Raw genomic sequence first — 144,179 nt, forward strand, 5'->3', positions numbered from 1 at the left:
GCATTATGCCCCCCCCAAAAGGCCCGTGGTTCTCTGGATATGTATACACATGCTAAACCATTCCCCTTTTTGGTAAACCTCTGCTGACTACAATGTATTAGCAACACAAATAACATTAAATGTATTACGGATCATCAAAAGCAAAATGATTGAGCTTTCTTTCAAAGGGAACCTGGGGAATGCTGCTTGTCCAAACGACCTTGGCAGAAACTGCAAAGTTTACACATATACTGCCTGCTCCATTGAAATGAACTCATACTCTGCTACATTGTCCAACATTCTTATGGATAAATGCCCAGAAATGAACTCATAAAGTTAAATAACTTTTTCAGATCATTGATCTATTGTATAACCTTAATTTGTCCTTTAGTAAATGTCATGTGTTGATTGACCCTCATATTAAAAGATTTTTGAAATAAAGTATGAAGTCAAAATGCTAAAAGAATTATACATTGAATCCTATAACATCGTATCAAGACGAAATGTGCATCATTGTAAGCATTATTTACAAAAAAGAGTAGAAGCAACCCAAATGTCTATCAATAAAATTTTAGTTAAAGAAATGATGAGATAGCCACATACTGGAATACTATGCAGTTATACAAAAGCCTGAGGAAGCAAATTATACACAGGTAAGGAAAGGTTTCCCAAACATGTTAAGTGAAAAAAAGCAAAGTTAAAAAAAAGTGCATAATGCTTTAGTAAAGAAGGGAGAAATATGAGAATGTATATTTGCAATTTGCTTGTAGGTGCATTAAACAATTCTGGACCTAAGTATATGTTAAGAAGAGTGGTTACATATGGAGTGTAGGAACTGGGTTAATGGAGATATGGGTTGAGGTGGGGGAGAGACATTTCACTATATAAACATTTATACATTTGGGTTTTGACCCATGAGAATGTGTTACCTATTCAAAAAACTAAATTAAAAAAAGATTAAATGTATATAACAGTAAAACTTCAGTAATTCAGGTCCTACTCATTGGGAATTTGTGGTGAGTTGAACATGTTAAAGGCAGGGGTAGTGAGATATCCTTTCATTTCATGGGGCTGGAATGAAGTCTCCAGCTCTTGTGGAGGACTGAATGGGACGAGAAGAGGACATGATTCTGTCTTCCTCCTAGCTTTTTAGGGGAGGGTGTATGATGTGCAAGTCAGAGTCACATTTCTTTTGACTTGGAAGGGGTGTGTGTGTGTGTGTGGGGGGATGGCAATGATGATGCTGGCGATGGAGACCGGATTCTGAAGGGCCTCAAATGCCAGACTAAGAATTAGAATCCTGACTTAAAGGTGAAGGGGACTTACATATTAGGTTTGGGTTGTGGAGAGAGGTGAATCTGCCAAGTTCAAGGTACCACTGAAGAGAGAGATGGAGTACTTTGCCTGTGAATTGTTGCTTGTGATTGTTATCGATTGCCTTAAAACTGTCTTACTAGGTTCTGGTAATACGTACATTATTTATTACTATTATTTTTGAGAGTGAAGACAAAGCAATGTTGTCTCAGTCAGAGTGCTAACAGGAAACAGATGGCACACTCAAAGTAGGACGATTCTAGGAGGGTTTATTTACAGACTGTGGGCGTAGAGTCTGTAAATACAAAGAATGCTGTAATAATCTGGGTCTCCTAGCAGCCTGGTTGACAGCGCATGCCTAGACCTGTTATGGACTGAATGTTTGCATCTCCCCAAAATTTATATATTGACCCTTAATGTGATGGTATTAGGAGGTGGCGCCTTTGGGAGGTAACTAGGTTTAAATGAGGTTATGCAGGAGTTCTCATGATGGGACTAGTGCCCTTATGAGAAGGGAGCAGAAAGAGAGAAGCTATCCCTCTCTCCCTCCGTCCCTCCCTCCTTCTCTGTCTCCTTCTCTCCTTCTCTCTTTCTCTCTCTGTCTCTCTGTCTTTCTCTCCTCTTTCTGTCTCCTTCTCTCTCTCTCCACACGTGAGAACATGGTAGCCATCTGCAAGCCGGGAAGAGGGCTCTTGCCAGAACCCAACCATGCTGGCACCGTGATCTTCGACTTCCCAGCCTCCAGAACTGTGAATGATCCATTTCTGTTGTTTAAGCCACTCAGTCTACAGTGTGTTGCTATGGCAGACCAAGCTGAGTAACCTGGGCTACCTAAGGCAAGGCCCGTGTGGACAGGGGCTGGGAACCGCTACTTGAATCCACAAGGAGTAAGACAGTCATGTCACACAGGCCAGGTTGAGAGGAGCGGTGCACCTCTGTGAGGACCTCACAGGCAACAAAGCAGCACCAGAAATACGCTGACCTTCCTTCTCCCGCCCTCTCTCCCCCTCCTCCCAGGCACTCAGAGGGCTAAGTAGCCCAGACTGTTGCTTAGTCTTCAGCGGCTGCAAGCAGGGTACAGAAGGATGGAGCATGGGTCTAAAGGGGCAAGTGATAGATGCTCAGCACAAACATTATAATAAGTACATTTCTCTCAAGTCATCCTTTCTCGTATGCCTCCTCCCTCCCCCCAAAAAAAGAAAGAAAATAATTTTGCTAGGAAAGTACATGAGTGAAAAAAGGCTAACTACTATGACAAATTGACCCTAAAATGTAAAATGGTTCAAATACGTTAGAGCTTATTTCTTGTTCACATAGCAGTACTAGGTAGACTCCACAGTCAGTGGGAGTGACTCATCATGCAATCCTTTGAGCACTCAGGGGAATGGAAGCTCTGCTATTTTCAGCTAGTGGCTTCCAAGGTTGCCCTGGGGGGCCCTCTGTATTCCAGCCAGCTGCAAGGGGCAACAAGCAAAAAGCATCAAGTCTGGGAGATTTTACTGGACCAAGCCTGGCAGTGACACACAGCACTTCAGCTCATTTCATTGGCTGGCACTCAGTCACATGACCACTCCTATCTTAAGGAGGCTGGGACCTGTGGTCTGGCCAAGTGCCCAGAAAGAACAGGAGAACATGGTAAGGAAGCAGCTAGCATTTCTGCCATAGTATGGAAATAATGTCCTTCCACAAAATTGGTTTTTACTAACAGGCTAAACTCCTGATAGAACCACACTACACTAAATGGTTTTATGATGTCCAGCTCCTAACAGTGAAAATTGCAAAGTGAAGTGCAGTGCATGAACTAAATCACTGAAGATCTGAATTAGCCAAGAATGTTAAACTTCAATTTCAAAATATTTAGCCCTTTTATTTTACTTTCCCTACCGGGACACCTCCCCCAACTTCCAATTTACACCTCCCACAACATATGTGAATGAGCCCCATCAGGTCTTTGAACGTTGCTAAGAGAACATCAGGAATAGACACTTCCAAGAATCCCAGAAGTTGATAATGTAAGAGGAAAAAAAACTATTCTGTTTACAGGACCTGGTACCATAGTTATAGGATTGTAATATAGTCCATCATGGAACTATTAACACAAATGATCATCTCTGTGACTTTCACTGTGTGAGCTGTCCTCTGGAAGCTCCCTGACATTCCCCCACGTGGCAATTCACTCCTTTCATGTGGGCTGCTGTGTGCCCATCAGAGTGAATCATACATTCTGTCACCATCTTGAAAGCACATTTCATGCCTTACTGCCTTTATCCTTAGCCTCTAGCACATTAAAAGGCACATGCAGGCAATACATTTAAATGAAAGAATGAATAAGTGAAAATCAATGAGTACAGTTTTATTTGGGGTCTCTGAAGATATTTACTTATTGACCGATACAATAATCATCAACCTTAAGCTTAGCATTCACACATATACCTGTCTCACCTTTCTATTTGGGGGGGGGGGGGGAATCATAACCGAAAAAACAGCCTGTGTTCTGGGGTCACTATCTTTTTTTAAAAAAGAGAATCTGGCTGTAAGAACCATTCTAGCATGCCCTCACTTCTATTCAACGACATTAAGGAAGGTGTCAATAGAGCCTAACAATCCAAACACAGTTATAACAAAGAAGTTAAACAAGTAGAGGAAGACAGATTTGATTTGCAAACAGATTTTAGACAGTAGCAATATAACAAAGCTCCGAAATCTCACAACTGTTTGCCAAACTGTTAGTAATATCACTCTTATCTTTTAAAACTATTTTTAAATTGAGGTGTGATTGACATACAAAAGAAGCTGTACATATTCAATATATACATCTTGGTGAGCTGGAAGGTAAACATACACTCATGAAAACAGCACCTTAATAAACTGCCATAAACTTAACCATTGCCTCTAAAAGTTTCCTCCCTCCCTCTTTTTGTTTTCTGTGATAAGAACATTTAACATAAGATCTATTTGTTTAAGAAGTTTTGAGACGTATAATACAGTATTGTTAAGTCTTTGCACTACACTGTAGAGTAGATGTTTAGGACTTATTCATCTTGCATAACTGAAACTATGTACCCCTGTGACTGACACTCCCCCATTTCCCACCCCCCGCCCCTAGTAACCACCATTTGACTCTCTGCTTCTATCACTGTTCTTTATATAAACAAATTAATAGGTGGTTGATTTTGAGTAAGAACTTGTTGGCTAAGAGATACTTTTACATAACTCTGTGGAAACTCCATCACAGTTTACAGAAGCAATAGGAATGCCATGGTTTTTCCTTTATTGTGTTTTTGTGTGTTTAAGAGAAGAAAGGCACAAGAAAAAACTTCAAATAGCACAAACTGTCCCTATCCTAGTGCCCTTAACCAAGTGAATATATATTCATGTGTATTCTGAATTTAGAGAGAAGTCTAAGTATATATGAGAAAGTTGTTTAAAAAAAAAAAAAAAAAAAAAAAAAAAAAAAATATATATATATATATATATATATATATATATATATATATATATATATATATATATATATATATATATGGTATTATTTTAAAGAGTTTTTTTTGGCATGGATGATGGAAAATAATCTGTCATTAATTTTTATGTAAATCATAGAAATAATCCTTCTTCATCACTTGTAATCAGAGACCCAAAGGGACAGGGTCTTAGAGAAGTACTTAAATCCTGTATTAGTTCCTAGGGCTGCCATAACAAATTACCACAAACTGAGTGGCTTGAAACAACAGAAATTTATTCTCTCACGATTCTGGAGCCTAGAAGTCTGAAATCAAGGTGTTGGCAGGGCCATACTCACTCTGAAGGATCTAGGGGAGAATCCTTCCTTTCCTCTTCCATCTTCTGGTGGCCTCCGGTCTTCCTTGGTTTGTGGCAGCATAAATACAATTTTTGCTTCTGTTTTCAATTGGTCTTCTTTTCTCCATGTGTCTCCTTCAAATATCCCTCCACTCTTACCAGGACATCAGCCATTGCATCTAGGGCCCAGCCTAAATCCGGATGATCTCATCTTGAGATCCTTAACACATCTTATTTTCAAATAAGGTCACATTGACAAGTACTGGGAATTAGGACTTGAACACATCTTTGTTGGGGATGAAATTCAACTAGCTGCAAATCTCCATGGGTAGAAAAGCCACAGGTTCCTCCCTGGCCTGCTGTCTGGCACCCAGGATTCCTCTAGATATCCAAGGGGCTGGGCAAGATGGATAGTTTACTCTAAACATAAACCAGGTCTCCACATCTGGAAGACACTAAAGACGTGGGCTCCTATTCTGAGATTCTCTTCCCCCCTTCCTCCTCTCTCCCTATAAGTATTTGTCGAGATCTTACCGTATGTCACTCTTCATTCTAGGGCACTGGGGATTTAACAGTAAGTAAAATGAAGTCATACCCTTGTTAAGCTAATATTCTATTGTGAAAACAAATTATAAACAAATAAAACCTAATATGTCAGGTGATAAGGGCTAAGAAAAAAATATAGGAAAGGGATAGAGAATGATGCTATATTAGACAAGAAGGTCCCAAGAAATGTCTCTGATGAGCAAAGACCTGAATGAGAGGAGCCAGCCATGCTGTGATCCATGGCAGAAGGAACAAGTGAAAAGGTCTTGTGATTGTGATAAACAAATATGTTCATGAGTGCTCGATACTCTTCAAGAGGTGGAGCTTTATTCTCCTGCCCTTGCATGTGGACTGAATTTGAAATAAATAGAATTGGCAGAACTGATGGCATGTTGCTTCTGAGGTTAGACTTTAAAAAGATTACAGCTTCCATTCTGGGTGCTCGTTCTGTCTTAGATCGCTCTCCCTTGGGGAAGCTAGCTGCCGGGAGAGCTACTTTATGCTCTACAGAGAGGCTCGTGTGGCAAGAAACCGGGGGTGGTGTCTGGCCAGCAGCCAGGGAGGAAATGAGGTCCTTAGTCTAAAAATGCATGAGGACCTGAGGCCTGCCAACACCCTGGTGAGTGAGCTTAGAAGTGGACCCTCCCCCAGCTGAGCCTTCAGATGAGGCTATAGCCATGGCTGAAAGCTGGACTATAACCTCATCAGAGACCCGGAGTCAGGACCACCTCGCTAAACCCCTCCTGGCTTTCTGACCCACAAAAGCTGTGAGAAATAATATAGCCTTGATAGTTTAAGCTGCTAAGTGTTGGGATAATTTGTTATGCAGCAATATATAATTTATTTAGGCCCTGAGGCTGCAGCTTGCTTGCCAAGTTGGAGGAAGACTAAGGGGCCCAATGTGGCTGGAACAAAGGGAGCAGAGGGAGTACTGGTAAGTGATGAAGTCAGAGAGTAAATGGAGGACCAGCTCACGGAGAGTCTCGTGAACAACAGTAAAGACTCTGGTTTATAGTCTGCATGAGGGGAAGATCCTGACTGTCGAGTTTTGAGTAGAGGAGTGACAGGGACGTGCTAAAAGGACCGACTTGATGGGACAGTCTGCATGGGGGAGACCAAGTGGATGGCTACTGTCCTAGGAGATGGCTTGGATTAGAGCAGAGAGCTTGGATTAAAGAGGTAGAGTTGACGGTGCTGAGATAGATCATTGTGACTGGACACCAGATGGATTCTGCTGGTGGGACCAGCCATAGAGAAAAGACTGGCACATTTCTGAAGAGGCTGGCCTGTATGCTAGAATTAGGAGAATTCTATTATGAAAATTCAGGGGGAAAAAATGAAGTAATAAAACTGGTTTCCAAAGCATCCGTCAGGTCTCTTCTCACTCCTCTTGGCTTCTTGGAGAGCCTGTTGTCCTCACACATACATCTTCCTGTTTTTCCTCTCCTCCTTTCTACCTACTAAAATCTCCTACTATGGAATCTATGGAACTTGTTCCCAGTAAGGTTTAAATAATTGATAAGACAAAAATCAATAGCATTTCTTTAACAGTAGTCATATACAAGTAGAACATATATAATAGAAAAATATCTTTTACAGCAGCAACAAAAAACTATTAACAAAGAATACACTAGAGCTTTATAAGGAAAAATTTTGAACTATTAAAGGACATAAAAGAAGATCTGAATAAATAAAGAGGTATTCCATGTTCATGAATAGGATGGCTTAATATTATGAAAATACAGATTTTCTTTAATCTATAAATTAAATTCAACCTCTATCAAAATGATAGCTTTTTTTTTGTTTGGTTTCTTTTGTTTTTTGAGAGACAATGAAAACTTACTCTAAAATGTATTTGGAAAAACAAGTCCATGATGTTGCTAAGTCTACTTTGAAAAAGAAAAGCAAAGAGGAGATATTTAAGACATACCACTAAGCCATGATCATTTAAACATTATGATTCTGGTTCAAGAACAGACAAAATGGATAATTGGAACAGAATAATAGGTGGCTCAGAGACAGAGCCATGTTTCATTGGAACTTGGTCCCCACATATAAGTGTGGGAAAGGATGGACTGTTTACTAGATGGGAAAACTGGGTCACTATATTAAAAATAAAACTGAATCCCCACCTACTGCATAAACAAACATTGTCTCCAAATGAATTAAAGACTTATTTTCAAAGGTATCATGAAGCTAATAGAAAATATATAGATCATTGTGACCTATGTGTGGGAAAGGATTTCTTAAAATGCAAAAAGCACAAACCAAGAGATGAAACAAGGCTTGCTCGATATTGTTGAGGTCACCCTTCCTGCCCACTGCTGTAGCTGTGGAGTGCTGGGTCACCCATTGAGACACTTTTGTCTGGGCCAAATCAGTAGCATTTCGGAGGGGTCCACTCTGCCAGTGGGTAAATTCACCCCGACTCAGGCATCCCTTACCAATCCCCAACTGAGACACTGTGCAGATGGGGCCCCATCTTTGTCACTTCCCGAAAACCCATAAGAGCTGCTTCTTTCCAGCTACCCAAGCTTGGGGGAAATGCCTAGCTCCAAGGCCAGGCTCTATCTTATCCTCCCCTTGACTCACTTAAATCAATCCTCCATGCCGGGCCTGAAGAGTAAAAGAAAACCCTGCTTTTCATGAGGATAAAAAGAATAGTAAGGACCACTCAGACTCTTAGAATCAACATATGACATATTTAGCCCATATAACACAATGAGTAACTGAGGGGGAAAAGCCCGATGTAACATTTTCTCCTGCCCTCCACCACAACAATGGGTTTTGAAAACGTAGAGAAGTCTTTACTCCATCCAGCCCTCCACTTATTGATTCAGGAGGCCATTCTGATTTCATTTTTTATACCTAGGACATCCTAAGGGCCTTTGGAATGAGATTTGGAAATGAACAATGGAGTGTTTCATGCTTGGTACTAATTCTTAAGTTGCAGCTGCTATACTAAGATGTTGGACACAGAAAACCTAATCCCTGCCTCAAGCACCCCACACCCCCCAGTGGTGGGTGACTGACATGTAAAGAAATATGGCGGGGTGGTGAGTCTGAGGAGGCGTGTATGAATATGATATCATGGGATGTCCCTGCTTCCTTGACTATGACACTTACTACAAGGCTGAGCTTTTTCCTGGGCAATACTGTTGCTCTGCATTTGGAAGCTAATCATACTTTCTGACAGTTTAAAATCCTGGATGAATTACTAGAGTTCGTGAAGGTAATTAGAAAGACTAGTTAATTATGAACATCCTCAGAATAAGTGATTGTAACCAACCCAATGTGGAAGTTACCAGAAAAGCTAAAATAAAAGACAAGATACATCTTCAACCAAACTAGGCAACATCTTTAATTCTGTACTAATTAGGAAGCTTATGACTGCAAGTAACAGAAAGTCTGACTCAGACTGACTTAAAAAATAAGGACACATATTAACTCATATACTAGGAATTCCAAGACATGGCAGGCAACAATGTCATCAACCACCCAGATGTTTTTCTGCTTCTTGTTGTCCATAGAATTCACTGAAGGCTGGTTCTGCCTGTGTTCTTAACATGGCCGCCCATAGCAGTTTTGGCGACATGATTCATTTTTACATCCACAAAGGTGAGAGAGCACATAAGAGTCCTGATGCGCCAACTTAGTTGACATGACTGCCTCTGAATCAATAACTGTCACCAAACGGACTGTCACGTGCTGTTTGGCTCAAACCTCAGTTACTGAACCAAAAACTGCCAAAAGGGGAAAAAGGAATTACTGAAGTTGGTTTAGCTCAATCAGGGCACCTTCCTTGAGTGGGAATAGAAGGGATGGAGCCATCTCCCCCTGAATTTCCCTGAGGGTGTTGGATGCCTGAACAAACTTTGGATTCTGTTAGGAACGAGGGAAAAGAGAACTATCTGGATATGGAGGGGGCAACCAAAAGTGACAACCACAAGCTCTGATCTACATACAATAATGGAGATTAAAAGAGGAATAATAAAAAAGGAAATGTATATGAATGAGCAGGAAAAAACAAATGTACAAAACAGAATAATATTGCTACTGAGCAATGGAAATTTTGAACATACCAAAACTGTGAAATACCATGTATAGTGGCTCCTTTGTACCTCCTGTTCCTCCTGTTTGAATGGGAGTGTCTCTAGCTGCAATCCTTTGCCTGTCCCACCACTGTATTTTCGGTACGAAGGCAGATGACTTGTCCCATTAGTTTCACAGGTCCACAGATGGAGATGGACTGTGCTCCAACTGTTGAACTTAATTAACTACCTGAGGAGGCTTGGCCTGGGAAGGACATGAATCACAGGGGGTCAGAGGGTGGTATAAATGGTGCCTCTTCCGTACATTGGAGAAGACTGTACCTTCCATCTTGCTAGTGGACTCTCTCCCTTGCTGGCTTTGACGAAGTGAGCTGCCATATGGAGAGGCCCAGGTAGCAGGGAATTGAGAGTGGCCTCCAGCTGACAGCCAGCAAGGAGTGGAGGCCCTCAATCTGACAACCTACAACAAACTGAATCCCACCAACAGCCACATGAGCTTGGAAGCAAATCCTTCTCCAGTCAAGCCTCAGATGAGACCCTAGCCCCAGAGGACACTTTGGCTGCAGCTTTGTGAAAGACCCTAAAGCAGAGGGCCCAGCCAACCTGTGCCTAGATTCCCAAGCCACAGAAACAGCAAGGTAATAAATGTGTTATTTTGTCACCAAATTTGTGGTGATCTGTTATGCAGCAATCAATTACTACACAAATATCTGTGGATACTTAGTTTCTGATAAAGGTAGCAGTTCCGCTTAATGGGGGGGGTGGGGGTGTAGAATTGGATTATTCAATAAGTGGCATTAGAACAACTGGATAGCCATTTGGAGAAGGACATAGATAGAGCCTTACATGTGCTGCCACTATGATATAGTCCAGCTGGATTAGATTTAAATGCTGAACACAAAACATTATGTCTTATAGTAGAAGATACAGGGGAAACGTTCATCATTTCAGGAAAAATACTATCTAAATGTCAAACTTTCTAGATGCCAAGAATGAAAAGATAACCTTAACAGCATAAAACTAAACAGAATTCTATATGAAATAAACATTGTAAGTATGGAGGAAAGAAAAAATAAACTGAAAAAAATGTTTCCTATATATATTGACAAAAGGCTATTTTTTTCTTAATATATAGAGTTCAATGAATCAGAATAAACAATGCAGTAGAGATTGGACAGAGAACATAGTTCACACAACAGAAAATACCAGTGGCTCTCCATCACATGTAAAAATGTTCAGCCATACTTGTAATAGGAAGAAACCAAATTAAAATTACAATAAGATACCATTTTTTCAACCTATCAATTAGCAAAGGTAAATAAGCTAGATAAACCCTGTGCTGAGGAATGGGGAAAGAAGCACTCTCATGCATGTGAGTATAAATTGGTATAATCTCTATGGACAGGTTGATAAAATATCTATCAAAATGTCAAAATATGACACAGCAAACCAGTTCTAGAAATTTTAGCTACATATATACCTGCACATCCTATATGTTCAAAGAGATTCTCGGAAACACCATATGCTATAGGGAAAGGTTGAAAAATAACCCACCTGTGTATTACCAGGATACTGTCTAAATATCTAGTTGAAATGAAAAAGTAAACAAGGGAGTTCTACTTGTACTACTATGAAACAGTTTCCAACGTTGTTAAAAACAAAGAATGGAACATTGCATAATGTGTGTTACTGGTACAAAAAGTTACATATGTCAGACATGTTTGAACATGCGAAGAGTACGTCCAGGAAAATACACAAGGAACAAGTAACAGTGCTTGCTTCCAGGATGGAGAATAAGGAGTGGGCAGAAGAGAGAGGGACACTTCTTATTTTCTAGATTTTCGAATGTTTTGGGTGAACATTATAAATGTATCTTCTATTCATCGTTATAAATAAAAAAGTTAGAAGGAGGCTTCTGACACCAAATGCTCTCTCCAGGACTTACAGGGAGGAGTACTTCAGGCAGCAAGAAAGAGCCAGTGAATGAATGCCCCCTCTGTTGGCATAAAAGGAGAAACGCCCACTACATTTTTAAAGGGCATCTTAAAATAGTGTTTTGCAACGCTCAGTGGGCTGAGTCCTTCATGATTGTAGGTTAGAAGCCTGTCAGGGATCAATTTCCAAGAGCCAACTTGCAATCTTCTATATTCCAGAAGGTGGCTTTTCCTGTGAAAATGTTTAGGATTTGGAGAATGTGGCTAGAAGAGCAAACAGTTCCATGCAAAGCAGGTGGGGACACCTCAGAGGAGTGGTCCGCACACAGCTTTTTCCTCATTTTTTTCTATGGTCATTCCAGCCAGTGCCACTGCTCCTCTTTCCTAGGTCCAGCCTTTGACAGGCGCTGCCGCTGCTGCAACTAACCCCTCCTCCCTCATACCTTCTGTAAGTCTGGAACAGTCCTGGCTGGCACCTCTGCAGCTGTGACTCATCGCAAATACTTTGCATTCCGGGATGTTCTTCAGGGTTTGGGGTCTCCCCTGTGGCTTGAAGCATTAGGCAAGTTGAAAGCAAGTTGAAAAAGAGGCCTCACAGCTGCCAAAACAGTACAAGAATGAGGGGAAAAATTGTTAGGAAAACTGAAAAGGTTTTGTGCCGCCAGGACCTCAGCCAGCCGCTCCCTGGCTGGGGCCTGCTGGTAACTTGAGCGGGGCTGGGGGACGCCGCCGTGGAGGCAGAGTCAGGGTTGTCCTAGGCCCAGCGAGGCCCATTCACACATCCGGAAGCACCACACGCCATCTGGAGACCATCTTCATCTGTCCTGGAAGGACTGGTTGAAGCTACTTTGGAAAGCACAAATGTGTGTCTCATCCACAAATGTTTGTTTCAAATATTAGTTTACCTTCAAGTCACTGAAATTATCGTGTTAGCTTATTCCTTCCTCCTTACCACCTATTGCTGTACATACTTTGTTTATATTCAGATCAATTGACATCTACTTTTAAAACAGTAGTGTTCTTTTTTTTTTCGTTCTTAAAGCTGTGGAACCCATGGGGGGATCATTGCATAAATTATATAAATACCTAACCACTATGCTGTACACCTGAAACTAATATAAAATAATACTGAATGTCAATTGTAACTGAAAAAAATAAATAATTAAAAAAAAGAGCTATGGAACAGAGCTGTGTTGAAGACGTTGTGTAAAAGACAAATGCCAAACTGCCCAGGCTAATTAAACAGAGATGGACGGAGTTGGGGAAGGAGAAAGCCCTGCCCACTCACCTTCCCCTTCTTTTCTTCATTGCTCCTCTATGCAGTCTCCGATGGGGCATAATTTTAAAAATCTTTTAAATAAATTTTATCAAGTAAATTTACATACAATATAATTATCTCCATTGTAAGTGTACAGTTTGATGAGTTTTGGCAAATGTATATACCCATATAAGGCATAATTTGAAACACTGGCTTAGTAGATATGAACACAATAAAAATAAATGTACATTTTTAAAAGGCGGATCAACAGTATTAATATTCACCTATATTGTCCTAACCCCAATGGTGTGACGTCATCACATATTAAGGCTCCTTTACTATCAAACAAATAATACTATTCAATTTAGTTTCACTTAGAGTCCATAGAAGAAAGCAACTTGGATTTAATAGAAAAGAAAACTGAAGTGAAATGGAAAGACTTGCCCAATCTTCAATAAATTTTTCTTCTTTATAAGAAATATTAGTTCCTAAAAGATCTCTATAGGAAGAGATTTTGGAAATCATTATGTTTTTTTGAACCACATGTTTTAATTTCATACATTGATTGACCCCTTCTATAAAAGATAGGGATAATAACATTCAAATACATTCTCTCCCATCTTCATATCTTCTCTCCCCAACTTTTATATTACTATTTTTACATTAATGACTCTGTAACATTAACATTCTCTCTCTTCAGTGACAATCCAACAGTTTGTATTGGTCTACGTTTAAATGGATTTGGTGTTCACCAAAAGCCCTTTATATGGCTTCGCTGTTCCTTTTTTCTTATTTTAATTCTTCTCTTAAATGCCAGGATATCAAGTAGTTTTTCTGAGAGAGGCTCATGAGTGCTGCATTTCCTGATTCTTGTGTATTTGGGAAAGTCTGTTTTGCCTATACCAGAATGACAACTTACTTATTTGGATAAGATATCCTTTAGTCATTGCTCCTGGCTTCTGATATTAAATTCTGAAGTCAGTCCATCATCTGAAAATAATTTGAGATTGTTGGTCTCAACGCCTGAAGAATTCTTTCTTACTTTTGAATTTTGGTAGGTAGGCCAAGATGTCTCAGTATTGGATATTTCATGCTGAAGTTTTCTGAAACTCAACGTGTTTTTTAACTCTGCAGAATTGCTTTTCTTTGTTTCAGGGATATTCTCTTGAATATTTTTGTTTAATTTGATGGGTTTAATATTTCAAGATTTGTGATTGTAGTACACAATCTTTAGTCTCCATTTACTTACCTACCTACTTTAATCTCTTAGTTTTTTTTAACCTGCATTTACTGTGATTACTTCAAACCTTTGCACTGTGTTAGTAATTCAAGTTTTAGCTATTTCTACTCTGTTCCTTGCTATTTTTACTTTGTTAGTTTTGTAACTATGTTGTTTTGTCCTCATTTCCTTTTAGCTCATTCTGCTTTTTACTTTTTCCTAATCACAAGGGATTTGATCTCTTGTTTAATTCATGTTTTCAAAATGTTTTATGGTATAAAGCATTTGTAGGCTATTTCCTTAAATCTAGGTTTATTCTAAGTTGAGCCCTGTATCTATAGTTTATGCTTTTTCTTCTTTGAATTGTTAAATAAGCAAGTATATTTGTGAAACTGCTTTGAATTTTTTTTTCATTGCTTACATTCTATCTGGATTTTCTATGTTCTATTTGCTTTGAATCAGTGTTGTTTTTCCTCTATAAATTTCCAAAACCAGTTTGTTCTCCTCTCTATACACAGTTTGAGGGCTGAAATGTTGTGTCTCACACTTTTCTGTTTGTGACCTGAGCTGATGGCAGTGGGTGGAAGAGATAGACATCAACTGAGGCACTACCAAGTCAGAATATTTGGGCTCTGCTTTTCTGAAATTTTTGTTAAATATCCTGTACCAGTTTGCCTCCAACCAGTTGGAAGTTGTATTCTCTTCTTGTGCGCAAGGGGTGGGGGTGAAGGGGAAGAAAATGTTAGAATTTTAAATTACTTGAACAATCAAGATTAATCATTTCAACTGAGATTAAATAATTAGTAATGTGGATAGCTCAAGAGCCTTATTTGGTAATTAGTTATTAAAATTCCCGGCATTTGGTGAAGCCCCTTGGTAAATATATGTTTTACTATTAAAAAAACTATGTGTTCATTTCACTGAGCTTTGGGGTGTCCTTGTTTACCTGGATATCTCTAATAGCCTCTGTTTTTTAAATGTTAAAGATAATTTTTATATTAAATAATTGCAAACTTACAGGAAAATTGCAAGAATAGCTTTCTAAGCCATATGAGAGCAAACTGCCTTGGAGCTTACTTCCCTGAGGCGATAATAAAGGTTCCCCTTAAAAACAATTGTCTCGGGGCCGGCCAGTGGCTCAGGTGGTTAGAGCTCCGTGCTCCTAACTCCGAAGGCTGCCGGTTCAATTCCCACATGGGCCAGTGGGCTCTCAACCACAAGGTTGCCAGTTCAATTCCTCGAGTCCCGCAAGGGATGGTGGGCAGCGCCCCCTGCAACTAAAATTGAACATGGCACCTTGAACTGAGCTACCGCTGAGCTCCCGGATGGCTCAGTTGGTTGGAGCGTGTCCTCTGAACCACAAGGTTGCCGGTTCGACTCCCGCAAGGGATGGTGGGCTGTGCCCCCTGCAACTAGCAACGGCAACTGGACCTGGAGCTGAACTGCGCCCTCTACAACTAAGACTGAAAGGACAACAACTTGACTTAAATAAATAAATTTAAAAACAAAACAAAACAAAACAAAAAACCAAACCTATAAAAAAAAAAAATTAAAAAAAAAATAAAAACACTTTCAAAAACAAAAAAAAAACAATTGTCTCCAATGAGTAAGGAAAACTAATTTCTTCTTTAATTATACTTAGTCTAGCGAGACTACTCAAAAATAAATACAAAGAGAGAACATAATTAGAAAAAAAAAATACTGTGAACTTAATATTTATTTCCCAGGGTTCAATAATTTACTTTTAATTCCCATTATCTTTGGGACATGAAAAATAGAAAATTTAGCTTTTAAATCCTTGTTCTCTGATCTTATCATCTCCATACTTCTGGTTACTGGACAGAACCTATTGACTAGAAAGATTGAAAGGTTTAATAGGTTGGTAGAGAAGCCTACTGGTGGAGACAATAGTGTATCTAGATTTTTGCAAGGCATCTGCTAAAACCTTTCTTACGACCTGTTAAATTAAAGTGGTGGGATGAAGGTGTGTATACTGGGTGGTTAGACAACTAGGAGAAGCATAGCTGGTTGGACGACCATTTCCTGAAGATTAATGTAGGGTCCTCGAACCAGATGGAGCTTGGTCACAGTGCTTATTTCTGGCCACATGCTGTGCAATCCTTTGACTGAGTCTGGAGAAACCCAAAGACTAGCTTAGAAAGTGTGTAGCAGCAGAAACTTGGAAATGAAAAATAACTACCTGAATGACAGAATCATTACTTGAAGGATATTCTTCTCAAGTATGAACCCAAATTAACAAAATGAAAATTTACATGTTGTAGATATTTATAATTTGGGTTGCCCAGTGTTCAAAAGCTTTTCCTTTTTGGGAGGAACCCTAAGATATTAATAGGGAAGCAGTCCTCTCCATCATGGAGGTGAAAAAGGAGTTATCGCCCTGAGAGCATGAACAAAGGCAAAAGCTAAGCACAGACAATCAAATGCTGCCAACTGGGACTTTAGATCCTGAGGGGGTGTTGACAAGGCTCAGGTCAATTAGGGATGCTTCAGAGTGGCTCTGCTGGGAGGAGAGTCTAGAAGGGTGAGGCATATATCCAATGACAGCAGAACCCAGCACAGGGGTTGGTAGGTATCCAGTGGTGGTGATGCCAGTGGTGGGGCGGTGAGTGCCTTGCTGGCAAGAGGCGCATCCTGAGAAGCCTGTTCCTGTGGTGACAGCTCATCTTGGCCTTGCTTCCCTTGGGTTCTATCTGATCCATTTCCACCTATCTTTGATTCTAGAAGCTACCCGATACCCATCTAGTACATTCCATTTCTGCTTAAGGAACCGTAGTTGGTTTCTGTTATTTACAATCAAGAACCTTGACAAACATAATACTGAGTTTAGAATTCAAAATCAAGTGAGAATACCTGGATATTGGCAATTAATGTCAAAAAGAATTAAGAATTTTAGTGCTCTGTGATGGAATGGGTGTCAGTAAAGTGGCTACAGTGGGCAGGACAAAGTTCAGAGGCCTACTTCTTCATTCTTCTGCTCTTGTTAACTACAGTACAGCATATTTTACTGGTCAAAAGGTTTTATTTTAAGGCAGACAGGGACAAATTAAAATGTGTACAGTTGGAGTTAAGTTACCACTGCGATAATATCATGAAGATGTAATGGTACAAAGACAGATGCAAAATGGCCTTAAAAATAAAACAATGTCCCCCACACAAGTACTTGGCTCTGTGTATGAGAGAAAATGAGAGCTGAGACTTTCCATATGGGACAAGGATGAGGAATGAGCGTTGTCTAGACACTAACTTCTATCGCTAGTAGAATGAGCCTGGAGGGACTATTTCTGGGGCTCCAACCAGACTAGAAAACACTTTCCTCTTGGGGGCACTTATTCGTGGGGTGCAGATATTTTCTTCCCCAACAGTCTTCATAAACTAACTGACTAGTTTTACCAGAGACTCCAGATGACTCATATTTCTATCATGGAAGATACACAAGATCTAAATTTACTGAATGTTCCAAAGGTATACTATTGTATTCTTGCTTTGCCTTCTGGTTTCCAATGTGTTCAAATAAGTAATAAGCCCAAAACCCTATTCTTTCCTTGCAACTTCATAATAAATCTAAGATCAATTCTATCATCAGTGTCTCTAAGGATAATGTTGGTTATTTTGGATTAACTTTTTCAAGTAAGAAATAATAAATGTATCTTACATTTATTATGCGTATATTACTTGCATATTTCTTGCAACTTCTATGTGGTATGCAAGAATTGAAATAATTGAGGATATTTTGTATTTGTGAGAAATCAAAATCTCTGAAGGTAATTAAACTCTTTTGCTAGTGTGTATGTAAACTGGTTCTACCACTTTCAGAATCCACTGGCATTGAGAATTGAGAAAAATAGGGAAATGGAGACCTCTCCATCTTTAACTCTCCTTGGCAGAGCACGCAGGACCAAGGCTTCTCCATGGGAAACACTATCTGGGAATTCAATACTGGTAGGAATTAGAGAGTCAAACAAGAGCTTCATTCAGGCTCATGAGGGCTTCTACAAACAATACTTCTGTGAGGATCCTTCTGACTACTAAGCATGCATATTAATTAGCTTAACTTTGTTTCTTGTTTTTATAGTTATGACAAATGATCGGGTTAAGCCATTCGCCCTTCGCCCTGTCCAGTCTTGTGACACATATTTCTGCATAGTCTGATTGAAGCTGGTAGAACAATCTGTACCAATAGAGCAGGCTATCAGCAACTTGGGAGGGGGGTTGGGAACAGTGGAGAGAGGGAAGCTTGGCTTATTGAGTTTTCTCTCTCCAGCACTGAGGACAGTCTCAAGCACAAAGTAGAAGACTATTGCATTGAATTGAATTAAAAGGAATGGAACTAACTGGCTCCTAATATCAAAACAACACATAAACAAGGAATTCTTGCTACCTTTCCAAATAATTAAACTAATAGATAAAGCAGAGAGAGAAGCTGGGGATGTATTTTTCCCTGATCTTCATAGTATCACTTGATCCATTGTATAATAATTTATTAAGAAATAAGGGAACAGAGGAAGGTAACTTAAAGAAAGTCAATAAAAGCAGCATCTTTTTTATTCCTATCTTCACATTAGGTTTGTTGTTTAGGGAAAATGAATTGTCAACAATTCCAAAATCAAAAGCCACGAGACAGTTAAATTTATAATTCAATTTACCTAAAAGAAAAAAATAGAATTAAGGACTTCATTCTATTTCTCCTCATTAAAATTTAATTTTCCCTCTTTAAAAAAAATAACAAAATTAATCATTAATACAATTTTTTTAATGGAGAAAGCATACATACTAAAAATAGGAAATGGAAATGGATTAATAACCACAGACATGGGAAATTAAGACTTCTAAAAGCTGATTTTGCTCAGTTCTGTGCAAATAAAAAATTTTAAATGCACAAAATGCACGATTTTCTAGTCAAATATTAATTGCCAATGTCACCCTTAGATGAGATAGACAATCAAAACATAGTGATTACTACGAGAGAAATGTGGAAATTTGTCAACCTCCCTACGAGAAATAAACAAGTAAATAATGCCTTAGTCACAGATGATTTTACTAGTGAATTCGACCAACTTTTAAGTAATAGATGACAGCAAATGTTCTAGAAGTATATAGAAAAGAAGAAAAAACCCCAGGCCCTTATAATGAAGCCAGCCTATAACTGATACCAAAACTCGACAAAAGTAACACAAAACATAAACCACAGACCAAAAGCAATTATAAATATCAATGCACAGACTCCAAAGAATATACTAGCAAACAGATTCAACATCATTTTAAATGACTAGCACACCTTGATAAAGATTCGTATAAGTAATTCAAAGAAGATCCCATCTTAAGAAATATATCTATATAATTCACCATGTTAGTGTTTAAAAAGAGAAAAATCATACAATCATCTCCATAAATGCTGAAAAGACATTTGAAAATTTCAACCATTCTTGATTAAAATGCTTAATAAAATAGATATAATCATGTTATATCACATTTGTATGCTATAACCAGAGCATCTATGCTGTGTAGGGAAATACCAGGAAGTCTGCCCTAACCATTATAACCAACCACCACCATTCTGGAGGTAATAGCTTACACAGACAACAGAAATAAATGAGTTATAAAATTAGATTGTAAAAATAGAGTCTAGATTAATCATTATTTATAGATAATAATACACCTGAAAAACTCAAGAAAATCACCTGAAAAAGTATGACAAACATCATGAGTATTCACTAAGATAATTATAAACAAATTACATATAAAAAATCATTAGCATTCATATTAGGAAAGCTATATGATTGCCAATGTTTAACCTTTTTTGACTTACAGAAATGGCAATTTCATACGGGTCAGCCTAACATACTAATAACAACCAAATAGAAAACATAATGGGTAAAAGGGGCCATATGTAATGGTCACAAAAAAGACAAAATACTTCAGGATAAATTTTAAAATGTTCACAATTTATACAAAAAAAAAAAAAAACTTTCAAAAACTCTAAAGGACACAAAATAAAACTTGAATGGAAAAGCATATTTTCTTAGATAGGAGGCTTCATTATCAAATAAAGATGTCTGTTTCCTTTCAATTAATTTAGAAATTTAACATAATCTCAATGTAAGCACCAAGATAAATTTTTTAGAAGTAGAAAAACTGACTTTAAAGTTCTTATTGGAAAAACAAAAAAAACCTTCAAAGTAATAGTCAAGAACCTTATTTAAAAAAAAGGTGAGTAAGGAGGGAAAATCAGCCCTACAAGATAGCATAACATTCCAGAACTGCATCTAAACAGTGTGCTTTGTGAATGAAATTAATGGAATAGATTCCAGAATCCAGAAAGAGACTTATACATGAAGAATTTTAGCGTGATAAAAGTGGTACTTTAATTAAAATAGGAAAAGGATTGGTTATTCAATAAAAAAAATGTTTGGACAGTAAACAGAGTATGTGAAAAAAATACTTCGTTCTACATACCAAAATACATTTGAAATAGATCAACAGATTTAAATGTAAACAATTCATAACTGTATTAGGAAAGAAAACATGGAAAGATTTCTATGAGTAAATGCGTAGGAAGTTCTTTGGAGAAAGAATTTAAGAAGTTCTTTGGAGGAAGCAAGTATTTTTTAAAAATCTCAGGAAAAATTAGAAGTCTTAAGAAGTCTGATTGGGGACTGGGAAATGGAAACCAAGCAACCTTCTGTCAAGTTTGCTGCCTACATAAAGAGTTGGAGACTGGGTTAGCTTAAACCTCTGAAAGTTTACTTAGAGGAAAGAGTGGGGAATTCCAAGCACTGTGTGCCTGCTTAATGCTGTTGATATATAACTGTTTTGCCTATTTCACAATCTCATCGTGCAGGTCTAGAGTGGAGAGAGGTAGAACCCAGATGTCAGCTGGATTACCTTAGCCTTTGAAATTCAAAGGAAATTAGCTTGCGCTCTTGTGTCCCTTCTCAGGGAAATTTGGGGAGTTTATTCATTTCCTAATCACCTCAGGATTTGGAGAATTAATTCGATTTAGCAACTGTTTTGGCTAACCAGGTGCTGTTACTGTTTTATGTTGCTTTGTCCCAAGGGAGGAATATCAGCCCTTTCCCCCTCGTTCCCTTTAAATTATCAGGCACACAGGCATTTACGTATGCAGCAAACTTTACAGAAGGTTGCTTGGTTTCCATTTCCCTTCGAGACCCTTTTCACATCTTCCTACGTTAAACTCACCTGGGCTCCAGGGTTCTCTCTTCATCAGCTCAGTTCTCTTTTTATACAGAACTACTTTGACCTTTTCCAGGCTTGCCTTTGCATATCCCAGAACTCATTATTAGCATGGTTGACACAAACAGTGGATCATCTAAGGGAATGTGAACCTTGAGGCTGCAAGAAGTGCAGGTAAAGACTTCTTTTTGGCCTTTGAGTGAAGTTGGGAGCACATATTTCCCTAGTGATAGGAATCATTATTCCATTGTCCTTAGAAGGCAGAAGTGGCTACAGTTTAATCTTACATACTTGACTTCTTCTCCATCATAGAAAGAACCAGATTTCATAGCCATCTGGGTTACATTTTCCCTCTTGCCTAACATTATTCACTACATGAAAGAAACAAACAATTCAAAGGTGAAGCAAAACAAAACAAAACAGCAAATTCATTATGGAGTTCCTAGGTCCTTGAGAAAGTGCTCGACCTAAATCCTGTTGAGCACATTTATACACTATTTCTAAATGTTTGGACCACTCAAAAGCTAGGATTCACCAGCACATGGTACAACTTTAAAAGTTAGTTAGGTTATTAGGTTGACTTACAGCCATGTCTGGGCCAACACTTCAGTTACTGAAGTTTTTTCAGAGGACCAGGACAGGTATAAGTCATCCTACTTTTAAAGATTCTGATCCTGTATTTCTCTCATGTCTAGATAAGACATTTCTTTCCTATTTCTTACAGATAACAATCTCCCTATATTTTATATTGCTCAGTAATCTCAAAAGAATAAGGAACATTTACATTACCCTGTATTTAGACTATGATATGTACATTTATCAGTGTTGTTTGTTGTATCTTATTAAAAACAAACCACACTTTGGACTGGTAACTCATGCATACAATTAAAAATTCAGAAGGCACAAAAGACTAGATAGCTAAAAGTGAGTCTCCCTCCCCATTTCTGTCTCTCTGTTATCTAACTTTCATTTGCAAAAACAACTTGAGGATTAGTTTCTTATGTTTCATAGGTATTTTATTCTACCCCCATGCCCACAATAATACACATTCTCTGTACTCTACATCCTATACGCTACACATACTGTTCTGCATTTTGGTTTTCACTTAATCATATAGCGTGGGGATTGTTCTATACTTGTACCTAGAGATCCGCCTTATCTTTTTTTTAATCTTTAAGTTGCATATCATTCCACTTTATAGAGGTAACATCATTTAATTATTCCCAATCAATGCCTATTTACATTGCTTATAATCTTTTGCTGTCACCATTTCTTTTCTTTTTTTTTTTCATTTTAACAGTTTTTAATGAAAGCTGTATATAAGATTAGCTTATTCCTGCATCTTTTCAATTGTTTCTTCCTTATATTTGCCCTTTTCCTTTCCTACTTGGCGAGACTTGGCTTTCCGTTCAAGGATCTTTCTGTGGTCTTTGTCCAGCTTCAGTCTAGTGATAACCACCTTGCTGGGGTGAACGGCCACATGAACTGCCGTGCCCTTCGCCTTCTCCCGCTGCACTCGTTCAATGTAGATGACGTATTTCTTCCTGTAAACCTGGACCACTTTGCCAATTTGCTGCCCTTTGTAGTGTCTTTGGACAACCTGAACCTCATCATCCTTTCGGATGGGCATGGATCGAACACTGTACTTCTGTCTCAGCTCTTTGGAAAGAGGAGAAGACATAATCTTCCTGCGAATGTGGGAAGGTGCATTGAAATGTCTTTTACGGTTCTTGTTCCGGTCAGAAGTCACAAGGGTTGAACTTCATTTTGGCTGCTGGCGCTTCAGCGATGGCCACAGAAGGGAAGAGCTGCTGTCACCATTTCTGCAATGAATTACTTTATATGTAGATCATTTTGCATGTGTGAGAATACCTGAAGGATAAATTTGTAAAAGCAGAATTGCTGAGTTAAAGGGTATGGGTATTTTAAATTTTGATAGCTATTGCCAAATTGCACTCCAAAGGGGGTTGTTCCTATTTGTGTTTCCACTAGCAGACATTTGAGAGTAACTGTTTCTTAGTGTCCTGACCAACAGAGCCTGTTACCAAGCTTTTTGAATTTTGTCAATCTTATAGGTGCAAAGTGGTCTCATATTTTCAGTTTAGAATCTTCTCCCTAAATGATTTAAAATGTCATTATCATATTCTAAATTCGTCCCCTTGATGCATTTCTAGGTTTGTTTGCTTGTTTTCAGTTTATTCCATTGGTCTCTCTTCATGAACTATTACTATAATGTTTTGATCACAGCAGCTTTGTGCTATGTTTTATTCTGTAGTAGGTCTAATCACTCTTATTACTCTTCTTTGCCCTAAGAAATTTCCTGGCTATTCTTGTTTTCCTTTATGAATTTGAGAACGAGTTTGTCTGGCTTCAAAAAAATCCTTTTGCATTTTTTTTTGAGATTGCATCACATGAATAGATGATTTAGGGATATTCTTACTCATTCGTTAAAGCTTCTCTTTCATTGAAGGCTTACCGTTTCTTGTCCATATCTTTTGAGTCATGTCTTCGTTCAGTTTATAACAGCCACATCTTAAATCAAATGGTTTCTTATTACTCACAGCATCTTTAGAAACAGGGAAAATAGAAGATAAGGGATTAGCCTAAGAGTATATCTGATAGAAAGTCCTAATCCAGTTTTATATCTATTGTATGTGGTAATGCCTCACCAGATTTTACGCAAATTCAAAAACAAAACAAAATTTTCTACCAAGGATTAAATTTTCTGGTAGCAAAAAGCTAGCAATATGCAAACACAATTCTGCAGTGTCTTTTGTGCATCATGAACGGTGGCCAAGCACTGTGGAATGCATTTTGATCATAGAGTAACAATCTCAAAAGAATTTTGAAACCGGAGTTGGCTTGAATGCTGTACAATGACACCCAAGATCTTGGCCTATTTCCCAGATTTTCCCTTTTTGGTTTTCTAGCAAGTTTGGTCATGCTTGGGAATTTGCTGAATACGGTACTTGGACCAGTGACTTCCTAAATGTGACACTGGGATCAATGGCATTTGTCTGCCCAAGGGTTTTAGGACTATAATTTTTAGACATACTGCAGTTCTCTACTGAACTGGTGTTCAGCAAGCCCTGGCACAAGGGTGCAAACAGAAAGGGAAGTTGGTGAATTGATATGGAAGGTAAAGACCTGGAGAGAGAATGTTCTATTGTGAATATTGAGTTACATACCTGGGCACATTGGCGTTCCAGCTGGAGTATCGTCAAGTCTTTAAGTAAATACCTAATGGATTTATAAGTGATCTTTATGCCACCGGTGACAAACGGCCACTCACTAAAGGTAAACAGTTGAGTATCTGTAGCAACCAGGGCACTTCCTGCCATCACCCTAGCTCAGTGAACATGGGAGAGTGGAGAAAGAGCCTGCATTAGTGACTGAATGACTTAGGACACAAATATGTGTTGACATGTATGTTGACAAGTATGAGCGTATTTTTGGATCACATTTCCAAAACAAATATTGTTTTTATCATTTTGTTCTAGTCAACACTTTTCTCCTCAATGCCACATGTAACTGAGAGCCAACTTACGTAAAATATTTTTTAAAATGCATAGCAGCATGATATACATACCTAGGTAACGTCTGAGGTTTTTGCCACCACATGAATGAGAACATTCTTTAGCTTGTTCCTCTTCAACAAAAAGACTACTGTGTTCTAAACTAGAATGTTATGCAAGAATCTGAATAGCATAGTTTACTGAATGCTCAGCCTGTTTAGTGACATACCAAAAAGTAGGACAAAGGCTAAAAGCAAAAATGTGGGGCAAGTTTTAAGCAATGAAGTGAGAGGCATATGGATGATGAAATATTTAATTATCAAGGCAGAGACCAGGTTGTAGAATCTAGCTAGTAAAAGTATAAAGATGAGCTGTGAATGGGAGCGCTGTTTGATTCAGTGATCTCACTGGTTTGTGGAGCCAAAATCATGAAATTAGACCTCTCTGAACAGAGTGGCGATGGTATAATGGTGCCAATATCACTTGCCTTTTATTCCCACTATAATGGCAACACCTTAGGCTATAAACTATTTATACATGAGACATTAATGAAAGGTCAGGCAAAATGGGCAAAAGAAAATTGATACAATAAATTAGGCAGATGACATATAAAGTTAGGAAAGCATTTTCAAATCTAAAAAAATGACAACACAAATTTCATGGTTCTCCTTATATTAACAGGCTTTGTCTCAACCAAGTCATATGAGGAATACTTTTTACAAACATGACTGTGCCCCCGAGTCTTAAAATTTGCCGTATTATTAAATTCCGTGGTTACAGGACTCAACAAATCTCAGATAAGTGGAACTCTGAGTCTGACATGCCTCTTGGAGAAATGTAAATGATTTAAACTAAAGGGAATTCTAGTGTCTTTTGATGATGATTTTCATTTCCTTAGGGAACTCTGTACAGCTGAGAACGTATACATACATACATACATACATACATACATACATATATATATATATATATATATGTATATATATATATATATAAATTATTCTAGAGAACTGTCTGAAAGATTTCATGGTTTCAAACCTGGAAAAGACTTCACACCATTAAAAATGTGTTTCCAGGGTGATTATGAGAGCTTACAATGCGGGATATTTTCAGCCTTCTTACACCTAGGGAAGGTGGATTGACCATTCCCAGGACCATTTTAATCCTGGGTAAGACTGTTTAGCTGCTGTTTGTACTGAAAGGAATACAAGTAAGAGTACACTCATTGGGCAACTCATTGTCAAGACATCAGCCATTCTGCTCACAGCCCTGAAGGAGGCAAAGCAGGATGTGACCTTGGTTTATTCTTCTCATGAAATATGCTCATTTCTATCCCACTTGCAAGCACTGTGTTGTTTTTACCAGCACTCAAGACCATGGCAGGGGAGTAAGCTAGAATTTTGACTGAGTTACAATTCTCAGGCCTCTACCTACAGACGTGTATGTGGAGTCTGGTCCTGAGGCCCACCTAGAACAGATTTCGCTGGGAGAGGCAGCAGAGCACAGGTTTCAGCATCCACCCAGAGCCGCTCCACCATCATCTTGTAGCCGTGTGACCAGGGTCTGTTTACCTAAACCTTTCTGTGTTGCTTGGTTTCCTTGTTGAAAAATAAGGCCTAACAACAGTATTTACCAGATGGGGGTACTGTCCCCATTAAATGAGGGAATACATCTGAAGCATCTAGAATAGTGCTGGATAAATAGCAATAGACAACCAATACATGCTAATGATGATTTTAATAAAAGTCACACAATTGAGGATTTAATAAATTGGGCAAGCTAGTAAGCGTCCACCCTTATGTACATAGATGTATCTTTAAATCGTTTTCCAGTTGAGAGGGGAAAAAATGGGCAAAGAAATCTTTGAAACAGCAGGTGGTAGTAGCAAATCTTTACAACTATATGTCCAGTTGAGTCAAATTCCCAGGCTTTGATGTGTCAGAAACAAGTGTTCTCCAACTTGGCATTACTGTGAGGAGCTGGCTCAGACAGCCCCCCAAAAGATGCCACCTCAGTCACTCCGGCGCCTGAGCAGCTTTCTAGTCACACTGCCTGTGTGACCCCCTACCTCCCAGACCCGCCTTTTCCCTGCGCTGTGCTGTGGTATCCTTTTCCCACTGAAGTCATTTTTACAACACCCGGTCAGTCAACCATCAGAGGCAAAAGTTTTGTGTAAGGACTGATCTTGGGGAGCATTTATATATAGGTACAAACTGGTGGTCTTTAGCCTCCAAAAAAATTGCAGTCCCAAAGCTAATAGCTATTTGAAACTTAGAGTACATTCCCTTCTTTATAAACAAATCACAGAGAAAAGTTACAGTGTCTTTCACAAAAGCAAATTAGTTGACTATCATATCCCATGAACCCCATCTTTTTCTCCTTTGCGTGTTTTCCCTTCCATTATGCTTCAGTTGCAGAGAGGGTAAATCATAAATTACTGTCTGCTATAGAAAGAAAATAGTCTGCAGCTGGGCGGAATTGGAAAAGCACTATGAATGCAGTGATTACTGATTTCAAAATACTTTTAAAAGTCCAATAAGTGGCAAAAAAAAAAAAGAGAACAAATTCTTGGGCGAGGGGACAGTACGTGCAAATGTAGAGAGGTGTGAACAAGCACTGTTATGTTTAGGGAACAGCATACGGCAAGAAGGATACTTCTTGGTCTCTGTAGGACCTGCCACTGAATTACGTGGGGCACAAGATGGAGAGTGCCTGTAATTATAAATATCTAGTTACGCATTTTTGTTTGGCACAGGTTAATACAATAATCAATCTTTTAAAAATAGTATACTCAAGTTCTATTTTCAAGTTCATCCTGATACATGCTTCACACTTGTCTGCTGCATCTGAAGAGCTATTAATTTTGCTTTGTTTGGTTGTGGAAAAAGCAAGGTCCCTTTTGTCCAAGGCTTTTGGTTCTAGATGGGATTTGCCTTCTCTCGTGGTTTTTCCCAATTCAGCAGTTCTCATGAATTTTAGTCACATAATTTTCCTACTAGGATGCAAATTCCATGAAAGCAATCATTTTTATATTATTAAATTCATGGTTATTCTTAGCACTTAGAATCACATAACAGTCCACTGTTTGGAGGTGAGGGCTTTGGGAGGTGCTTAGGTCATGAGAGTGGAGCCCTCATGAGTGGGATTAGTGCCCTTATAAAAGGGACCCCAGAGATCCCTTGTCCCTTCTGCCACGTGAGATGACAGTCAGTGAGAAAGTGGGCTCTAACCAGACACTGACTCTGCTAGTGCGTGATATTGGACTTCCCATCTTCCAGAACAGTTAGAAATGTTGTTTATAAGCCACCGAGTTGCGCTTTTTTTTTTTGGCGATAGCAGCACAAATAGTCTATGACAATAGGCTCACAACCGTTTATTAACTTCAACCAGATGATTGAAGAAAGACTTCACAAGACATTGTCCTCTAAGTCAGAATTTCCACTAGGGATATGGAGGTTATTTTTGGTGAAATGATTACTAACTTGAACTCTTTTGGATTCAAGAGACAGAAACCCATCTCAAAAAAGCTTAAGCAAATAAAAGGAAAGGGTAACTGGGCAAGCTGGGGGGTGGGGTGTTTGCTCCAGCTCTCCAGGAACTCTTGCCCTATGTGTGTCTGCTTCCTTCTTTCCTATGGCTCCATGCTCATATCACACCATGTGCCACTGCACTGTATTTCATAGCCATAGAAGGCTATCTGTATCTCAGGCCCAGCAAATACAATCTTATGGAAGGCCTCTGCTTGGTCTGGTTTGGGCCATGTGCCTATCTCTGGGCCAATCACTGTGACTCACAGGGCAGGCAATGTGGTCTGACCTGAGTCACCCGGCCATGGTATAGACGTGCTGTGATTGAGTTGGGTCACTAGAGACTTATGCAAAGTAGAAAATAATTTTCACCAGGGGTGGGGAAGGTTGCGAGAAGACTTTTACAGGATTGGCAACCCTATTAGAACCATATGGAGTGGGCAGGGCTTGGGCAGTACTTCATAAGGAGATGGGGGCAGAGGGGGAAGACCCAAAAGGAGAAATAGGATGTTGGGCAGACAAAAACAACAGGGAACCACTACAATAACTGAAATGAGTGCACTTAGGTGAATGGCTTGCAGTTTGCACTCTGCTGAAGATGCGCAGTGGGAGATCATGCAGGAGACAGGTTGGGCTAGGTTGTGGGGAAGCGCCAGTGATAAATGGAGCTGCCCCAGGGCTTCAGCTGAAGGAATGCTGTGATCAGACCTGTCACCCTATCCCCTTGCTCTGAAACAGCCTCTGGGTTAACTTTTCTGAAATGTCTAAGCTGTCAGACTATCATGATCACGCACCAAGTCTCTTTCCTCCCCCACGTTTGCCTTTTCTTTCTCCAGCCCACAAACTGTCCCACCTCAATTCTACATACCGTCCCTCTATCCTGGCCATTGATTCCCAATCTCATGTCAATACCACTTCAGGGGATTACTTTTGTCCAGCACTGAAATTCCTGGATTCTTACAACATACATCTAAACTCCGACTTTTCAGTCAGTCTAGCACCAATCAAAGGATGGGGGAAGGGGAAGTTTTGGAAATGTAGTTGTCGCAATCTGCATGGTTTAATTTTCTGCAAGTTATCCCATATTCAGATTAGCCTGAAAGCTTGAGAACTATGGTCAAGCTTTTGAACCCTGGACTGAGAAGTTGTCAATGGATTTTACTCCGTAAGAGCAGAATATGGCAATCTTTTCCTGTACATGTACTTTATCCTCTGATGTTCTTGAGGGAGCCAGTGTGCCACTGTGGTCACCAACCCTAATCGGAGGTAGTGTGGTGGCTGTAGTTCACGAATAGGTAGATTTTAATTATCTTTCATAAATTTGGGGGGAGGGTCTCCATAAACTGTACAGGATCAGGATTATGTTCCCGAGAATGTTTAAAACAGCCTCTTCTTCGAGGCTGTTTAATATAAGGCACAATTATCTGCTCTGAATGGATCACTTTAGCTAGAGAAACACAGTGTAATCCAGGAGAAAACGACATTTACCTCTCACTGCCTTGCAATTATTCAGTACACACGCACTAGCTCCAACAGGGAAAAAAAAAATCAAAAATGGACAATTCTAAAATGAGTTATGTTTGCCATCCACACTGATCAATGCAAAGACAAAACAGGTTTAAGGCTTCAGTAAAATGAAAGCTTGAGAAAATGAACCTGCCTTGACTACTGAAAATGAAAGACAACAAAGGCAAGGAAACAGAAAAGGCCACCTTCTTAGCTGTTACCACAGTCACCGACAGCATTTCGTACTGAGGGAGAGTGAACATAAGAACAGGTCATAGAGGCTGAAAAAAGAAACCATCTTAAGGGTCTCAGGAGACCCACAGTGCTGGCTGCTTCTAAGAAATGTACCTAAGAGCAAAAAGCAAAAAAACTCCCTAGACGCTTACTGGCAGAGTTTGGATTTCTTACGGACAGCCTTAGAACCAGAAAATACTTATACCTTTGTAACGCAAAGCTCACAGGGAATCAAGTATTTTCAGAGATCACGCAGAGATGGTAGTGGGTGTGGGTGCAGTCAAGGGAAGCTTGGAATGATGCTCACAGATATTTGATGTCTTCCAGGAGAAAGCAGTAAAGGTGGACTAATATACTTGTTTTTTGTCTTACTCCAACAGAAGACCAGATGTAACCTTCCTAAAGAATAGCTTCCCAACATATCCTGACAACTGCAGGGCGGGGAGGAAGCAAGTTGCACCCTGTTACATATAAATGAAAAACCATAAGGTAACAGACAATACTAACCACACTCCCACCCTTATTCAAACACAAAGGCAGAGGAAAAGTTCATGCTAATGACCTGCCAAGAGACTATTTTTGGGGAGAACACACACACACACACACACACACACACACACACACACACGCACACGCACACGCACACGTACACACACCCAGCAGCAAAAACTCTTCTATTCTCCAAAAAGTATAGTACTTAGATTTTAAAATTTCTATTAGATAACCTATGTTGGAGCAGTTTTAGAAGGGATCTACTTCTCACGAGTTGATAAAAGGCCAACATAACAACACTATAAAAAGAAATATTAAACATTTTACAGTGTGCAACTTGTTTCCCTACCAAGTTCGCATTTGTCACCAGAATGGAAAACGAACATGTTTTCTGGGTATTGTTTTTTTAATTAATTTACTTTTTCATTCTTTTGCTTTTCTTTTTCCTGGGTATTTTGAATTTGAGACATGAAGTCTGGTCAGACCCGGGAGGGCGCGCTCTTTCATGAGGACCTGGGAACAAAGACCAACTGGGGAACTCAAGCCTAGAGATGTTTGTCAAGAGCTTGCAGGTTACAAGAGAAAGAGAAAGCATCTGGTTCCACAAGAGGGCTGGGGGAAGGAAATGGGCAGTGTGGTATGAGACATAACTGAGAATTGGGACTTGTTTCTAATTCTGACTCTGTCACTGGCTGGCCATGTGCTCTTCCAGGGGGAACAGTCACTTGTGAAATACAGGAATCACATGAAGGGATAAACCTCTGAAAAATGAAGGAATCAAATGTGATCAGCAGTTCTCTAAGTGGACTCCAATAAAAAAAAGTCTGGTTAAATACGTTTGGAAAATCTCCAGAATCACACTGCATTTAGTGTATCAAAGGCTCCCAAAGTCCTGCTATAATCTTTTAAATTTGAAATTTTCCAAACTTATTTTCTGAGGTGACATCTGCAGAACATGCTTTGGAAAATGATCTTTATACCCCTTCCAGCTCTAGACTATCACTTCCCTTCTTTTCTGCTGTGTATTTAGTCTTTCATCAAATCTTTGGGCTGAACCTAATATACTGCCCCTCACTTTATTTTTCATGACCTTTATGTTATTATTTAAATACTCACATGCAACTAAAAAGGGTTGGACTACATGATCTCTAAAACATGTACAATGAAATTTTAGGATTCTTTGAAAATTATCACAAATATCCACTAAAGTCTGAAATAGGACATACATAACCCAGGCTATCACAATCACAGCACTAATGTTTACTAAATGAGACCTCTGAGATGAAATTCTATATCCTGCCATTCTGTGTACTGCTCTAAGCTCAATACTGTAAATATTTCCTTGGAAACTTTCTTTTGACTAAATGCAAAAGGAGAATGTAGGAGATGACATGCGAGTTCCCCAGACCCATCCTAGAGGTAACAGAGTTAAGAGTTCAGTGGGGATGTTTCCTGCCACATGTGCTCTTTGCAGGTACAGCAAAAGCTTTTATGTAGGTAGATTATAAAATGTTAGGCAACTATATGTATTGCCCATACCTAACCACAAAAATATTTAATGCATGTATTTCAAATTCAACCAGAGTTACCATCCCATTCCTGGCCGAGGCTTAGGCCCAGGGATAAGAGCAAAATATGGGTAAGAGACAACTTGAGAATAACCACAGAAGTCAACTATCCAACATACACATAGATTATAGTCAAATTTTAGTCCTTTCTCCAGTGTTTGATTGCTACATCCTCCTTTCAGTTCTGCCTTATCCCTTCTTTAACATCACGGTTTCTTCTTTAGCCCGATTTCCAGGCTAACAAGACTATTCAAAAATAATTGTACGACATCCACTCAAATTAGTCTTCTCAATTGTCCAAATGCCTTCCTTATTAGCAGCTGGGAAGACAGAAATATTAATCAACCTAATTAATCAGAAAGCAATTCAATTATTTCTCTTCTACTATAGGCCTTACAATGAAATCTCTAGGTTTGGTCTGATTCCACTTTAAGGCGCTCAAGCCATCACTGGAATGAATGGTGGAACTGGCAGTGACACTGCCCTGATGATTTTTCTTCTGTCTACTCTTTGGGGGAATGCAAAGCTGGGATATGGTGTGTTAAATAAATGCCTTGTATACCAGGATGCTTAAGCCCCCAATAAGGAAAGAGAGAGGAAAAGAGAAAGATGAATGTTTGCACATCACTGTCTTGAGGGCTTCTGTAGGACATGTTCAGTGAGAGAATTTCCAAAGGCTGACAGATGCCGTTCAATAGAAGTAAAACATACGATTCCTAAGGCTTGCTTCATATATAAAGGAATAGTTATTGGAAAACTGAGTCCATTTTGTAATTATATTCTAAAAGACAGTAACATTGGATTATAACAAGCATAATTACTGTTGAAAATAAAGTTATGAACTAACAAAAGGCTTTTAGCAAAGGCTAATTTTAAAGTAAAAATAAAGCAAAATGTAATCCAAAACACTGTCCTTATTCTAAGTTTAAATTACTCTTGGGAATTGGATTAAAACTGAATGATCTGACCAGTACTCAGAAGAATCATCATAGCATGTACACAAAATAGAGAATAAAATTTTAATGGTATCAAAAACAGAACTTTTGGCTAATTTAGTACTTGCTGGGATAAAGTTCCAAAATGTTACTCAGTAACTGACTTAGCTTCTAAATCAAACCAGAATTTCACATATTCTGTGTATCACTTGAGTATATACAAGTACATTCTATGATAACATGCAGAGACATGGAAACGAGGACTGTGAAATCAAAATCACCATCTCTATTGATGAAATAATGAACTGAAAACAACACACCTGTCCAGTAATCCAGAAGATCTCATTTTGAAAAGGGGGTTTTGAATGTTGCTCTTTTCAAGAATTCAAATAAACTCCATGTGGCTAACTTTGATTTTGTTTTCTCAATATGATAAAAGGGAAGCAGACATACTCCTATAGTTATGGGGATATAATTTTATTCACTATTAGAGTTTTGATAGACTTTCACTCTTCTCAGGGAGAAAGAGCTCTTCACATTCTAGTGGTGAAGAATGAATTCCCTAAAGCTCTTAGGCATTTGAGTGTCACACCACCCACAGCAACATATGCTCAAGTACCTTTAATAATACAGTCATACGAGTTTAATTTTCCTGAGAACTAAATTAGACCTATGAAATAAACAGGGTATGAAAATGACCTGAGTTCATAGGAATCTCTAAATTCAAGAGATTGCTTCAGCTTTGCTAAGATGTCATCAAAAGCCTTTTATAGCAAGGGTTTCTTAGTGAGTCACATATTTGGTCATGGAACCTTGGGATCTTTTAAACACTAAAAAGAAGTGATTTATGTTGAACAAATCCGATGAAAGGCCGAAATAGACAAGAGGACTGATGGTGCTGAATAAAACCTACAAGTAAGCCACAGATCCCATTATCTTATAAAGAAAGGAGGAGGTGAGATATGCAACTGACCAACTTTATACCCAGTTAGGTGACGATTACTGGGAAACTAAGAAAAATCCTTGTAAGATAAGCAAAGACAGCACCTTAAGTGGAATCTAATGGAAGCCACTCAGAAGTGAGGGTTGGTTATGGCAGAGATGGTTTCTGATCCTTCTAAGTAACTCCTCCTTTATGTGTGAGAACACAAGAATGTATAAGATAAATAGGGTAAAATATTGGCTTCACAGTCATTTCTCCAAATTATGAATTGCAACTTGTTATTATTGTTTGCAAACTACTAAGAGGTAACATGTGAATTATTAGTCACTGAACAGCATAGAAAAGAATATGGTCTGGTTTCAATCTGAGCTCTTCTGATTTGCTCTGTAAGCTAATTCAAGGCACTTTAAATGTTTTGGTGCCTTAGTGTATTATCATGTAACATGAGAATAACACTCATTTACTTACCTCAAGGAGCTATTACATAGATTATTGAATCTTAAAGCACTTTGAGCTCCTCAGATGAAAAGCACTGTGGAAATAATGACAGCTGAGGAAAACTCTCCCAATGTGTTGGAATCCTTATCTATTGTGTCTTATGTCTCAATTATGTTTTCGTAAACACTTCAAAAAAATTTTTTTTTGTTAGTGGCACTCCATCCCTTTACATATGATGTTTGGCACATGGATGTTTATATATTTAAAATAGTTGTCAAACTCCCTACTCCAAAGAAGATTTACTAAATTTCCCAATAAAGTTAATAATTATACCTATTATGGAGTACTCTGTGTTAAGTTTAGAAAACTTTAGCTGAGTGAGGTACATGAGACATAATAAAAAGTTCATACTTTTTCAAAATAATTGAACTAGTATCATTTGTGTGAAACTACCAGTTTTTAATGAAAAAAATACTCAAAAGTATGCCACAGTGTTTACACATTCATCTGAAGAGTACAAAGATGATGTTCTGAGAAAACAAGGTCTTAACACCATAGAAAAAAAATGTGGTTCTTAAATTGTTCAAAGGAAACATTAACAAAAAGTAATGTTTCATACACTGAAATAAAGCAATTAGTCAGAGGTAATAAATTATAAATACAGTAGTTCAAATATTGTTTCTTTTTTAGCATTAGTTTTCTAAACAAATTCAAAACACTTTAAATATGTTATACTCTTCTTTCAAAGGAATTGTGGAAATGGAAGCTTTCATAGAAATCTAAAACAATGATACTTCATGATCTTTACATAGAATACATTAGACTTTGACCATTTAGATTTATAACATATTTTGGTTAATACATTAGATTCAACCCATTAATATGCCTTTATATTTGGGAGAAATTAGATTGTGATTTGTAACCTTGCAGTTTACCCAAACCTTCCTTACGTTCAGGTCTTGCTTGATTCTCTGCATGGGGGTTCTTCACTCATAATTAAAATGATGAAAACTGTAAATAACTTCTTCTGGAGTGAAAAAATGCTTTGTTTTTTAAATAAAATAAAGTGCTTTTAAATGCAAATATTTTTTGCCTGAAACAAAATTGAAACATACTTAAACCTGAAATCTCCGTATCTTGACACACATACGTATTTTAACAGAAAAAAACAAGTTTTGGGCCATTAATGTCCTTCAAGAGTTCAGATTGCATCTAAGTTGGGTTTTGCATTATTTTCGTGCTCATGTTTGTACATGAAGGTTAAAAGAAAGAGGGCAACATCCAAAGATGACCAATAGGCAGTATGTGACGTGACAGCTGACCAATAGCGGCTCTCCACAAGGCCTTCTCTGAGTTCAAAATCAATTCTGTGATCCAATTCCACTAAAAAGAAAAGAAATCAGATGAATAAATATCACAATAAGATAGGTTCTATATAGACTTACTAGAGTTGAAGATAAAAATTTAGCTAATACAAGTGATTCTACTAAATATATGTATATATTTAAAGTGACTTTCTACTCTAATTGTATGAGAAAAAACATTCGAGGCTTAGTACCTCAGGCTTCTATTTGGTGAGTCCTTTCCTTTGTGCCCAGGTCAATATGGAATAATAACAGAAGAAAACGAAAACAACAACAAAAAAATTTACTTGGTATCCTAGAGTATATTTGGGGTAACGAAACTAGGCTCAAATCCTGGCTTTCCCATTTAATCATTGTGCATAATCTGTAAAATAAGGGAAGCAGCCCTCTTGCAGAATTATGGGCCATGCTTACATGCAATAATGCCAGTGGGAGTGCAACAGGTCATTAAGGCTCCTGCCAATGATGAGGCCCTACGTATCAACCGGCTCTGTGGGGACTGTTAAAAGATAACCGCCTTTTTACGCCTTTCTACAATGTTTTCTTCCCCACTTGGTTGAAACCGTCAAAGGCAGCCTAGTCTCTATCCAGTCAGCAGGGCCTAATGTGTGCCTGGAACAGACACATGGTCCTTAAAGGTTGGTTCAAAAAAAGAATCCACTGTGTGGCGTGGAAAGTTAAACTGGAAGAGTGGTGCTACTTGGGAGGAAGGACTTCATTTATAACAGTGCTATCCTCAAAGAATTCAGTCAATTAATCTTTTCTAAAATGCACAGAAAGTCCTTGCAATACCTGTTAGAGAAAAATCACCTTAACAAATCAAGGCTAGTAGAGAATTTCAATCGATTCATTTAATAAATCCTTAGAGATAAAACACTTAGAAAAATGACATTTTGATCTTCAGGAACTCCTTTAAAATTGTCAGTGAGCCACACAGTATTTCGAAGGGTCTATTTCAAAAATAAAAACACCCAAATCACTACCACTGAGACACTCAAAGTCTGCTAAGTCTGTTCTATGTCCAGAATGCCAGAGGATGTGAAAAGCAAAAACTGACAATTAAGGAGGAGGTTGGAGAAAAAGTTGGGTTTTGCTTTACAATGGGAATTTGGTAATCAAATGTGAGAAACCTATTGGTCTAGAAAATAATTTCATATAAATGTTTAGCTAATACTTATTTTAAACAGCTATTTTGTGACAGTATCATTTGGTGACTTAAAAATGCATCTACAGTTATTTTTCTATTCAACTGTGCTTTTCTGACAAGAAGTGGCCATGGATCTATCTGTACATTTTCAGATAAGGTTTATACTTTAGCCGCGTAAATTCCAATTAGGTTATTAAAACACTTGTAAGATATATTGACATAGGCTTTTTATAAAGTTTTTTTTAAGTGCTATTTTTCTTATTTGAATTACGATAAGCTAATTCATAGTAAGTCAGAAATAGCTTAAATCCATGTGTGGAACTCAGAATAGTAATGTTCTAATCTTTTATCTTTTGTATTCCATGGGACATCTCTGTTAGATTTGTAGGTACATTCTTGCACAACAAACAGGAAAACAAAAAAAAGAGGACACTGGAATTCTCAAGCATGATGAAGCAGAGGCAAGGTGAAGTTAGTTATAAAGAAAACGGGAAACAAGAAGAAATCCAGAAGAGATGGGAAACATATGCATTGATATTGGTAAAGACCACCAAGTTATAATTTATAAGAACTCACTTTCAAATGGCACCGTAGAATGTCTTGTTAGTACAACAGTCTTAAGTTGAACTGTTGTTTCAAAGTCATATTTTTCCTGTTGTAACAAGCGTCATTTGGCTCTGCTTTGATTTTACGTACCTGAAATTTATTCTTAATATGCTATTACTGTTGTGCAATACTGCCTTTCAGATACTAGACACTCAAATGCTAAATTTAATTATTGTCCTATATGTTATGCCCTTATTTTTATCACATATAGGGACTTTAATAGTGTTAAGTAGATTGGCCCTCCTTATTCCTTACTATTTATTTGTAGTTTGTCCCCATCAAAATGGGAATTAGGTAGCCAGCCTGTACCTGATGAAACTTAGTCTCTCACCTTCCTTAAAAGGTTTACCCCAGGCAGTTTGTCTGCCAATGCACTTAATCTCACATTTGGGTTGATTTTGCTGGTGGAAGGATGGAACCAGATGGTCCTATGTCTCATCTTCTCTGTCCCATTTATGTAGATCAAAGAATTCCCAAGGGAATGAGGTTCTACACGACAGCACCATTCTAAGTACTGTGAGATGTGGTCTTGGCCAAAGTGGGCCCAAATCTACCTGGAGTTGCCATGGACCTAATTTCTTACAATTACCATATAAAGTTTTTTTCCCCCCTGTTTTTCTCATTGAGTTAGGTCAAAGAGAAAGGAAAACATAAAATCATCACTTTGTCCTTTTTCTCTCTTGAATGCCTAAGTGCTATAATTCATCTGTGCACAAGGAATGAGATTCCTGAACAGCTAAAGTAAAAATGAGAAAAAAGTGTTGGCTTTTAAAAATCATCAGCAGTTTGTTTATACTGTGTTAAAACATGGATTATTTTCTTTTCTGGGAGTCGTGCAAACAGGCATATTTCCCTCCCTGTTCCTTAAAGCAAATGTCTGCAATCTATATAGTGTGAAGGTCAAGTGTCATCAGTACTGTGCTTTCATCAGAGAATTCTTTTGTACACAGGCTTGTCAACATGGAAATGGTATTTAAAAAATAACATGAATAGAAAGGATTTTAGTATTATAATGTGTATTAACTGGACAAGTTACTACTATTTAATGGAAGCATCTTAGCTTCTCTAGAGAGAAATTTTCAAAAACTTAATGAATCTTAAAAGTTATCTTATTTGAAGTAATAATTATGGTCATAATCGCATGCTTTTTGGCTCCAAGTAGACACCAAGAAAAATACTTAAAAGTACTAGCAAAGGAAACTCTGTGTTTCCAAATGACTGGTGAAAGATTCATTTGTAATAAGAAAGATTATGCTCAGAGTACTTGTTGGCAAATTATGATTCTTCTTTTCGTGCTACCTCAGAGCGACTATACATTTCTTGTGGTTAGGTATTTGACATTCAAGGAATATTTACATTTTGTGAATTATCATAGTTCCAAATATATTTAAGAATATTCCCCAACTACCCTTTATTTGAGAAAAGTAACAAAAATTCTAAAAAGAGTTTTATTATCAGTTGTCATTTCTGCCAAAATAATTTCCCAACACAAATACCTAAATTTGATAACAGATGGGCTATGTGGGTAAACATAGGCTCTATGTATAAATCTTGAATACAAAGACTCCAGGAGATGGCCAGATTTGTTGGCCCCTCTACAATCTGGTTTAAGAAACTTTTCCAGTCATATCGAGAACTACTTCCTCGCATTCATCCTTGGCACTTCTTAAGAAAACGAACTTCTGGTTCCTACACACTCTATGCTTCTACCTCTGTGCTTTGCTTATACTGTTTCTTCTCCCTGCAATGTCTTTTCATATCTGCATGTCCAAATCGAACTTCTGTGAAGCATTTTATGATTTCTCCAGGTGAAAGCATTTTTACTCCTTAGAACTGACAGTCCTTTACCTGTACCTCCATTATGTAGCTCATCACATTCTACAATTATTTTTGTAGTTATCTACCTTCCCTACTAGAATATGTGCCCTCTAGAAAATGCTTAATTTCCACACCAGCATTTAACATCTTTATGGGTAGCAATGAAGTCTTTTTCATCTTAGAATCTTTCCTAGTGACTACGCCTTGGTATCTTGGCTTATGGTAAACATTTAATAACTAATTGTTGAATGAATAAAGACAGAGGAAGAGAAAATAGAAGCTATATATATATATATTAGCATCTGAATCAATTTGTAGTGATGATTAGTAATCTAATTGCTTAGGTAGTTGGAATGGCTTTAAGAAAGTGGATAATAAAGGCTGCTTGAATGCAGGACAGATATGTGAGTGAATTAATTATCTTTTCTCTAACTACATATGCAAAAATCACAAATAAAAGTATTTCTTTTGGAAGTAACTATTACACGAGCAGATACCAGAGTAAGCACTTTTATAAGATCATTTCTTGAGGGGAATTCACTGAGTTAGATCAATACAAACTGTTGGCAGAGAAAAAAATCAGCTTGTTATACTAAAACACTGCTTTGGAACTTGTATTAAATAAGAGTTATTTTGAAAATAGAAAAAAAATGTGTGAAAATTAGTAATACAGAAACTATAAAATTAAATTGAATTTAAAAATCTAAAGAAAAACCTGTAACATTTTTTGTTAAAGACACAAGTCCAATATTAAAAAAAGAAAACAAAAAAAGAAAAAGGAAAAAGAGAGGAGTTGTGGAAAAAGGAATGAAAAGTTAATTGATAAAAATAATTTCAAAGTGCTAGGATTAATCCTTAGTATTTAGACTTTGCTGAAAATTAAGAGATTGAAAGTATCTCTTGCATCCAATAATACTAATTTTTTTTCTTTAAGTGAACCTATCCATCTAAAGAACATTAAATATTTGTATTGAAACCAGATATCAGCTATGGCATACCTACAGCCCTAAGTGTGTTACTGATATCTGAAATAACTTGGAATGATTAAATCCTTTATACTATGAAACCCTTTTATATCTAGGGTATTACATGAAAAGAGTAGTGAACCTCTTTGAAGACTTTAGGACAATAGAGAAGAAAGAAAACGGCTTATGCTTTCCTCCCCTCTAAAAGGTTCCTTCTTTGTAGGAGGGTATAGAAGTATCATATATTTTAGCATATTAGGTGCTAATCAAGTCAGATTTCAGGACCACTACCATTTAAGATTAGAAAATACAGGAAGAAAATACATATAAAGTAGTCTATAAGCTGATCTCATAGAAGAATTGATCCAGTTTTTCAGTGAGCAGAAAAACTCTAAGTAGATCATTTTCATAGTATTCTGAATGCTATTCCTGACATATACCATACCGAGGGCATTATCTTTATTCTGCATTACATTTTCCGGAAAAAGAAGTTGTGGGAGATTAAAGAACGATTCCTGAAGTTTGAAATCTGTGAAAAAAAAAACACAAGATGCTGTAAAGTGGTGGATGATAGTTACAAATGGCCTTCAATGAAGTGGCCATAAGTTAGAACAATACTCCCAAATAAGCTGATTAAACTTAGCATACATAAAGAAGTACACATTTTGGTTTTTGTGAAGAATTCTTCATGGAAAATGTAAGCATAATTAATTTTAAAATGTCATAATCTGTTAACATCCAGATATTCCCCAAATTTATAGTTCATTTAAGTTCGAATCTAGAGGCAAAACACTGCTAAAAGAAACTGGTCTTTTCATAATAAGCTACAAACACGAGCACAAGAAATGAAACAGTAAAACCACTGTCAATAAATCCAGACTTTTTAAAAGAATGAACAATAGCTACATAAGATGCTTTAACTTGATGACAATAAAGTGGTTTCAACTGACAACACTTCCTCTTCAAAGAGAGAAACCCTGATTGATCATTAATTCAAAGTCTGTGTCCATCTTACTCTTAAAATGCGAGGGAATCAGTTGGTAGCTTCCAAATAAAGGTGATGGAGAAGAACTGAGGCAACCAAGGTGAGCAGAAAGAAGAAAGGAAGGAAGCCAGAATTACCTTTCGCAATGACCAAATTCCAGAAAGAAGATTTAAGGAAGAAAAGTTTCATGATTTGCAAGAGACAGTCAAAATAGCGATTAAGACTTAAGAAATTTGTCTAAATCAGGATTACACAGAAGAGGATATTATTGAAGCTAGTCCAAGAGTTAGTAAGGCTAATCTTGATGATCTGATTTAAAAGGCAGAATTCTACGATGGTAGTAGGCATCCAATTTTAATAGCTACATCTGTATTTAGCGCTGGATATATGTAACTAAGACCCATGATTAGCTCATATTTAATCAAGTGTATAGTTGCCAAGGAATTTACCATTAGAATCAACAAAGAATTTATATGCAAGAATGACAGAAAATGTATTTTGTTCTCAAAACATAATGATGCGATACAACTAAGCACCTTTACTCACTGTTGACCTGAAAGAGGAAATAGGAGCCTTTTCTATGATCATTTTGAAATTACTATGTTAAATAGTAAAAAAACTAAAAAATAGTTTTCCTCCCTCAGATCCTATAGGTTTTCTCTATAAGTCTTCATTACCCTTTCTCTGGGGCTCAAATCCTACCCTGCTCGTTTTCTCATTTATCCTATTTACCAGCATCTTTGTTGTGTGTTATCATTACAAGGAATTGTGACTTTTTACCTACCATCTTACAAAATTCTCTGAAATTATTTTTCCTCAGAATTTTAGAGTTTTCTTTCGACATCTGCATACTACAACAGAATTTTGTATTTCCACAATCACAATTCTAAGTCGAAGTGAGAGCTTAAGTTAGCAATAGTATAGGAACTCATTAAAAAACTAAATATGAAATTTGTACAAATATCAAAGTCTAAAATGCATTTTTTAGGCAGTATTCAAAAGGCTTGCAATTATAAAATTTTCAGTACTCAGAGTCTGACACACATAAGATTAAGTTTAAAAAATGCCACTGGCCCCAATAGGAAATGTCCAACTCAGGAATGTCCAGGATAATTCATCCTGGAGTGGGGTTGACTGTGGAGAACATCCAGCCTCTAGGACTGTCACACCTGAATTTCCTCTTTAAGTAAGTTTTATGGATGGCAATGAATGCTGGTCATTTTAAAATTTAAAGTAGCAGCCATATTAAGAAAACAAGGCTGTAAGGATCTCAAATGAAATGTTTAAAAATTTTTAGAAAAAGAAAGTAAAGTTTTCCTCTTCCTATGGTTACAGAAAGGAAGTAGCTAGTTTCAGAACCTATATTTCCTTATATAAGTCAATGGAAAAATAGGACTTGACTTATTATTCTTATTTTACTGGACACCTAAAAGTAATGGTCCACTTTAGACCCTTGGAAGTAAATATATACACTGAGTAAGTGTATTAGTGTTTTACAACAATGCAAGATTTTAAAACTTATAATTCCACTGAAAAAAATTAAATAAAGCTCCATTCTCATGTCAAGTCCAGCATAACTATCCATTCATTCACTCATTTCTTGAGTACCTACCTACTTTATACTAGGTAGTGGGATAGACGTGGAAGCCATAGAGTGGATCCAATTCTGATTGAAGCTTTGGAAGTTTTATAATTAGGTTGCATGAAGGGAACAGTGAGATTAGCAGCAGGATGGCTTTGGCATAGCAATTTTTTAAAAGTTTAAGGATACAGTATAGTTTTGATACAATTTTTGAGGCTGAGAAGACCATATTTTTTAAAATCTACTTTGTAAAAATCAGGGGGTGCTTACCACAAAGAGATTTGTTTTAGGCTTGATGTTTAAGATGCTTGTGCCACAGGCCCTGATTATTAATGTCCTTAACTATTAATTCACCAATGCACAGAGTGAAACTGCATTTACCTGGGATTAGTCTTAAAAATGTAAGCAGCGGAAAAGCACTTTTTCTTTAAAAGCTAATGTAAGCGTTAGATTTTAGAGCCGACCGCTAGTGTTAATATTAATCCTCTGTGCCTTCCTCAAGGTTTAAAAAGATATAGTAAACTTAAGGAAAGAACAGTATGAACTAACATGCAGAATCAAGAAAGCCAGACGTGCTATGTGGAAAGGTCTGTGTTGCCACGGTGGTAGTAGGAGGTGAGGCAACTGGCTTCTTCTCATCTTCTATTGAGTCTTTTGATGTCTCAGATGGTTGCGATGTAGATGAACGTCCAAATCTTGAAAACAACATTCCTCCAAGTCCCTTTCCAATGCTAGCAGCTCCTGCATTTCACAAAACAGGGCAGTTATTCTGCTGAATTACACCACATACCAAGCTAAAGAGCACCACCCATAATTACAGCCAATTGGAAGAGGGATCATGCCCTAGTCATGTTTTTCCAGGGTGGGAATGTAAAAAAATTACAATTTATACTGTAGGCTTCTAAATAAAAATGGAGTTGAACAGAATAAGAGTTGCACAAACTCTAGGAATATAGCTTACAAACAAAGGAATAAAGATTCTATTTTATTCAAGTGATCATTGCTTATTAAAGTATTTGGTAAGATTAAAAACTTATTAATAAAAGAATCATGCCATTGACATGGACATATATTTATTATTGGCATGCTCAATACTGAGGTTAAGTGGATATGTTATTAAAAGCTATCAGTAAACAATCTGTGAGTATGACGAAGTAACATATCGGTAAGTCCAGCAGATAAAGCCTATTTATAGTGCCATCTTGTGGCATTTTATATTAAGGCACCTTGCAACCAAATGCAATGGCCAACATTAAGTGGCACATAACAGCTTCAGTGCTACACCAAACACTGTGGCTGGTACTCGAGATCATTTCAGAGAAAAATTAAACATCCTGTTGCCCTCAGGAAGGGCACAGTTTTGAGAGACTTTTAAGACATGACTCAGAGAACTGGTTGGCAGGGACGCCCTTAGAACTCAAGTACCCCCCTCATTTCACAGATGAGGAAGCAGAGCATTAAAAACTATGTGACTTGCCCAAAAGCCCACAGTAAGTGGTAGGGCCAAGATTAAAACGAGGGACTTGATTCCCAGACCCTTTTTTGAGCATCCAGCTATCTCATATTCTAAAACAACAGGACCTGATCTAATTAGAGAACTTCAGGGCTTTTTGGACCTCAAATATTAACAGTGAGAGGACAGTTGATTCTAAAGATGGGGGATTTAACTACTGGAGGTTTTGTAATACATAGTGTATTTACAAGTCCCAAAATTTAATGCCAGTAGAAAAAGTACTTATATTCATTAATAAGGAATACTACAGAGAAATTACCTAATATGCTTGCTTTGCCTATATTTGTTATAGACTCTCCATAGTGCCGGCGGGACAAGACTGGCGAGGTCACGGGGCTTGGTATTGTTGAAATGCCTTCATTCTCTGAAACTGAGGTAGGTTCTTTTGCTGGGTGGAGAAAGCTTGGCTTCATATGCTCATAAGGTAGAGGATTGGAAGTATTATACCAGTGGATCTGGACGGGTGAAATGTTGCTGTAGTGTTTCAGTATTAATGGTTCTAATCTATAAGCCTTGATTTAAAAAAAAAAAAAATACAACATTAAGGCACACTGCTCAGATTTTAGTACACTCTTTTATTCTTATTCTATTGCATGCTCAGTAGACCTTAGGGAATTTTTAAAAACCTGATAGTTCTAACATGTATTCCCATTTGTTCACTCTTAATACTCTAGTCTAATAGTGCCCATTAATTAGTATTCCAGAAAAATGGATTCATTTTTATTATTTCCTGATATTGAACAGATTTATATTAGTCTCACAAACAAAGCTGAAGCAATTGAGAGTAAACTGGAACACAGCAAATAAAGTCAATTTTTAATTTCTTAGGAGCTCTTAGTAAACTCTATTTTCAAATAAATTAATATAGTAACAAAGAAATTAGGTACTGGTATTTGTCTAACGTGAAATGGGGATGATATAACAGAAATGGTAATGGACCTGACATCAAAATTCCAAGTTCATATTCTGGCCTCTGTCACTTATTAACTGTGTGACACTTACCAAGTCACAAGGTCTCAGAGCCTCAGTTTCCTGAGCTGTAGAAAGGAGATAACATTTCCTACCTCAAAAGGATGGTGGAAAGAACAGATAATGGGTGTAAAAACTGCCTAGCATAGTTCTGACATAAACTATTAAAAATACATTACTTTAAAAAAATCACAGAAAAACTGTAAAACGAATAAAAATAATTTATAATAGTAAAATGAGTTTGGAACCCTCCTTTATAATATAACAAAGTTTAAGAAAAAACTTAAAAAGTGAAAGCTCGAAGTTCACCTATGAACTCAAGTTCACTTTCAAGTTATAAGAAAATGAGTTAAATGAACATATGTTAATGTAATACTTAATATCTAGCTGGATGTTTTCACATACAAGTATATTTTACTTAATTCTAATAATCCTGAGGTAAAATATGATCATCTGCATCATATAGATAAGAAAAAGTCTCAGAAGTGACTTGGCCAAGATTGTGCAGTCTGTATTTAAATAGAGTATTAGATTCCAGCTCAGTGAAATTTATTTCTTAAATACAGCTGTTCTGATTCTTTAACATATGGGAAAATTTCTAAAATCCTAGTGTTTAGTTAATATTATATTTACTTGGTACTAGCTGACACTCTTTTAAAATATTTTACACAATTATATAAAGCAGCTTTTCAGAAATCGAATGCTACTTAGTTGTTTTTTTTTAAATTTAATTATATCTAGCCTTGTCCCCAAATGGATTTAAGGGAGCCTTTTTCTCATCTAAAAAATGATGCAGTAAGCTGTTTATCTGGATGCCAGATCCTTGGAGTATTTACATTAAAAAAAAAATTACAATACAAACATAATAGAAAATGTAAAAATCCAAAATTTTATAATTCCATTAGGCTAAAATAGACTCTTCTACTTTTTCATGTTTAATACATAATAAATATTTTCATTTCTAAGATGATTTACTAAACACATTTCAATATTGTAGAATGTTTTAGAGACAAAAGTGGGATTTTTAAAATTTATGATTCCTAGGTTATTGGTATTAGAACTGGTTAGGGTGTGAAAGTCCAGAAGACTCCTTCTTGTCCCTTGTATTAATTGTTGAGAAATAATATTTTTCACATTATGCTCTTTAACTACAAGTACAATATAAATAGGTCATCTCTAAGGTATTTTATTTCCTGAGCTCTACATCAATCAAAACACAAATGTTTTAAAAATATGAACCTATGCAAATATAATCAGATAAATGAACTCTTTCTTATTAATTCAGTGCTACCTTGCAATATTTCTTATAGACTCTTTTAGGAACAATTTAATATTGAGAGAAAAATGTCTATATTTGCAACTCACCACTGGATCTGTTGGATGAAAAATATTTAGTAACCGGTTACAAATCTCTCGGGGCAATATGTGGTCTTGACTTCCACTATTTCCTGGGCGAATGCCACGCAACGCCAAAAAAACTGCTAATGGGGATCCCATGCAGAAGAAGTTCTCAACCTAAAATAATACAGTCATCCAAAATTTTAAAAATGGCTAAGTGTCTTTCAACAGAATTTGGGTGTAATATATGGTAAAATACAAATAATAAAATTATCTCCAAATATACTGTATTTTGCCATGTATAATGTGCACTTTTTGACCAAATTTGTGAGGGAAAAATAAGTATGTGCATTATACATGGGTAGTACTAATTCCGTATCTATATAAATGTTTTTAATTCTTTTATTTATTCTTATGAGTTAAAAGTGTAACAACAGAAATCAATAATGGTATCCATATGAAAGATAATACTCTGGAATCCGATAATTGGTTTTGTTGAACTTACGACTAACTTGCAACGACGATGAGTTCTTGGCCTTCTATGATGTGTAAATATCGTAAATTTGTTACTGGTACATAAAATTTCTTGTACCATAATATGTTTAAAAAAAATGCTAAAATTCCTTTATAATACAAAAAACAAGTACCTAAATGTAAACAAATAAAATTTTCAATTAAAATATTAAAACAAAAGATATTTTTCCCTGAAAGTTTGGGCCAAAAACATGGATGTGCATTATACACGGAAGTGCATTATACATGACAAAATATGGTATGTCTTTTTCTATTATCTTTGTCTAGATAGTACCTACATTATTTGTTAACTACATGCCAATCACTACTTATTCTACACAATCTATTATTTCAGGAGCAACTTCATTATCTTTAAATCTAATAGAAAATGAAGAATGAGAAGAGAAAGAGTGTAAGGAGAAGGAAGATAATTTCATTGTGTTTCTATACACTAATCAAGGATTTATTAAGCTACTATTTTGTAGCTTAATATTAAGCTACTATTAAGCTACTATATTAAGCTACTATTTTGAAATAATGTACTAGGTTCTGTGAAAGATATAAAGATGAATAAGACAGAGCTTCTACACTCAAGAGTTTACATTTACAATCTGTGTGGGAGGCAGAATAAAATAAGTACATAAGACAGGCAAAGTGTGCTATAATGTGAGAGTAGAGAAAGGAATAATTCCAACTCTGAGGGCTTTACAAAGGAGAAAGCATTTACATGGGCCATAAAGATGAAAAGAATTTCCATAGTTGGGGCATTGGGACTGGGAAAAAAGATATTCCAGGCTGATAGAACCACATGAACTGAAGCAGAGGCAGGAAAGAACCTGGCTTAATTTAGAGAATAGAAGTAGTCTGACATGGTTGAAAAATTGGGTGTTGGGAAAATGTAGCTTGAAGTGAGAATGTTATAGAACCTTGACTGTTTGACTAAGAAAGTTGGACTTGATTTATTTTATAGGTAGTGAAGGATAATATGATCTGATCCATGTTTCAGGAGGTTAGTAAACCCGGTAGTAGTAGCTCGTGGATAAATTAGAAAATTAAGAGGCTGGTGACTATTGAAAAAGTTTAAGCAAAAGATAATCTGAACCAGGCAGGAAAAGCTGTTCCATTCAGAAATGGTAATGTGAGAGGACAGGGTTGTATCAGCATGACTGAATGGAGATGGCAATATGGAATGAATCACAAACAATTCATAAAATTTGAGTCTGGCTGACTAGGAGGCTAGTGGTTCCATTAATTGTAACAAGGAACTCTAAGTAAATTCTTTTTCTTTTATTGTTGCGCATAATAAGTGTGAAGTATCTGTAACATATCTAACAGGTAGCTTAAAATTTAAGACAAGAGATACAGAATTGGATATGTCATCATCCAAGTCTATATATGGTAGACTTGTGTTACCATTATAGAAGTGATGTGTAAAACCAAGAGAATGGGAAAGATTGCTTAGGAAGCATACAGAATAAAATGGCTTTAGATAGAACTATGAGGAATGTCTACATTTGGTTAGCAGGTAAAGGAGGTAAAACTACAAAAGGGAGAGTGACACGAAAAAGAGAACCAGGATAATGGTATCATGGAAGCCAAGGGAGGAGAGGGCTTCAAGAAAAATAGGGTGGTCAACAGCACTGGATTATATACAGAATGTAATACCTTTCCCTACTAAATCCACCCTACCTTTCTCATATGTTCCGTATCGTGATGAGTGAGACATCCCAAATTCATCCTTCCCTCTCATCTCCAACATCTAAAAAGTCATCCAACAGGTTCTAACATTTCACCTCTCATTTGGACTATATTGTAACAGTATCCCTGCCTCCAATTTTATATACCTTTTCCCACAATGCCTCTAGAATTTTTCTTTTTATGCAAATGAAAAAGTATATGAATGAATATATATTTTGAAATGGTACCTTTATGTTAAAGAAGGTTGGAGAAAGTTTTTGTTTTTAAAGGATTGGCTAACTTCAACATGTTTGAAAACTAACTTGTGTTAAGAAAAATTAAAATATAAGAAAAATATAAGAAAAAGCATTTGAAATAATAGTGACACAGATATTACAAAAACACTAATTTCTGAAAGGATTAATGTCATTTCTTCTATAAAGTGAGGAAAAAAGGATAGAGAAAGATACGCAAAACAGTACAGATAGAAGAGAAAGCTAAGTAAATCCTTTCTGCTTGAGATACACACAAGCACACGCACATACACATCCTAGCAAAATTCTTTATACATTGGTCAGGCACATCATAAATGTTTGTTAATTGTTAAAAACATGGAATAAGTAACTTCTCTTTGTTTATGACTGGTCTGCAGTTTGACATACAAACACACAAAGGGATATGCTCAGGTAAGAGTAATGACTACTTCAGTGAGATCTACATTCATTAAAAATTTTGAGAGACGAAAAAGAGCTTTAGACATTTAGTCTAACCTCCTTGTCCAGGGATGAATAAACAGATGAATTCAGAGATGCTGAATGATTCCATTAATGCTATATAACTAGTTAGTGGCAAAGCCTCATGCTCAGAACCAAAGTTTCCCAGTCTCCAAACCAAAGTTTGTCAATATCTTTTTTTTTTTTTTTAAGTTCAATGGTCACCTGTAACAGATCTAATGCCTGTATTCTGAAAGTAAATCCATTTGCCAGTTAATAGGCACAGAAAGACTTCCATTCGAACGCTGGAGTCCTAAATATTAATTTGCCAATTCATCAGATATTCCTTTTTAAACTTCAGATATTTTTCTTCCGAGTAATTAAATAACAACTAAAATCCATATTATTAGACTAGACATGACTATATGTTAGAAGGATACACAATTATAGTGCATAATTTCTAATAATGTGATACTGAACTATGAGGTCCATATACAGTTAGTGGATCATACTCAACTCTCCAGTAAAAAAACTCAGGACATAAAATATGAATAGAAGAGTTTACTTTTTCTATTAGATCAATCCTACATATTTAACATTGATTATATATAATAATGGTGGTAGAAATGGAACTTAAATTCCAGGTGGGAATGATTCCAAAGACATACGCTTATGGCTTTTAAATGTATGTTATAACTTTACCATATGGCTTTTAAATATGTTTTATTATTATTATTATTTTTAAAAAACCTTTGTAAGTCTGGAGATAGATTCTATAAGAAAATCCTGTCTTAAAAAAAAAAATTCAGTCCATTACTTAACCTGTATGTTAGGTTCCTATGATAAAAAAAATAACCAGATTTTAAGAGATAATCATAGTACATTAGACATGGGCATATATTTAACAGGCAATGAGTATGAGGAAACTTATGCCATACTCCATTTAACAATGCAAATTATTTTTCAGCTATAAGCTACATCCTTTCCAATAGTCAAGTCAATGTTGATATTTGCCACTTTTATTCTTCTAAACCATCGTTTTTGACACCTCCATTCTGATGCTCACAAATCCTGAAATGTTCCCATTGCCCTTTTCAAATATAAGTCCTTTTAGTTCTCCCTGGTCTTCCACAGACCCACTGCCCAGAGTCCTGCATATTTTAGCCAAACTGTTTTGCTCACCCTGCTCCAGACGAACCACGTGTACTCTGTCTTGTGCTTTTGTTACACATTTCTCATTGATTGGAATGACAGCTTTCCATCCCTAGAGTCATCATTGATATGCTTCCACTTATTTTTCTTACTACTCACAACCAGTTGGTCACTAAGTTTTGCTAATTCTAAAAACTAAATATTTCCCAGATCTGTCGTATTTTTCTTCTCCCACTACTTGAGATTATTTGGTGTTTCTCAGAGGTACTATAAAGTTATATCCCTCCATGCTTTAGGTTCTTTCTTTTACACAGAACAGCAGTTTTCCTTTCCTCCACTTGGCCATATCCAATTTACTGATAACAAGTACGAATGTCATTTCTTTATAATCCTTTATAGGCAAAATTAAAACCTCTCTCTCGTGCATACATTATGATTCTGTATACTGCTAATAACACAAATAACACTGTATTATACATCCTGAAGGCTGGGGAACCGTCTTTCCACTCTTTTCTCTGTAGAGCTCGGAAACTATCAGTGTCCAACATATAGTATGTGTTCAATAAATATTAATTTAAAAAACAAAATTACGATTTCTTTTGAATCCTAATGTCATGCTTCAAATGATGTTTGGAAAAAAATGAGATAAACAATGAAAATCTCATTTGTCTTTCCTTACCTTAAATTTTAAGGCAGGTGTTTGTGTCATAGATGATGCCTTCAATCCATGTAGCCGTTCTTCTATTTCTCTCAGCCTAGGAACCAGTATGAAATTATGTATGCGTTTGTATTTCATAAATATTAGATGCTCACTAGTTCACTAAATTATAAAGAAGAAAATGATACCCTTTACCCAATCCCTCAAATTAATCCCTACTGACAGTATTTAATAAATGCACCTGCTATAGTATAGAAAGTCTATAAACGTTTATAATTTGATTAGTAAAAGTACCCCTACTCTTCATAATACCTGCTGTTAATAGCATTTGGGGAGACCCTTCAGTAAAATGTGAGGCAAATACCTACACCTTTAAAAAAGAAATCACACCAAGTACGTTGTTCTTTCTTTTTATCTAGACTTCATGAATCTTAGAGATCTTTTCATTTTACTGCCTCCTGATCTACACTTCACTTTATAATAGCTGTGCAATTGTATATCACACAAATGAACCACAGTTTATTTAACTCTCCTCTGCTAATGAACATTTGGGTCATTTCATTTTTTTCCCCATTATAATGTTCCGTATCTCCTCACATTTAATAAACAATGGAACTAAGTTTTTTTGAAAAGGGTGCAGTTCTTTTTCTAGGCATGTTTAAAACGCTGCTCTGAGGCTTGCCAACATGACATTTTCTTTCAAAACTATCAATTATTTTGCAACCATAAAATTTATGTGTCTATCCTATGGTAGTTAATAAGATTCTAAATGAAATCCTTAGATAACTTCCATTAAAACTGAAACAAATCCAAGGCTTCCTGAATAAAAATTTGAGTCAATTAAATTGGTTGTTTTTATATAATGCTAACTATCAAAATGAGTGCCTTTCACTGTTCTATTAAAATCAATTAGGTAATCATTAAGAGGACAAAGAAGACAAGAGAATGTAATTATGGATGAAGATAAAGATATAGCAAAGAACTAAGAGGATCAGGAAGTCCACAAGTGATCAGACAATTACAAAATCTGTCAAAAATAGATTTGCCAAGGAAAAAAGAGCTTTAAAATTATTTCCAAATTAATAAGAAAGGTAAAGAAAGGCCCATCTCTAAGATTAGCAAAACTACAACGGATTACAAACTGATAAACATTTTCAACAGGGATTCTATACAGTGACTCAGCTTGGAATAAGTTTGAGATTTCACTGCTGATAAATTGTGAAGGATACACAGAAGGAAAAGAGGAAGATGACAAAACCATTTTTTTTATGTTAGTGGAAAATGCATGTAATTAGCAAGATAATTCTTTGCTCAATTAGGCATGTTATCTAATAATCTTCGAATAATCTTGAAACACTACATATTTCTTCATCATGAAAATCAAAGTTTTCTCCTACGAAGTCTAGTAATTCCATGAAGACATTTTAAATTCTTTTAAGAGATTAGGGTATTTTACCGTCGTTTTGTTATATAGAGTTCATCAAGAAGATGTCGTTCCTCATAGGTCATCCATCGTTCGTCGGGCAACTCTTCTTCCTTCTGCAGCAACTGTTCATAGAGTCGAACTGGATTCCAGCCAGTCATTATGTCGTAAGTGATTACACATCCCAAAGAATGTGACACTATTGAGACTTTACCCCCTTTTTCTTCAAAGTCTGGATTCCGAGAACAGAAAAGGGAATATAATCGATTCAGCTCTTGCTGAAGGCCTTTAACTAGCTGTTTGAAATAAGAGAATATTACCATATTAGAGTAATCACTGACTACTATAATCTTTATTTCTAAACTCAGATATATTAAGAAAGAAAAATACATTACTGGCCAAATATACTTAGGTTATTAAAATTAACTCAGCTCCTTTAAAACCTTTCAGGAAATGAAGTAAGGTGTATATTAATATAATCCATACATTACTAAAGAATAAAGGCACATGTTACCCTTTCATAGACATACAGTTCCTTTCATACTCCATAAACAAACTATATGAACTAGCAGTCCCATAGATTGAAAAAAAAAGTTCCATGCAGATTTCAGTAAGATTTGCAAAGAGCCCCTGGAAATTTCTTCTTCACTGCAACTTACTCATAATCAATTATAAATTTTTGTACCTTGCAGTTTTTAGGCCATAGTAAATTTCAGAAAAAGAGTATCTGAGTTTATGATAACAGGTATGCTAATATATTATATTATTACAATATGCATTTTGAAAAGAATGTAATGAAATGTTAATATTGATCTACTTGATATTCTAAAATTCCTGTTAAGTTAGCAATATAGATATGAAAAAAAGTTGTTTTATATAGCTGGAAAGCAGGGCTTTTTAAAGTTTAGAGATTAATAATGTGGGAAGTATCTTCGTCATTTTTCTTTGAAATTTAGTGTTAACAAGTATTACTGAAATATTCCATTAAGTCAGAAGAGTAAGGTTCTTTTGTTACTCAAACCCATACTGGGCCCTCACATTTTTAAGGCACTTCTCTCCTCTTCCCAGCATTCCTTACTACTATTTAATTGTAAATTTCCTGTTTGATATTTAATTTCTCATTTTAGTACTTCTTAATACGCCAGCTGTTACTCTGACATACAAATATTAGTTATATATTGCTTCCATTTTCAATCCTGTTATTTTTGTCTCAAGAGACAACTAGACTTCATCAGATTTTACTGAACATTCTCTACCTGCTGACATGAACTGAAAATCATTTGAGCATTCATGCTTGGCAAGATTAGCAGTGACGTGAATGAAGGCATGGTGTTCTGATTGTTAACATCTCAGAGCCCTACAATGCAACACTGAGGGTCTCGTTAAAGTTACTGAAACTGTGTATCGGGTCTGATGAAATATATTCAGCCAATGAAGGAAGAAAAGGACAAGATGAGCTGGTGGCATGTGGAAGATTGATAAGCTGCCTTTTCTCTAGGGAGGAATGCAAAACTTTTACTTTAATTGGATATTTTAACTTTTTTTCCATGAAAAGCAAAAGAATTCCATGCTTTAGTGTAATAGTTCTCCAATTTCCAATGTGCATCAGAATCACTTGGAGGGCTTATACAGATTACTAGGCTCCATCCCAGAGTTTCTGATTCAGCAGTTCTGGGGACCACACTTTAGAACTACTGCTTTAGGGGCAAATCATATAAAAGCCTCCTAACACCTGAGTTGTAGGTAATTCTACTTAACATAGTTTAAGGAATAGGCAGGGTGATATGAAATTACATGGTTTGTTCAAGGTGAGCTACAATGTAATGTTTTGGACTTGGCTTGGATAAGAATATCAACTAACCTTTAAAATTTTATAGTTTTCCTGATTTACAATCTATGTAAGGGAAGTATAAAAAAAGCCAGTGTTTAGATAAAATACATTCCTTTAAAAGCAACATTTGTTAATAGTTTTTACTTTTGAAGACTCATACCATGTAAATCTAGAAACACTAAAATATACTTAAGTACTCTGGCAAAAGGTACTTACTCTTTTTTTTTTTTTTAAATATCAACTCTTCCAAATTAATTTTTTTTCAACTTTTTATTTTTTATATTTTTAGGGTGTTTTTCCAGGACCCCTCAGCTCCAAGTCAAGTAGTTGTTTCAATCTAATTGTGGAGGGCACAGCTCACAGTGGCCCATGTGGGGATCGGACCAGCAACCTTGGTGCTACGCTCTAACCAACTGAGCTAACAGGCCACCCCCTAAAATTTAAAAATTAAAAAAATAAAAAGATCTACCAGTATCTCTACTAGTGATTAATCTATTTCATATTTCAAAAATTTAAAGCATCTCTCATTATACCCAATACTTCCTTAGTCCAGCAATCACATATAGTAGATAAAAAAACAGGGGTAAATATTTAAGACAGAGAAAAATCTACCTGACATTAAAATATTTCACCATAGAATGAAACCGAATGGGCAGTTTCTGAAGAGCTGATCTTTTCATCTGTTTTAATAATCATATGCTTGAATAGAAATGGTCTTTGTGTTTTCTTATCAGAGTCTCTAGACATGGAGGCATTATAATCTTTGCTTATAGTTTACATATACAGGAACATTTGTGGTCAGCACATTATGATTTTGAAAGCTAACTTTTAAAATGGCTTTGCACTATCTAAATGCTTTTATAAATCATATACTCAGCAGCAAAAGGAGAAATCCACCTCTATATTGTATCCAAAAAGTCTACTCTAATTAGGGTTCTTTTCCTAATTAGATTTCCCCTTCTCCTCTCTGATCCAATTATATTCTCCCAGCTAGGATCCCTTTGTGACCAAGAATAGTCATTTGGGACATCTGAACCAAGATTAATGATATACCCTCTGATCTTAATTTTATTAGCTCTACAATATTATCTAAAAGTCAGCTAACTTCTTACACAGTAGGCATTAGATGGCTTTGTAAAAGTTTAAGTTTCTGATTCTTAACCACTGCTCCAAAGTTAAAATTCATGAAGAAAATCAACCCAAAAGGAATAAAACCAGTAGTTTTAAGAGAAAAGTCATACACAAAATATGGCTGAAGAATATAATTAGTCCTTTGTCCTCCCTACTTCAGGAAAGTTGAATGAGAAGAAGTAATTTAGACAGTTTTAGTCATATATATCAATCAAACAATTTTCAACTAACAATGGTAAAATATTGCCATGACAATTCCCTTTATACTTCTTCATTTTAAAAAGCCATTAGAGTTCAGATGTACACAAGATGTAGTTCTGTCTGGATTTTTCATGTTATTTTATTGAGGGTTGAAGTAAGGACCAAAGACTCTCTAATGATGTCTTGAAAGTCTGAAATTCGTTCTTTTTTTTCAAACTGGTCCTCAGAAAGTCTGACCTGAGCAGTACTGATTTATACACAAATCTTTTCCCCTAACCATCGGTTCTTAGTGGTGACTCACACAATGACTAATTAAGATCCTCCCATGAGCACTCAGAATCTCAAGTGAAAAGGGACCTCAGAGATGACCTAATTCAAACTGCTGTGAAAGGAGCAGTCCCTTCAGTAGCATCACTGAAAAGCTGCTCAGCATCTACCCCAGTGTCTCCATTCTACAGCGGTCACTTCTATTTAAAAAAAACAAACTTTTTTTCCAGTTTCATTGAGATACATTAACACAACATTGTATAAGTTTAAGGCATAAAACATAATGATCTGACATATGTACATATTGTAAAATGATTACCAAAATAAGTTTAATTAAAACCCATCAAAATTAACAAAATTTTCCCTTGTGATACTGCTATTTTTTTAAGGTAGCTTTAGTCATAACAAAGTTCTTCATCAGTAAACAAACATGTTCCTTTTCGTATTTTCTACTAATTGATCCTTATTTTACTTCCTAGAGTTAAAAGAAAAAGTCTATTTTCTTTCTTTTTTTTAATGGTAGCCCTTGAAATACATAAAGACAGATATATACTAAATCACAGCTTGAAAAGCTAAGGAAAAGGAATTGTACGGGGAACTTTATATATGTTTGTGTCTTTAATCCTCATGATAACCTTTATCTGGTAGGCATTTTATGTCCGTTTTATAAGTGAGGAAGCTGAGAAAGTGAGAAATTTGATCTAAGGTCACATAGCTAGTTAAGTGGCAGGTTTTGAATCTGTATCTATTCAGCTCCAAAGGCTGAGAAGAAGGGGGAAAAAGGCTTTTATATGCCTGTCAAGGTTCATTCACTGCCTAGACATGACTAAATCCTAAAGAACCCTCCCTGCTGGCTGTTATTTATCACAACTTTCCCTAAGAAGACATATAGTGTTTTAAAAAGTATTCTGGAATATTGCCTAACACCAACCTTGATAATCACGATACTTACTTCATCTCTATAAAGTGGGCTAGTATAATACATTATGTCCATTGCACTGCTGTTCAACATATCCCTTAAACCTCGTACTTTGTCAGGAGTAATGGAGTCAACAGTGTCTACAAATAAAAAAAACAAACAAACAAAACTTTCAGAAGGTGTCTGTTTTAGGGAAAACAATAAATTGTGAAAAAAATTACATCCCCTGAAATAACAGCTCTGTAATGTTGAATTCAAGACTAGCTTTGGATCTAATAAAACTTTCCTTGCTAAATACATAAGAAAAAAACAGTAAAAGATACAAGGGAATACGGAAGAAAAGGAACATTAAAGGATGAAAGCCATTATTAAATCTATAAAGCCTGACCATTTTGTGTGTGTACTGGCTGTTACATGACATTCAGGGGCACCCAGAGCAAAACCAGGCCATCTCTATTCCTGGAACAAGTATAAAGAGACACATACAATCTCCCTCTTTCTGTACCTCCTTTTGTTTCCTTTCTCTTCTTTGATATATGCACCTTGAGCCTGGCAATACACATGTGGAATGCCTACAGCCACTGGTGGCAAACCAGCAACAAACTAAAAAGTTTTCCTACACTTTATGTGTCTACCTTTAATGAACCAAAGATTATATGGGCAAAAGCCATCAAATTACAAATATGCACAAAGGTAAATTAGCAATAGGCCTTTTCAGTAAATGAGAAAAAGTAGTTGGTGTAATTTACTTTTGAAAAGAAACTGTTACGTAAACTGCATTGCTGCAAACATGTTCAGCTTTCTGTGAGTTACAGCTAACCTATGGAAATTATACCACGGAAAGATTATTCTATTAAACGCCTAACAAAATGATTACAGTTGAAGAAAAATTTGCATTTCTTATAGAAATACAAAGAAGTTCTATGCTTGGATAAGTATCATGGTTTGAAAGCACAAGGAGGGCAGGAGAAGGCTTATATTTTTAGTGTAGTGCAATTTTTTTATCTTCCAGTTTTCCACTGCATCGGCTGGAATTATTTTATTTTTATTTATTCCCCACTTTTATACAATCTAGTAACAACTGGAAGGCAATGATTCAAGCAAACACTAGAAGTCTTTTCAAAGATTTAAAAGGGAATATTGTCTCTATTCATGGGCAGCACAACATATTTATAGACTGTGTATCCCTGAATGATTACATGCCCCCCACCTGCTGGAAGTAACCACTAATATGAGGTCTGCGTTAATTGCACTCTTGCTTTTCTTTACAGATTTCCTTCATGTCCATACTAATAATTTTAGCCAATTCTACAGTATTTATTATGTGCCAGAACCTAAATATTTTATTTCATTTTCTCTGTTTCTGAACACTATGTAAATTGAGTTATTATCCATGGTTTGTTTCACCTCCAGTATTATGCTTCTGAGATTCACCCGTGCTGATGCATAGAGCTGTAATCTATTCATTTTCACTGCTGTACAGTATTCCATTTTATACATATTTCACAATTTATCCATTTTCGTTTGAAAGACACTTGCATTATTTCTGTTTTTTTGCTAATATAAATGATACTACTACTAAGAGTTGTACATGTTTCCTGGTGCACATGTGTAAGAGTTTCTTTAGGGTATATATATCTAGGAGAGAAACTATTGTGTCACAGGACACACGCACATTCGACTTTACAAAATGATGTCAAGCTGTCTTCCAAAGCAACTGTACCAATTTACAATCCCACCAATAGTGTATGCGAATCCTCACTGCTACACATCCTCACCAACACTTGGTATTATCACATTCTTAAATTTTTGCTTAACTGATGGTTGTGAATGATATTTTATTATGGTTTTAATTTGCCTCTCCTTAATTACTAGTGAGATGTGTACATTATATATATGTATTTTAAAATTTATATATAATATATAAACACACACATATTTACACACACATTCGAGTATAAATATGATATATGCATGTGTGTATATATGTGTATATCTATCATCTCTCTCCATTTTGGTTTCCTATTCTTTATTCTGGATATTAAACCTTTGGTGGTTATATGTGTTGTTCTGTTGCAACATCTTTTCCCAGTTTCTGGTTTGTCTTTTACTCTTTATGATATCTATTGAGAAACAGAAGTTCTTAGTTTTAATCTAATCAAATTTATCTGTGTTACTTTACAGTTGTGTTTTTGTGTCTTAAAAAGATACTCTTGTATATTTTTTCTAACAGTTTTTAAGTCCTGCCTTTCATATATTATATCTTTGATCCACATGGAATGTGAGGTAGGGATTATTTTTACTTATTCCCCACACAGGATAACCAGTTACCAAGCACCATTTATGGAATAGGTCATCCTTTCACCAATGATCCAAAATGCCAGCTCGTCATGTATCAGGTTTCCAAACTAAGCAGAGGCCTGTTTAGGGAGGCGCTAGTCCGGTACACTGGCCTACGCTTGTGCCAGTCCTAAACTGTCTTAGTTAGGAAAGTTAAATAACAGGTCCGGCTAGCTACTAGATCATGACTCCCTTCTCCTCCTCTTGTTCTATATCTTGGTTATTTTATGGCCTTTGCTCTTCTATAATAATTTTAGAATCAGCTTGTCAAGTTTCATGAAAAACTCTATTGGGATTTTGACTGGAATTGCATGAAGTCTATAAATCAATTTGGGAGAATTAATATCTCTAAGGATATTGAATCATCCAATCTAAGAAAATCATCCATATTTATTTAAGTTGTATTTAATATCTTTTAACAGATTTTTTCATTGTTAATACAAATATGCATATTTTATTAATTTCTGGGAACTTTTTATTTTTTATGCTATTTCTAATTGTGCTGATATATAGAAATGTTAATTACTTTTATATACAGATCTTCTATTTCACAACCTTGATAAACTGCCTTATTAATCCTAATAATTTTTCTGTAGGTTCTTTTGAATATTCTGTGTAGACAATCCCATGACCTGCAAATAAAAAGATCTTTTCCATTCCTTGAAACTACTATTTCTTTTTCTTATTGCATTGGCTAAGACTTCAAGAAGAATATTTGTTAAAAGAGTGACATCCTTAGCTTTTTCCTGATTTAAAGGAAATGTTTTTAGCCATTTAATACCAATGAACACAATGATGTTGCTGGAGATAAATACCTTCTATCATTGCTTTTAAATTTACAAACAGTAAAATAAACTCTTAGTTTTAATGCATACATGATTTTACACAACTATCTCCATGATCAGGATACAGAACTGTTCTATCACCCTAAAAACCTCCTGCATGCAGTCCTTTTGAATTCAAACCCTTGTCTTTCCCTAAATCCTGGCAACCACTATCTGTTCTCTGTCCCTATAGTTTTTGCCTTTTCCAATGTCACATAAATGGAAGCATAAATTATGTAACCTTTGAGAATGGATTTCTGTGATACTGCAATATAATAAGAAACATGTATTTGGTCTTTGTCCCTGGCTTCTGGCACAAGGTTCCTAAAACGATGTAATTTCCTGAGTGACAGGGGCGAGGGGTATTTCTTTTATGATTCATAATAAGCCTCTTTCAATCATACCTGAGTTTTACTAATGAAGTGACTCTTGGGAGGACGGAGCTGGTTGCCAGAGGAACCAACCATGTAATTAGAGGGTTTAACTTTCTATGCCATCCCCTGACCACTGGAAAGGGAGAGAGGGCCTGGATATTGGGCAAACTGCCAACAGCCAATGATTTAATCAATCATGACTATATAATGGAACCTGTATAAAAACCCTAAACAACAAGGTTTGGAGAGCTTTCAGGTTGGTGAATATATGAATGTACTGGAAGGGTGGTGTGCTCAGAGAGGACATGAAATCTCTGCACAGCCTTCCTCATACTTTGCTCTATGCAGCTCTTCATCTGACTGTTCATCTGTAGCCTTTTAACACTCTTTAAACCAGTAAATGTAAGTAAATGTTTCCCTGAATTTTATTAAGTCATTCTAGTAAATTATTGAAACTCAGGATGGGGTCATAAGACCCCCTCCCCCCAATTTATAGCTGGTCAGTCAGAACTATAGGTGACAATCTGGGACTTGTGACTAGCATCTGAAGTGGGGGGAGACTTGTGGGACTGAGCCCTTAACCTACCAGAAGAACTGGGTTAAATTGTAGGACACCCAGCTGGTGTCCACCAAGAACTGGAGAATTGGTTGGTACGAGAAAACCCCCCCCTCCAATTGGTGTCAGAAGATTGAGAACAGAGAGAAACTGGTGCTTTCCTATAGTTTCTTTCACTCAGCATAGTGCTTTCAAGAAGATTGTATCACAGGATTATAAACCTAAGAGAAAATTATGAACTCATGGGTCTTATTAAATGTTAATTCATCCATGTTGTCCACATTCCTGAGCAGCCTAAGAAATTTATCTGGGCGAATGGGGAAGATAGTATTTTTACACTAGAACTTTACAGATGAGCTGCTGTGGAGTCTTCTTTGGTCACTAGCATTTTTTTTTTTTTTAAACTGTACAACTTTTGGTTTATAAACTACAACTAACATTCCTGAGTCTGAAACAGAATCAGATTTGGAAATCATCCAAGGACACAGTTTAGCAATGTGATGAATAAGGGCTCTGGCATCATATGGACCTAGACTCTACCTGCTATTCTTAGTAAATTCACCTTTTACTGAGTTTCAGTTTCCTTAACAGTAAAATAGAGAAAATTGAGTTTTGTGGGAAAGTTAAATGAGACAGTCCATGTAAAATGAACTGCAGAGTGCCAGGCACATAGCAAAGGCTCCACAAATGGCCACTGCTGTTATATCTACTACAACTCTCTCATTTTCCAGATTATGCAAATAACCTAAACATTCTATTTTTATGGTTTTAATATTGAAAGGATACAACTTTGTGTAAAAAAATGCCTATTTTGGCTAACAGCTCTTTAAGAAAGGATATGAAAATGATTTTATTTAAACACATATATTGTACAATTTCTCTATACTAGATTATAATTCACCAGCCCAGGGAATGCAGTAAGAACAACAAAAGAATAAAAGAATAAAACCTGGTATTTTATCTTCCAAATGTAGGAGGGGAAAATTATTAGGAAGAAAATGTAAGTTCATAAGAAATTGTGACAACAGTGTTTTAAAAGTATTGACAAGTCACTTTTCTGTCAAAAACTTTGAAAAACATTTTATTCCCTCCCACATGCCCTGTACTCCCATCTGCTAATCCAGAGGGCATGAGTGAAAACCGTTATCATCTGTGAAATCTATATGGTGGTCCAAAATGACATAAATTGATATAATTATTTTAAAAATCAATGGATTTTATTTTTTTAAATAATCTAGAACAAAGAGCACATATACCTCAAGACAACTAATTAAAGACACTTTGTTCCCAATGAACATCACTTTCTTGCCATTGGCTCAATCACTTAATTTTTAAACAAAATGTACCTCCATCTAGAGTAAGTTTTGACCGCCACTCAACAGGCAGAAATTCAACATGTGTTGCATGGTTGGAAAAATGCCTTTCTTCTATTTTTCTAGCAGCCTCTCTCATCCTAAAAAAAATAATAAAAACAAAACAAAACTTTATCAGAGTAACTTCACACATGTATTTATATGGTATAACATTTCTTTAATTATAACAATTCCACTTGCTTATAACTTAATCCAATTAAGTTTCAGTTAACATTACACTATGCAATAACATGCAATACGAGGATACCTTCATTTCAAAGCACATTTGGTCCCTGGCAAATGGTCTTTCATAATTGATCCTGTCCAAAATATCCACACTTAAGAAAACACTGCTAGGTTTAGACAGCCATAACTTTTATTTACACTTTTGGTTTATAGGATTAATACGTGAAAGATACTATCATGTTTTATTGGTCTAGTGATTGTGTTGTGGCTGTATTGCCAATAATAACCCTTCTTGCCTCAGTAGCCTAGCTGGTCATGGCACACAGGGTTAGGTAGGTGGGTAGGCGTGGACCAAAAATCTCCACGGACGTTTTGGACAGGACCACATGTCTGCTAATCTCATGGATAGCACCACCACAGTCAAGATACAGGGTAATTCTAGCATCCCCCAAAACTCCATCATGCTGTCCCGTTACAGTAGCACCCTTCCCCAATAATACTTCAAAGCAAATCACAGACCTCACATTATTTCATCTGTACATTAGTATATATTTTAAAATGTAAGGAAAAGATAACCTATTCAGTACTATTATACCAAAACAGTTAATAATTCTTTTATTTTGGCAAATATGTAGTTCAGTGGTCCCTTTCCCCAGTTAGACTGTAAATGTTAGTTTATAATATTAAAAATATTTTTTACACTGGTTTGAATTGAGCTCCAAACATAGTCCACACATTGTTGAGGAAGGGGAATAGGACTTTATTGGGGAACAGTGTGTACTTCCAGTTAGTCCACACATTGTTAATTGGTAGATGCACCTCTTAAGTGTCTTTAATCTATAGGTTCCTCTTTCCTTTTGCTTTATAATTCTTTTTTCATCCTGTAATTTTTAATGACTTCCTCCCCATGGTAGTATTTAACATATTCTTTGTTCCCTATTTCCTGCAATCTGGTAGTGACATATAGGGCGTTTGATCAGATTCAAGTTCTACTGTTTTGGTAAGACTAGTATATACGGTCTTCTCTTTTTGGTGATGGTAGCAGTTATGAGGATCATTGATTAGATCCATTAGCTATTATGGTTGCAAAAAGGTGCTTCTTAAATGTTCTCACTCCTTTTACTTCTAGAAAGAGAAATTTTCTTATATCAGATATTTGCCTGCTTTGTGGTACAACCAGTTTCTGAGAAAAGGCAAGATAAATGGTTAATTCTTCCTTTTTATTAACAATTTTCAAAATACTGAGAAGGTAGGCTTTGTATTTTTTTGACATCATTACTAACTCATAGATTTAAAAATATTTGAAGTGTTTAAACCCACTGTAATTATTATCCTTACTGATGCTCAAATTGTCTTCTTTTGGAGGTCAATCAATCTCTTTAAGTCGACTTCTGTGTCCTTTTGACACAACCTCATTAGTTGTTTCTTTTTAAACAATTGAGTGGCTTTTAGTATATTCAAAGAGCTGTACAACCATCACCACTATCTAATTGCAGAACACTTTCATCAGCCCCAAAAGATATACCATAGACATAGGAGTCACTTCCCATATTTCTTTCCCCTAGGCTTTGGAAACCATGAATCGCCTTTCTGTCTCTATGGCTCTGCCTATTCTGGACATTTCACGTGAATGGAATCATACAGTATGTGTGGCCTTTTGTGTCTGGCTGCTTTCATTTAGCATAATGTTTCAAGGCTCATCCATGCTGTACCATGAATCAGTACTTCATTGCTTTCTATGGTTGAATAATATTCCATTGTATAAATATACCCCTTTTGTTTATCCATTCATCAGCTGATGGACATTAGGAGTATTTCCATTTTGGGGGCTATTAAGAATAATGCTACTATGAATATTCTTTAATACGTTTTTGTGTAGATGTATGCGTTTCAATTCTCTTGGATATAGACCTAGGAGTGGAACTGCTATGCTTAATGTAATTTTAATGTACATTTTATAAGCATGGTTGAGCATTTGCTTTTCTGGGAACTGGCTGTTCATATCTTTAGCCCAGTTTTCTGTAAGACAGTCAGACATTTTTTTCCTTTATTTTTTGAAGTTCTTTATATATTACGGATATTATCAGTTTACCTGTGATATAAGTTGCACATGTCTTCTTTCAATTTGTCTTATTTTAGTTTTTCACCATATGGTTTTTTGAGATGATATAATATTTATCAATATTTTTCCTTATTGCTTCTGGATCAAGTCATACTCAGGACGGTTTTCTCTATTTTTAAGGGTGTAGAAGAATTCAAACTCCCCTCAACCCTACCTTTTAAATCCATAATACTTGTATAGTTTCAATTATGTTTAAATGTGATCCAATTGAAATTTATCTTAGCGTGAGAACTGGACCCAATTTTATTTTTATCCATATGGTTATCAAGTTATCTCAGCACTATTTGTTGAAAAGCCTATCTTTCTCTATTTCTAGTATATTTTAAAAGGAATTACTTACAATATAATACAGTTGTCCCTTGAACCACATGGGTTTGAACTGCTAGGGTACTTACATGTGGACTTTTTTCAACTGACCACAGTTCAGTTGATCTGTATAGTTCAAATGTGTTGTTCAAGGGTCAATAACTGGCAGTTGGAAATCTTCGTATGTGGAGGGCTTACAGCAATTACCGTGTTTCCCGGAAAATAAGACCTAGCCGGACAATCAGCTCTAGTGCATCTTTTGGAGCAAAAATACGACCGGGTCTTATACTGATTTTTGCTCCAAAAGACGCATTAGAGCTGATTGTCCGGCTAGGTCTTATTTTCCGGGAAACAGGGTATATGTGGATTTAACTGTGAGGAAGGTCAGAGCCCCTAACCCCCATGTTGCTCAAGGGTCAACTGTAATATTTTGATTGTATTAGGTCGGTGCAAAAGTAACCGCGGTTTAAAAGGTTAAAAATAATTGCAAAAACTGCAATTACTTTTGCACCAACCTAATATATCCCCAAAGTAGCCATTTAAAACAGTCTACATACATTCTAGGTTGCCAAAAAGTAAATCGGCTCCCCTTATCATCACTGAAAATAAAGATGATAGCTAAAACTTCAGACCTGGAGGCAGGAACTGTCTTACTACCCACAGAATCTAAAAGTATTTTTTGTTCTAGCAGATACTCAGTAATATTTACAGATACATTCTACAAGTGTCTGTGTCATCTTTTCAAATGTTCAGTTTTAACAAGTATGAATACATACAAGAAAAAAACGTATTTTAAGATTTCTAATATTTCATTCAGTTATTCATTTTTGATGATTACACATTTCTTATATATTTCATTATGATATAATAATGAGGAAACAGTATGTGTGTTGGCATCTGAAGTTTCCAAAAAAAAAAAAAAAAAAGTTCATTATAGACTAGTGGTTCTCAACCATAGGCAATTTTTCCCTCTAGGAGATACTTGCAGTATTTGGAGATATTCTTTTGGTTGTCACAACTAAAGGTTCTATTTGCATCTAGTGGGTAGAGGTCCTGGATGTTGCTAAATATCTTATAATGCAGAGGCCAGCCACCCATAACAAAGAATTATCCGGTCAAAAATGTCAATACTGATGAGGCTGAGGAACCTATTTTGAGTTACAAACTCAGAAACACTACATCTGCTTAAAACACTGTCCTTTTCTACAGTGAACTTACAGAATCCTACACCCCAAGGATCACTATCATAGTTCTCAAATGGGTACATATGTAGATACTGGTTAGGCAAGGAGGCATGTCTCCTAAATCACTTGGTTGTAATTATCTGGAGTGACTCTTTAAAAAAAAGGAAGAGGGCCGGCCCGGTGGCTCAGGCGGTTAGAGCTCTGTGCTCCTAACTCCGAAGGCTGCCGGTTGGATTCCCACATGGGCCAGTGGGCTCTCAATCACAAGGTTGCCAGTTCAATTCCTTGAGTCCCGCAAGGGATGGTGGGCTCTGCCCCCTGCAACTAAGATTGAACACGGCACCTTGAGCTGAGCTGCCTCCCGGATGGCTCAGTTGGTTGGAGCGCATCCTCTCAACCACAAGGTTGCCGATTCGACTCCCGCAAGGGATTGTGGGCTGCACCCCCTGCAACTAGCAACGGCAACTGGACCTGGAGCTGAGCTCCACAACTGGACCTGTGAGCCCTTCACAACTAAGACTGAAAGGGCAACAACTTGAAGCTGAATGGCACCCTCCACAACTAGGATTGAAAGGACAACAACTTGACTTGGGAAAAAAACAAAAACAAAAACAAAACAAAAAAACGAAAAGAAAAAAAAAAGGAAGAAAAGGAAAGATGGAAGAAAATAGTGATGAATGGAGTTTGGATTTTACACTACATGGAGAATGTATTTATTCATGAAAACACTCACATGGCCGTATTTTTGATAATTCTTCCTTGGTCCATCTTCTGCCCAATGCCATGCACAACAAATACAATATGGGTAGTCTGTGATGGCTTGTCTTCTAACGTGGCTTCCTCTACATAACCTCTATGAAGTCTGGTCCCACTACTTGATGCTGTCGAAAAATTATGATTCTAAATTCACTATTTATTCTGGAAACAGTATTTTTACAATATATTGAAAGAAATAAAGAAGAAAAGGAAATACTGAAAGAAAATTTCACTAGGTTGGGAAGGGATAAATTTGTCAGATGATGTATATTGACTGGCTCTGATATAAAGTGCTAAATTGGACATGACACCAAACCATAAAGAAAAAGAAAAGGAAGGACAAATTGAATGCATACAAATGTTAAACTTCTCTATATTAAAAAAAAAAAACAAAAAACAAAAAAAACCACCAAAAAACCATGAGACAAAAATAAAAGATGACAAACTGGGGAAAATTTTGCAAAATATGATGCATAGTAAGTTAATTACCTGAGTATACAAAGAGAGCTTACTAATCAAAAAGTGAAAAGATAATGACTCAAATAGCAAAATGGGCTTAAGATACAAGGTAATTCACAAAACAAATATAACTGACTAATGAACATATAAGAAGAAATTCAAGCATATCTGTTATCAAAGAAAATAAAGCAGCAAAAAGGGTTATATCAGAGTTGACAAAAAATTTTTTTTTAATTTATTTTTTGGTAATGATCTTATATCTTCCCCAGGTACCATTCCTTCTTTTCTTTCTTTTAGTCAAACTTCTTTAAAGAGTTGTCTATTAACCCTGCCTCCATTTCTTAACGATGTACTACTTAAGCTTCAATCCATGCCCATCTGGTTTCTGCCTCACCAGTCTATCTAAGTCACCAATGACTTCCATTTCACTAAATCCAATGGAAAGTTTTCAGTTTTCCTCCTTGATAACAAGTTTCAATTGCCATGTTTTCTTTTCACATGACTACCATGACTACCTTGAGTTTGATGGCTTTTATGCTTTTAGAAGTATAAAAGATACTTATTAATCTTGTCAAATCATTCTAAATATATAATTATTCACTGATGAATACATGTCAACTCAATCACCTTAACAAAAGTTTCATTTAATAGGGCAGTAACTGCCATTAAATATAATACATATTTAAAATATACTAAAAATAGAATTTTAATAGTCTATTCTGAACACAAGAGAAAAATTCAGATTCCCCAAAGTTTGACAAACTATAGTAACATTTAAAAATTACCTTTAGAAAATCCCAGTTTTTGGGTAACTGTTCTTGCAATTTTAGATGTTGTTGCATCACTATAAAGATACACTTCATCCACACTGTGCCAGTCCACATGGTTTCGACTCAACTTGAAACTATGCACAGCTGTTGCAGAAAGCAAAAGGCAATTTTAAGGTCTCCAAGACAAACTTCTTTGTGTGAAAAATTATAATACACAGATTTTTGAAACAATATTTGAACCCAGTTCAATAAAAAATCTATGTCAATGAAAACACATATTGATGTGAAGCAAGTAATGAATAAGGACTTTATTTTTATAAATGATTAACCATGACATAGGGAATGGTAATTTGTTAGAACAATATGGAATAACTGGCTTAACTACCATAATTTTAACCTCTAACACATAGTTAATAAAAGATATTTTTGGAATGGGTATTAAAGCCAATTATCACTGGATATTGCTCACCATAACAGAAATCCAAAGTTGAAAATGTTTTAATAAGAAATCAAAGAAATTTTTTTTCTACTATGATGTTCAAGTTAGCATGACTATTGCATTTCTGTAACTGAGGTGTACTTGGTGAAAATGAGCTTTAAAAAAAAAAAAATCAAACCTATATACACTCGAGGAATACATAAGCTCTGTGAGGCAGAGACTATGTCTTGGTCATTTTGAATCACTAGCTTCAAACAGTGTCCTAGCACAGGGTGACACGTACCACAAATGGTTGTGGAAGCAATGGATCAAGAAAATTGTCAAAACATGTCCACCAATTCATAATTTGATAATTCGTGTATAATGAAGAACTTAAACTTTTCTTCTATCTTTGGCATAGAGGTAAGAAAAATTCACATACCCATCTTTAGAAAAACCCAGGTACCTTGAAATCATTATGCCTGATTTAATTTCTTAAAATCCTCTTTAGGCAAAATATTGTCTCCCATTATATATAAGACACAGAGGTACAGAGAGAGATTAAGTGACTTGCCACAAAGCTAGTTACTGGCGGAGTCTAACTTCTGATTTGAAGATGGTTTCAAAATAATCTCAAGCTAAACATGAAAGGATACAGACTTGGTCAAGATCTAAGATCCTAAGACATTTTTCTGAAAACCTATTTCCTCAGAAAAGTAAATCCTTTCCAGGAAAATGTACTTCTTAATTAGGTTTAAAATGTAATTTCAAAAAGTTATGAAAAAACAATTTATATTTTACTTACCTGCCAGGATATATTACTAACACTGAACATAAGACCAAGATGCAATTAACATAACAAACGGTATCTTCCATTCCAAAGAAAACGTATAAACTCAGTTCTTTAAACTAAAAGAACTTCTCATAAATTAAAAAAAAAAAATCTTTTGCTTAAGCTTAACAATTATTTACTTTTCTAATTCTATGTCCAATTCCAGTCACTATTTTAAGCCTTTTATATGTAATGTTTCTAAATCACAGGTTTGTTAAAATAGTTTTAAGCAGTTAGTTAAAACACTGAAACTACAAGATCAAAATATTAAGAGAACAGTGTTAGACCAACAAAATTTCATTCCTCCTTAAATAATCCATGTACTGTCTTAAAGTAAAACATCTTAATACTGGCAAACATCTCATTACTGGACTATACACATCATTTACAAATGTTTACATCACTTACAATTAAGAAACACTAAACAAAATAGCACAATGGAGATGCTCCTACGCTTTATATACTAATACTAATAATATCTATGCTTTAAATACAACTGAATGCTCTAAATACAACTAAATACTATAAGCCAGGAATACAACTACATGGAGAAGTAAACTACGATTACTGTACCTTGGGAACGCTTTCGTTTAAGACCTGCCGCATCTGTACTCTCCTTATATCCTCTCCATTTGAACAGAGAAGGGAGGGAGAAGGGAGGGAGGTGGTAGACAACTAAGAAAGCAAAAACACTGAGCTTCAAAGTAAATTTTAAGTGAGGTTTGCTACTTTGCCTTTCTGTTGTATTAACTCTAAAAAATGAGTTGTATTTGACAAAACAGTTTAATGTTTATCAAATATATGCTCTACTTTTACTGAAAAAAGGCAAATGATATCTAAATTTATCAGTTAAAGACAACTGTGCAATCACATTTTAAATGTCTTTGCATAGATAGAATTAAAAAATAGAACATGGTGTTTTTGTATGCACATGGGATTTATAAACCCCATCTTTACAACACTAAGGTTATTTACTCTCACCAAATTTGTGACTATGACATAGCCAACAGCTGATGTACAAAGAGAATGCAATAAATAACATTTTAAATATCCAATGCAGCTTCCAAGAGAGGATACCACAGTATACATTCCACTAGATGCTTTCCATTACTGAAGTATAATGGAGCCTCCCCACAGAAACAAAACAACCTTTCACAACTGGCTTCAAGTTGTTAAAAGACTTTTAAAAATGAAACTTTAAAATCAAATTGGAAGTTATGCTTTTAACTGATTTATTAATGATAAAATAATGATTAGTGATAGAGTACTGAAAAAAGGGTCATTAATAAAAACATACGCTGTGATACGTCTTAAGCATGAAACAGACAACATAGAGTAAAGCTGGACATAGAGTTGGTATTTGGCAAATCAGTAGATAACCTTAAGTTAACATTTCCCCTGTCAAATAGTGCTAGTTATTTATCAATTAATTTCTTTATATTTTAAGTAAGCAATTATTTTAAAACCCAGTTGCACCTGAACCTTACAAATCAGTTTAACAGTTCCGTTAGTGAACAACAGAACCTTCAGGATTTAGTTCACATTTATGTTCTCATAACATTTTTCATCCTCACTCCCTTCTACATTAATGTGACATTCAAAGGTTAAATACTGCTCAAGTATAAAAATATTTAATCCCTGTTGTATAGTACTAGACATAAAAATCTGTTGTATATACAGATGACACATATTTAAAGATTTGTGAAATAAAGGTAACGGAGATGCGTACAAGGCACTTAATAACTACATATAACTATATGTAATTCAATGGCTACAAAAAACTATTGCAGACTAGGACTAAAAGCTGGGTTGTAACATCAGGATTATACCAACATTTCATTGTCACAAGGGGTGGAAAATGACAACTGAAACAATTTTCTTCACTGAAAATGTTTCTTCGTTCATGTGCCTTCTGGTCAGTTACTGAGGAATCGATAGACCACTTGCAGTAAACATTTGTAAACAAAATTTCATTTGGAAAAAGATAACGTATCCAAGAAGCTCAAACTGGCATGAATTTGAGACTTTACTCCAAGAAACAAAACCTAGATTTTCTAAATGTACTAATAAAACTAACATGAATTAATTCCATATTTGCTAAAAGAGAACTAATGTGAAACACATGGACCATCTGACCAGACTTTAAAATTATGCAAATGCTTTGAGAAAGCTAGTGAAGCTACAAAAATGACTTCACTTTTTAAAGGAATAGTATAATTTAGGGATTTTTTAAAAAAACAAACACCCCAATATACTAAAAACAGAGTATATTTATTTGAACCATTTTCACAAAATTAAATAGACATAGTTCTTTACCTTATCTTCAAATTTAATTATTGTTTTCACTTGAAAGTCATTTGCTCTATTTGTTACAACATCCTGTTAGCATACGTAGAGAATTTAATTTTTTTTTCCAACCCCAAACACATAATTAGGTGCAGCACAGTAAGTGTAGTAGAGATAGAGAGGGCTTAACTATCAATGCAAACAGGGATCACTGTTAAAAGAAATTCAAGTCCCAGAAAGCATTCCTTTTCTTTTTCTAAGATAAAGTTTTAGTTAGGAATTCTTATGTAATGTTAGCAAAAGTATGCATAAACTCGAAATACAACTGAAAATGTTAACTTATTAGATGCTAACATTTAATACAATTTTCTTTTATATATTAGTCTTACACAGCAATGAAAAAGATTTAACGTATTAAAATATAGTATGTCCAGTAAGTTCCCTTATTATAACTCTTAAAGAAATTTTCTTCAATCTATAATTCTGAAAGCAACAGAGTATCAAAAAAGGGGGTTGCTGATAACACACTAATCCCTAGAATGGAACAACTCAATAATTTTTCCCTTTATAAAATATCTGGCAACTTGGATAACCTCAACTTCAGGGGAAGTAGGCTCGCACATCTCAAACCTGCCAGTCATAATGAGAAAACTGGCAATCTTCTTGGATCTCAGAGAAATTGAGATAAATTTATATAAAAATTAAATAACTAAAAGCTAGAAAATGGCAATCCTCTACCTCTCCCCCTCTCTTCTCTCCTGTCCTAGTCTTTCTGACTTTTGAAGTTCTATACTGAGTTTGGGATATCCTTATCCAGCAACAGTGACAGGAATACACACTTTACATGCCAAATTGCTAAATGTTGTAAATCATTACAGATCTACCAACAGCTGTGTGGTCATAGCACTCCAAATTAGCTTGAACAGTAAAAAGTCAAATTTTAACTTTCAACCCATCTGTGAGATTACATTGATAATGTTACCCTTGTAGGCAGCATAGTCAGGTCCTACATTCCTAGCAAATCTGTCAATCTCTGCCTTTAAATAGGAGTGTTAGTTCACTTTAATATATTTACTGTAATTATTGATATGGATGAATTTAGGTCTACCATATCCCATTTATTTTCTCTTTGTCATACCTATTATGTTTCTTGTTTCTTCTTCCCTGGTTTCTTTCAGATTAAATATTTTTTTACTATTTTATTTTAATTTCTCTACTGTCCTTTTTTTAAAAAACAAACAAACAAACAAAGCCTTTTTATTATGAAATAAATTTAGACTTACAGAAAAGCTGCAAAAATAGTACAGAGAGTTATCATATACCCTTTAATCAGCTTCCTCTAATGTTAATCAGCTTCCTGTACTATAGCATAATTATAGTACAATTGTCAAAACTAAGAAATTAACGTTGGTACAATACTATCAACTAAAATAGAGACTTTTTATTCAGATTTCTCCAGTTATCTTACTAATGTCCTTTTTTGTTCTAGGATCCAATCCAGGGTACCATGGTGCATTTTGCTGTCATGTTTCCTTACCCTCCTCTAAACTGTGAGAAAGTTCTCAATCTTTCATGACCTTGACACTTAAAAAAAATTCAGCTTTATTAAGGTATAACTGACAAATAAAATGATGTTATTTAAAGTGTATATCATGGTGATGATATACTTATACATTGTGAAAGGATTCCCCCTATTCACAATGACCTTGACACTTTGAAGAGTACTGGTCTGTTATTTTGTAGAATGTCCCTCAATTTGAGTTTATCTGATGTTTTCTTACAATTGGATTGAGACTATACATTTTTTGGCCAGAGTGAGGTGCAGGCTAACTTTTAGTTTAACTGTTTTTTTAAACTAATTCCTGCTTGGATTACTTATAAAATGAATGAAACACTAATCTAGTACTAGGTTGAAATGTTTACAAAATTACTTATTTGAAGGCCTGATTTTATTTGTAGGATTCATCCCCAGTGAAACTTCTTCATTTATTAGGCTATTAGATAAATATCTCCTAGCTTAGGAGGTGGGGTGGTTAAGAGAATTAATTTTTATTTTAACTCTCAGAGAAAATGAAATTTAGATTAAAGTCACAAATTTTTATTGATAGCTAAAAAAGTTATGCTAAACTTTTATCAATCGATTTCATTCAATCCTTACTTTGTATTAATAAAGGAAAGTTAATAAAGAGAAAGTATTATATATATATATCCAATTTACTGTGGCAACAGCTACCCTAACCAAAATACAGATAAGGTCAGAAAGTAAGGGAATTAGCATTTTATTTTAATGTCCTTCAAGGCAAGAACTCTGTTTCTTCAGAACACTTAATAAGAGTTCCTAAATATTTTTAAATGTTTTTAATTATTAAATGGGATTTTTCTAGAAAAATCTCACCTGAATAACTCCACTATACTGCAGTCACCAACTCTCTTCATTCCAAATCTCTCTTCAGAATGTGTAATTTTCACTGTCTGCTGTGTTATCTTGTAGTTACTCTTTGTAACTGTTCTCATCTGTAGGCTCTGCCTTCCCCAATAGGTTAAAACTCCTTAAGGGTGGAAACCTTGTCTATTTCTTTCACAAAAGTACCTGCAGTATAGTACTAGCTGCACTTGAAAGCATTCAAAATCTTCTGACAATATGAAGAGTCAAGGTTTTATCATATATACATGAGAAAATTTAGGTGGAAAAGGTATTTTTCCCCCTCAAATTAATGAAATATGAAATTTCAGAAGTTTGGAGGTAACAAGCAAAATAATCAAAAGATTGTTAATATTTTTTATCTTTGCAGTTGTGGTAAATTTGAGTTTCTTTTCCAATGATGGTAGCTTTTGGACAACAAATGTTCTTTCCTTAACACCAGTGATAATTTTCAAATGTACTATCTACCAAATTTCCTATAATCTTCAAAGTCAAATGTCACATCTTAACGCATAAATGTATGTTTTATATAATACTGGATAACAAATAAAATGGTTGGAAATTTATGACAACAGTATACATACTGAATTGAACTTATAATCTTTGTTAATAATAAAACATGCTGATGCTTTATCTATATACCATAGTATATTTTTTTAAAATAAATTTTTCTTCCAATGAACCTCAAAGATTCATCAGTTTGAAAGATTACAAGGCAAAAGTGTTTTAGCAGTTTAACAATTTTCTGTTATTACTAAGTAGAATTTTACCACTCAGGGTATATCCTCAAGGTTAGCAAAAAATATTGTAATGTTCTAGATTGATACCCTAGAATCGACACACACACTTAAAGACATAATAAAAATGTACTCACACAAATAAACCATGTTCTTTATCAGATTTATGTAATTTAAATGACTGGCTCATAAAATTAGGGCACTTTGAAGAAAACTCAAGTATCCTGCCACATTTAACATTTTAGTAAGGAGTAGAAGAGGGCATATGAAATTCCAGTTTTTATTGTAATAGAAACAAGATTCCAAATAGGTGGGATCTAGAGATGAAACAGAGCTGACGATTAACTTCCACAGGATGAATTAGCAAGTGGAAAAAATATTTTGAATAGACTATGAGAAGGGGGAACAATCTACTTAGATTTTTATTATTCATACTCATCCTTTCTCTCCTCCAAGGTCTTGGTTTTTCCCTCCCATGTATTAATAGTAAATAATTGGGTGGGTAAACTAGGTTTGTTAAGGTGAAACACCATTTTTGAGGTAAGACTTAAGGAGAATTAATTGAAAGGAAAAAGCCCAGAATTCAGCCTTCTCCAATAGCAGTGAAATTATGATAAAAAGTTAAGTCCTTCAAATACTATGACGTGCAGGCACTTGAGTTCATTTTAGTAGTGGTGATGAGAAGTTACAAAATACTTCAGGCACTAATAAAAGATCACGGATATATAAAATGTACTAGTTGTGCCATAACTATATCTTGTCTCTATGGCAGTCTACAGGAATGTAGATACAGCTCTGTTCTGTAGCTACTGAACTGCTCTTTCCATATTGATATGTAAAAACCTTGAGCTTGGATTTTACACTGAAATAAGTACATATTTGACTACACATTAGAAAAATGAGATATTTAAAATTCCTAGGGCATGGTATCTGGCACATTATAGCCAATTATTATTGTATACATTTGTTAGCTTTAGTTGTCAATTTATTCAGAAGCCACAATGCTCCTCAGTTACATAGAGTTTTAACCAACTATATACAAAAGATATTTTAATTTGGTACAGGCTAAACTATACAGTTTTCTTGTGTGTGTGTGCGCGTGTGTTCAGAGAGAAATAAAAGAGAATAAAGAGTAGGCGAGAGAAAAGACTTGGCATGTTACTAACAATAAGAAAAAAAAAAAGACAATTTAAAGCTTATTGTTTTGCCATTATGTTATATAAACAATTAATTCCAACCAAATAACTGATTTCTTCCAAGCTGCATTCTGTGAATTACTTGATCAATACTGAGTTTTTCTGCTTTAGAAATGGGGGTGGAAGTGGGGATGTGGGGGAGGGGGAAAATCACTTAATTCACTAGATTTAATAGGGCTTGTCAAGAAACCTCCCAAATAAAGGCAAGCATGGATGAAGAAACGCTTTTAGAAAAAAAATTTAGAGAAATCTACAATTTCTAATCCACCTGTACTGTTATACTCACCAGAATAGTTGATCCCACTGCCTGCAGTAAATGGAACAATAGAAGTAATTTTAACTTTACCACACATTTTAAATTTTACTCAAGATCAGACACATAACAAAACACAGTAATCTTGGCTATTACATAAATATTTTAAACTACTGCAAACATATTCAAATGCTAAATAAGAAAACATAAGGAGTGGATTGTGAAAAATTAAGTTGATATGGTTTTCAATATAGGACATCTAGAGATATATGTTCACAAAGGAAACTGTTGTTTTTAAACGTCAGGAAAAGAACCAATCTTAAAATATTACAAAAGTACTCTTTTGATATAATGACAAGGGATTTTTTTGTAAGTTCAATTTTCTTTGATAACTAAAAACTACTGAAAAGGACAAATTCAGAGAGCGCATTATTTATCATTTATAGTAAATCATGTTAGTGTCATGCCATTGAACATACATATTAAGTAAAATAAAAACTGAGATAATTCAGAAATTCATAGAAATTTTAAATTTTAAAATAATTATCAAATGTTTAAAATAATGAGGAATTTTATAAATTCTAACACTCTTAAATTACTACGTCAAACTTAGGAACCACTCTAAACTTTATCAACAACTTACTTCGTTTACATAACATATTAAATGTATTAATCGATCTTACCTTCTTTTCCATCTATGGATTTTGATACTTCAATATCAAAACTCTCCTGCATCTGCTGACCTTTAAAACACCTGAGATGTTCTTGCTCAATTAAATTACTTTCTTCCTCTTCTAGAGGCTGCCAAGTACCATCAATAAACCACTGTCCACGCATTACTGGTATTTTATCGGCCTCTAAAAAGAGAAATCATACAATTATACATTTTAGGATCCAACCTCCCAGAAAGAGACACAGTAACTTTGCTACTACTGTGGCAAAAACATACTTTCATGTCTCAATAGACTCATTTAAAGTTTTAAATTTCAGATTTAAGCCACAGGATATAATTTTTTTCAGCATGTAATTTTACCTGTATTGAATATTACACATAATTATTTTGGCATTATAAAGGTAGATGAACAGTTATCTATATAACCGAGGCTTTGAATAACCAAAATTAGTAGGCTAAGGGGTTAAGACAAGTTTCATGCAAGACTGTTGATAGTTACAATGTCTTAGAAAATATTACTGTAAACACCCTGAAGTAGTTTAGTAACAGAGTGTGGTAGTAGGGTGTTGCACTTTTCAGGGATGTCTTTCAGGGATAGGCTCCTAGTTAGTATACAGGAATAACTAATCATTTAACTAGAGTAAATACCTCACCTGTACTAGAAAAACAATGAGAAAAATGTTATTGAATGACTAAATGTTTCTTTGATTAAACACTGTTCCTATAAGCCTAAGAATTTTAGTTGCTATCTATCTAAAAAACTGTCAGCTATCTTCAATCCTTTAAAAAAATTAAAAGCAAAAATAAAATGGAAATAACAAGGCTCTAAAAGTAAAAAGCAAAATGAAAACAAATGAATTATGTAGAGAGTTGGTTTAAACACATATAGAGATATTATTTCAAGTGGATTTAAAACACAGTAATGTGTACATACATATTAGAATATATCTATCCTATGGAGAAAAAAAATTGCAAACATGGATTCAACCTTTTGCAGTACCTACACTGTTACAAGTGCTACTAAATGTAATAAATATTGGTAGCACAATTTTGAAACTGTAGGTTAAGGTGACCATAATCATTTTGTTAATACCATTAAGAACCTAGATATCTAGCACAAGAAAAAGAGATACAAATATAAAAATCAAAGAAATAAAAACTGTGTAATTTTAAATTTTAATTAAAAATGTCAGCATGAACTAATAATGGTGCATTTTCTCTTTCAAAAATGTCCTAAGTTCTGTGTACTAATAAGGCATAGAAACAAAGACAAACCCAGTATGAGTGAGCACTTCAGACATAAAGATTGTGATCTCTATTATTTCCTACTAAAAGAAACCAAGTTTTTGGGACAGGAAATTTACTAGATGGTCCTGAAACATTTTGTTGTACCAGTCTTCTGCTGTGATGTGGTCAAAATCTATTATGTATTTCCATTACTTCTTGCATTATCCTATACTGTTGATTCTTGAACAACTTGCGTTTGAACTGCGTGGGTCCACTTATAGGCAGATTTCCCCCCCAATAAATACTGTAAATGTATTTTCCTTGTGATTTTCTTAACAGTTTCTTTTCTCTAGCTGACTTTATTGTAAGAATACAGTATATAATAAACATGACACAAAATATGTGTTAACTGACTGTTTATGTTATCGATAAGGCTTCTGGTCTACAGTAGGCTCTTAGTAAATTTAGGGGGAGTTAAAGTTATACACAGGTTTTCGACTGTGCAGGAGGTTGACATCCCTAACCCCCCAAGTGGTTCAAGGGTCAACTGCATTCTGCTATAGCAATTCTGCTATATTTAGGTGTTTACTGTGTTATTTGGTGCTTAGGTATTCAAAAATAATACAACTTCATTGTGAATTATGGCTTTTAACATTAAAAAGTGTACTTTGCTGTGTTCAGTGATTTTTTGCCTAGGTTCTTCTTTGTCTATTAAGATTACAACCCCTGCTTTCTTATTGTTTCCATTTGATGTTTTTTACTATCCCTTTACTTTTAACCTTTAGAATTACTGTGTTTTATATGTGTCTACCGTATATAAGGTCTGACAATTAAGTTCATAAATTCATCCTAGAAAAAGTGCTACATACTTCATTGCTGAATAGCACTACAGTCACCTTACAAGTACTCCCCTTGGGAAGCAATGCACTGATGCCAGCGCCTAGTCCACCCTTCAAAGCAATTTTGGAACTCTTTTTCTGGAATGGCCATCAGAGCTGTCATCATATTACCCTTGATGTCCTGAATGTCATCAAAATGTCTTCCTTTCAATATTTCCTTTATCTTCGGGTAAAGAAAGAAGTCATTGGGGGCCAGATCAGGTGAGTAGGGAGGGTGTTCCAATACAGTTATTTGTTTACTGGCTAAAAACTCCCTCACAGACAGTGCTGTGTGAGCTGGTGCATTGTCGTGATGCAAGAACCATGAATTGCTGGCGAAAAGTTCAGGTCTAACTTTTTCACGCAGCCTTTTCAGCACTTCCAAACAGTAAACCTGGTTAACTGTTTGTCCAGTTGGTACAAATTCATAATGAATAATCCCTCTGATGTCAAAAAAGGTTAGCAATACTGTTTTAACTCTTGATTTGGACTGATGGAACTTTTTTGGTCATGGACAACTGGCTGACTTTCATTGTGCATTTTGACACTTTGTTTCAGGGTTGTATTGGTACACCCATGTTTCATCACCAGTGATAACACGACCCAAAACATTGTTTTGCCTCTCCAAAAGGTCTTGGCAAACTTTGACTCTCCTTTGTTTTTTGGTGAGCTCCTTCGGGACCATTTTTACATACACCTTTCTTGTGTCAAGATTTTCAGTTAAGATTTTCCTGTTTCTCTATCGATGTTTACTTGGTTTGCTATGCTTCTCAGTCAGCCGACAATTTTGACGCACAATTCAACGAATTTTTGCAATGTTTTCATCAGTTCTGCTTCTTACTGGCCACCCTGATCTCTCTTCATCAGTGATGCGTTCTCTCCCCTCAGAAAAATGTTTAATCCATTTGTACACTGCCGTTTTCTTTATGGCATTATCCCTGTAAACTTGGACTAACATGTCCCTGATTTCCCTTCCACTCTCGCCAAATTTAACAAGAAATTTCATGTTTGTCTGTTGCTCTAATTCAAGCTCAGACATTCTCACAACAATAATGAACGCCACTCAGCAAGACACCACCACATGTCGACACGAATAGAGCTGTGAGATACTGATATAACAAGGTTATGAAACCTCACCGAGCTGTTTGTACAGTGCTGCCAATGTAAGTACAAGGTGGCAAGTTCGTGAACTTAAGTGTCACACCTCGTATAGCATAGAATTGGGTATTTCTTTATGAAATCATGTGAAAATCTTTTTCTTTTAATAGGTGAGGTAAGCCCATTTAAGTTTATTGATATGACTGATATATTTGAACTCTGTATTCTATAATTACCATTTTTATTATTCATATTTACCCTTTTTCTTACTCTAGTTGGTAGTTTGCCTTTTTAAAATTTTCTTTTGGTGTTCAGAAAGATTTGCACTTTTTGTTTTAGTGGTTACCTTTGCACACGTGTGTTTGTGTATACGTAAGCACATATTTTAGAGTTTCCTAAATCTTTTTTGCTTATTTAACCTTTTGCTATTTTGTCTGTCCATTTTAAGTGTTATCCAATAACTCCCACTTATTACTTATACAATAGGGAACAATTTTTTTTTTACATTACAGTTTATGGGGTTACAATTGTTAGCAAAGTTACATAGATTTCAGGTGTACAATTCTGTAATACATCATCTGTATATCAGATTGTGTGTTCACCATCCAGAGTCAGTTCTCTTTCCATCACCATATATTGGATCCCCTTTACCCTAATCTACCACCTCCCGACCCGCTTACCCTCTGGTAACCACTAAACTGTTGTCTGTGTCTACGAGTTTTTGTTTCTTTCTTTGTTTGTCTTGTTCTTTTGTTGTTTTCAGTTTTATATACCACATAGCAGTGAAATCATATGGTTCTCGACTTTTTCTGTCTGACTTATTTTGCTCAGCATAATAATCTCAAGACCTATCCATGTTGTCACAAATGGTACTATTTCATCTTTTCTATGGCTGAGTAGTATTCCATTGTGTATATATACCACATCTTTTTTATCCAACCATCTATGGAAGGACACTTTGGTTGTTTCCATGTCTTGGCCACTGTAAATAAAGCTTCAATGAACACTGGAGCACATATATCTTTACGGATAAATGTTTTCAGATTTTTGGGGTAGATACCCAGGAGAGGGATTGCTGGGTCATACGGTAATTCTATTGTTAATTTTTTGAGGAACCTCCACACTGCCTTCCATAGCGGCTGCACCAATCTGCATTCCCACCAACAGTGTATGAGGGTTCCTTTTTCTCCACAGCCTCTCCAACACTTGTTACTATTTGTCTTGTTGATGACAGCCATTCTAACTGGGGTGAGGTGATATCTCATTGTGGTTTTTATTTGCATTTCTCTGATGAATAGGAAACAATCTTATTCTATTTTTCCCTTTCTTCACTCACTTAGTTTCATTTTTTCTATTTTGTCAGAACACGTAACAATTACACCCATGTCCCCACTACTGTTTTAGTCTTGGATCTACAGTTAAATATATTAAATGTTTCCTAAATTCTTTCATGTTCAGAACTATTTATGTATAGCCCTGATACTTGAAGGACAGGTTGGCTAGCTTGAACTGTGTTTCCTTGTTTTTGAAAATGCTGTTGTACTGTAACCTTCCTGTGTATATTATTCTTGAGAAGTATGATGCATACCTATTTTTTTGTTAGTAATGTGATCTTTTGTTTTCCCCCTAGCAGGTCCAGAAAAAAATTTACCTTTGAATTTAATAGTTTCATTAGTCTTTAAAATCTAACAGTTTATGAGTCAGAATTCATTGTTCTGGATCAGTCTATCTACAAGATGGGCCCTTTTAATACGTAGATTTTACTTTTTTGCTAATTTCTGAAGAGTTTCCCTTGGATTATGGTTTAATAAGTAGCTCTGTTCTATTGATTTCTTTTACTTCTTCAGGGACTCTATTATTAAGTGTGTTGGGTCTTCCTTTGCCTGTACTGCATTTCTACCACTGTCTCTCTGAAGATTTTTTACTTCTTTCTGCCTCTCATTTTCATTCTTTTGGTTGTTTTCCTTCCTTTCATTAGTGCCCCTTACATCAATGCTCCTATTAGTATGTCGTCAAGTTTGAGGATATTTTATTTAGTTGGAGTGTTATAATACATTTTCCTGTTATAATACATTTATTCCTAAGACTAAAGTCACAAGAAACTCATTTTTGCTTTTGGGGAAGAATTCTTCATGTTTGCTTTTGGGGAAGAATTCTTATCAGTGAAAATGCATCGATTCACATTTTCTGTATTCCTCTTAAAGTAGCTTCGCATGTCATTTCACTTATTCCTATTCCTGAGCATTTCATGGATACAGTTCTTAGTTCAACAGTGCCTGCTCTTGCAGATTAGTAAGAGCAGCTCTTTAATGGATGACGTTGTGATGGTAGTGATGGTGGGTGGGTAGGGACAGGATTGGGTGCCTTGTTTCTCTTTCATTTTTCTAAGGCCCGTAATTTTCTCCTTCCTTCTTTCCTCTCACTGCCATGGTTCCAGGGAGCACCAGTCTTTCTCTATCTTCTCTCCCAGGAGCAATGTTTTTCTGATGCTGCTACTTCTTACTTTCATACATTTTCCTTCCAGCTAGTGCTATGAATCACTAAGTTCCCCGTGCACGTATTTTGCCAACTGTGTGGGGAAGGTTTTCTTTCTAAGGGTAATTTTGTTTGTACTTCATTTTAACCTCCGATCTCCTTTTCTTTTTCACTGTCTCTTAAGCCTCTCCTTGTCCCATCTCCAGACTCAGAGATTTGTACCAGCAACAGAGCTGTTGTAATTTGTTGTTTTTCCACATACAGGTAATTTAAAATTCATAGTATTGCCTATCTTGTAGTAATGCTGAAAGTGTGAGTTATGTATGGTTTGTGTGGGAGTGTGTGTGTGTGTGGTCCTTTTTGGTCTTATGGCTTTTTGGGTGAATGCATAGAGAGATTTAGATTTGGACAGTTGCCATTATCTTCTAGATCCAAAGGCTTATCTCATTTAACCTTAACAGTAATCTTAAAAGATAGCTATAATTATCCCAGTTTTACAAATGAGTAAGCTTGAGTCTTAGTGAAACTAAGCATCTTGCCCAAAGGCACCCAGCTAACTGATATAAGAACCAAGATTCCAACCAAACTTTGTCACCAAAGTTCATTCTAGCTCTTCCTATTATACAATGCAACCTGTATTCTTAAATAGGAAAAGTCCCCTTTTAACCCTCACCCCAAGAAATACAGGCTATTTAGTTGTATTGGATTTTAAAATAAATAATTCGGGAAATTTGACATTGCCAGTCTAATATGAGACTTACAAACCAGAGACAACAATGCTTCCCCATAAAAATCATGGAAGTAAAAAACAGAGTTAAAAACAGTAAAACACGTGTATAGCACACAACTACACTCCTAACTCTCTTCTTCTCTTGAGCCTAATCTAAATGTATTCTTTTGATAGATGTTTTGGGAGCTTTACCTAAGCTTTAAATTCTACCAGTATCCTGTCAAGTACTACATCTTTCTGGTTCAGGCCTCTGTCTTGAACTCCAGACCCAAATATTCAACTGCCAATTAAACATCTCCTAATAGATAATCAACAGTTAACAGGATCACAAATAGCTATGGAACATACTAGGTTCTGGTAGAAAACAAAACAAAACAGAACACAAATCTGCTACTCTACTTGTATCCTCTATCATAGAGAAAATGGTGTGCTGACATTATTCAATCAGTCACTCAAGACAAATCTGGGAGTCAACCAAGATGCCTCCTCCTCAAATGCTTCTTACAACAATAACTAGACACTAAGTACTGTTTATTGTAGCTCCTAAATCACCCTCAAATTCATCTCTTACTCATCAGGCCTACGTAGAGTCAATACTTGAGTTCACTCTCTTATCATTTCTACCTATTTTATTTCAGAAACTTCCTATCTAAACCTAGTATCCCTAGTTTCAGCTCTGTGACACTCTCACCACCATTACCACATGCCTACTGACAGGCACGTGTATGTATAAGTACATACACACACATACACAGACAGATTCCTCTACCTTACTCTTTATAGACACTCAATCTATCTTTTCTAGAGTTGTCAGAGAACCTTTCTAAAATACCATGAATCATGTCATCCTAGTACTTAACTTCTTTTGTGACTCCTCACTGCCTTCCAGATAAACTCTGAGCTCTTTACGATCTTTCCTTGAACTGCCTGTTCACATATGTGATGCTACTTTAGGTATTTATTCACCTAACATCTGGATGTCTACCATGAACTAGACACTAGAGCAGGCTCAGGGGATACTGACGTAAGATAACGCTGATGGTCCCTGTGCTTTCCATGTCAACAAGGACAGTTTCCTGAATGTGTGATGCTGAGTTGTACTTCCATATCCTGCATGTGCTGGTCCTTCTATCTGGGATGCTCTTCCCCATTTTCTTCATTTAGCTAACTTTTATAGTTATCTGCATTAGGATGCCTTTTGTGACCTTCCCTTCTCTGTGGCTCCACTAAGTTAATTCTGCACATATTGATCAGTGTTTATCTTACTGTATCCTAACTGTCCAGGCCTCCTCACTTCTATGGATAAAGGTGCAATGTTTTTAAAAGATAAGAGAACCTATCACAAAATATGATTCCAATTAAGGGATGTTGAATGTTGCCGAACAAGGTAAATCTCATTGTGCATTATTACCCCAGAGGCTGGCAAGTTTGGTAGATGAAGCACTTTCATTCATGCTCCAAATTGGGCGTTCCCCTGTTTGAGTGGTGCTTGCCAATCTGTTAAATTGGTTTATGCTGCAGGGTGTGTCAGCCATTAACACTCTATTTTCAGAGGAAAGAGTCTGACTAGTTTCCAAGAATAAAAAAATAGGGGACTGGGGTGGCCGGTTAGCTCAGTTGGTTAGAGTGTGGTGCTAATAACACCAAGGTTGCTGGTTTGATCCCTGCATGGGCCACTGTGAGCTGTGCCCTCCTTAAAAACAACAACAAATGGGACTTTTTGGGGTGAACATTTTGTTGAAGGATGACACATACAAAAAAGAGCACAAATCACATGCATATAACTCAATGGCTTTTTACAAGTTAACTATACCCAGATCAAGGCAGAGAACATTACTAACATTTCAGAAGGTCCCTTCTTGCATGTCTCTTCCAGGTGCTACCTCTCAGCCCTCACCAAGGGTAAACAAAATCCTAACAGATTAGTTTTGCTTTTTAATAATTTATATAATGGAATCATTGTACAATACTTACTCTTTTATTTGGCTCCTTTGGCTTAACATTATGTTTGTAAGAGTCAGCTCTAAAGATGGGATTATTTTTATGGTTTAAGTACTTGCCAGGATTATTTTTATGGTTAAAGTGTTAGCAGGTGAGCATCAGATAGATGTGAGCTATGCTCTTGGTCTAGTTACTTCTACTATTAAAATAATTCTAAGTAATATAGAGACATAAGCCAACAAATTCCTAATTATATGCTTTTTGAAACTCAAGGTAGTTCACTCCCTTCTTTTACCTAGTAGACACTAGATGAATATTTATGGAATGAAAGCAATAAAAACACGAAAATCTTTTGTGAAAAAGAGGAACAAGGGAGAAAAAGAAGAAAAAGATTTGGGTAGTCAAATTCAGAATGCTAACAAGCATAAGAGCAAAAACTTGAACACATGCAAAAAGAAGCTGAGGAAAACATTTATTCCTAAGACTAAAGTCACAAGAAACTCATTTGAGGAATATAATTAGAAAATCAACTAGAAGGAGTAAGTAGCAGCAAAAGTATTCTCATGTAGGTTACAAAATAATCCAGGATATTAGGTACTGTTGGCATATAATCTTCACACCTGCTCAGATGGCTTAAACTGTGAGGTCATAGATGGTATACAGAAAAAATGGAACTGATGAAAGGATTGAGAAGGCAGAGGCTCTAATTCCAGTTCCACACCTTCTGAGCCTCAGTTTATCATCTGTAACGTGAGGTTATTCTTTCTAACTGCAGGTTTATAACAGGGAATAATAAAATAATGTATGTAAAAGCATTTTGTCACTATAAAATCCTATTCCAAATTATGGCATTATTCTAATTCACATAATATCTTTTAAAAGTTTCTAAAACCACATGCAGTGGTTAAATCTGGCTATGTTAAGACTAGCCTTCTAGAATCTTCACCCATTTGCCTTAAGTAAACTCCCTTTACCCCTACCATCTCTTCCAAAACGAAAATCTCCCACTTTGACAACAGGAGAAGCAGGCTCAGCAAAAAATCAAAAATTGGATATAAACTAAGACCTACAGATGCGCTCACTACAGACACACTGTGACTGGCAAGTTAATCCAGTGCTCTGATTTACTTCCTGGTGATATCAGTAAAAAGTGGGTCCTTTGATGTGAAAACAGATCTCCTTAAGACTCTGTTTTTACACTGAGTTGTAAGAAATAAAAGAAAAAGAAAGATGGAGATTAGGAAGCATGAGAAATTAAATACAGTAATTGGTTCAGTAGGCCGCCAGTCTTATGCCAGCAAAAAAGAGTTCTGAGGTGTAAGTCTAACAACCACTTCTATCCTACAGCCCACAAACATAGCTGCAGAAGACATCTCACTCTTACTCCGTGTGACAGCCCGCCATTTGGTGCATATTAGCTCACTAAACGTATGGTAATTGTCCACTCCAACATTCCTGGGCAGGAAAGCTGTAGGATACAAGAGCACTAGGTTCTGCCTAACAGAGAGAGAGATAAAGACAAGACCACCAAGAATGCAGACAGTAAATCAGTTTGCTAAATTGCAAGAACAGACTTCTATTTATAGCCATGATGGAGTAACATGTACTTGACTTAGTGTCTCACTTTAAACAACCAGAAAATCAGATAAAATATATGGAACAATGATTTTCAGATATTGTACTATAGGCAAAAGAGGACAGTGATTGCTGAGAGAACCCCCCAAACTGCCCAAGCTTAGTGCCTAGAGTTTCTTGGCTACAGCGTAGGAGAGGTAACCCAAACAGAGCCTAGCAGTCTTGTTCAGTTGTGAAATGGCTCAGAGTTCAGGGAGGTGAAGGCAGCTAGAATCTGTAGGGCAAAATGCTACAAAGCAAAGGATTATACAGAAAGAGAATGGCGGAGATCTCTAGAGGAGTTCCCTTGAGTCTTTGGTTGAGTAATTATCTACGCACGCATGGGAGAAAAGTACTTGAGGCTAGGGAAAATGACCACTGGAACGGAGTAGATGGAGGAATCTCCAGAGCTCATACCCTGTTTCTTTGAAAATAAGACCTAGCCAGACAATCAGCTCTAATACGTCCTTTGGAGCAAAAATTAATATAAGACCCGGTATTATATATAATATTATCATATAATATTATTATATTATTAGATTACCGGGTCTTATAGTAAAATAAGACTGGGATTTATATTAATTTTTGCTCCAAAAGACGCATTAGAGCTGATTGTCCGGCTAGGTCTTATTTTTGGGGAAACACGGTATAAGGCTGGGAATGTTCAGGTTCCAATCAGCCAGAGTAAAAAAGATTTAATCCATGGGACACTGAGTAATGTCCTCTGAAAGGTATCACCTGAGTTGTAGGGATAAATTATCCCCAAATTAAAGGCTCCTTTGAGCACTCTAAAGAAGCTCAAAAGAAAGCCTTGATAGAGCAAACTAATTTGAAGTAACTTAAACTGTGTACCAGACCAAAGTCCAACAATATTAAAGGAATGCTACAAAATCCTGCACACAACAGGAAATTTACAATGTCTGGCATCCAAAAAATTAACAAGTATTCAAAGCAGCATGAAAATCCAACGCATAACTAGGAGAAAAGTCGATCAACAGCAACAGATCCAGAAACAACACAGGTGGTAAAAGCAGCAAAGATGTTAAAACCATTACACTTTTTAGATTCAAGAGAGAGGAAAATGCAAACATAATGAAGAAGGAAATGGAAGATATAAAAAATACCTAAACTGAACTTCTAAAGATGAAAAATACAACATCAGAAATAAAAATATACCAAATGAGATCAATAGTAGACTAGACATCAGAGAAGATCAGTGAACTTTCTGAAATTTATAACATAGCAATAGAACACATTAAAGAACAGAACAATAGAAATAAAATAGAAACCATCCAAAATAAAACATAGGAAAAAAAATTAAAACAAAATGCACAGAGCTGTGGGACAATATCAAGCAGACTAATGTACATCTAGTAGGAATCCTAGAAAAGGGGTAGGGTGAACTGGAAAAAAAAAAATTAAGAGAAATAATAGCCAAATATTTCCCACATTTCATGAAAACTATAAACCCCGTTTCTAGAATTTCAACAAATCCTATGCAGAAGAAATAGGAAGAAAACTACTCCAAGACAAATCATAATCAAATTGCAGAAAACCATCAATAAATGGGGGGTGGGTGGAGGTTTGAAAAGCTACCAGAAAAAAAGATGACATCTAGAAGAAGAAAAACAGCAAACTCATCAGAAACCATATAAATAAAAGACAATGGAGTGACATTTTTAAAGTTCTGAAGGAAATAAAATGACCTAGGATTCTATACCCAGCAAAAATACCTTTCAAAAATGAGAGAGAAATAAAGACATTTTTAGACAAAAGCTAAAAGAACTTATCACCAGCAGATCTGCAATATGAAAAACATTAAAGGAATTTCTTTAAGCAGAACTTGATGGAAATTCCATACTAGGTGGAAATTTGTGTCTACATACAGGAATAAAGAAAAGTATAAATAAGTATTTGGTAAATATAAGACTTCTTCTCATTTAAAGAAATCTCTCTTAAAAACCGACTGCTTAAAGCAAAAATATTTTGGGGGTTATAACATGTAGATGTAAAATGTGTAACAACAATAGCAAAAAGGCTGAGAGGGTAAATGGAAGTACACTAATGAAGTTCTTTTACTCTACACAAAATTACAATTTTTGAAATCAGGCTATGACAAGTTAAAGGTGTACACTGAAAATCCTAGAGCAACCACTACAAAAATAAGATAACAGAATTTCAGCTGGCTCAGGATACAGAAAGCTAAAATAACATTGCTCCTACCTCTAAAACACAGACAAATTTAATTTGCAAAATTGTAATTTTTCATAAATCCTTCAGAGACCTGGAGGTCACAGGGTAACAAACTAACACAACAGCTAAGGAAAGACAGGGAGAAACAAGATGGAAGCACTTGCTTACTGGAAGTAAACACCAAATGTCATAAAGGAAAAAAAGATGTCAGGAAAAAGATTTTGGCCAAAATTTTTAACAAAATGTTACAAGTCAAATATGGGTGACAGTGAGAATACAGAACCCCTGGGCCTCAGACATAAAGGGTAATGCAAATCCTTGCATGTTTTTCATTAAAGATTTCAGTAGGCGTTCATAAGAGAGACCAGGAGACGGGTGAGGAATCTGAAAAAGTACCCCTTCATGGTGTAGGCCTTGGGGAGAACAGCCGCAGCTGTGGGAAAGGGTGAAGCCTTAGCCTGGATCCTTCCTACTCTTACCTAATGGAAAAAAAGCCTTAAGCAGCTGTTAGGAGGGCAGCAAACACTGTTGCTTTTCAGATGAAGATCTATAGCTGCTGGGAAAAGGCAACAGGAAAAAAACCCCCCCAAAAAAACCAACTACCCTCATGAAAGGCAGGGCACTGCCCTGGATCTAGACCATGAGATCTCCCATAGCTGGGGTAGGGGCAGAATCACTAAGGTCCTACTTCAAGACTCTGAGACACTGTGCCTAAGAATGAGGCTAAACCAGAAAACAGAGAAGGTCCTTCTCCACTCCCACTCCCAACTTCATCACCAACATAGCAAGCATTAAATCTACTGCTGGGGGCAGATAAGAGCATGTACAAAAACCTCTGGCAAACCAGCCTCCAACCTAAAGAGTAATGATTTGAAGCCTCTGGTGCATTGCTGGTTATGGTAACTATTGTAGTAACAGTTATTATAGTAACACTATAGTAACAAAACCAAAACCCAGCTCAACTCCCAACTAGACTGATCAACCTCCCACACTAACAGCCTAACAAAAGGCCTTTATGTATTTCTAGGCATAAATGCTCTATTGTCCTACACAAGCTGTGCAGCTTTCAACAACAACAACAAAAAATTGAGACATACAAAGAAGAAAAAAAATACTGTCAATAGACAAAACAACAGAACCAGACTACAGATGTGCCAGATGTTGGAACTATTAGACAGAGAATTTTCTAAACAGATTAATATGCTAAAAACTCTAGTGGAAAAGGTGGGCAACATGTACAATCAGATGGATAATTTCAGCACAGAGATGAAAACTACAAGAAAGAATAAAAAATGTTAGGTGGGTTCATTAGTAGACTCAACTCTGCTGAGGAAAGAATCGGTGAACTTGAAGTCAATAGAAATTACCCAAACTGAAACACACACGCGCGCGCACACACACACACACACACACACGTGCGCGCGCGCGGAAAAATTAAAAAGCAGAACAGAACATCCAAGAGCTGGGAGACAATATCGAGTGATCTAATATGTGTAATTGGAATCCAAAAAATCTCACAGAACACCAACTAGGAAAAATATGAAAAATGTGTCCCTAAAAGCTATTAATAGAGATAAAAGAGAATCATAACAAATATTCAGTCCAAAAGAAGGCAGGAAAAGAGTTCAAAAAAGAAAACAGAATAAATGAGACAAATAGAAAACAATGAGCAAGATGTTCCATTTAAACTCAAACAGCATTAATCACATTAAATATAAATGCCCTAAAAAACCAAATAAGAGATTGTCAGAATGAATTTTAAAAAGCAACAACCGATAGATAGGTAAAGACATATACAGGTTTAAAAGGAAAAGATACATCATGAAAATATTAATCAAAAGAAAGCTGGGAGCAGCAAAATTAGTATCAAGGTAGACTTTAATACAAGAAATAAACCAGAGATAAAGGAGGACATTTCGAAATGATAAAGGCATTGTTTCATGAAAAGGATATAACAATCTTAAGTGTATATGCACCTAGTAACAGAGCTTCAAAATACATCAAATAAAAACCAATAGAAATAGAAGAATAAATAAATAAAACCACAATTAAAGTTGGGGACTTCATCCTCCTTCTCAATAACTGATAGTATGAGTTTACAGAAAATCAGTAAGAATATAAAAGTTTTAAACTGGTCAGAGCAGAAATAGGTAGGTAAAAGAAAAATAGAGATGAAATAAAGATACCAATTTGTGGGTTGAAGGCTAGTTCCTCTAGAACCCCTTGGACTGTCTGAACTGGTAATTCTCTAAGTGTAAGTACAACACAGATGAAGCAGCTTTGAGCCATTAGACTGGAGGGACTGATGGACTGACAGTGTTATTAATGTGAGGTCTATAAACTTCTGCGATCAGGATTATTTCGGATACCTACTGAAGAGGAAGATGCTCAGGCCCTCAGGCTCAGATCTCTTGAATCCAATCTTCCGAGATGAGATTCGAGAATTTACATTTTTAACAATCTTGCATTTGACTGTTAAGCTCAGTGAAATCTGCAAACTACTGGTCTAAGATACCATGCCATTCCACAGGCAAGGGAACCCAGCAGAGACAATTCAGAAGGTAAAAAGTACTCCACTATCCTCACCTCACCTGGAAAGGTATTCATTTTGTTCAACTTCAGAGTCAATAAGAGGAATTAAGGTCCTTGGCCTGTGATACTTGGTGACTACCAGAACTTTCAGGGGGTGAGATTAAGCAGCTTTAACATGCACACACACACACACACACACACACACACACACACACACACACAAGGAGAGGGGAAGAGAAAAAAGGGGGAAAGGGAGAGAGAGGGCGTGGGGGAATATGTGTATATGTATGTGTTATGTGTGTATGTCATTAAATTTAAACTGAAGTAATTCTGGTAGAGCCAGAGAATCCCACTCTTCTTTTTCACAAATAAAACAGATCAACCACACACTTTTTAATTTCTAGAAGCTAGGCTTCCAGTTTAAGAGCAAATATACCAGCCCAGCTTAAATAAAATAGCTAACACTTATTGAACTGTACTAAGTGCTCTACATAGGTGTATGTATTTCAATGAAATATTCATAATAACGCTGTGAAACAGGAATCAGTATCTCCATTTACAAAGGAGAAACTGGGCCACAGAGAGATTACAACTACCGTGTTTCCCCGAAAATAAGACCTAGCCGGACCATCAGCTCTAATGCATCTTTTGGAGCAAAAATTAATATAAGACCCGGTCTTATATTAAAATAAGAACCGGTATTGTATTATATTATTATATTATATTATATTTATTATATTTGTGTTGTGTTGTGTTGTGTTGTGTTGTACCGGGTCTCATATTATGTAAGACCGGGTGGTCTTACTTTCCGGGAAACATGGTACAACTTATCCAAAGTCATATGGCTATGGTAAATCAAGGATTCAAACTAAGGGGATTTGACAACAAAGACCTATTCTCTAAGCCCACTTGGCTTCTATTGCCATTGCTGGATCAGGAATCACCGCTTCAAATCCCTGGACTACGGGCAGACTGATTTGAAGCTAGACCTTGCACTAGGTTCCAGAACTCAACTGTCATCCCTATCACAGCTGGTTCAACTGTAGGTCAATTAAGAGAAATCTCTCAAAGTTTTCATGCGGAGGTCTCCACTGTAAGGAGAATTATGGGCCATTTCTGTCTTGTCAACATGGCAGAAATCCTGGAACTACTGGCTCTGCCTCAACTGAAAACTGAGTAGTCTTTTAGAAAGCTGTGAAGTTCTCTGTTGTATCAAAAGTCTGGGTAGCTGGTTAGAGATGTTCTAAATAAGCTTTTGGGATAGCGTCAGTACCTCCCCACATCTGGTGACAGGATGTGCATACCAAAAAAGTAGATGATCAAGAATTTAGAATGCTTTTATGGGAAAAATTCCTCCTTTCCCACAGGCAGTAGATTTGTAAGAGAATGACTGGTGTACTCTTCTGGGGTCCAAGTCAGGAAGCCTCAAGACAGTCCAGCTCTTTCTGGGGCCTGAAAGACTAGGCAAAAAAATCAGTCACAGTTTCTCACAAGAAGAGGCAACAGTTACGGAGGTCCTAGGGCTCTGCTTAAAAGAGAGTCAATTACCATGAGTCAAGGCCAAGAAAATTCAATGTCAGGAAAGGGACAACAAATCGAAATATGACTGTTGAAAGCCAAGAATGTAAAGTGGGTTATAAATTTGAAAGGATAGAAGAGGCAGGAAAATAGAGAAGTAATAACAGCTAACTGTTACACAGAGTGTGCTATTTATCATGGGATATGTCAAGATCTTTAAATATTTTAACTCATTTATTACACAATCCTAAGAGGTATGTACTATTTTCCATATTTTACAGAAGAAGAGTACTGTGGCACAAAGCAATTAAGGTGCCCAAAGTTACACGACAGTATAGGCAGAGCTGGAATTTGGGCCCAGTCTGCCTCCAGTGGTCATTTACACTCATAAACACTACTCAATACCGCCTCTCTAGAAAACCCAGTAAAAATCAAAATGAAGGTGGCAGAAATGAAATTGCTGAGCTAATATATATCAGGTCCACCCTTTTTGTGTTATCTACCATACACTTTGGTGGGTTCTACATCTGTCCATAAAAGACAGAATGCTATCAGGCAATCAGAATTCTAAACAATTTAATCCAGGAGTAGGAACATTCATTATTTATGGGGCACAGTTATACTTGCGTCGACCAAAAAAAAGTGTGATAATGTAGTTTACATAAAATAACAGATTAAATAGTAAACAGGTTAAAAACAAACTGCAACTATATCCAAAAAGATAGTCTAAAATATAAGGTCCCAGTTTTTTCTAGTGAAAGGCAAAGAGCAGAAGCATGGGTGGTAGTCTTAAATTAGAAGAGTGGCTGGCATACAATGAAAATGTCAAGCCAAAGCACGGATCTGTTCACAAACCTTACTTACAGACACGTACAACTGTTGCACTTTGTGCTGGCCATACAGTAAGGGTTCATTTGTGCAGTGGAGAGCCGGCACGGAAGAGTGAGTGCCACCGAAAGTGCTTGAGTAGCCATCCTATGCTTTCCTGTGTGACTGGTCCTCAATAACCTCTTTGAAGTAGACTCTCTTTTTCCAAGCAATGACTATCTTTGATTCATGGCAAAGATTTTCTTTTCCGAAACATAAACAGACTTGGAGGTACTTAATGTTAAAATATATACCAGATGTAAAATGCAACTTTTACTGAGGGCTAGGTGGGTGAATCAGGTGGACATGAGATATCCTGGATCTACCTAGAGGTTAACTCCATAGAATGAGAAGAAAATAATAGATTCATCAATAAAATATTAACTAAAAATTGATCTTTTGTAATAAGTAGTAAAATACAAGGTGGGATTGATTTTAACTATGTCTATGTCAAGGTTCAGAAGTAATTCTAACTCTGCTCCCTGAGCATCACCTAAAGTTACTGAGCCACACATTTCATGGCACGTGATTTAGAAATCTTGTTTTAGCTTAGTTTATCCAGTTCTTTGTCCTGTATCATGTGTCTCAAGGGGTATCTTGCATCAATGTTCAAAATGATGGTTCACTAAGAAGAGGCCCAAAGGAGAATTAGTAGCATTACAGAGATTTTCATTCATGTTGTTAAAATCATACTCTAGCAAATAAAAGCTTAACTGTTAACTATTTGGAAAAGCCATCCATTCAGGTGGAATTTATACTTCTCTAAGATTCCCAGATATCTGAGGTCTTGGGGTACAGAAGTACCAATAATATGTAATTTCCAAAGGCTGGCCTGGCCACCAGCAGATTTTATTTGAGCATACAAGTGCAATGATTATAGAAATAGCTTAATGTAATAAGACATTAAAATAAATATTAGAGTATAATTTATTCTTGTGTGGCAATCTGGTAAAATTAGAAAGTAGTACATAAAACAGAATTATTTTTATTCAATCATATCAATATTTCTACCATTTTTCTTCAGTTCTCTGGCACCGACAATTCCTGTTTTTCACTACTTTGATTTCACTTGTCCCCTAACGCAAGGGTATCAAAAAGTATCTGTATTATGCTTTTCATCCCATTAATCCACTCATTTGTCAGTGATTCAACATCTTTTGTGGGGAAAATTTCCCTTCACCAAGGCAAACTTAAAAGAGTAGAAATGTAGTTATATATAAAGGCTATAAAAAATCATGTTTTTCCTTGTTCTACTTTTTAACTGCACTTTTAGGAATGTACTCGTATTGTGGCAAAAAAGCAGAGACCGTATCTATACACTTCATCAGTGTTGAAGTTTTTCTTGATAACATGCAGTTTAAATTCCATCATACTCATGAAAAGATAAAGATCTTTGATCAGATTCCCCCACAATCAGGGATTCTAAAACTGCCTACCTCCTCACCTCTTCTGCTATAATCTTCATCTGTAGGCTTCCTGTGACTACATCCTGCATTTCCCTCTCTCCTTTCTATCCCCCTACTCTCTCACCCAAATGCACATAATTCTAAGGGGAATCCTGTGCTAGCACATCCAGCTTTTTCCTGCTCTCTATAGAAAAGGATCAGCCCTAGGGTTCCAGACATCAAAGATCTTAGCAAAGCAGAAATTACAGGGCATGATGTGGAGATAAAAGCCCCAGGAAATAAAATTCGAAGAGGGAAGAGTACAAAAGGTCTCTTTTATGGCAAAATAGTAAAGGAATATAGAAAAGAAGATGGGGTAACAGATGGAGGAAAGAAAACCATACTGAGTACTTTGAACATTTATATAAAGCACTCACACAACATGCATTATTACATTTGAGCCATATACAAACACGGTGGATCAAACCTGATATTAGATCAGTCTTTAAACTAATGGCGCACCGCAAAGGGAAAGGAAAGTCCTGAACGCCTTGGTCAGGAAGTGCCAAGTCCTCTGCTCCACACATGTCACTCACAAGTCATGCACATCCTTGTGCTGTTTCTGCAGGTCACTGAAAAGTGCAGTCGAAAGCAGACTTGACCTGGACTTGGGTTCTCAGAAGACAGTGCCAGGGTTCTGCAAACCTGAGCAGCCAGAATTCTAATGCCACCCAGGTTTGCTATCCAGGATGGGCTAGTGTGAGATAATGCAGTTAAAAAGAGTAAGAGATAACTTACTCTTAACTAGACTAACACTTTTTCAGTCAGGCATGTCAATCTCTGGTCTCTCTGTTTCCTTTAGTTCTGCTTTATTGGAGGCAGAAACTGACCATGAAAGAGTGCCTTCTGCCAGCCTGGATTCCACTGCTTTCCCATGATGCCCTGTGGCTCATAAAAGATTATTAAGGTAATTAACCCTCGAACGAAAAGACCTAAGACCTGGTTACAGCTATGCCAAGTTAACAAACACCCTATAATTTGGGTACTTACAGAAAAAAAAAATCCTAATTTTTCTACCTCATTTCATTGGGAATATTATTTTCTCTTCAGCATATTATGAAGACTAGTGAATTTCTAAAGTGTCTGAAACTTAAAATGGTTTAGAATTACAATAATGCAAGTAGGCCTTATAAATACACTGGAAAAAAGAGGGAAAGAAAGCTGTGGCTTACAGTTAATAACTGCTTCTGGAAACTACACATTCATATACTATTTGGTCAATTAAATAACCTGATTAATTTAGTCAATGAAAGGCCATTACACATTCCCTAGTGCACAATGCACATACCACTATCATCAGAATTGCTATGAGACTATTCTAAACTCATTAAATATTTCTATAATATGCCTTCCATAGCTATTACTAAATGCTTTGGCCACTTTCTTGCTAGTACTTTTTTTTACAAACATTCTTTCCTCTGTAATGAGGTACAGGCCAGAACAACAAATCTTGGGTACTCAACGATTTTGCACTGTTCAGCCTTACTAACTTTCTACATGTAAGGTATAGTTTTTTGAGATGCAAATTGATATATTTAATACCTAGTACTTTGTTCCAACCATTACTCTAAGCATGTTATATATAATTTATAATTCTCAATGCAAGCCTATGAGGTAGCTACAAGCAGCTTAGGAAGAACACGGGGTGCGAAGGAGTTCACTCAGGCATTACTCAGCAATGATCAGTTTTTATCTAAAACGTCCACATGCAGTCAGAAAAATATCTGAACAGACAATGAAACAAAAATAAACTTCATATAACTTTTTCATATGTAATAATACTGGTTTCCTATCTATAGAAGACAAATTCTGTTCCCCTTCTGATTCATGTACCCTTGAACTGGTTCAAATTTTACCTGCCAGTTAGAGTTCAAAAGGTAGAGTAAGTATAAATTTAAATCAACACCTCTCTTTTAGACTAGGCGCAGCTAACTGGTTGGCCTTGACACCTAGATGCAGTGGGCTCAATCAGGTCGCAAAAGTCTAAATGGCCACTGGAATGCTACCACCATTCTATGTAGGAACTTGTTGGACTTAAAAAAAAACACCTTTCATTACCACTATTTAGAAAGTTTCCGGACAGGGTTTTTTAAAGAAGTAAAATGGGACAAAGGTCAAAAGCTGCAAAATGCCCTAAGAGTCCCTCCATTTGAAGGAAGGCTGAAGAGACCATACTGGAAAAGAACCCTCCTGAGAAGCTGTGAAAACTTAAATAATACACAGAGACCTGAAAAACCAATTAGATCAAAGTTATATGGGATTTTGTGAGAAGTGGTAAATTATGGACAAAAAGCACTATTGTAGTGCTTCACTACAGCTCATATGAAGGCCTGGGGCACCCACGGGATTGCATCTTGCAGAAAACTATTTAGAAAATGCTAAAATGGAATCAAAATAGTGTTGCTGTTTGAGAAGACTAAGTTTCCTTTCAGGTTAACCTTTGTAGCCCCTCATGGTCTCTTGCTTGATTTATGATACTAGTATTCTAAATATGTTCTCCAACTCTCCAATTCAACCTTTGTGTTGTCACTAAACACCTAAGTAATAGAGAACCTTCAACTATTTGGGTCCCCTTTACTCACAGGATAAAGTCCAAACTCCTTAGCACTGCTTATCCACCCTTGTTCGTTTTCTAGCTAGTCTCCCAAATGTGCCATTCACAGGCAGGTGGTCCCTTCACAATCTCCTCCTGTCCCTGACCAAACACCTCTGTCTCTGTGGTGGTCAAATCCCAAACTTACCTGTGTCTTAGGCCCTGTAGATGCAGCACCAATTTCCTTATCATACTATGCAGTTCCATGCCTCCGTGCCCTTGCATATGTGACCCCACCTGGCTAGAATGCCTTCCCCTCCATTTCCCCATTTCTTCTGCCTGATTAAATTAATCCGTTAGGGCTCAGTCTTACATCACCTGGGAAGCTTTCCTGACATCCTCACCCTTGGGTGGGTCAGATGCTCTTTGGACACTGCACTGTATTTCCCCACTAGACTATGAACTGCTTTACCACTTTCTAGCGAAGTGACCTTAGACAAGTTCATTAATTTCAATGAATTCATTTCTTCAAATACAGAACATTAGCATTAATTTGATATCACTATGAAAAGAATGTGAAAAATCACTTTGTAAACAGTAAAGCAATTTGCAAGCATTAACAATTTTATCATAAGCCAAAAGAGCACACAGTATTCTAAGTGAATATAGTTCAGCTGACCTAAGATTCATGTCTTGGTTTCCAGGCCCCTTTCCAAGGATGCCTGGAATTTTATCCAACTCTCTGGCTTCAGTAAGTTCTTACACTTCTATCTTCAAAGGACAAAAAAATCTATAGTGATGTCTAGGTCATTTTAAGAAAAGTGGGGGACTCTTGAAGGGTAAGGATAGTTCTTTTTTCCACCTTTCCTAATGCATTCACAAGAGTGCATAATATTGGTATTAGGCACACATACCAATACTCAATAAAATGAAAGAACTGCATTCATGAGTTAATAGAAACATACCCTGTCCTTAGTGAGCTTATAATCAAAAGGAGAGAGTGGTGTGACAGATCCCATAATGAACCTGCCTTGTGAAAATGGTAACAAATGCCTTCAATGTCATCTTAAAGTGTAGTAAGAAATTAAATTTCCTTATATGCTTATTTTATTTGGTGATTCTGATAAAATAGAGATAAACATAATCTCTATTTTAGTGATTCATGCTTAACTTATGAATGTTTTAATATTATCAGAATCACTTATGCAATTCAATACTTACTTACTATTTACTGCACTAAGCCCTATGAGAGTACAAAGATAATAGCAACGGACTCTGCCCAGAAAATGCTAAACATATAGAAAGGAAGCTAAGTCATTAATACATATAATTAATAAAAGACAGAATGTTGTAAAATGTATGGAGGACATAAGTCTAGTGACAATCAATGAAGACATTTGAGTTAGGGCACTGGGCTCTAAAAATTGAAACTGTATATTACAAATTATTGGTGGCCAACAGCTTCTGTTACTATAAAATATCTACTATATATTATGTGTATAACATTTGCTATATGCAATGGCAGATATTTCTGATAGCCTTACTTCTCAATCTAATTATATACCTAATTGTGTAGGCTAATGAATAAGGACCCATTGTTAACACTTATATCACACGTATGTGCCAAACAGTTTCAACTCTTTTAGGTTTATTGTCTCATTTAACCTCCACAACAATTATTCCTATTTTACAGAAGAGGTAGATACAATTATTCCTATTTTACAGAAGAGGAAACCAAGGCACAGGCCTTGTAATTTTTCAAGGTCAAAGGCAAAAATAAAAATATGTAAACAAGCACCTAAGAGATATAAAGCAGTATTCCATAGAGTGAGCTCCACGCTATGCTCTCCACCCCTCCCTAACGCACTCGGAGGTAACAACTTATCTCCTTTCCTTTCCCGCCAGGGATTAATTTTCTTTTTTCGAGTCCATAAACTGAACTGTTGATTCTCCTGCAGATTCTCTCAAACATTCCCACTCCAGAGGACACGCTGCTATTTAAATCACAGCCACTTCAGGGTAAATGAGACCGAATCAGATCTCCGAGTGGACAAAGCTCGGGTAGGGTCACGAAATTAAACCTTTCGGGCTGGGCATCCGTTCCTGGATCATCTCCAGGGCATGGCAGCAGTACCGCTCACCCAGAAGCCACAACGCCGGCAGTATCCTCTCCTACTGACCCTGGGCAGCTTGGGTTTTGCCATAGGCTCGTTTACCCTTCACCTGCCAGAGCTGCCCGCACAATCTCCATCCTGCTCTGACCAAACACGCCAGGCCTCACGCGCCTCCCTCCCCATAGGGGTCAAGTCTCAAACCCCCCAGGGCGTGTGTCGGCCCCTGCAGAGGCAGCCCGTCCCGCTCCCTTTCCCGGCCGGCTACTCACGGTTCCAGTACACCGGGTAGCATTCTCCTTGGGTCACATCCACCTCGTAGAGGCCGCCCCGCACACACACCCGCTCGATGTTCACCAGCTCCTCCATCTCGGGCTCGTGCCTCGCCGTGCGCGGGCAGAAGCCACAGACGCGGTCCTCCTCGTCGTCCTCCCCGGAGCTGGAGGCCCGGCGGCACACATGGTCGCTGTCGGGGTCCTCCGCCTGGGGTCGGCCGCCCGTGGCCTGCGGCAGGGTTCGGAAGGCGAGCTCGATGCGGAGCGAGTCGTAGCCGATGAAGGGCTTCCAGGTCTTCTTGTCCTCCTTATAGAACCAGCGCACCTCCTCCGGGCCCAGCTCCGTCACTACCTCGTAGCGGTGCCGGGAGGCCACACCGCAGGGCCGTGCGCGCTTCCTCTCCCCAGGACCTCCTCCCGCCGCCCCGCCGCCCCCCGAGTTCGACGGCACCAGCAGCGGCTGCTGCGGCGGGTGCAAGGACGAGGAGCTGCCGCCACCGCCGCTCTCGCCCTCGCTGTAGAAGCGCAGCGAGGAGCCCGACTCGGCCGAGCTGAAGTCATAGTTCTCGTCACTGAGGCAGGGGTCCAGCGCCAGGTGGTGGTTGTGCTCCTCCGCGCCCGGCGCCAAATGCAGCCCGGGCTCCCCGCGGAGCAAGGCCAGGGGCACCTCCCCGTCGCCCGGGTCCCCTCCGGGCAGGTGGTCGAAGCAGCAGACGCTGCCACCGAACGTCGGCTCCGCATCCGAGCCCAGCTCCCAGGCAGCGCCGTCGCTGCCCCGGCCGTTAAGCTCGGGGCTCCGCGGGGACCCGTGACCCGGGTAATTCATGGTGTGGAGGCGCTGCCGGCTACCCAACCCCGCGCCGAGCCGTGGCCCCCAGCACTTCCGCCACACATTCAACGCCGCCGCCCTCTCCACCGGGAGTTTTTAATCTTTCAAATCCCTACCGGGGCTGCGGCGGCAGCGGCGGTGGCTCCGCCCCCCGCCCCGAGGCCCGCGGCGGCCGCCGCCGCGTTCCGCCGTCCGTCCCATTGTCACGCAGCCCGACGTAGGAGGCGCTTGGTCTCCGGTCCCGCCCCGCCGGCCGCGCGCACCGCCCCGGAAGCCCCGTCTTCGTGGGCGTCGTGGGCAAGACGCGCTTCGTGCCCCTCTGGCGGTGGGTGCGGGTCAGCTCCGGGCCTGCGGCCACTCTGGATGCCTCGCTTTTCTTCCGCCTCCCCTCTGGTCTCACTGCACAGCTGCCTCGCCCCCGACCTACTGGGGGTCTGAGCCCAGATGAGGAGGGGCTTTACACCAATCATCCTTGCAATCTGAGGGATCAACCCAAAGGTTTAATTAAGATATAGGTCGAGAGAGGACCCGAGGTAGTTGGAGTCTCGTAACCTTGATTTTGTGACCTTAGGCCCGCCTGCAGCCTCAGTATAACTAGTTGGCCATCAGCTGTAACCGGTTGGCCATTAGCCACGAATATAACTGCTGTGGCTACACTGGCAAGGGTTGGTTGGTTGGCAGAGAAGTGGACTGAGGATTGCTTCCTGTATCTCCAACCCAGCTGCCAGCAAGAATATAGTGATATGAACTCCCTACCCATGGCTCCATTGTTGTTCCTTTCTGGCCTCACCGTATGTTTTATCCACCCCCCTTCCCCCAGAGGGGGACCACAGACCCTGCATTACATATGGTGCAGCGAGCAGGGTCTCAACCAGCACGGGGAACAGGAAATGCGATCTGCCTGGGAGAGACATGACCCCTTGGTAAATTGATGGGGTTCTTGAGCCTCCAGATGGCATACCATCCTCATGGCACAGCAAGCGTTGCCTGCCTTTTGGTGGTCTGCTGCTGCTGCTGTGGGCTCCTAGAGTTGTGGACATCTTACACCGAGGCCACCACCCACTCAGACACCTGGCACTGCGCGCAGGATTCCAGCCAGGTAGGAATGGTGTCTGGCTCTGGGAAGGAGAACAGGTGGCCCATACATTGTGTGGTGCCCGGTGGCCACTGTTCTCAGGAGTTGGACCCTCGAGGAGGGGTGGGAGGACATGGATGGCTCTCCGGCCAGTGTGCAGAGGGCCCTGCGGGTTCTGGCTGTGCGGTTGCTGGAGGGGGTGAGGGGTGCAGTTGGCCATGTGGGCTGGATGTTCCTCACCGCGTTGTGTCGTGGCACAGAGGACCCGCTTGGTGGGAGGCGCTGGAAGCTCGGGTCCGCCAATTAGAGGAGGTGCACCACGGTGGAGACTCTGAGGCAGAGGCGGACAACGCGAGTGCAAGTGATGTAGCTCCCCACCACCACGCCCAGCCTATAATGCAGCAAAAGGTAAAGCATGAGCAACCTTTGGGTCCCCAGGGCGTTGCTGCCGGCAACCCAGCTGTGACTGAGTTCACAACCTACACCCGTTACACTCCCACTGAGTTGTGGGAGCTGGGGAGGCAGTGCCGACAGCGCCTTGAAGAGCCACTGCCAGCTTGGCTGCTGCGTTTATGGGATGAGGGCGCAGACAGCATTCTCTTCTTCCCCGGCGAAATGGAAAAGCTAGCCTTCATGACAGTGCATCTGTCCCTGCGACAAAGGTTATGGAATTGCCATAGGTTGTCCCAAGACCAGGGCCACCACACTCTAATGAGTGGCTCACCGCTGCGGTACGCACAGTATGGGGACAGGCTGGTGAGCTGCCAGAAACTGGGTAAATGGCAATCATATGCTGAACTTGCTCAAATCCGTGAAATGGGTATGAGACGTGCTATGTTCAGCCCTAATATGTGGGGGCCGGATGACGAGCGTTTTACAACCAGAATGAGAGATCTGGTTTTGGATACTGCCCCTGTAAGTGCTTTTGGATCCTTGGTTGCCATTCTTACGCTCTATGTGGGGTGGCGGATCCATGAAGTTACCACCGCCATGGCCACATGGCGGTGAGGGAAGTTAAGATAGGATGTCCGAGAAGTCAAGACCTGGAAGCCCAAATCAAAAGTAAAGGGGCAGGGTTGCGGGCCTCAGAGAATAACACGCACGCAGATGTGACGTGATCTCTTGGCAGCGGGGGTTGATCAGGAAAAAATAGACCAACAACCCAATGCACTCTTGTTGGAACTCTGGAACAGCAATTCTGGCGAAGCCTAAAGGAGAAGTCTGGGAAAGTGCGATCCGTGTCCCTCCAGTACTTCATGCGGCCGCTTGAGTCTGACTCCTAGTTTGATTGGGGGGGAGGGGGGCAAGGTACCCCGGCTGAAGGGATGAGTGGGGACCGGAGGCCCCACGTGGAACTGTCGATACATTGGTCCCCTTCTAATGTGCAGAGGGTTTTGGCCCTAGTTGACACCGGCACAGACTGCAGTCTTGTTTAGGGGAACCCAGAACTGTTCCCTGGACCAGCAATCTGCATTGATGGCTATGGGGGAAAGACTGTGACGGTAAAAACTGTTTCCTTACCACTGGGTATAGGAAGGCTTCCACCCCCCGGACCTACACGGTGTATGTCTCCCCCATTTCGGAATATATTCTAGGGGTGGACGTGCTACATGGGTTCCGTTTACAGACATCAATCGGAAAGTTCCACCTCCGATCCAGATGGTGAAAGAGGTGACACGTGGGCATGCTCACCACCCTCCTCAAGTGTTGCCACAGCCCCGGCGCGTGGTTACAGTGCGACAGTACCGCCTGCCAGGAGGACAGGAGGAGATTGGTCATACAATATTGGAATTGGAGAAGGCACATATTGTGAGGCTGAGGCACAGTCCCTTTAACTCCCCAGTATGGCCTGTCAAGAAGCCAGATGGGACCTGGCGAATGACTGTGGACTATAGGGAGTTAAATAAGATGACACCAACTTTGCACGCGGCAATGCCTTCAATTCACGATTTGATGGATGGTCTGACTGTCTGCCTGGAAACGTATCACTACATAGTGGACTCAGCAAATGCTTTTTTCTGCATTGACATTGTGCCCGAGTGTCAAGAGCAGTTTGCTTTTACGTGGGACGGGGGGCAGTGGACTTTTCAAGTCCTTCCACAAGGATACTTGCACAGCCCCACTGTCTGCCATGGGCTTGTAGCCCAGGACTTGGCACAGTGGGATCACCTATCCTCTGTGGTCCTCTTTCACTATGTTGATGATGTTTTACTAACATCTGATTCTCTTTCAGATTTAGAGCAAGCAGCTCCCTCTCTTCACTCCCACCTGAAGTTATGTGGCTGGGCGGTGAACAAGGAAAAGGTCCAAGGCCCTAGCAGGTCAAAAGCCCTCACTGTTGGTGGTTGGGCCTGATAGCCCCATGGAGAACTGGTTTGACCCACGATTTGCAAGTGATGCCATGGGTGGTGGCCAAGTGGCTGACTGTGGTATATGGAGGTCCCGATGCTGGGACAATTTTGCAGGGAACCTATGTGCTCTCGCTATGGCTTGTTATTGGGTCCCTTGTTCTGCTACATGTTGAAACTATGCCAGGGACCCCAAGCACTGCCGTAAAGGTCTGGTACCACAAACCAGGAAAGGTGCCAGTGGCAGCAACCCTCCTTTCCCAGGACAAAAAGCTAGCATGTATCCTCCCAGATGGAAGGGATTTGCCATTGTTGATTCCTATGACTACTATTTCTTTCTGCCCGTAGGTGCCTATGGGCTAATGTGATAGTGGATTGGGCCCACACTTTTACTTGTATGGCGTATCAGTCATCTTGTCAGATTGGCACGTTGGTACAGCCCCGGGTTGCCACAGAAGATTCGCCACTTTGGAAGACACCACTGTATAAGTAGACATTGAGGGACACCCCCTGGGACATTACTTGAACTGGACTGAAACTTTTTATCACGGGCTGGGTGAATCAAACCCGCCCCTGTTTGAGGTACTCATTGTTGGATGGTGGTGGTCTGCTGCGGCAACTGTTACTGTTATGAATTGTGGATATTGTATGTACCTCCAGGATCCTCGCACAGGGTCCCTTGCAGAAGATACTTGTCATGTAGATTGTGAGGTGAGACCCTGCAAAGGTGGAGTGTGGGAACAGAGCCAGGAGAGCAGTTTCCAGGCTCTGGCCTCACGTGGAAAGGTGCTGGCTCGGTTATTAGATGGCCATTATCTGTAATCAGATGGCCATCCGCTGTGGCTGGTTGGTCATCAGCTGTTACCGGTTAGCCATTAGCCACTAATATAACTGCCATGGCTATGCTGGCAAGGCGGTTGGCAGAGAAGCGGATGGATTGCCGCTAGCAAGTGTGGTTAGCAAGCATATTGCGGATCGTGTTGATCCTACTTCCTGTATCTTCCTGTATCTCGCCTGGCCGCCAGCAAGACTGGGGTGCAGGAAGACCCCTCGTTGGGGTACTGGCGGATGTTTGCTTTTGTGTCTCCACTAGCCGCCATCGAGAATATAGTGATATGACTCCCCTATCTATGGCTCCGTTGTTATTCCTTTTTGGCTTCACCATATCCTGTGGGGGGTGGGAGCTGAGTCCCTTCATTACACTCAGCTAGACCTTCTCACTCACCTGGTTCTGGTCCTTCCAGAATTGTTGGCCCACGTGAGAGCACTCCGCCCCATGCCTACGGATTTCTATCCGTTGGTGTCACTACTCCCACTCAGAAACCCGTCTAAACCTCCCTTCATATGCCACCTCATATTATTGCTTATCTTTCAATACTGATTTCCTGTTTTCTCAACCTCATTTTAAGGTCCTTGAAGATCAAGTCTTTGTGTCTCAACGTCTCCTACACAGTGGGTACGCAATGTTGATGATAATGATGGCAAGTCTAGCCAGTTGTGGTAGATTGTTAGATTGAAAGCCAAAAAACTAAAGTAAGTCTAGAACTCACTTTTGCTAACCACAGGCAATTCACTCATCTTGATCTTTTTGGTTTCCTCATCTGTAAAATAACTATTGGACTAGATGATCTCTAAAGTCCTTCTAACCTTCAAGTTTTCTTCCTGTTCTTTCCGTATCGCTGATTCTGTAGCTCATTTTCTGAGATCAGGTTAAATCTGAGGCTCCCCTGTGTGGTTCTTTTACATTACAAAAAAGTTTTGCTTTATAACCATATCACACCCTATGTTGAGAATCCAGGGAAAATCTCCAGTCTCAGTGTTCTCATTCAAGATCAGACAATATTCACTGTTTTTTTCTTTCTTGCTTTGTGGTGGAATCAGATTTGTAGGACAGTTTTTATTGCTTCTGGGATCTAACTTGTCAGAGATTAAGTCATTTTAAGCAGGACGGTCTCAAGCTTTTATAGTATGTGCATGAATTAGGAAAATAAAAAAGTCATTGCTTCCTGTGGATAGACACAGAGCAGTGTTCATGGACTAGATTTCTGCGCCAATTTGTACATTTGGCTGGATAATCTTGTGCAACGAACAACCTGCTCAACTGGATACTACATTTCCTGACTCAGAAGCTAAGATCAGAGCCCTGTTTTCCATTTATACTGCTTTATGAATATCTGCTTATAATTTCTTCTCCAGTCTTTCTGTTGACAGTGTGCAGAATATGAAATTGGATATGAGCTTTGATGTATTTACTAGTGATGAAAGTGTTCATTCTACAGTGTTTTGATGGTCATCAATATGCCGGGCATCTCTGTGCTAGTTTCTGATAAAAAGAAAATGGGAGAGACTCAGTTCCTTCTTTACAGACTTTAGAGCCAAGTGGGGAATACGGAAAAGTGAACAGATACATTATAGTACAGTGTGAAGAGTACTATAGAGGGGATTTAAAATAAGGGATAGCATCATCTTTAAAATAGCTCTATCCCTGTAGGTTTCTTGATGGAACATAACCTACCTGTACTGCTATCTGGTCAGATTACTTTAGTCAAATTTTGACTATTAAGTACAGTACAAGTCCCATTAATGAATGTTACTCTCTGTGAAAAAAGCTTACTCCCTGCTCTATATTGAATGACGTTTTCAATTGTTGAAATGTGCTGATTAGGTTCTATTGAGAAGATTATCCTCTTGTGGTCCATTGTGTAAGGCCATACTCTTGTGTACCATGATTATTCTTGAAGATATTGATCCTCCAAGATGATTGAAAAAACAAAAACAAAAACAACCCAGTTGGCAGGGTAAGAGAACCCCAAATTATCTGCCGACATCACTGTCTCGGTCTAGATCTTGGTGAGGAGAGATACCAATCAATGTTTGGGGGAGTTGAGTTTGCTTCTGTCCTTTGGAAGTGAGCTGGAGCTAGAAGGACAGACCCAAGTAGCCGACTGCATGCTGGCATTGAGTAAAAGATAACTGAAAGTATAATATCTAGTTTTACTTAACTGTATGTGCTTATTTACTTGTAATTTCTGAGTCATATAAAAGCAAAAGCCACAAAGCTGCTCTCCACAACTTGCTTTTCTGCTTTAAAAAGTCATCCTTTATCTGATTCTTCCTGCTACTGCTCTCCAACTTTGGCTTTCTAGAGCATCTTTCAGGTCATATAATCCTGACAAGAGGGGGAAGGATTCTTCTCTTCCAGTCCCCACCTGTTGGAACAGGTGTCAGGTGATTCCTCACCACTCTACATCATTAGGGTTTGCAATGGACAGCAGTGTCTGAACTTCTTTGGTTGTATGTAAAGCATTCTATTGTATTTACTAATTACCCAAGACCATGCCTCCTTCATATGAGCCAAATAAGTATGATTGATTCAGACTTCTGGCATTTGTGGAATCGTGCTGTTACAATAACCAGGTGGATGTGGAACCAAATCTGAGGGCCTTCTTATCGGTGCAGGAGAGAAAAAGAGGCAAAGCCAGCTGGTTTGTACTATAAAAGACCGAAGCAGCTTATCTGCACACCCTGCCATCCCCCCTGCCCCAATAGGCATATGGCAAGGGCTATCTAACAACAATGGCCATCTTCCCCTCCCCACCTCTCCAAAGTTACATGATGCAATTTTGTGCCACCTTTCCCTTTTCTTCCATAATGGTTGTTCCTGTTGTTTATTTTAACATATTTTTACATGTATAAAAATATTAGGGATAGCCTTATGCCATGTAATTTATTCTGCGTCAATAACCCACACCTATGCTTGAAAGGGCTTTGTCTAAAATATGTGATAGAATATTTAGAATGAAGAAAGAAGGTGGTGATATAAGCCTACCTCCATCTGTTTTCTCTCCTGTTTGATAAGCCATCCACTACATTTTAAAGTTTATTTTACTTTTTACTTTTAGTATTACTATTTATCCAGTTTCTTCAAATGAGAGTGTCTTAGTCTGTTCGGCCTATTACAACAAAATACCATAAACTAGATGGCTTATAAACAACAAATATTTATTTCTCACAGTTCTGGAGCCTGGGAGTCCAGGCTCATTGTGCCAGGAGATCTGGTGTCTGGGGAGAACTTCCTGGTTAATGGTCATCTTTTCACTGGGTCTTTACATGTCAGGTAGCACTAGGGCGCTCTGGGAGGCCACTTTGATGAGGGCCCTCATGACCTAATCACCTTCCAAAGGTCCAAACTCTTAACACCATCACCTTGGGGTTTAGGATTTCAACATGTGAATTTGGGGGTGGGGGACGGAAACATTCAGACCATAGGAGAGAGTGACTTCTTTGGTGCACAGACTAAATGGAATGACAGTCTAGACTGAAGCAGGGAACATTCATTGACATGTATTAGATGTGTACTAAATTTCAGGTACTATGCTAGGCCCTACAGGGAAGCATTCACAGTCTAAAGAAGTCTATAAATACACTCCAGAATGCCAACTTTTTAGTTCTTATGAGGAATATAATTGTAATAGCAGAATGACCACAGAAGTCATTCTTTCGCTAAAGACAGATCAATAGAGGAAGCCAAACTACAATCAAAAGGTAGCTAGGCAAGCAGAAATAACATAGAAATACATAGTGAATAAAGTCATTTATGCTTCTATTCATTCAACAAATATTGTCTAGTGCTATTTTGATGATGGTTTGTTTTTATTTTTATGTTTGACTGAAATCACACTTAAAATGTAGAATTATCAAATGCATTTACTAAGGGATTTGTGAGAGGTCTGTCCATAAACTGTACTTACCAAAACCCCATAAACTTTTTTTTATTCCTTCTAGGAATGAAGGTCAATGGTGTTGAAGATATATATTCAAATGAAATAAAATGTAAATCAATACAATATTCATGCATACTCAATGGAGGCAGCCACAAAATCCTCATCAGCTTAGATCAGAAAGAGAAGATTTGGCTATATTCCTGCCCTTTCATTGTAAAAAAGTGAATTAGACAGTAGCATAGGCTTCTGTGAATTCCGTATTATGCATCCATTGTAGTTGCATTTGATGATTTTTGTGCTCTAGGATTTTTGCTGTCTTATCCCAGAAGCATCCTTATTTATTCACAAAGTATATAGTATATAACTTCAACAAAAAGTAATTGATAATCATAGTTTTGTGCTGATAAAGACTTAGTATCATCTTGTATATGTGTAGTTTATTCTGATTTTCATATAATAAGGGAAAATGAAAGAAAGGAAAAAAGCTATGTTTCAATAGGGATTTCCACTGGTGCACCTCTGCATAATTTGCTGAGTTTTTAAAGGACTAAATGGCACAATCGATTCACTGTTTTTGCAACTGCTGCTTAAGAAAGTGTATTTATCCATACATCGTAAGTCAGCATTTTGAATGTAAGTTGTCGGCCTGAACAATATATGATTCTGGACTCACAAGTTCACAAGCCCCTTCCACAGCTGTCCCACTGACTTTTTGAACCATACTAGACAACTATTATAGTCATATCATAAATAAATTAAAATGGGATGGTAGGAAAAGTTCTTCAGAAATTTAGTCTTCTTCAAGATAAACCTATATTTTAAGTATAAGAAATGGGTAACAATGGCTTTACATTTGTAACTTATTCTTAAGTTCAGAACTTCAGATTCAAACATTCTTAATTATTGAAGAGATCTTACACACATCTGATTTTTCATATTACTTAACTTCTCAAGTTAGAAATTATGAACCTTGATCACTTATAATACTGTTCTTCCAGGTTAGGAACTGTAATCCACAGATGCTCTTGAAATAATTTTAATGAAGATATAGAGCAGGGGTGTTCAAACTTTTTTCGTTTTTCACCAAGGGCCATATGCGGTAAAATACATAAACAGCTGGGCCACTCACTCGAGGTGAAGTACGTATTGCCTCACCTGGTTTATTTAAGTAAACTAAATATATTTTTGGAATTTGCTGCGGGCCAACAAAAATGGATTGCGGGCCGCAGTTGGCCCGCGGGCTGCAGTTTGGACACCCCTGATATAGAGGAGCAGTGTATTCATTTCCTAGGGCTGCCATAACAAATTTCTACAAACTGTGTGGTTTAAAACAACAGAAATTTATTCTCTCACAATTTGAATGCTGCAAGTCCAAAATCAAGGTGTCAGCAGGGTTGGTTCCTTCTGCAGTCTCTGCGGGAGATACCGGCCATGCCTCCTTTAGCTTCTGGTGGTTGCTGGCAGCCCTTGGCGTTCACGTTCCTTGGCTTGTAGCTGCATCGCTTCAATCTCTGCTTCTGTCATCACGTGGCCTTCTTTCTTGTGTGTCCTCTCATCTCATAAGGGCACTAGTCTTTGGATCTAGGGCCCGCTCTAATCCAGTATGACTCATATTAACTAATTACATCTGTAAATATTCTATTTCCAGAAAAGGTCACATTCTCAGGTTCCAGGTGGCCAAGAATTTTGGGGGGACACTAACCCACTATAGACAGTGATTGTGAATATGCAAGTACAAGTGTTTAAACAACTTTGTTAAACATATAAACAATGACTAGGTTAATTTTTACTTGGAGAACTTTTGTATCTTGAAATGAAAATGGTAAATGTAAAATCATAAATACAGATGTAGTAGTTCAACATTCCAAATACAGGTATTGCACAAAGGAGATTTTGTTATATGTTTGCTACAGCAAAGTCAGTGATTCATTACAAAACAGAAATAATGTTTGACAGAAGTAGCTCAGGAAAAGGTGCCTTTTGACACATTCAACCATTTCCATTCAACTATCCGTCCAGTTATCTATTCATCCTCTCAGCTATTCAAAAAAGAATTTAAGGTAATTTTGAGAAATACATTCAAAACAATGAATGTAAGCAAGAAAATTGGATAAAGAGGAAAATTAAGTTAGAAAAATAAGTCAGGGAATAAAACACAGTGGGTAAAGTCCCATATATTTGTGAAATAGAGATGGGCCACAATTTGGCTCTGATCTTTCCAGTACATTAGTAATGTTATCCATAGTCTTGATAAGATGAAACAATTAGTTACTGACATTCTTTATATGTAAACAAGAAAATAAAACATTATTCAGCAAAGGGAATTACTTATTTTCATCTTTAGAATTCTAGATGATAAATATATTATTGTAATAACGCACTATGGATATTCCTTTCTCAAATTTCTCAGATAAGTCACAGATTTTCCACAAAATATTTTTTGGGGGACAATGAGAGAGAATCTTTCTTAAACTATTACTGACAGAAACAGTACCAGAAAATATAATTCAAAGTGTATTATCTGTGTTTTGAAAACAAAACAATAATAATAAAAAACAAAAACAAAAACCAACCCATAGTAGGAAATACCTTGACACTGGAGCAAAAATAGAATGGTTAAATAACCTACTGTGCATCTATGACTATGGAACACCATGCAAAGAGCAGTTAATGCCAAACATGTAACAATTATGCTAAAAGACATCCAGCTAGCATGCCGCATACATGGAGAACATGCTTAAGAATCCACTATGATGGGGAATATTTCATTCTTAAAAAAAAAATTCTGTTATTAGTAATTCTAAGTGTTAGTTATTTTTTTTCCTGTGTAGTCAAAAGGTACCCAAGTATATGATTGCAAGTAGAAAAATAGGGGACAGAAATCAGGTATTGGCAGTTCTTTCATTTTCATTTGTGTGTGAATTTTTAATATAAGTATGGGGACATAAAGCATTAATGCAAGTCAAAATGTTTCAGTGAATAAGTTTCAGCAGTTCAACTTTATAACAAATATAAATAAACCTGTTAAATTTTTCGGGATAATGCCAGCATTTGTAATTTTTAAAACAAGTAAATTTGTTATTGATGGCAACTAAAAAAAAAAGAAAAAAAAGAAAAGAACGTACTGGCAGAGAAAGATCTCTAAATCATATTATTATATTAAGTGAAAATAGCAAGGTACAGAAAAAGATTTGTGGTTTGATCTTATTTTTACATTAAAAATACAAACAAACCCACAATCCACATGTGTATATATATATTGTATATATTTACCTACATATATATAAATAATTGGTAAAAGGTTGAAAGGATAAGCTAAAATTTACCCGCATAGTTACTTCTGGATGGTGGGAACGAAATGAAGTTGGACCTTAAGTTCTAAATTATTTGAACTTCATAGGATTAGGATACATTTGTAAGTTATTTGTATACTTAAAAATAACTTTTAAAACGAATAAAATAAAGCATATTGTTTAGTATTGACCACTTTCACCTGTGTTAGAGGTTTCTCTTCTCCACCTCAATCTAGTTGATTAGCATATTTGAATAAAATCACTATCTACAGGTGTCATAGAAACACATAAGTTGTGGACAGACCTAGATTCGATTCTCAGTCCTGTCAAGGACTAGCTATGTGAGCTTTGAGCCTCAGATTCATCATCAGTTACGTGAGAATAATGACAACACTTGCCTCACTTTGTTGTGGTAAAGGTTATTTAAGACAAAATGAAATAATATATATGAAAGCTCTTACGGAGCCTCCCACTATTGTCACTTGTCATAGCTGGCAGCAAACACACTGTGCAATAGAAGACCTTCCTATATTTCAAAAGGTTTGAAAGGTTTCCTTTATTTTCTTTTTGCCTTTGCTTCCTTTTTGTTTACCTATAAATCTTACAAAGCAGAATTGGTGGTATTCAGCATCTAAAGAACCTTATTTACTTACTTTTCAACTAGCCATGTGGTTCGTCAGTTACTTAACCTTGCTCTTTTCAGAACTGTTGGCCAATCCACACAGAGGTCAGGGAAAGGGCCTGTAATTACTCATACCCTCTTTTTCAGAGCTCTTCTTAAACCCATTTTGGCTCCTCTACCTTAGTGCAAGTACTTGGAGAGGCCATAGGCCTGAAATTTACGTGACTTAGAGTGTTTGTTGCAATTCTGCCCTCTCCCCTACTTTATACTGCTGGCTTTCTTAATACCAGTGGCACAGCCCATGGGGTTAAGAACTCAAACACACTCTTCAATGTGCTTTGAAATCTTCTTTTGAGGAGTCTAGGGACCCATGAGATTCTTTGGTACTTACAAACTTCTGTTCTTCCTCAAAGACCTTGAAAACTATGAGAACCCCATTAGATTTAAATGAATTTTAAGGTAAATGAAATTTTCTTGGAGTTTTCTGATTTGAAGACTTAGTAGTCTGAGTCAGAGGTGAAAACATGGAATTCATTACTGTAATTCTTAGGGAGGAAAAAGATGCAAATAGGATTTTATTTTCCACGGTATCTTTCAGTTTCTTTAAATAATGGTCAGGCAATATTTTCCTACTTGTAAAATGAAGGACAGTTGAAATGAGCTCTCTCTCAAGGGGAAACTGAGGAAAGATCAACTCAGATGAACAAATATGTATGGAATGTCTATTAGGTATGAGCCTAACAGTGTATTAGGGGCAGAACATAGACCAGTGGGAAAGATGGACAACTAAATATGCAGTTGTCAGGTTGAAAGGAGCCATGAGAAGGACCTTGAAATTTGCTGTTACAGCTCTTAGATGCATGCCCCACCCATCTGTGAGGGCAAGGATGGAGATATTCAGTGCCAGAAGCCTTTCCAGAAACAGAGATGCCCAAAGCGGAACCCGAAAGATGAGTACAAGGCAGCTGAAAAGGGAAGTGAAGGTGGGATGCAAAAGATTATTCCAAGCAGAAAGAATCAAGAAAGGATTTTGAAGAGCTACAAAATAGAGAGCGGGGCAGGAGAGATGAGCAAAATACAGATTATTAGAAGATCTAAGCAATATAAAACAATAATCCTATAGATACTGAAGATGTCTAATGCATTTGGAAAACAATGAAGTTATTTTATGTGCACTTCTTGGAGAAGGTCACGTCACACTGAATTTAAATTGTGGACTTATGTCCCTAGCAATGATCAGACATGACCTTCCTTAAATCAATCCAGCTGTAAGAACTTGGATAGCTCTTGTGTCATCTAGCACAGAGCCTTGTACATAATTGCCTCTCGGTCTATGTTACTCATCCAGGGTACTTCCAGGCCCTTGTTTCATTTCATGACCTGTACTAATGTTATCATCATTCTCATGTGGTCCCACCGGGGGTTCATCCTCTGTAAGTCATTGTTATGGTTTTGATGGGAGGACATCGCAAAGTTCAACCTGCTTTAAAAGATTTCTTCAATAGGCCTGCCATGGTGGGTTCTTCCCTCTTACCTGGTCTGACACACACCCATAACTTGAAGCATTTTCTTGAGTTACATCATAAAGGTAGGGCATTGTCCTCATACGTGTATCCTTAAAAATGTGTGCATTTGATTATGGCCAGGCTTTTCACTAAGTATAAATGAGGTCATATTAAAGTTTTACTGCCCAAATTGTAACTTGAGTCTCCATTGACCAGATTGCTAATCAAATATTTCCCCAATATTTCCTGTTGTCTCCAAAAGGATGGCTTACATCAGCTCGCACAGCCTGCTCTGTGCACCACAATAATCATTCTCGCCCACCATGTATGTTCCTTTTCTCCTACTCTGGCAACACTGTCTACCCTCATGCACTTCCTGGCATCCAAGTAGATTCAAAGGACCTTGCTGTTGCCTTGTTGATGGTGCCGTCCCTTCCTGATATTGGTGGTGTCCTTGCCAAGGTGCTGTCTTCTGACTCCCCCTAAACCTCCAGCATCCAGGTGCCAGAACAGTGCCAGGCTGAGTCTGGAGGATGGGAGATCAGCCCTCTTCCCAGCTCAGAGCCCCAACTTTCACCTGCTGCTCTGCCCAGAGTCACATTTCCCCTTCAACCTCTCCTTCAATTTCCAGCCCCCAGAGTCAACTCTCAGTATCCCTTCCTCATCTGTATGTCCTCTTCCCTTCCCAAAATAAAATCACAAAAAGCCTTAGAGACAAAGCTTGGGGTTAACCAGCATACAATAATACATGATCAGATGGGACCATTTAGCATTCATGGTTATGTTAACACGCTATGAAGGTCAAGCATCTTAATAGTTTTTCCCAAGAACAAAGGAATAGTCTCCTCCAAAGGTGAAGAAAGAAGTCTCTAATTCTAGGTAGAAAGAACCTACAACTCTTAAATGACAACTTCCTCACTTACATTCACCCAGGTTTCAAAAATCTTAAGGCCCAGGCCCCCCTAGGGCACCCTTGTCTCAAAGGAAGCTCTGCCATCTGGAAGGAAAAAGATAGCACTTTTCTATTAACCCAATAAATTCCTAATAGTTTATCAGATGGGGAAAGGCACAAAGGCATAAAACTCTTAACAGAAGTCAATGTCAATGTATGAAGTAGCTGAAATCAAACAAACTTGGTATAGTCCTATGTGAATCTGGTAGAAAACAGGAACGGCAGAGAGTGACAGGGAAAGTTTCCAAAAAGAGCCTAGATGTGAATTGTGTAGAAGACAAAATCTGGCCTGATCAATTAAGCTGTAAATGTTTTGACTTTCTAAATCATCCATAAGTTAATATCATCAACAAACTGCAAAAATTGTCATAAATATGACTGATATAAGATTACAAACCATAATAGATAAAGAATTCCTAGTCATAGACTGGAAAAATGAATAAGGCCCCATCAGAAATCTGTGCAAAAGTTCTGAACAAAAACATTAGCTAAAGACGAAATGAAAACTTAAAAAATGGTTAAAAGGGTAAGATAAAAGGTTCATCTGGCACATGAACAATATGTATATCTTGTTCAATATATAAGGCAAAACAATAATTGCATGTCACTTTGTGTTGAGCAAACTTTGTGCCAGGTCACAGAGGACCTGGAATGCCATAGAATTTATTCTGTACACAGTAGGAAAACATTGACAAATTTTTTAAGTAGGAGGAATACATCATTTCAGCTCCTTCTCTTTTTTAAAAGGAAAGATTAATCAATCAATGGGGTTTAGGTTGGATTAAAGATGAGATTGCTTGCCATAATTTTAAAGATGAGAGAACAGTTCCAGAAATGCTCTGTGCAGGCATGTTGTTGGAGACCTAGCTTTGGAAAAACCCATGTGAAAGGACTGAATTATGCACTAACTTCTTCCATCCATTATACTGTCTCTCAGTAGAACTTGCTGCCTGGTAAGTGATGCTAATGTATCATGGGACTGTATAAATTGGTATCAAAAAAGAACAGCCAGGAACTCATTTTTCAAATCAAACAGAGGTGTCCTATTAAAGAAATTTTGTCTTTCCACAAAAATTAAGAGGCAGTAGCATCATCAAGAATTAGGGGATTTCCATTTTCAGAAAGTGGTTTTTTTGTTGTTGTTGTTGTTTGTTTTCTTTTTTCTCAGCGTCTGTGACCAATGAGGAACAATTTTCTCAGCCTCCTTAATATGGCTATGCCATCCATTTTTAATGGGCCTGCTTCATTGCAAAGATAGTCTCCAGTAATGACGTTTCCTTAAATTTGGCTCTACTCCAAGGACAAAGAGTTTCCTGATACATATTTTAAAGAAATATTGCAACCTTCTTAGAAGATGCCATTCCCTAAATGAACATAAATATTGTCTCCTACTTTCAAAGAAATAACTGAACAACAACTCTGTTTAATTGGCAACAACATTGAGCAAACTCCTATTTCTCCTGCCTAGATTTCTTCTGTTTACTTCCTGTGTTTCAACCATGTTCCCCAGAGCTCACTGAGGACGTGGTGATGCAATGAGGGCTTACCCTTTCCCCAACCGAGGCCTGCTGTCATCCAGACCATCAGCTATACTCAAGTGACAATAGAGCTAATTAATTGGTTTTTAATTATTTATTTCTATTGCATGGAAGTATTTTTTAGAACGTTTCCAGGCAGAGCTCTAGGTATGGAAAAACAGAATATTTGGCCTATAGTAACTTTCTTTTTTGTTAGGTGAGTGCAGTAGGCCTTGCTGATCCCCTTAACAGTATCTTTCATCGAAATGAAAGGAAAAAAGTTGGTACTATTGACAGAGATCAGGGAAAGCATGTGTGTTTCAAGATGTGGAGCAAACAGCAGCACGTGAGCATGAAGGAGTGGCATCAGTACAGGACAGGAAATTAGGAAACTTGGATTCTAGACTCAGGCCAGGCACTAACTAGACATGTGACCTCTGGAAACCCTTTTACGCTCAAGGGTCTGACTTTTCTCATTGTAACACGACAAAATTGATCCAAGGTTATTTCTACTTATGCCTTCTTATGATGTTTCCATACTCCCAAATTCTTGTCTGATATTTGATGGTTGATCAAGGGATCATTGTTGTTTCTCCCTTGTCCCATCCTCAAGCCCTTTTCAGGCCTGCTAGTCCTCTTTGAGCTGCTGTTGAGCAGAGTTCAGCTTGAGTGGCATATGCAAAACTCTGTGAAGAAGTCTCAGGCCCTCTGGGGCAAGGCGAGACGGTGCAGCCATCTCTACTCACTCACACTAGGCTGAGTTTGCAGAGATGAGGGTCTGAGCAGGCTCCTTCGGTTCCCTTCTGAGACAGTGAATGAAGAAGATCCCAGCTGTGGGGTCCAGGAAGGGCTGAGGGATACTAGGAATTACAGTTGACCCTTGAACAACATGGGTTTGAACTGCATGGGTCCATTTACACATGGATGTTTTTCAATGAATACAGTTTATTTACAGTTCAATACAGTGATTAGTTGAATCCATGGATGTGAAGGGCCGATTGTGGTTAAGTTTTTGGGGAGTCAAAAGTTATACATGGATTTTCAACTGAGCAGGGGTATGTGTTTGCGCAAGCACGCGTGTGTTGGTGCCCCTAACCCCCACGTTGTTCAAGGATCAACTGTACGAAGTGAGGAGTGGCGAAGGAGGGGGACAACTCTAGGTTAACATCTCAATATATTATCCCACTATACCAATATTAATCAGTCTATTTTTAATCCTTGATTTTTGGTACAAGACAGCAATAATAAACCTGTAAACTCTTTTGACTTTTTCATTCCAAAGGTGTAGCTAAGACAGAATATTGTTTTCAAAAGTCCTACGCTGTCCATATTAATAGTGGAATTGGAAAGAGGTGATGTTGTCTGGTTCTTCTATTTTTCTTTCCTTCTCTCTTTTTCTTTCTTTTCTCTCTTTCTCTTCCTTGTGTTGCTTCTGTTATCCCGGTTGCTTCTGTTCCAGAGGGAAAATGAGATAAATTCATTCATGCTAAAAGTCTGTGTTCTCTCGGAGGATTTAAATTTTAAAAGAGGGGCTTAGGATAGAAAGGTCCAGGTTTAACACAAAGGAATGGATCACTTAAAGTGGACTTGATGGTAATTGGAGGGGACAGATTTTTCCTTTTTCTCATTATAGGAGTAACCACTCCAGGGTTCAAGGTAAATAAAGGAATAGGAAATCTCTTCCCCTTCCCTGAAAGGCTGAAACTAATCAGGTAAGGGAGGAACAACTCAAAGGAGTGCCCCTGAGGCAAAGTGGGATGCTGTGAGAGAATGTCTGCAAGGATGTGAGGGGCAGAATTGCAGAGTTGCTGTCAGAAGGAGCCAATTAGAGGCAGGCATGGAAACCCAGCTGTACACTGGAATGTTAGGACAGGTTGAGAAGTATGGAAGGGGCTGAGGGTTTCCCAGGTGTGGTCTGCAACAGGGAACAGAAAAGGAGATTTGCGTTATGTGCTGCTTGGAGTGTGCTATGGGCTTAAAGAGTCTGAGCCAGACTGGTTATGACAATATGATAAGGGAAGTGGAGTCTCTTTAGTCTTCTTGGAAAGTCCCTACCATTCAAATGTGCTATTTCTTGCTTTTTGAAATACAGTCAGAATTTATTTTCAAGAGTTACTGTTTAGCACATTCCTTAAGTACAAAGCAAAGTTCATCTTAATATAATGGCTTTCAGATGTATATTCTCATGAATTACAGCATCAATACAAAAGTTGTCAAGAGTCTGTCCTACGCGTAGTCCATTCAGGCTGCTATAACAAAAATGCCATAGATAGACTGGGTGACTTCTAAATGACAGAAATTTATTCTCACAGTTCTGGAATCTGGGAATTCCACGGTCAAGGTAATGGCAGATTCAGTTTCTGTGAAGGTCCACTTCCTGTTTCATAGATACTCATCTTCTTGCTGTGTCCTCAGATGGCTGAAGGGGTGAGAGAGCTCTGTTGGGACTGTTTTATAAGGGCACTAATCCCATTCATGAGGGCTCCATCTTCATGACCTAATCATCTACCAAAGGCTCCATCCACCTCCTACGTACTACTGTCATGTAGGGAGTTAAAATCTCAACATATGAATTTTAGGGGTACACAAACATTCAGTCCATAACACAGTCTTACCTCTTACATCTTCCTACATAGTTGGATACTTTTATTCCACCTTTGTTCCAGCAAAGTGGGGTTAGTACAAAAGGAATCACCTAGAATATTCTCAGGCACCCACTGTCTAGTCTGACTTTCCCCCAAATGGTTCAATGTCTCCTTAGTAGACTTAACTTATCTCATTGCATCTATATGTGATTAGCCAATCCTCCAGATGATTGGCTGGTTGTGATTCTGGACTTTGGCCCATTCCCCTGCCTTCCTGATTGCATTTCTTTGCTCTTGGATAGGTAGGTTCTGGATTCATGTTCCAAGCCCTAGGACCTCCCTTTGGTATATTAGTGCCCAGACGTGAGGACTTTGGTTGGGGTTATTAGGGTGATGGGGGTCAGGATTGGGAATAGAACCCAAATCTATAATTTGGGTTATTTAAGCTATAATCTAGTTTATTTGTCTCCCTTTTTATTGAAAAAGATACTGTATTTTTAGGATACTAAACATAACTCTGTAAAAACTTCTTTTTAATAGCTTGTTTGTAGTCCTACCATCATTGATGACGAGTTAATTGAAATAAAACAAATAATTTTCTATGCTCCCATTTTTCTAGGTGACAAACCAGCAGAACACACCTTTACAATCAGATGCTTCTTAAGAATTATTAGCAAAAGGTATTATTGGCTGAAATTTGCTTGGGAGAGTCTCCTGAGGTGAAGTGAAAGTTAAGATGAGTCAACTTCAGACCAAAGAGAAAATTGATGCACTGAAACACACACACACACACACACACACACACACACACACTATTTCTAGCTTTGGATTTTGGGAAAATGACAAGAACAAATAAGTCACCCAAACACTTAAGGATCCCTAGTGAGGTGGTCCTTTCTGAGAAATATTTCTGGACAGAGGTTAATTAGAAAGACAGTTTCACAAACGTGGCCCAGTCTTGCGGAGAGCAGCCTTACCTTACTTGCAGAGAACAATCTTACCTTACCCAGTCTTGCAGAGGGCAGCCTTACCTTACCCAGTCTTGCAGAGAGCGGCCTTACCTTACCCAGTCTTGCAGAGGGCGGCCTTACCTTACCCAGTCTTGCAGAGGGCAACCTTACCTTACCCAGTGTTGCAGAGATCAGCCTTACCTTACCCAGTCTTACAGCAAGAGGTCGATTAGCACCATGGTCAGAGCTTGACCTTGGAAGCCAGACAGGCCCTAGTTGGAATCCTGGCCCTTCCATTTACCAGCTGTGTGCTCTGGTGTGAGATGAACAAATCTTTCTCAGCTTCAATTGTCTTCAACCATAAAACTGGGATAGTAATACTCACCTGAGAGGTGTTGTAATGATTAAGGACAATGCATATAAATCTCTTGGTCATTAAATGATTGCTCTTATTTCAGTGAAGGAAGATCAAGTTCTAGTCACTCTCACAGCTGTCAGGCCCTTTATCTGGTTATGATGGATAATACACCTGTATTCCTGGATTCGAAGGCCCACCTCAGCATAGTCTTTGATTGCCAAAATGTTTCACAGAGGCCCGTTTCCAGACTTCCCATATTTTTGCCAAGTAGGGATAACTACTGATGGAAACTGTCACTTGTCACATTCCCAGAAGCCAGGCATCTTCCTACTCTCTCTGTTTCTCTTTGAGCAGGGCTGTCAGGGAAGGCAAATCGAGAGTTCAGACAACACGGGATTGCTGCTTTGGCATCACTCCTTTGCCCAACCATAGAGACGTGCCAGACACTCAAATCTGGAGGAACAGGCTGGAGGGGCCCAGGTATTTTAACAGTAAGAGATACTTTCACACATTAATTTGAAGCAAAGGCTTATACGTTTAATTTGCAATGCTGCCATGTAAGCAAATAGGAATCCTGGGAAAATGTTCTGGCCTTTTAAAATTCATCTCAATAAAATTGAGAACTTCTGGGTGTTATTGCTGACATGGACTCTCACTTCCTTACTACAGACGTTCTTGTTTCCTTATTTTATTACTAATTTATTTCAAAATATGAGTTTACATTTCTCTAGTGACCATCAGAATGACAGTGATTTCATAAGGTCATGGGTTCATTTTCACTGTCTTTCAGTCAATCATGTATGAATGGTTTGTTCATTCAGTGCCTCTACTGCCTCAGGTAAAGCCACAGAGAATATTAGAATCGCTGTCACCACAAATGTTATCATCACTGAGTAGTATTTATCATAAATTCACCACTACACAATGCCGAGGCAAGGCATATAAGCAGAATAATTGCCCATGAGTAAAGACTCTTTAACACACAGATCATTTCACAAAGCCCTCTAGACCCCTGTGAAGTACCTTAATGGGACCTTAGTAGGATGTTAATTTGCAATAAAAGCAAATTACATAGATAAAGGTGCAGGAGAGTTGGTAATATTCTAAAAGTCACTTAATCACAAAATATACATTGCTATATCCTTACCTTTAAGGGCTTCAAAAAAGGAAAGTGGGAGGTAGTGAACTATACTTCAGTGGTTTCTAGATATTTGTTTTTCACGAATGAGTTAAATTAAAAAATACAGATTGGAAGGATTAATATAATGTTGCTAACTTTTTGCAAATTTTGTCAAGTAAGGAAATTAAAAAAGAGGTTTCCTATAAACTATTGCAATAATTTCATGAAGAAAGACGTTTGAATAGCAAAATAAAAGGGTGGATACAATTTCAGAATAAAGACTGGTCTTTCAAGTTGAATAATAGCGGCTAACATTTATTGAACACGTATGCAAGGTGCTGTTCTAAGTCATTTGTATGTACTATTTTGCACATACAACCTCGTAAGATGGATACTGTCGTTATTCCCATTTTACAGATGAGGACCTTGAGGTAATGTGTGTAATGTAACACAGGTCATAATGGTAGAGTTTGGATTCATTTCTCTAGATTCTATGGTTTTAGAAACTATGTGATAAGTCTTCATAAGGCCTTACATACATACAGCTTCACTAAAATTATTTTCCTAACTTTGACAGCAGCAGGTGAAAACGTGGTCGCAGACCTACTCTAGTCTGAGGATCAGATTTCTGTCGAAGAAGGGGGAAGAGGCAGTTGGTGAGAGTGGGAGGCTGGAGTAGGCTTGGGCTTCAGCTCCGTGAGGGTCCTCAAATGTAGACTTTGAATGTTATCATTAAATAGTGTTGTATACATATAGACACTAAGAGACACCAGTTGGTTTAAAAGACAACCAAAGAAGTCATTCACCAAACTTCTTTTTACTTGCATGCTAATATTAGTCACACCACCTGTGGTGCACTATGAATTGATTTTTTTAAGGTAAATTTTGTAACTATCTTGAACATAAGCATTCTACTGGCATTGAAACTATATTGTGAGGGAGAGAATACTTATTTCCCATTCTTAATTGTTTCCATAGAGGGGATGGACCATCCATCCATTTTCTTCCCAGAAGAGATAGGCACATCAGGACCCTTCTTACCTTCTGACCCCTCATTGTCTTCACCTCCCGGGAGATGACATAACTCACCTGATTGGTGAATGGGCTTGGCCCTGTGCCTTTTGGGTTTACCTTTCAGAGTCAGTCTGTCTCACGCTGCCCACTTTCTCTGCTCTTCCCTGCAACTCACCTACTGAGGGAGTTCTGCCCCTAGGAATAGGCCTGCTCTTTTGGAGTTGGGGTGAATTCAGTTCTCAAGGGTGTTGTAAGCCCCTTTGGCTTCATATCTAAAATCTCATTATACAATTGGCTTTATTTGTTATAAGTTAACAGATATTTATTTATGGTCTCCTGTATTTTATGTATTTGGTTGCAGATGGAAGGGCAGAAAGGAGCTGTTATTGCTGTAGTCCCTACTCCAAAACTATATGGCATCATGCAATTGTAAGATGGGGTTGAAATGGGAGCTTAACAGGTCATCTGGAACCACACCTAAGCTAAAGACTTCTACAGAATAATCATCCGTAACATTTTTCTTAGCACTTACTATGTTACAGGTGCTGGAGCATAAGCTTCTGCATGAAGGATCTCATTTAATTCTTATAGCCATCCTCTGAGATGAGTTCTAGTGACATCACCACTTTCCTAATTAGAAACTTGAAGCTTGGAGAGGTTAAATGATATGCCCAAAGTTACAGAATGATCCAGTAGCAGAGTCCCATGGAGGGGTGAATGAGAGATTCCATTCCAGCCCTGTGCAGAGAAGACAGACATTGAACAATTAATCAAATATATCATTGATGACAGCTGTGATGAATGCCATGACAGGTGCCAAGATCATGTAGCCTCTAGTCTGAAGGATCAAGGAAAATACTCCCTGACAAAGTGACTTTCAACTGTGAGCCTCCATAGTGTGTAGTAGTGAGGAAGGCAAAGGGATGTGTGGGTGGGAGTAAGGATGACGAATGGGTAGTGTTCCAGGAAGAAGGTACAATAAAGGGGGGGGGGGAGGTCTGATGCGAGAAGGGTATGATGGTCTATAGAACTGAAAGAAGGCTGCTTGCTGCAAAGGTGAGGGAACAGGTAGTACTAGGTGAAGTTGGAAAGCCGGTTTGGGGTCATGGTAGAGGCTTTGCAGGCCATGCTAAGGATTTTGGATCTTATCTCAGGAGCAATGAGATGCCATTGAAAGGTGTAAATAAAGGGAGTGACAATTGTGCCCATTTCTCTCTATAGCATCCCCTGTTTCTAAGCTTTGAATTCTGACTACATCACAGAGAAAATTTCTAGTAGGTGCTAATCTCTCTTTAAAAGCTTGTATCTTTGATGAACAAACTCATCTCCCTCTTACTAAGGGGGAGTGTGTGTATGTGAAGTCTGTCAAATAATTCTCAGCCCTGGGTGCTCCTTAGGATCACCCAAAAAACTTCAAACATTCTGATGGAAGGCTGCACTTAAAATGAATTAAATCAGAATCTCTAAGCAGGAGAGCCAAGTGTCCATATTTTTTAGACACAGCAGCCTCTGCAATTCAGTTGAACAAACATTTATTGAAATCCCATTGAACCTAAATCCAAGCACTGTGTTAGATGCCCTGCATACAAAGATGAGTGAGTGTGAACAGCTGTTAGCAGCTGTGAACTGTGCAGAAGTTGTAGTTTCTGCAGCTGCTACAAAAGACAAGTGATGGTGAGGCAGCCCCGAGAGGCAATGAAAAGAATCCTTGAAGTGAGAGTCAATGAAAATAATAAATCATGTGGTTGCATACCCATAGTGTCTCACCTGGTTTTTTCACTGCATCACTGCTTAGAAGGAAACCCTAGAAATCAGGAACCCCAGGCTAGGAAGGGTGGCTGCTCAATCTCCTGGTACCCCGGATGAGGACTCAGAGCAGTCCAGGCAGCCTGTTGCTTGGCTTGCTCTCCCCACCCTTGCCTGGGAGAGTTGGCCAGAATAAAGAGGCAACACATCCATTTATTCTAACATTCACTGAGCACCTACTTTATGCCAGGAAGTGTACTGGGCATTGGGGCCACAAACATCACCCATTTCCTGAACTCAAGTTGCTCACAGAAGCCAAGGGATCCAATCTGTTTTGTAGTTCATTTATGGAATGAGAATGCAAATGCCTTCTGAGTATATTTCAAAAGGCTGACCTGTAGATAAAAATAGCTAATGTATATTCAAGTGCTTTGGAAAACAAAGAATCCATGATAGGTCAAGGGAAAATTCTGTACCTTGAATCATGACACCATTAACTGTCAAGGTTTGCTATTTAGGCTACTGATTTTGGGACGCATTTTCAGAGAGTCGCAGTGATTTCTTTTTCATATGTTTTATGTATCTTTTAGCATTGTGTTAGGCACAAAAGAGCATTTAACAAATTCTGATTATGATTAAATGACTCTTAACAAGCCAGAAAGGATACATTTCATTTTTCCTGAACAAAGTTAAAAAAAAAAAAAAGAAAAGGACATTTCAATATGAAAACAGACCAAGTGTTGAGGCCAGTAAAGTTTTGAAACTTTTTAAAGAATATGGAATCATGTCTTAGTTCTAAATCTCTGGGGGTAGCCTACATTTTTGATGACCTCTGGGAGTTTGACGTTCTAAGATTTCTACCAGCATAAGATAGGAAGGCATCTCTGTTTAATAAATAGCCACGTTTTCAGTGAACTGCTTTAAGTGCTTCTCTTACTTGGCTCCATTGTGAAATAGAATGAGACAAACTAAAGATATTTCATAGCCTTAGAAAATCTTATAGATGGAGAAACTGCAGGAAGAGAGGATCCAGAAGGCTAGAGAGCTTTTTCAGAAATGTACTTGCCAGGCCTCGGATGGGGAGGCCTGGATTATAGAAGCTGGGCATGGGGTACTGGGTGTGAAAGCTTTTAAGAAGCTTTCTGATGATTCTGATACCTATTAGAATAGATCAGAGTACAATCGCTCTATTTTATAAAGAAACTAAGACCAAAAGATTTGAAGTGAGCTGTTCAAAGTCTCACAGCTAGTGACAGACCGTGTTATTGTGCTTTCTATTATATCACATAGATTTCCATATTCCTGCTAGCATTGCCACAGCCTCAATTCCACTGACATAGCCTTTGCTCTATAAATAATTAAGACATATGATTTTTCTTTTTTTCCCCCTGGATGTTATATAAGAGGGAAGCTTAGCTCTGAACGGACCAGTAGTTTGCCCAGTCACCAGCAGCAGTTAAGTATGATCATAAGTGCCTCAATAATTTAAATAAAAGATAGGTGTACATTGGTGTGATCTTCCAAGATTTGTAATTAAAAGGAACTGAAAAATTCACTTGGTTTAAAAAGCAGAAGTTTGTTTGTCATAATACAAACTCTCTGTTCTACTCTTGTAACGGTGACCTTATAGCTTCTATTTTTGAAATTTAAACCTCTGATATAATTCAATTTGACAGGCTTGGGACTTTTTGAAAGATTTTTTTTTTGCCTTTCTTTGCTTCCCTCCCCCTACCCCCAACCTTGATGACTTTGTCTGTTTACTGTGCATTTACTATTCCTACCAGTTTCAATGGTTCTGTTTACTTCGGACCAAAGTGCACACCTGGCCAGGTAATTTGAGAGGGGGTTTTTTGCATCTGTATGGGATTCACTCCTGACTCCGGGACAGAATAGCCTCTGAGAAGCCAAGAAGCCCTTTTCTTGACGTTGCCTAGCCAAGTTCTCCTTCCTTTGTTTTGCGCCTCCTTGCGTGTCTAGAAAACCTTTTGGCAATATTGAGAGAGGAAGGCAGTCTTTGTGACAGGGAGTCCACCATCTTCCCTTAATGCTGGCATTTATTTCCACCACCTTGCCTCTTGAGTGGTTTTCATGTGGCGAGCAGCTGGACTTTTTGCACGGTAACGCTCTGACTTTTGAAATGCAATATACTTAGAATAGTTAAATAAAAATTTTTTAAAAACCCCATTGTATTGTGTATTGAGAATACATTTTAAATTTCCTTTATAATATAATAATTTGGGTATAGGTAACTTTTTCCCCACCTACTGCTGAAAATTTGAGATACTTTTCCCTCCATCTCAATTTCAGGTATGATCAGAAATTTATGTCTAACTGAACAAAATACATACACATTGAGTAGAAAGTTATGTCACAATTCGGATTTCACAACATTCTCACTTATAACTGTTTTGAAATACTGGAGAGATTAGTATGCATAGTGCTGTTTGTTCTAATGCTAAATATGAATGCAAATCCCAGTGGAATTGCAAGTATAGTTGTTCCAACAGCTCCAAAGCTTCCAATTATGTGAGCAACTTCTTTTTATGCTCTTCTCTGCTGTTTCTAAAATTGCAAATTGCCCAGCTACCTTAGCCCATGAGTAAGCTGAAAAGAAGCACTGTGGGTGGTGGTCTCTGAGAGTGTGTGTGTGTGTGTGTGTGTGTGATGCAAGAAAGAGAAGAGACAAAGTTAGAGAAGGGAATTCTATTGAACTATTGTGGGTAACCAGTTAACTTACTATCACTTCCAAATTCCCAAAGGTAAGTAGCCCTTACCTTTTCCTGTCCTATGCAGCTAGCTCTCTTTTTATTTCTTAGAGACAATGTTATACCACTAATGTTACATTAATCATTTCTAGTACCATAAAAAGCAGTAAACAAGTGACAAAGGGCCAAATTTCCAGAGGCTCAAAACCTTAAAAAAACAAACAAAAAAAGCTATGCTATTTTATGAAACTATCCACGATTCCCTCCTCAATATGTGACTCCTTCTAGACTCTGATACAATTTTGCTTGTGCCCTCCTAATGCCACATGCTATCTTTGTACTTTTTACTTTGTACCCTTAATTCTATGGTGCAGTACAAATGCATCGTGGCCACTACATTTAGAAATCTGCATCTACCACAGGCCTTAATCTGGTACCTTGTACACAGTAGGCACTCATAATGGAGTATCAGAAGGCTGCATCTCTAAGGGGAGGGGAGTTACTACATGGTAAAGGATGTGGCATCAATCATTAATGGAAGGCTTCAAAGTACCAGTTTCATTAAAGAACTATTCTCACATTACATAGCAATTAGACAGATGCTTCAAGAGGGAACAGGTTTCTTTCAATTGGTATGTCATATCATGGGACTTTGAAAGGAGATACACCTAATGATTTGAAAGCTCTTAAGAGAAGTCCCTTACCTCTCTAAGATAGCTTAAAATAGGAAAAGTGAAGGCCACAATGAAAACCTTATGGGGGCTCTCTTACCTGCATCTCTGATACAATAACATCCCAACTTGACAACCTCTCTGACGCAATATAACCTGGTCCCAAGTATCGACTACTTGAGATTTTCTACCTCTGTGGTTCTCAAAGTATGGTTCTGAACCAAAAACTAATAATGAATGGTTCATATCGCTTGGGGACTGTCTAGAATTGTAAACTTTCTGACTCTCTGGGGAACTACTGTATCTGGAACTGTGGGGTGGAGCTCAGCTGTCTGGTTTTTAACAAGCCCTCCGGGTGGTTCTTCCGCAGGCTAAAGTTTGAGAACACTGCTCTACCTTGACCCTTCCTGTTGCTGTGTACCAGTGGCTAAGATCACCTGGGGGGAGCTCCCTTGGGCCGCAGGCTCTTGGACAGTGGAGAAAATGAATGCTTTTGTGGGGAGGGGAATGAAGCTTACTCTCTTTTTTGTCTTATTAAAACGAAATACCCCACAGGTCTGTCCACTAAAATAGCACTTAAATTATTGATTCTAATCTTGGTAGGGATTTACTAATTGAACAGGGAGCTGAAATATTGCTCAGTCTGACACTGTCACTTGATCTGGATGCACTGGGGTGAGTTAGCCTGAGTCGACACTTACCTTTTGTGATGGTCATGAAGAAGGGGTTCGTTAAGATAATCAATAGTGTATGAACTATTTTAAGAAGCATGTTTAATTTACATAACAAAAAATATCAGAGTTGCAAAAGGCCTTGGGAACTGATTATTTTTCTGATCTCCTTATTTTACAGCGGTCTCATAGGCAGTTAGTGATAAAGTCAGGACCACACATCAAGCTGTTCCCATACATGAACGAGTGCTTGTTCTAGGAATTCTAATGTATAGTCTACAGTGCCAGGAGTACCTACCACCACTCAACACGTACATTTCAACATTTTCTTTACATGGAGTGGAAAGCAGGCCTAAATTCTGGGTAGACCAAAGACCACGATGCTATCCTGCTCTCAAGGACTTCAGTCTGATGGTTCACAGCCATCTTAATTCAAGTTCTAGTTAAAGACCTAATTATACTCATTCATTGTCTTATCAAAAGATTCCAGAAAATTCTGTAAATATCTGTTGTATTAATTAGAATTATTTTGGTTATAAGAAATAGAAACCTACTTGAGCCTGCTTTATCAAAATGGGAGCACTTCAGAGAGCTCTCCTCACAAAGCGGGTCATCACAGTAGAAATTGATAGTGGAAGAGCAGATCTAGGTAAGAAGCAGGACCTAAGATAATACTCCCTGATGACCCCTATCCTATTCCTATATGGGATGTGAAAAAAAAAATCCTATTATTATTTCCAAGTAGGGAAATGAAAGGAGCTGAAAGTGAGCCGTACAGTTTCTGTTGTAACTATTCAACTCTGCCACTGTCCTGCTAAAATAGTCATAGACAATATGTAAATAAATAGATAAGGCTGTGTTCCAATAAAACTTTACTTACCATAAGCAGCCAGTGAGTTGGATATGGACCAAAGGCTGTGGTTTGCGTACCTTAGTCTAAGCTTAAGTAACTTCATACCTTCTTTGAGCCAGATTCCTACATCTTACGTATGTATGTTCATGTTATAACACAAACTTGTGTACTTACCTTTCTAAATGCATAGTTTCACCAATGATAATTTAGAATTGCAGTGGCTACTTTGGGGGACCTTATGATGTGGATACAATTGTTCATTTGAGAGGTACCTTAGAATGAAGAGGACAAAATTTAAAACACCCAATGTTCTACATTTTTTTAGTTGGTATGAAGAAGCATCAAAAGAGATTCAGATTCCAAAATTACTTCCTGAAAGATCTGCTTGGCTCAAGTATAAAACAAAACTGTGAAAAAGACAAAGTCATCTCCCCAAATCACAGCATAACCCAATGTCCTTTTTCCTATTCTTCTTGCCCCTCCACTTTCCTCTGCTCTCATATATCCTCATAGGTTCCTCTTCCCTCTTTGTCAACCACAACCCCCCCCCCCACACACAAATATTAGTTACCCCATAACTTAGAACACAAAAAATCACTTGTGGTTGATTTTATTCCCTAGTCTCATTCTGAACTGAGAGACATTTTAAATACTTTCAAAAATCTAGGTCAGATAAAGAGAACTTTACAAAGAAATTTCGATTATCATCAGGATGTGTAACAGTTTATATGTTAGAGGAAGCCTCAAAAGCAAAATAATTGGATGGAAAAGGTAGAACAGAAAGACACTGCAGTGACTTAAAAGATTCCGATTGCACAGGAAAGGAGAGAAATTTATAAAAGCTGTAGACATTGTACCTGTTATTTTGGAAGTTGTCCTAAAATCGTCCCTGTGAAAATAGATTGGGCTTTGTTTCCATTCAATAAGCAAAGAAAGGATGAGTCCAGTTGAAGACGGCAGGGATTAGCTGTTTAACTCTTTAGGTCGCATTCTGCAATAGATTTTAAAGCAGATGTGACCTTAGTTCTCTCCTTTTTATGAACTCTTTTTTTCCCCTGAGTATTTTGTTTCTTAAAAATAGCCAGTTTAAAATAATCAGTATCCCAAAAAGCATATTTTGGGATGGCAGACTCTGCTTACCCTCAGTCCTGCTTTGGAAACTGAATAAAAAATTGCACATTCCAGACCCTTAAGTTGGTAGACTGCTCCAGATTTCATCGAACCAATTACTCAGTCCTGAGAATAGGTCAGTTCAGTAAGACCATCATGTCTCACTTCAGGAGGCAGTGATGCAGGTGGGCTCCTAAAGTTAGGCCTATTGTGTAAGCAAGCAATCAGGTAATTAATAAAAGCATCTCTATGGAAACAAAAGAAAAACAAACAAAAGGCTAATGATTGGAGCACATTATACACCAGTTTCAGAGCCTGCAGTGCAGCCAGTTAAGATTTCTGAATGTCAGGTTCAAAGCATATTTTGTAGTTTGAAATGTCTTTGATGATGTCATTGAGTGTTCAGGCAAACTTTGTAGTGGCTTACTCAGCATCAGACATGGAGATTGTCCGAGCGTGAATTATTGTGACCATTTCTCTGAGGTTTATATCAAGTTGTCTAGCTGTAGTTTGCAGGACTTCAGGAAAAAGGGCAGTATTAATTCTCAATGATTCCAAGTCAGAGGATCAGAGAAAATTGGTAATGTTAGTTTGGAGAGTACAGCCAAATATTTGAGGAAACTGAAAGTCAGGATCCAGTCTAGTTTCTTTATTTAAGTAGAAGTTAAACTGAACATATTTTCATATCTTTCATGGCCAGTTTTGCACGTGTGTGTGTATACTGCCTTTTCACATCTTTGCCCATTTAAAATATGTATTGTTCATTTGGTGAGATTTGGACTTTTTGTCTATTGAGGAAATTACTCTTCAATCAGTTGTGTGTATTACAAAATTTTCTCACACTTTTAAAACTTGACTTGTGGTAATTTTCTATGAAAGTTTAATATTTCTATGTAGATCAATTGTTTAATTCCTTTATTGCTTCAGATTTCTTTTTTCCTGTATTTTTCTAGATTCAACATTATACTTAGAGAGTCTTTTCTACTCCATGAATATATTAGTTTTAAAAATCTCAATCATATTCTGTTACTTCCATGGTCCCTTTTTTATGTTTGAATCTTTGATATATTTGAGAGTCATTTTGATGTAATATATGAGGTAGTGATTCAGTTTTATTTTTTCACTTTCTACTTCTTCAATATTGAATATACTGGGATTGATTGCTACTTGTTTGGAAACTAGAACATCATTTTTCCAAGTCTTTGTTAATGAGAGTGCTGAAACTTCACTTTAGGGGTAGTCTTTAGCAATTCATTGTGCATATTATTTTCTCTCAAATACTGGCTGACCAGCCAATGAGAAAACATTTCTATTGAAACTAGAACAGACTGTAGCTGCCTTCATACAGTAGGGGAGTGGCATGATTCACAACTGAAAAGATGGGTCTTTGTTTTAAAAAATACCAGCAGACTTTTTGGATGGGAAAGGGGAAGCCCCTCTTTCTCCATCCACCTCACCTCAAGGCATAGTCCAGAAGCTGCGGGTGAGTTGCTTTGCATGAGAAAAATAAAAGGAAATTGAGGGTCAGAGGCTGGCAGCTGGGAGAACCAGGGGTTAAGAAAAGGACTGTGGGAGACAGATGGGAGAAGATGGCAACAAGCCAGAGCTTGGGGGAGAATACCGCCAGCAAGAAATTGCCCCCCCCAGGGAGAATGAATAGTGGGTTTTTAGATCAGCAGTTTTTAATATTTCATTTGAATTGTTGCTTGCATTTCATCGTGCTATGACCTTCTGTTACCCTTTTCTCCTACAAAAGTCGGTTATATACACCTGCTAGTATTAGGTGCATATGGGGAGTGAAGAAAGCAGAGGCAGTATTTCCCACCAAGACAGAGAGAGATGGAAGCAGCTACCAGGATACAGGGAACTACAGGGAAGTGGGCTTCAGAGTGGACCCACTAGAACAGCCACCCCCTCCCCAACTTCGCTGCTCCAAACCCACACAGAGAATATAAGCTCCATGAGGGCAGGGCTTTTTAAAAATCTGTGTTTTTCATGCTCTATCTCTAGTGCCTAGAATAGAGTTTAACACACAGTAGCCACTCAATAAAAAGCTGTTGGAATGAATGAATGAAAATCCCACCAGTGGTTCTGAAGTGCCCATAGTACTTAAGATGGGGGTTTGAGCCAGTGTATTTGGATGTTAAAACAAAAGGTGAACCTAAAAGGCTGGAGACTTGGGAATCTGGCTTTAATTTATCAGCCAAGAATCCTGGCTGCTTTAGCTCTGGTTTCTCATGAGAGATGTCTGTGTATATGTTTGAATTTAGTCTCTATGAATAAACAATTCGTGACACTGCAGTGATGAAGAGGTCTTCAAAATCTTCTTTAATTACTTCCTAAATGGAATCTCAGCTGAAAATGGATCTTCCCCTGCATATTATTATGACACATTCTATGTAACTCAATTAAATCAATTCCTCAGGGTTGTTATTTCTACAAGGAGGTGGGTTTGGGGTCTCAAAAGCAGCCTTTTAGCCAGAAGTTGATTCTCTCACATGGGGGGCATTTAATTTTTGAAGGAGAGAAGACACAGGCAGGGAGGGCCTTAGTTCAGGAGTCCTAGTGTGACCAAGGTGAAGAGGCATTCGTCCCAGTAAGGAATGGCCTTTGTGAGTCCAGCAAGATGAGAATTGGAGCTCCAATAGAGAATTCTTTCAGAATCTGAATGTCGCACCATAGCAGTGGTTCGGGTGATCCTCGGTGATCAGGTAAAGACCATTCTGCATTGAGGTGGCAAAGTGTGAAATGTATCTGTAGAAGTATTGCACCGTGGTTAGGAACTGCTGGGGCACTTGACGGTTTGCTGCTTGGAATAGGGGTTACCTATTTTAATATGTCTAAAATAATTGAGGACAAGTATCTGGCCTCACAGAGGGGAAAGAAGGTGACGTAGGCACTTGACCCCTAATGCGTTGAACGTACAAATCTCTAAGATCCTCTGGGCTTCAGTTTCCTCATGCATAAAATGGAAGTAATAATTTTACTTGGTCCATTTATTAAGCATCTGGTGGGGGCAGACATTGCTCTAAATAATTGAGAAACATAAAAATATGAATAAGATTTGGGCCTTCCTTTCAAGGAGCTTGCAAAGGAGCAGGATAAAGGTGGGGTGGAGACAGACATGGTGAGGTTTAGAGATAATCTGATTGTACCTGGCTGAGTACTAGGTACACAAGAAACCCTGAATAAACGGTAGCTATTATCATAAATATTTTTCAGATTTTCTTAGATATAACTATATAGCAGGCAGTTTAGGAAAGTCCAAATAAAGTGCTTGTGGGAGGCCAGATTATTAACATATTAACATAGATACAAAGTACATGATTGACACCTCTGATAGAAGAAGGTAGATAGGAGGCCCTACATTCACCAGAGCTGAAACATGGCACAGAACAAAGGCCATGGCTCTGTTTTTCAATTGCTAGAAACTTGTTTAAAGGTAGATTTATTTTCCTGGCAGTGCCTCATGAGGTAAAGGAAATAATAATGAATAATCAAGATGATAATAATAATTAGCATTTTTGGACATTTACTTTTGGGCATTTACTCTGTGCAGGCCCTGTGCTGAGCGCTCTCCTGGCATTTTCTCCAATCCAGCGTTTTCTCCCATGTGTTGGCTGTGAGATCCATGCTTTCCCGTTCTGATCCACGAGACAGTAGATGACCTGGATCATGGAACTTTATGTTTATCTTGTTAAATTTAATCTAGTTAGATTTGGCCTGTTGATGCACACAGTTTGAGAACAGCGGGTAAAAGCATTTTCCCGACAGAGAAGAGGGGAAAGAGCATTGCAAAAACAAATGCGCTCAAATCATAATAAAGCTCGTTTGCAGTGTACCGGCAAGCTTTCCTTGGCTTGAACATAGCATGTTGACTAGACCAGGAATTTCCCAACAGTTTTGCTCAACATTTTGTCCCATGCATTCTTATCGTTCCGTGAAGCTAAGTCTCTCCCTTTTTAGGTCTTTTTTGGTCATAAATCATGCTAGTAATCACATTTAAAGAGAGAGCTTTGTGTTTGCTTGGTTGATTGTTTTCTTTCCTTTTTTTTTTTTTTTTTTTTTTGAGAAAATGTAAGATGTGAAGTAGAATGATAGGAGTGAAAAGATGAGAAAAGTATTTGTTATTATTTTTTAAAACTCAGTGAAATAAACTCCAACAAGAATTTAGAAAATTATGATTATAAATGTTTAGGAAGGTTTTCTTTTTTTAGGAAGGTTTTCTTTCTCTCCCATACTAATTTCTCATTTAAATTAAGGGAGATAAGAATGGATTTCCTTTTTTTTTTAAAATTAAAATTTATTGGGGGTGACCATGGTTAGTAAAATTACATAGGTTTCAAGTGTACAATTTTGTAGTACATCATTTATGTATCACATTGTGTGTGTTTTGAAAATTAGACTCTGCAGTTGGGTAAAAACTGTTTGTTATAATTGGAAAACATCATGATTTCTATTGAAACATGTGGGAAGACCACAGCATAAGGACATCCTTATTTATCTTTAAATGAATCTGCTTTAAGTGGTCTTTCTTGGTGTGGACCTGTACTCACATTGCCTATGAGCTATGGGATCGTGTGAGTCTGTATAAACCAGAAATGCTGGGTTGAATCATCAATTCTAGTAATGTCAGTTTTTCCATTTCTATGTTTTATCATAATATCCAGGAAAGAGTAAACACTTTTTTTAAATCTTTCTTTATCTCCTTCTCAAGTTGAAGTGCTAATTAGTACCTTAGAGGCCAAGAGGAGGTCACCGAAGAGAGGGAAAGGGCCTGGATAATGAACCATGAAAATTCCCATTCAAGAGCTCAAAGAGGTCATAAAGATTTAATGGTTCAGCTTTCTCACATCATAGGCCTTTGAAAGCTTAAACCTGTGTTCAGAGTCACACCGCTAATGGGTAAGGTGGACCCAGAAACCACATTTCCAAACTCTTTGTTTGATTCTCAGTGTCTATTACACCATGGACACACAGCAAACTGTATCCCCATGAAGGAAAACAGAAACCGTATGTGAGGGCCTGTAGAACATTACGATTGATTTTTCCCTTTGCAGTGTGTAAAGGGCTAGTAAACATACCAGGTCGCATTCAGTTTGATGAATTTACCTACATATTGGTTGTTATCTCTAAAATTGTCTTTGGAATGAGTTAGAGTGAGCAGATGATAAAGAGTAACTAAGATCAATCAATCCAATGCTGACTTTCTTACTGAAGCCCAGTTTTATGTTCAATAACCTCCTGAATAGGTCCACCTGAATATTCTATATAGGCATTAGAAAATGAACATTTCCACAACTATATGAATATTCTCTCCGAAAATTTGCTCCCTAACCCACCACCTATATTCTATCATTATTAACTCAGAATCTTTAAGATAATCCTCAACTCTTTTTCTTTCTCTCATCCCACACATTTATTCTGTCAATCACGAACTCTGTCAATTTTATCTCCTGTCAGTCTTACCTCTTATATAGTTTTCAAATCTATTGCTTACTCACTACCTGTACTTCCACTGTCTTAATTCAAGCCACTCTTATCCTTTATCTAGGCTATTGCAGCAGGCTTTGTCCTGGCTTTCCTGCCTCCAGCCTTGCTGTTGGAAATTTCTCTTTCACACTTTTTCTGGAGTGATCTTTCTAAAGTGCAAGGTGGAGCACACCACAACCTACAATAACTCCCCATTACTAACAGGAGAAGACCTTAGCAAAGTACATACTACTTTCTATGATTTGGCCTCTACTTATCACTTTACCCCACCTCTGGTCACACTCTTCCTTACCTACCCATGCTCCAGCAAGATCAGACTACTTGCAGCCAACCAAACATACTTGTTCTCTAACTTCTTTGACTGCCTGATGAAACCCCATTCATTTAGTATAACTCATAATCACCTTCTCATTGACATTGTCTCTGACATCTCTCCACTCTTCTCCATAGCTAGAGGGAACTATCTTCTCTGCATCTCTGAAGCTTACGTATCTTCCATACTCTCATATAATTTGTCCCAACATTTTATTATGAAAATGTTCAAGCAGACAGAAAAGCTGAAAGAATTTTGCAATGATTTTACAATTATTATTTTGCTGTGCTTCCCTTCTTAGTCCTTCCTTTTCTTCTCCTTCCCAACCTTATCCTAGTTGTATTCCTGGAATCTAGAAAGATGCCTGGTATAATCTAAGTGGTTAATAAATATTTGTTGAGTAAATGTAGGCTCTTTTCCAGGGTGTTTCAACTGCTAACAAAATAATTATTACAATTCAAGGTAATTAATGAGCTAATAGTTGTCTTTCCCCCCTCTGGAAATATTTGTATATGAGGTTACAAAAAAGGCAGTAGAGTTAGTCATATCTTGTTTGAATACTGCTTCTGACTGTGTGATTTTACAAGTTAGTTGAGACCTTTCAATCTGTTTTGAGAATGAGGAGACCATGCTTTGCTTTGCAAGGTGTTATAATTATTGGAGTAAATGTATATGTGACAAGATAGATTTCTTTTTTCAGACATTAGATTTCTTTTGTTGTTTGTTTCTTCACTTTTCTCTCAAGATTATCTCTCATTCTCCCATCCCAAACACACACACACACAAGGTCAGTTTTGGTTCTGTTCATTGCTTTATTACTTTTTCATTTCTGGTCACAGAGGTTTTTTTTTTTAATGTTTTTTTTAAGCTTGGCTAATGCTTTTTAAATTTCTAAAAATTGTGGTAAAATACATATACTATTACTATAAAATTTCCTATCTTAACTATTTTTAAGTGTATATTTCAGTGGCATGAAGTCCATTCATATTATGCAACCATTACCACCATCCAGCTCCAGAACTCTTTCCATCTTGCAAAACTGAAACTCTGTACCCATGAAACAATGACTTCCCATTCCTCCCTCACTCAGCCCCTAGGAACCACCCTTCAACTTTCTGTCTCTATGAATTTGACACTTCCAGGTACTTCATATAAGTGGAATCATACAGTATTTGTACCTTTGTGACTAGCTTGTTTCACTTAGCATAATGTCTTCAAGTTTCATCCATGTTTTAACATGTCAAATTTTTTTTCCTTTTTATGGCTGAATCATATTCCACTGGGCAGACATAGCACATTTTATTTATCCATGCATCCATTGATGGACACTTAGGTTTCTTCCACTTTTTGGCTATTGTAAATAACGATGTTATGAACATAGATAGGTATGTAAATATCTGTTGAGTTCCCTGTTTTCAATTCTTTTGGTTATATACCCAGAAGTGGGATTGCTGGATTATATGGTCATTCTATTATTAATTTTTTGGGTAAACATAGGACTGTTTTCTATAACAGCTGCATCATTTTACATTCCCACCAACAGCGCACAAGGGTTCCAATTTCTCTACATTCTCACAAACTTTCATTATTTTCTGATTTTTTTTTTTGATAGTAGGCATCCCAATGGATGTAAAGTGATAGCTCCTTGTGTGTGCTTATTTTTTTTATTAGTTTCAGGTGCACAAAACAATGTAGTGATTAGACATTTACACACCTCACAAAGTGATAACCCCAACAAGTCTACTACCCCTCTGACACTGTACATAGCTATTACTATGCCATTGACTGTATTTCCTATGCTGTACTTTACATCTTTGACTATATATATTTTTTAATTATAGTTGACATTCAATATTATTTTATATTAGTTTCAGGTGTACAGCATAGTGACTAGGCATTTATATAATTTATGAAGTGATACCCCCGATAAGTCTAGTACCCATCTAATACCATATATAGTTTTTACAATATTATTGACTATATTTCCCATGCTGTATATATTTCACATCACTGTGACTATTTTGTAACTACCAATTTATGCTTCCTAATCCTTTCATCTTTCTCACCCATCTCCCCAATCCCCTTCCATCTAGCAATCATGAGTTTGTTCTCTGTATCTATGAGTCTATTTCTGTTTTGTTTATTTATTTATTCTGTTCTTTAGATTCCACATATAGGTGAGATCATATGGTATTTGTCTTTCTCAGTCTTACTTATTTCACTTAGTATAATACCCTTTAGATCTATCCATAGTGTTACAAATGGTAAGGTTTCATTCTTTTTTATGTCAGAGTAATACTCCATTGAATATATGTACCACAATTTTCTTATCCAATTGTCTATTGGTGGCCATTTTGGTTGTTTTCATAGCTTATCTATTGTGAATAGCGCTGCAGTAAACATAGGGGTGCATACGTGGTCTGACAATTAAGTTCACAAACTTGTTGCAACAATGTTGACAACTTTTTTTGATATCAGAGGGATTATTCATTATGAATTTGTACCAACTGGACAAACAGTTAACCAAATTTACTATCTGGAAGTGCTGAAAAGCGCATGAAAAAGTTCGATGAAAACGACCTCAACTTTTTGCCAACAATTCATGGCTCTTGCATCACAACAGTGCAACAGCTCACATGGCACTGTCAGTGAGGGAGTTTTTAGCCAGTAAACAAATAACTGTATTGGAACACCCTCCCTGCTCACCTGGTCTGACCCCCAAAGACTTCCTTCTTTACCCGAAGACAAAGGAAATATTGTAAGGAAGACATTTTGATGCTATTCAGGATGTCAAGGGTAATACAACAGCTCTGATGGCCATTCCAGAAAAAGAGTTCCAAAACTGCTTTGAAGGGTGGACTCGGTGCTGGTATCGGTGCATAGCTTCCCAAAGGAAGTTCTTCAAAGGTGACCATAGTGATATTCAACAATGAGGTATGTAGCACTTTTTCCAGGATGAGTTCGCAAGCTTAATTGTCCAATCCTATATCTTTTTAAATTAGTGTTTTGGATTTCTTTGGATAAATACCCAGGAGTAGAATTCCTGGGTCCTTAGGTAGTTCCATTTTTAATTTTTTGAGGAGACTCCATACTGTTTTCCATAGCTGCTGCAACAATTTGCAATCCTATCAACATTGCACAAGGGTTCCCTTTCTTCCACATCCTTGCCAACACTGTTGTTTGTTGATTTATTGATGATGGCCATTTTGACAGATATGAGGTGGTATCTCATTATAGTTTTGATTTGTATTTCCCTAATGATTAGTGATGTTGAGCTTTTTATGTGCTTATTGACCATATCTACATCTTCTTTGGAGAAATGTCTAAAATATCTACTCAAGTCCTTTGCCCATTTCTTAATCAGGTTTTTTTGTTTGTTTGTTAGTTGTTGTTGAGTTGTAGGAGTTCTTTATATATTCTGAATATTAATCCGTTTTTAGATAATGGTTTGCTGGCTAACCTTTTTAATTTTCTCTTTTTTGTATTTTAGTTTTAGTGATTTTGTATTTAGAGAAGAGTATATTGAAGTGTGAATTCATTGAATTATCTTAACTGGAAGTCCTTACTACTTTTTTAATTAAAAAATTCACTATATATATGTATATATATATATATATACATATATATATATATATATATATATATATATATATACATGCCTTTATTTTATAATTACAATTACTTTTACTAGCAAAAAGACTATACTTGAATGCAATAAGGTATTAACAGTACATTTAACTATGAGTGATTTTTTTCTACTTATCTGTATTCTTCATATAAAAATAATAAGAATGAATTTCTATTATGATGACATAAATAAGCATTATTTCAAGAATAAGTAGTTTTTGTATGAAGGGGAAAGTGAGAGGGACAGGACAAAGGTTAAAACAGATTTCCTAGGTTGCATGAGTGTTTTATTGTAGGGTTCGTTTTTGTTTTGTATTAGTTTTATTATTTTTTGTCAGATGGGAGATCATTGAACATGTTAACAAGTAGAGGAGAAGAAATTAACAGCGAGACAGGCTGAAGAAGTGAGAGGGATAACACAATGGCGGCCAACTGCTGGCGACCCCGTTGTTTAGGAAATAGGAGATAAGAATCCGGAACATTGACAAGGGAATTGACCTCAATCAGGAGGATCAACAGTGTCAATCGAGGAGAGTGTGTAAGTCAGTACACCTGTAGGTTGGGCAGCCTTGAGCCGAGAGATGGCCTCTGCTTTGGTAAGTGGGGGAAGTGTCGTCTGTTCAGAGAGTGTGTGGGACAGTGAGCAGGAGTGGGGAGGTTATTTTGACAGCCACAGTGTGAGTGGGAGCGTGAGAAGAACAGGGGTAGGGAAAAGGTATTTCTGAGTGGCACTTACAAGGCTGCAGTAGGAGATCATGCATATATTCTGGCAGCAATCCACCTGGCTGCCGCACGTAGGAGCATATAGGGTAAATAATTGGTTTTATCTATGGGTGAAGAAAAGTGGGGCTGAGAATTCTGTCAAGGGCATGGCTGAACTGAAGAACCATTGGGTCCGTCTAGGCGGATGTGAAAGTAGACAGCTGATAAATTAGTTCAAAGGAGTGGGGCTGTGGGATTGGAACTCTCTGTGGGAGGGAAGATGTAATGAGGTCAGAATAAAGGAGTGTAGAACTGGAAGAATAGTGGTCAGAGAGAGGGAGATGAAGGATTTGATCAGAGTTGGATAAGAATTCTGAAATTATAAATCTTTTCAAAGTAATAATCAGAAATAGCAGTGTTAGATTATAGGAGAATTGCTATCTTTTCTCATTTCTGCTTCTGTAGAGAAACATCTTAATTCATTTCTTTCTCCTTAGGGATTTCTGTGTTTTGAATTGACAAAATTAATTATTTATTTTCTAATTCTGGTGATGAAAACTGGAAGATACTAAATTTTACATTACTGAATTGAAAATGTGAAATAGATCTTCTCGTTACACTGCTAATGCTAATTACAGCAAATGTTCTACTCGACATTTTATTATTAATACTTTATTTCTTTTATCCTTTATAGCATTCTGGTATTTAAAATGACATGTCATTTTATATCATTTATCAGCATTTTGATAATTAGAATGACACACTAAGTATTTTCACAAACTAGATTAAAATTGGCTAATATACCTGTATTATAAAGGGGAATTTTGGCAAATATTTGACTGTCATTAAATCATCTGAATTTGGTTGTTTATCTTGATCAAATAGGCATGATTGCTCTGTACTTCCTTTCACCCTGAATTTTATGTATGTTGGCAGAGCCACATTTCTTCAGAAAAGGACTCTGGATTAAATCTCCTAAAGCTGTTTGGTAGGCAGACTTTCCATGTTTACTCCCCATCTTCTCTCCCTACCAACAATGAGAAAATGGTTATTCTACTGGCTGCCAACTAATGCTAGACTGACCAACCATTGAACTCGTTCTACCACTGCCACCTTGGAGTCTCTCTAAAGCAGTGCCATTTAATAAACACCTTATAGTCTATAAATACTTAGCCATTCTTTCCCCCTTATTTCAAAAGCTCCTGAAAACAAAGCATATTGTTGAGGCCTTCCCTGATGACCTCATCCCATTTGACCTATCCAAAGTATCTTGCTATCCAGTTAAGGGTTGACTTAATGTTCCTATTCTGCCTCTCATGTGACATTTTAAGTTCCATGATGATAGGGACTAAGTCTATTCAACTTTTTAAGAAACTATAATCCTTAAGTATGTTGACTTTTGCAATTAGGCACTTGCTTTTTCATAAAGTTGATGACAGCAATATGGTATCAGAGAAACAAAATCCTTATTTATTTTCTATTGGTCACCTCATTCAATTATACCAGTAGACTGTTAGTAAAACTGGGGTTCTAAAATTTATATTTAGAATGCAATATATGTTCCTACTATTATTCGCTTTTGGAAGTGAGATACATAACTCTAACTTTCCCTTGAAAATGAAGAAGATGGAGAGAAAATTAAAGGCTGTTTTTATTTCAGTTATAGTGGCTTAATTACATGCTTTTTATTCTAAGATGCCTCAGAAATGTACATTTATATATAAAAAGTTTAAATAAATTCATGAGGGAAATGATATGTTTTTCTCCCCTGTATCTCTGAGATTCTAATCCCTTATGCCTCAAGTCTTAGAAATCTTATATCCTGATTTTTTCTCTTTTGCAGAATGGGCAACAGTTTAGACCAGGGGAGTGATAAAACTTGCTAACTTATTTCATTTTATCATATTTGTGTGTCTTAAGAGGATGATGAGTAAAAGGAGAAAACATATTTGTAATAGTAGCTGATTATGCAGCACAGTTCAATTCATAGCAGGATTTTCTTTTGAGATGATAAAATGCTTGTGATGAAATAGTAGATGAAAAAAATTAAACAAAAAAATCTTTTAATCAAAGTGCTTAAGATATCTTTCACCAGGGAAAAAGAGTAATTTACTGAAATCAAAATAATTCCTTATTTCATAAAATAAAAATCTTATTTGAAGGCATTCAACAAATCCTTCTATAGTGTCCGGAACTTGTCATTTCTCTCTTCTTTTGATGTAATTACATAGCCTTTTCTTCTATTTCTGTGTGTTGGCTTATCCTCATTTCACTTCTATGGCCTTTGTACTAAGAATCAAATAGACAAGAATAAGAAAGAAAAAAACAAACAAACCACAAAACAAGGACTTATCTCTGTATAGATGCATAAATAATTTAATTTTACTTTCTTGGAATTTTTATTATAACATCATAGGTTTTGAATCACATTGGGGATCTTCCTGCTTAAAGGGCTTAGCAGAAAGGCCGTTGATTTTAGACATAGAAAACTACATTTGAATATCATCTTATAAGTTAGCAGTTGTATGAACTTTAGCCAAGTCATTTAAACTCTTAGTTCCTTATCTCTAAAATGGGCATATTTATCTAACCCACTTCCTTTTATATATAGGATTGTTATATATAAAAGAACCTTGTAACCATGAAGTGCAGTATGAATAAGTTATTATCA

The 144,179-nt window shown here is 37.4% G+C and overlaps 1 protein-coding gene and 1 pseudogene across 6 annotated transcripts; both read right to left on the reverse strand.

Annotated features, from left to right (window-relative positions):
* Positions 1–16,407: 16,407 nt before the first annotated feature.
* On the reverse strand, positions 16,408–23,771 carry LOC141570556 (large ribosomal subunit protein uL24 pseudogene; annotated as a pseudogene).
* A 9,388-nt stretch (positions 23,772–33,159) lies between these two features.
* DDHD1 (DDHD domain containing 1) lies at positions 33,160–101,766 on the reverse strand. 6 transcript variants are annotated; one of them, XM_019725717.3, is made up of 15 exons: positions 100,723–101,710; positions 77,299–77,472; positions 76,649–76,669; positions 70,295–70,396; positions 68,487–68,615; positions 67,220–67,367; positions 62,683–62,789; positions 57,276–57,382; positions 52,927–53,189; positions 51,492–51,567; positions 46,785–46,934; positions 44,710–44,962; positions 43,487–43,678; positions 40,816–40,899; positions 33,160–35,853 (listed from the first exon to the last, which is right to left on the reverse strand). In XM_019725717.3, the coding sequence occupies exons 1-15, from the start codon at positions 101,549–101,551 to the stop codon at positions 35,672–35,674; spliced, it is 2,817 nt and encodes a 938-aa protein (XP_019581276.1). In that variant the 5' UTR covers positions 101,552–101,710; the 3' UTR covers positions 33,160–35,671. The 6 variants fall into 6 exon arrangements, with proteins under 6 accessions (XP_019581276.1, XP_019581278.1, XP_019581277.1 ...); XM_019725719.3 differs by lacking the exon at positions 70,295–70,396; XM_019725718.3 differs by lacking the exon at positions 40,816–40,899 and having other exon boundaries at positions 100,723–101,709.
* Between the last annotated feature and the right edge of the window lie 42,413 nt (positions 101,767–144,179).

The sequence above is a fragment of the Rhinolophus sinicus genome, chromosome 3 (genome assembly GCF_057876585.1).
Source record: "Rhinolophus sinicus isolate RSI-liver-muscle chromosome 3, RSI-T2T, whole genome shotgun sequence".
Classification (NCBI taxonomy): Eukaryota; Metazoa; Chordata; class Mammalia; order Chiroptera; family Rhinolophidae; genus Rhinolophus; species Rhinolophus sinicus.

Bases quoted from the DNA above. Each gene is read 5' to 3' on its own strand.
- DDHD1 (XM_019725717.3), bottom strand. From the start codon at position 101,551: ATGAATTACCCGGGTCACGGGTCCCCGCGGAGCCCCGAGCTTAACGGC. The intron at 77,473-100,722 runs GTGAGTAGCCGG...TTCTCTTTTTAG, and splicing joins CTACCCGGTGTACTGGAACC to AGGCCGATAAAATACCAGTA. The intron at 43,679-44,709 runs GTAATTTCTCTG...TGTGAAATGCAG, and splicing joins AGGCAAAGCAAGCATATTAG to GAGCTGCTAGCATTGGAAAG.